This window comes from Podarcis raffonei, chromosome 14, assembly GCF_027172205.1.
Source record: "Podarcis raffonei isolate rPodRaf1 chromosome 14, rPodRaf1.pri, whole genome shotgun sequence".
In the NCBI taxonomy this organism is placed as follows: Eukaryota; Metazoa; Chordata; class Lepidosauria; order Squamata; family Lacertidae; genus Podarcis; species Podarcis raffonei.
In genome coordinates this window covers 50,315,690-50,430,000 of record NC_070615.1, presented here as the reverse complement: position 1 = coordinate 50,430,000, position 114,311 = coordinate 50,315,690, and the positions used below count along the sequence as shown (strand labels likewise).

The 114,311-nt window shown below is 43.9% G+C and overlaps 2 protein-coding genes across 4 annotated transcripts in view; both read left to right on the top strand.

Moving 5' to 3' along the window:
• Nucleotides 1–23,093, top strand: part of CARD11 (caspase recruitment domain family member 11) — a 97,893-nt gene extending 74,800 nt beyond the window's left edge. For both annotated transcript variants that reach the window (XM_053364831.1, XM_053364830.1), the window contains exons 16-24: nucleotides 1,873–1,999; nucleotides 5,137–5,377; nucleotides 8,506–8,602; nucleotides 9,384–9,479; nucleotides 10,626–10,758; nucleotides 12,154–12,333; nucleotides 14,456–14,580; nucleotides 20,423–20,538; nucleotides 21,182–23,093. In XM_053364831.1, the coding sequence (XP_053220806.1) occupies nucleotides 1,873–1,999; nucleotides 5,137–5,377; nucleotides 8,506–8,602; nucleotides 9,384–9,479; nucleotides 10,626–10,758; nucleotides 12,154–12,333; nucleotides 14,456–14,580; nucleotides 20,423–20,538; nucleotides 21,182–21,386 (1,320 nt within the window). In that variant the 3' untranslated portion in view covers nucleotides 21,387–23,093. The remainder of the gene's footprint in view (nucleotides 1–1,872; nucleotides 2,000–5,136; nucleotides 5,378–8,505; nucleotides 8,603–9,383; nucleotides 9,480–10,625; nucleotides 10,759–12,153; nucleotides 12,334–14,455; nucleotides 14,581–20,422; nucleotides 20,539–21,181) is intronic.
• A 49,854-nt stretch (nucleotides 23,094–72,947) lies between these two features.
• Nucleotides 72,948–107,064, top strand: GNA12 (G protein subunit alpha 12). 2 transcript variants are annotated; one of them, XM_053364228.1, is made up of 4 exons: nucleotides 72,952–73,327; nucleotides 86,824–87,039; nucleotides 99,864–99,914; nucleotides 104,095–107,064. In XM_053364228.1, the coding sequence occupies exons 1-4, from the start codon at nucleotides 73,001–73,003 to the stop codon at nucleotides 104,662–104,664; spliced, it is 1,164 nt and encodes a 387-aa protein (XP_053220203.1). In that variant the 5' UTR covers nucleotides 72,952–73,000; the 3' UTR covers nucleotides 104,665–107,064. The 2 variants fall into 2 exon arrangements, with proteins under 2 accessions (XP_053220204.1, XP_053220203.1); XM_053364229.1 differs by lacking the exon at nucleotides 86,824–87,039 and having other exon boundaries at nucleotides 72,948–73,327.
• The last annotated feature ends 7,247 nt before the right edge of the window (nucleotides 107,065–114,311 follow it).

The window sequence follows — 114,311 nt, the reverse complement described above, 5'->3', positions numbered from 1 at the left end:
CCAGAGCAGCGCATGGAAACACCGTTTAACTTCCCGCCGGCGTGGTACCTACTTATCTACTTGCACTTTGACGTGCTTTCGAACTGCTAGGTGGGCAGGAGCAGGGACCGAGCAACGGGAGCTCACCCCATCGCGAGGATTCGAACCGCAACCTTCTGATCAGCAAGCCCTAGGCTCTGTGGTTTAGACCACAGCTCCACCCACATCCCTAATTACTAATTATGCTCTACTAATTGCTTGAAATCATTAGATGTCCATAGTGCACTAGGTTACTGCAATGTGCTCTGTGCCCTCTCTGTGGGCTTTTACCCGCTGAGAGTGCAGATTCCTGCAGCGTGAATTGCTGAACAGGACTGAGACCCCATCAGCACATCACGCCTGTCCTTAGAATCATAGAATCATAGAGTTGGAATAGACCCCAAGGGCCATCGAGTCCAACCCCCTGCCAAGCAGGAAACACCATCAGAGCACTCCTGACATATGGTTGTCAAGCCTCTGCTTAAAGACCTCCAAAGAAGGAGACTCCACCACACTCCTTGGCAGCAAATTCCACTGTTGAACAGCTCTTACTGTCAGGAAGTTCTTCCTAATGTTTAGGTGGAATCTTCTTTCTTGTAGTTTGGATCCATTGCTCCAAACTTAAACACCTGCACGGTTGCCGACTTGCCAAAGCCCCTAACAACTTGGGGCCAGTATACCTGCAAGATTGGCTTCCCCCCCATATATACCCACTCAACCACTTCGATCAGCAGAATTGGCATTGGGTTTTTTAAAAAAGTTTTATTTTCAAAAATTTCACATACACATTCCAATACAGTGGTACTCGGTTTAAGAACAGTCCTGTTTACACACGATTCGGTTTACGAACTCTGCAGAACCGGAAGTAGTGTTCCAGTTTGCGAACTTTACCTCGGTCTACAAACGGAAACCTAATGGTGGAAGGGCACTGGTGGCGGGAGGCCTCATTAGGGAAAGCAAGCCTCAGTTTAAGAACAGATTTGGTTTAAGAACGGACTTCAGGAACAGATTAAGTTCGTAAACTTAGGTACCACTGTACGTAGATTTTTCTTTTGTTTTGTCATCTTCCCATCTCATTTTCCACAGTGCTTTTTATTTTATTTTTCCTTGCTGCACCCTATCTTCTCTCTCTTGTACCATGACAATAGTACTATAATCTCTACTTCCTTCTGTTGCTCATCGTTCAAATCCTGCTTGCAAATTCATCATACTGTAATATTTCTTTAGATAGTCCAAAAAGAGCTTCAATTCTCCCACAAATCAATCACCATTAGGTTCTCTTATTTTAGCTGTTAGCTTTGCTGATTCCGCATAGTCCATCACTTGCCCGTTCTAGAACTGGCATTGTTATGGGTGCTACATAATATTCAATCCGTGCTTGGAAGAAGACTGTGGAGGCAGAGGATAGCCATCAATAGCCATCTTCGCCATGAATTTGTCCAATCTTTTAAAGCCATCCAAGTTGGTTGCCAGCACTGTATCCTGTGGGAAGGAGTTCCATAGTTTAACTATGTGCTGTACTTTATTTTAACTCTCCGGAATCCTTGCCAGAAGCAAAAATGGGAGCATAGGACTTGTCTCATTTCCTTGAAGGTAGGCGTCCCTCACAGCCCTCCAGCTGCATTTATAGAACAGTCACGGATGTCCAAACAGAGTTATCCATCCATCTAGCAATTGCTGCTATTTTATAATCATGGGGTTGCAGGCAGCAGAGGAGGGAGAGAGAGAGAAATGATTATCATGGCAACTGCTGAATAAGACAGGCTGCGTGTTCCAAATTGATGTTGGCTACATAATTTAATAGGTGAAATAATTGCCTCCGAGGAGCGAATAATGCTGTTCGCGTTTTTCCAGGTGGAAGGGTGCATCAAAGGGGAAAACACAAGCGCTCCCTTAGATACCTGCACAAAGGAAGAAGTTCATTGGACGATTCAGAGATGTAGTGGGCCAGTTGTGCTGCACTGCAAATCAAACCACGAAGGTAAGAGATGTCATGTTGCTCAATGCAAACTTTCAGACAAGTGAGTATATTTATAGACAGCATACGGGGCCAGTACAATAGGCAGTCAAGGAAAAATCCCCAGCAACTGGGATGGTCTACAGTTCTTTCATCCACCCCTGCCAGTTCCCTCAATTGACAGTAAATGCTGGCAAAGCGGGTGTGTTAATGGAGACAAATATATTTTATGTCTTTGCCCTGAGAGCAAGGATTTGTGGCTGAGGGTTTTGAGAAACCAAATTAGGAGTCTCTTTGTTCCCACGGTGCCAGTGAAAATCTAAATTTGGTTTTTGGAGGGCTCGAGGTTTTTGAAGGGTTTGCTTTGTCGGCTGCCTTTGGCCAAGCTGGTGATCGCTAAAACAACAGAAAGGGCGACAGACCAGGCTTTGCGAGGCTGGCGTCCTCTCCAGCTGTTCCGGGGCTCATTTCATCCCCCTCGATCCTTCCTTCTCTTTGCTCCCAATTGAGTCGAGCTTTGTTTTGCATTTTGTTTGAGATATAAATACATAGAATAGAGCAGTGCTATGACTTCCCTCAATCTGGGCATTATACTTCTGTTGACGCAGCCTAGAATAGCATGAGCTGTTTTTGCTGCTGCAGCACGCGGTATACTCATTGGTTAGAGCGTGGTGCAGATAACGCATGCGCAGAAGTGTTCTGCGTGCTTCGCGCATGTGCAGGAGCACTCTATTGCATCACACGCATGCGCAGAAGCGGCACTCTGCTTTACACACGATTACATTAAGAGAACAGCATCAAGAGAAGAAAATGGCATCAAGAGAAAGATGGCTGCGTGACTTGGCTCTTCTATGGAGTCAGCCAGGGCCACGCCCATCTCTCTGGTCACATCGGGGGGCTCCAGACCAGGAACAGGAAGTTATACTGGCTGGAGTAACATCCCCCTGCCTGTGTCCACTCTAGGGAAACAAGGAATGTTGTATTTGGCTGCTCCAATGGATTACATCCCACATCCATGGGTCTTGAGCTCCTTGATGTTCATATGCAAAAGCACCTGAGTCTGGATTCTGGGCTGTGACCCCACTGAGTCAACAATCATTTGGGCCGGGACTTCAATGGGTGGCTTATACGCACAGACACCACAATTTGTGTGATCACAACCATCCTCTTTTCTTCTTTTCCCCTTTTGACCCACTGCCATTTAAACAAGATATTTTGAAGAGTTACAGAAATACCACACAGCTGTCACCCAAAGAATCGGAACATCGCAGCAGTGGGCATATTGCAGAAAACGCTTTAAAATAGCTCGAAAATCAATTTTTTAAACTCTGCGGAAGATGTACTTGGCCTCTGCCAGTGCAGGGGGTCAGGGGATTCAGAAAGTGGAATTTCTCCCCGGGAAAGTATCCTCCCTCTTTCTCTCCCCTCCCCTCCCAAACTCTCCCACTCCTCTCCTTTCATGTTTTCAAACATAAAAATGAATGTTAGACTTGGCAGGAGCAAAAAGCAAGAATCAGATTGTGCGAGGTGCCAATTAGAGTTAATTATGAAATGATTGAGCTGCACTTTATACCAAGCACGTGCGCACAAAGGAGAAATCACAGCACACTTTCAAAGATGTAAACCTTCCATTTTGTTTTATTTTTTACTTCCACTGACAGCACTCACATGAATAGCTGCCAGAAAACGGGGTCACGGTACCTGTTCTTTATGAGAGGTTCTCTTTATATAAATGCTGTATGCCAGCTGGAAAGATTTCTCCATGCCTTCTAGCTGCTAGGTTCAAAGTGGGCCGCCTAATGAACGAGCCCGGAGCTCATTTGCGGAGTGACTGTTTCGCATGCGGCAGGTCTCGGGTTCAGTTCCCTCATCTCCGGGCGTCAGGTGACGGGGGGTTAAGATATTTGTTTGCCTGAGACACTAGAGAGCTGCTCCACTGTCAGGGGCGAGCAGGATGCTTGCAAGTGTGCGCTGGGGGAAGCGGGGCTGGAGTCTGGCTTGGAAGAAGGGGCCAGGGAGTGGTCAGGAACTGTGCCAGCCAGGAGACAAGCAGAGGAAGCTTTAGAGCTGGAGGGGGGCACAGGATGGGTCAAAAAAGAAGAGGAGGAAGAGGCTGGTCAGGCAAATGAAGGCCCTGGGGCTTCCCCACCCTCTCAACCAGAGTAGCTCAGTTGGTTAGAACATGGCGCTGATAATGCCAAGGTTGCAGGTTTGATCTCTATGGGAATGTTGTGGATACTAGGAGAGGATATATTGATTAAATATTACCCTTCCTCACTCATGCTTGTGAGTCAGTAGCAGAGTACATTCCCCAATATATAGCAGGAAGCTAGTTGGTAGGTTCGTTTGAATCTCTTTACTTAAGCAATCCAGTCTGGCTTTGTCCAGATTGGGTTATTCCTGGTAATTTCCCCTTCTTTAAAAATAATAAGAAGTTTACTCACATTCAGTTCACAGTTGGTTCCCTGAAGGCAGGCTTAAGCTTGTAGTTACAGGACAGAGTTTGAGTTCATCCCATATGGAAATGAGCCCATGTGCTGCTGGCTGAGATTCTTGGGGGAACCATTTTCTAATTTGCGCGCACACACACACACACACACACACACACACACATATATATATATATATATATATATATACACACGTGTGTGTGTGTGGTTTTTCGAATTACAGTTTTACAATCACATATCCAACATACAACATAAAAACAAGATTCCAAGGAATCTCCTGGACTTCCCTCCTCCCCTTTGTGGGTCCTATTGTCAGTCATTTCCTCCTGCATCTTTTTTAATAATCCAAATCTTTTACATCTCCATTAAATCCAAAATTCACCATTAAACTACAAGTGTTATTCTTCCGGTCATTTTTGCCATTTCGGCATAATCCATCAACTTAATCTGCCATTCTTCTCTGGTCGGGACTTTATCATCTTTCCATCTCTGGGCCAATAAAATCCCAGCAGCCTTGGTCACAAACATAAATAGTCTTTACTGCTCCATTTTCTGATTCGCTTCAGGCGGCAAAATGTCTTGGGCCAGCCTTGCTTGCAAGCGAGACAGTCAGCATCAGGTGTAGTCGAGCCATTTGACTAGGCTGAACCCAACTGGCAACTCCCCGCTGGGCCCGCATGGTCAGCTGAGCCCAGATCCTTCCTGCTGCAGGTTACCGGAAGCTGGTGTCCGAAATTGAGGAAGGCCTGGTCACTTCCGGAGACTCCTTCTACATCCGCCTCAACCTGAGCATCACCAGCCAGCTGGACTGCTGCTCCCTGTCTGTGAAATGTGACGAGATCCTGCACGTCCTGGACACCATGTATTATGGCAAGTGCGAGTGGCTTTGTGCCAGAGTTGACCCCTTCACAGACAAGGATTTAGAATCGGGGACCATCCCCAATTACAGCAGGTGAGCACAAATCCCGATTTTCGCACTCGGGGCCAGCTCTGGGTTTGAGGTAGGGATGTGGGCAAAGTGTCCTCTGGTGGGGGGCTGGTTGATCTGGGGCAGAGAAGAGGAGGGGCAGATAGATGACCCCAGGATCTTGTGGGCTGGAAAGGCGTCTGCCTGGACTGGGAGAGCCTGAGGAAAGGGATGCTGGAGAGGGTTCCCTCTCATAAGAAAATAAGAATAGGCTGCTGGATCAGGCCAATGGCTCATCCAGCATCCTCTTCTCACCGTGGCCAACTAGATAGATGCCTGTGGGGAAACCCACAAGTGTCAGGCTTCAGGGAATTGGCTTCCTCCCCCGTGGCAGTAGATAAGCAGAACGAAGGAAAAGGGGTCATCTTACCAGTTAGAAACTTTAATAATCACGGCAAGAGAACAAAGATCTCATAATAATGGCGGTGCTCCCAATTAAGGATTCCACCCCCTTTGGTCCCTATCAATCTATGTCACTTCTGCGTCTTGTAATCTGAGTTTGTACTCCCTGTGCTTTCTGTTCTACCACTTTCTGAGCCCTTCTCGGCTTTGGGGAGGGCGGTGGAGGAAGGCTGTCTAGAGACTGTGAATCTGTTAACCCTCTCCCTTCCAGTGTCTCTTCTCCTAGCTGTTCCCCATCCAGTATTCCCCAGCTTCTGCCTTCTGAACTATGTCCCTCTGCAAACCGCTGTTCCAAATCTATACTGTCCTCCTGCTCCTGGGAAGATTCAGGAGCAGGGGGAGGGGGAGGCTCCCACCATTCCTCCTCAGTGCAGCCCTCCTCAGCACGGCCCTGACACAAGCAGGATTCAAACACAATAACACTCCCCCTTCCTGTGGCTTCCAGCAACTGGCCGTGAAAGCAGAGCAGAGCTGTCATTCCCAGCAGCCATTAAATCTCCATTAAATCTGCCCAATCCTCTTTGAAAGCCATCCAGGCCGGTGATCATCGCTGCCTCCTGGTGGAAGTGAGTTCCATAGTTCAACTATGCACTGTGTGTTCCCTTCCCTCCACCCCTGTTTCATCCCTCCCTGGTGCACAAGCCATGGGCTCCCCTCCCATTCCTGGAGCTCTAGGGGCCCAGTTCCTGCTCAATCACTTTGTCCATTGCCCCACCAACTCTGCCTTGAGTTTTCAAAAACCACATCCAGTCCCACCTCTCCAGGGGAGGTTGTTGCCCTGCTTTGTCTGTCCACAATGACAACCCCTCCACCACCTGGATTGCAGAGATGCCAACACAGGCGGAGCAGATCCTGCCTTCCTGGAGAACTCTCAGGTGGCTTTGCCAGTCTAAGGACCAGAACTGCTTGCCATGCCAAGTTGTGCCAACCCCATTCACTTACAGTGGGGTTGCAAGGGGCGTGTCATTGCTGGATCAATATATTTGCTTGTGTAGCATCTGCTGGCCTTTGAACTGCATTCTGGCTGTGTGAGCCAGTGTGGTGTAGTGGTTAGGAGCAGTGGACTTGTAATCTGGTGAACTGGGTTCACTTCCCCGCTCCTCCACATACAGCTGCTGGATGACCTTGGGCTAGTCACACTCCTCTGAAGTCTCTCAGCCCCACTCACCTCACAGTGTTTGCTGTGGCGGAGGAAGGGAAAGAAGATTGTTAGCCACTTTGAGACTCCTTAGGGTAGTGATAAAGCAGGATATCAAATCCAAACTACTACTCTTCCTCCTCTTCTTCTTTCTCAACAAGCATTTCCACAGAAGCTACAACTTCAAGTTCTGCATTGAGTGGTTGCTGGGACAGCCCCCATCTGATGTTGATGGCCCCATCCTGTCTTACCTGTTGGTGCTCGCTGCATGCCAAAGGGGGCTGGGAATGGGGCTGCCATTTTGATTTCCCACATTGCTCTGGAGCACCCAACATGGTGTCACTCTGGAGCGCTGGGAGAACTGAAGTGAAGGGCTTGGGGCAGGTTCCAAAGCTGGTGGGTCATAGGAAGCCAGTTGCTGATAAGAGGGCTGTCCGCACTAGAGCAAGTGGAAGCAACACAGTGAAAAAGGCTTGGCTGCCCCGATGGTGCAGTGGGTTGAGGGAGCTGTTCTATGCAGTAGCTGCTTCGAAGATTCCTGCAAAATTGCTTCCAGAGACAGCTATGCATTGTCATGGTGATGCCCTGATTTAAGGGTGATTTTTATTATTGATTCCTTTGCCTCTGTGCGTGCACGCATTTAAAAAAAACAACACCTCTGCTTTCATTGCCTGCTTTTTATCCTCAATTCTGGCTTTTATTTACTGTGTTTTATAGACATGGTGTTTTCGGTATTTGTATTTGCAATTGCGGTTTGCTTAATATATCTTCGAGCTCGTTTGAGTTTTGCAAAAGCCTTTGGCTGCGAGCAATAAAAATCTTCTGAGAGGCCGGAGTCGTAGATCGCATTGTTTTCTTGCACAAGGTCCATTGTGCAACCCGTGATCACTCAAGTCTCTGCCGCCAGTCAGAGTGGCCAATGGAATGGGACTTGGAATGAGACAACTCTGTGTGTTTGCATTTGAAAATGCCCTAAACAAGGAGCTAGGGATGGGATAAACATTTGGCTTGGTTCACATTTTAATGCGAAACCTACCTAATTCCTGCTTCCCAAAGCAATACACAAACAGATACTTAGTTACCCTTTAAAATTTATGCACCTCTAAATTTTACAATGCAGTTATCCTGCCAGTTAATGAGTACAGTCTGTATATTATGTGAAAGTGAACACAAAAATATATCTATTAGTAAGGATAGTCCATCCTGTTTCATTTTTGCCTTGTTTTGTCCATTCCTTCCTCCTTTTCATGGATTTTTTGAAATAACGCATGAAAAGTTTGCATTTAACCTGCATGCATTGTTTTATGCATGCATAGTTTTCAATGCACTTTTTTGCAAAATTCGCATTCTGTACACATTTTAACAGTAAAAGAACGTCTTTTCATGTGCACTTTCCGCTCGGCAAAATGGCATTGTGAAATCTGCGAAAGCACGTAATTCCATCAGGAGTTGCTTTCCAACCTGCCAACGAGTTCCAGACTGTCAATTTGGGTAAGCCCACTGCAAAAAGCAGACCGGCCGAATCCCTCCTCAATCCCTATATGTTAGTGACAATGATCTCAATGGTTTGCAGAGCGCAGCAGCTCCTCCTAGTGAAACTTCAGCGCCTGATGAATAGAGGTAACAAGGATGAGATGGACAGTTCGTACGGTACACTCCGAACCCCTCGAGTGAGTAGCCAATTCCACATCTGCTTCAGCCTTAGAGTCTGAGCTGCTCTCTGTCACAGCCTCTTCTGGTTCACTAAACCCTGTTCCCTCTCCTGCTGCCGACACATCCTCCTCACAATCTACTCCTTCTCCCTCTGACCACTCATCGTCACCCAACCACCAGTCCCCTGGCTCAGAGCCTTCTTCGTCTGGGGTTCCCTGGGGGTTCCCCAGCTGTTGCCTTCCACCACTCCTGAACATCCAGCCAGTCAGCAGTTGCCATCCTGGAAATTCTTCAGATCAAGGGGATCTCATCATGATAACAGAAGTTTTGAACCCTGGGAGGGAGGGAGGAGAAGACCACTCTAGAACAGGGCCTCCAATCTGCTGCGTTCGATTCAGAACGGTACTATCAGTGCTTTTCCCCCCCTAAATACTCTCATTTTCCTACTCATATTGAAATACTGCCCCTCAATGAGGCCAAACTTAGATTCACAAAATGTTTAGGGGTATGTGTACCCCCATGTCCCCCCATAAAAAAGCACTGGGTACTATGGTCAATGGTATTGAAAACTGAGGAGAGATCTGTTGCTGGACTGCACCTCTCACAATTCCTGGTCCAGCAATACCCTGAAGGCCACAAGTTCCCCATACTTGAGCTGCGTTGCAGGGGGTTGGCCTAGGTGAGCCTCAGGGTCCCTTCCAACTCTACATTTCTACGATTCTAGGGCCTAGAACTGCCAACAAAGGTGCATTGAACAGGCTTGATGATTCATTCTCCAATGTTTTTCTTTTCTACCAGAATACACTGCAGCCGGAAGAGGTTATGCCACCAAGTGACCCCAAAGCCAGCCCTCGCCTCTCTCGGGCCAGTTTCCTTTTGGGTCAGATCTTACAGGTAGAAAAATAACTCTCCAAAAATCCCTTTTGTGTCAAATATGTTTTTAGCTGGCAAATGAAATAATAATAATAATAATAATAATAATAATAATAATAATAATAATAATAATATATTTATACCCCGCCTATCTGGCTGGGTTTCCCCAGCCACTCTGGGCAGATCCCAATCGAATATTAAAAACAAGATACAGCATTAACCATTAAAAACTTCCCTAAACAGGGCTGCCTTCAGATGTCTTTTAAAAGTAGGATAGTTGCTTATTTCCTTGACATCTGGTGGGAGGGTGTTCCACAGGGCGGGCACTACTACCAAAAAGACCCTCTGCCTGGTTCCCTGTAATCTCACTTCTGCCAAAAGGCCCTCGGAGCTGGACCTCAATGTCCGGGCAGAACGATGGGGGTGGAGACGCTCCTTCAGGTATACAGGACCAAGGCCATCTAGGGCTTTAAAGGTCAGCACCAACACTCTGAATTGTGCTCAGAAACGTACTGGGAGCCGATGCAGATCTCTCAGGACCAGTTTTATATGGTCCCAGAGGCCACTCCCAGTCACCAGTCTAGCTGCCGCATTCTGAATTAATTGCAGTTTCCGCATCACCTTCAAAGGTAGCCCCACGTAGAGCGCATTGCAGTAGTCCAAGCGGGAGATAACCAGAGCATGCACCACTCTGGCGAGACAGTCCATGGGCAAGAAGGGTCTCATCCTGCGTACCAGATGGAGCTGATAAACAGCTGCCCTGGTCACAGAATTGACCTGTGCCTCCATGGACAGCTGTGAGTCCAAAATGACTCCCAGGCTGCGCACCTGGTCCTTCAGGGGCACAGTTACCCCATTCAGGACCAAAGCCTGTCTTTTTCACCGCAGTTCCCTTGGCTTATGGCTCATTTTCTGAAAGTCCAATTTCCCCATTGTTGCCTACCAGAGAGATTCATGAGGCCAAGTTATGGGTGGGAGGTGCCTCTTTTTAAATGGGAACACAGGGTACTGCGCTCCCAAACCAATGACTCTGTCACAGGGATGCAAGTGCTTCCACTCTGTGCTTCCATCCTGGTTGTTCGACAAGCAACAAGTGGCCTGCCTTGCTGTCAGGAACAGAAATGCCAACAAAGCTTGCCTTGACAAGGGTCTCTCCTGTGCTCTCAGTTTGTCAGCAGGTCCGAGAACAAATACAAGCGCATGAACAGCAACGAGCGAGTCCGCATCGTCACTTCGAAAGACACGCGGGTCAGGACAGAGGGGCACCCGGTGACAAAGGCCCTGCTGGACAGATTTGAAGGTACCAAGTTATGCAGCAGAGGGGCTGGCATTCAAAGATGCACCTGGGAACTTGGCAGGAAGAGAATTCTAAGAAGAGCAAAGTAGGTTTGGAGTGGTCAGGACAATGGCAACCAGGAAATCCTTATTGCGTCCCTGCTGGCTAGTGAACACAGTGTTGCACCCGCCCCAGTTTCCAGGGGTTCCTGTGCTTACCCAGGGTTTGTTTTATGTGGAATGATGGGTAGTGGAGACTGTGGAGCCTTTAGGATATTTGGTTTTATTTGCACATGAATAAGAGGGAAGCGGGTGGCGCTGTGGGTTAAACCACAGAGCCTAGGACTTGCCGATCAGAAGGTCGGCGGTTCAAATCCCTGTGATGGGTGAGCTCCCGTTGCTTGGTCCCTGCTCCTGCCAACCTAGCAGTTTGGAAGCATGTCAAAGTGCAAGTAGATAAATAGGTACCGCTCCGGCAGGAAGATAAAAGGTGTGCTGCTCTGGTTCCCCAGAAGTGGCTTAGTCATGCTGGCCACATGACCCGGAAGCTGTATGCTGGCTCCCTCAGCCAATAAAGCGAGATGAGCGCCACAACCCCAGAGTCGGTCAAGACTGGACCTAATGGTCAGGGGTCCCTTTACCTTTACCTTTTACAACCTGAATATAGGATAGAGCAGGGTTTCCTAAACTTGGGTCTCCAGCTGTTTTTGGAGTACAACTCCCGTCATCCCTAGCTAGTAGGACCAGCGGTCAAGGATGCTGGGAACTGTAATCCTAAACCAGCTGGACACCCAAGTTTGGGAAACCCTGGGATAGAGGGGCTCACAGCATCAACTCTCCAGCAAATCTTGCTTCCCTATTAGGATTCCAGCAAAGCCCAAACTTTGGGTCCAACACAGAGCAGATATGTCTCTTTCTCTCCAGCTTCCAGCATACCAAGGCAGTGAACTCTAAAAGCATAGAAAACTACAGGGGCATTGGAGAAGTTTTATTATTGAACCCACATTCAAGATTTTCAGTAGCAAGGTGATAAGTGCTCTGTGGTGCACTTATCTGTGGTGTTGAAATTTAGGGTTTCATTAAATGCTTAGAAACTGTGCAGAATATAGGTAATAACCAACACACTTTAATGTAACAAACTGTAATTTGAGCAAGATTTTAATTTTTTGCACCATATTTAACAAGCAGGGACTGTGCAAATCCATTATTTGACCTCTTCTGACACCCTGTTGCACACCCTGCACATTACACACTTGTTTTCTAGCCAGACTGGTAGGTTCTGTTGCACCCGTCACCACAAAGCCTTTTGTCTGATGGATGCATTTCTCTGTGTTCTGACACCACCCTTCCCACTCTAGGACTTTTCATAGTGGCCCCCTGAGTGCGTTTCTGGAGTTTAAATGCTCCCTTCTCTCCCCAGAGTTTGACTCGGTGAGCGAGATCAACAAGAGCTTCAGCCTGATCCCGTACAGTTCGGTGAGACCCATCCATTGTGACCGTCGGCGCCCTGTCCTCTTCACGCCCACAATGCTCTCCAAGACCTTCATCCAGAAGCTTCTCAACTCAGGAGGGGCCCTGGAGTTCAATCTATGCAAGCCAGGTAATCTCACCAGGGAGAGCATCTGCTGGGTGTGCTAAGTGCCTACCTGTCAGGTGACAGAGGAAACAACCCCCACGGCAGGTTGCCAGGAATGGATAAGACAAGGAAAGTCCTTACCACCTGTTTTTTAGTCAATATTTACAGAGAGGGGCTTGGAATGCAGACTCTTGGAATAATGACCTTGTCCCGAGCGACTCTCCACTCCCTTTTTCTCCCACTTCCTCATTCGTCATCTCTTCTATGGATGGCCCTTTGCTTCTGAGCCTTCTGCTCTACTACTTTCAAGGCTCTCCAGATTCTGGGAGAGGGGAGGTCTGGAAGGCTTTCTAAAGACACGGTGTCCATCAGCTGTTGCCCTCCTGGTGGTTCCTCTTCCTCCTCCTCTTCTCCCATTATTTCCCAGCTTTCCCCCTCATCTGCCTCTGAGCTGTGACCTTCCTCAAACCCCTGTTGTAATTCTGAACTGTCTTCTTCTCTGGAAAGGTCAGGCTGGGGAAGTGGTCTCCACCATTCCTCCTCTGCCCAGTCCCTTGCACTACCTAACCCAGGCATAGGCAAACTCCGCCCTCCAGATGTTTTGGGACTACAACTCCCATCATCCCTGATCACTGGTCCTGTTAGCTAGGGATGATGGGAGCTGTAGTCCCAAAACATCTGGAGGGCCAAGTCTGCCTATGCCTGACCTAACCTGTCAATACAGATCCACAACTTCCTTGCTTCAAACCAAACAAATCCAACATATTCTTTAGGCCACACTGAACACAGTAGGGATTTCTTTCCAAGTAAATGTGCATAGGATCATGCCCTAATCATGATTAAGGGATGCACACTGGCACCAGTGGCCTTGAATAAAGATTAGACAAATTCACGGCTGGCGGCCATTATAGCTAAAGAGGGTGCACCACATTGAGAAGCAAGACACCTCTGGATCTGTTTTCACCCAACTGGTGCCCTCCAGAGTTTTGGACCTCAACTCCCATCAGCTCCATGGCTGTGCTGCCTGGGGCTGATGGGAGTTGTAGTCCGATACATAGATGTTACACAGAAGCTGGGAACAAATAGTAGAAGTCAGCCATTGTCTGAAAGCAGTCTTTGTATAATTCCCAGAAGAATTTATTTGGCTGCTGCTGAGTTCTGGATTAGATTCACCTCCTTGGTCTGCTCCAACAAGCAACGCAATCCTTGGGTTGTTAGACCCATTTCATGCATATCCATTTGTTATATCTGTTGCAGATATTGCGCACATTGTCAAAATACGGCCTTTCAAAGGTGTCTGACACTGCAAGGTGGGCTGGCAATCACACAAGCCCCAGCTATTCTCCTGTCCTGGCAGTCCCTGTGCATTTTCTTGAAACAGATCATGCTCAGGTTCAGCAGATTTAACTAGCTTGTGGATAAACACACAGCCAGCTATGTCCTCTGCCAGCTAAAGCCCCGGAGTTGTAAATCTGAGGATAATAACAAGAGCAAATCATTATCCTGCACCTTTTATATGCTGTGTCCTATTCATCTCAGTACTTTAGGGTTTCTGAAGCATCGACTGTGGCTCAGTTTGGATTAAAGTCAAGTTTCAGACGTAGGAATGAGGCAAGTTGTATGTCCAAAGCCTCCATCTCATCATAAGGGCTTGTGTGGTGCACCAGATGAAATGGTGGTCTTAGATGTGGGGATCTTTGATCTACATCCCCCCGACTCAGCTGTGAAGTCAACTGGATGACTTTTAAAAGCCACTCAACCTAACCTACCTGAAAGGGTTGTTAAGAAGCTGGATTGACTATGAATGGCCTCCTCTTGACTATCGCACAGGGGAAACAAACCACAATTCCTCTCTTTGTTATCATTCTCTTTTCTTTCCTACTAAAACAAGTTCTGAAAAAGTGTGGCAAGGATCTGCCCCTTCTGAGTGTTCCTTCCAGTTTATCAAGGAGTAGGGGAAGTGTTTCGAGGTCTTATAAAAGCAAAACGCTCTTTATTTGCCAAGGTGGCATCTGAAAGTGACCTGGTTTTGGTGATGTCTGTCCGTTAGCCGCCGTTGTTTGATGATGGCGAGGATCCTCCAAACCATGATTGGAGATCTTCCATGCTTACTACAAAGTTTGTCTTTGTCTGCCTTCTTTTCCAGATATCATAACAAAAGAAGAATTCTGTAGGAGGCAAAAGACAGAAACAATCATCTATTCCCGCGAGAAGAATCCTCACACCCATGAATGCATTTTTACTGCAAATATTGAAGCGGTCGCTGCCAAGGTAATTGGGGTAGTTCTGGGTCACCCTTCCCCAATGTACTTTGGCCTGACCCTGGAGCGAGGAACCCTTTTTTTTAATGCCAAGGTCCACGTCCCTTGGGGGGGAGGGCATCCTATGAAATTGAATGTTGCAAGATTCAACTGAGATTTAAAAAAGTATTTTTGCATGCAGCACAGAGTTAAACTTTGGAACTCCCTTCCACAGGAGGCAGTGATGGCCACCAACTAGGGTGGCATTAATAATAATAATAATAATAATAATAATAATAATAATAATTTTTATTTATATCCCACCCTCCCCAGCCGAGCTCAGAGCGGCTAACAACAATAAAAGTAACACAATTTACATAAAATCGCAATCAATTAATTGAAATGCATTCTAAAATCAACTCATTCTAAAATCAATTCAAAATCAAATTAATGGCAACCATTGGGCTAGCATTCTGTGAGGATTACCGAAGGAGGGGGTCAGACTGTGCCTTGGCCAAAGGCCTGGTGGAACAGCTCTGTCTTGCAGGCCCTGCAGAAAGATGTCAAGTCCTGCAGGGCCCTAGTCTCTTGTGACAGAGCGTTCCACCAGATCGGGGCCACAGCCGAAAAAGCCCTGGCTCTGGTTGAGGCCAGCCTAACCTCCCTGTGGCCCAGGATATCCAAGATGTTTTTGTTTGAAGACCATAAGGTCCTCTGTGGGACCAGGAGAGGCGGTCCCATAGGTACTGTATAGGTCCTAGACTGTATAGGGCTTTAAAGGTTAAAACCAGCACCTTGAACCTGATCCTGTACTCCACAGTACAAATTCATGGAGGAGAGGGCTGTCAGTGGCTACTAACCCTGTTGGCTCTGCTCTGCTTCCATAGTCAGAGGCAGTGATGTTTCTGAATACCAGTTGCTGGAAACCATGGGATGGGAGAGTGTTGCTCTTGTGTTCGAGTCCTGCTTGTGTGTTTCCCATAATGGGCAAATGGGCGTCTGGTTGGCCACTGTGAGAACAAGATGCTGGGCTGATCCAGCAGGCTCTTCTTTTGTTCTCCCCAGCTGTTTTTTAACTACAACTCCCATTAGCATCAGCATAGGAGTTACCATCCAAAACAGCTGGAGGGACCCTACACCGGAGAAGGCAGGCCTATGTTGTTGGGCAATGCAGAGCATATGCCTTTTCTGTAATGCTGAAGGTCTTGTGGTGGGCTCTCCCAAACCGTGAGCCATTCCCAGCGCAGTGCTATTGGGTTCTGTTTCTTTTGGGAAAGGAAGGACAGGAGCACTTAAGGTATCTTTGTAAGGGGTGTGTGTGTGTGTGTGTGTGTGTGTGTGTGTGTGTGTGTAGCATTAAGGGTGGGATACAAGCAATCCAGCAAAGCAGGAGAAAGTTGAGTAGCTTCTCTCTCCAAGCAGCCTCACCCTCCTCCCCAATTTCACCCGTCTCTGGTTACAAATGTGCAGGTCTTTATCACATACACAGCCCAACAAGACAATGACAAAAATCCACCAACAGCATGCAAATCAATATGGCTGACCTAATCCAAAACACCCACCCACCCCACTCACACACGAAAACAAAGACCACCACAGCCAACCACAACCATCCTTCCATGTGATGCCCAAAATCTTCCTGACACAGTGCACGTGGAAGTCATTAAGGCATCACTCCTGATAGCTGTAAGTTGCCCATGACTCCCTACCATAAAGCAGTGCACTCAACACGCAAGCCTGGTAGACCTTCATCTTGGTATCACATACACAGCCCAACAAGACAATGACAATAATCCACCAACAGCATACAAATCAATATGGCTAACCTGATCCAAAACACCCACCCACCCCACTCACATACGAAAACAAAGATCACCACAGCCAATCACAAACAAACAACCACACCCTAGGCCAACCCCAACCTCTCTCACCACCAAAGGAACACAAGTGAACAACAGAGAACCCACACAAGCAACGCTGACACCAAACCCCACATATAGTAAGTAAAATAGAAACATCACCACCCGACCCCACCCCCACTCATCTTTCCCCCCGCTTCACCTCTTTCCCCCTATTCTTCCTAATGTCTCAACAAATGAAACCGATTTGGTTTTTTAAAAAAATGTGTTACATGGAAAAAAATACGAGAGAGAGACATTGCACATGCCTTTGTAAATCAAGAAAATCTTTAATAAAAATACATTAGAAAAAGAAAAAGACATGTGCAGGTGCCCCAGTTCTCTCTGTGTTTTCTGAATCTGCCAACTGCCTTTTGCGCACACACACACACACACACACACACACACACACACACACACACAATTTTCCACCCTCCCACCAACTAGAGGTTTTCATCTTTCCCAAACACTCTAATAGAAGGGTCACCAACCTGTTTAGGCCTGTGAGCACATGGGGCATGGCATGGGCGCTAACCACTCTGATCCCGTCTCACTCCCCCAGATCACCCCTGCCCAAGAAGAAAAAGTGCGTGCGCACACTCATAGTTCATTTTTCCAAGGGATCTGTGCATAAGTCAGGTCCAATAGAATTCATCTGAGCACTGGAAAGAATGCAGAGCTGAAAGAGGACGTGGGAAAGAGAGTCACAACTTCCTCCTTTACATTGTACGCCAGGGGTAGGCAACCGAAGGCCCGCGGGCCGGATCTGGCCCAATCGCCTTCTCAATCCGGCCTGCAGACAGTCTGGGAATCAGTATGTTTTTACATGAGTAGAATGTGTCCTTTTATTTAAAATGCATCTCTGGGTTATTTGTAGGACATAGGAATTGGTTCATTTCCCCCCCAAAATATAATCCGGCCCCCCACATGGTCTCAGCCCACGGCAGAAAAAGGTTGCTGACCCCTGCTATATGCTTTTCAAGGAGGGGAGAGACTAACCACATCATAACCAAGGAGGGGGGCTCAGAGACTTCAGGGGCACCAGCGAAAGACCTCAAGGGCACCATGGTGCCCACGGGCACCACATTGGCGAGCCCCCACTGTAATAGGTGTCCCGGGAGAGGGAGAGGGAGAGAGAACAGAGGCTTCAGCACTGCTTAGACTTCAAGGGAGCCGCTTATAATAGTTGGTAATGCTGTCTCACCCCTTCCTGGCCTGTCCTCGGGGCCACGATCCAGAGAACTTGAGGAATCAGGCATTTCCCTTGTGTGTAGGTCTCTGGAGACTTGTCCTCATGCTGCCGGAGGAACATTTTGTACCTGCCTCCTCTGAGTTTTCATTTGGACACCCCAACACCTCTGCCCCAGGAGGCAACCATGGTTGACTGGGAGAGAGTCACAAGTAGGGGGAGGAGCCCAGTTAGGGGGTCATGTTTCCTCCAAGCCTTACTCCATCCTCCCTCTGAGGAAGCCGGGTGGAATGGCTACTGAGAATTTTAGGCATGTATTTTTCCAGGGCAACACTGGGCATTCTTAGTGGGATTGCTCCCCAACTGGGGTGAGAGTGGAAGAAGGCTTACCAGCTGTCCCTTTCCTATAAAAGTCAGCTGTCATCGTTTCCTCCCTCAGTTTCAGCTGCTGAACAGGTTGTAACTATTCTCCAGAGACAAAGAAGAGCATCAGGTTTAAAAAAAAAAGCCCAAAAAAAACCACATAAAAGAAGAATAATTACTGAAAATATGCATGACAGCAGACATTGCCACATGACTAAATAAACCACATGCAGTGCTAATCACAAATCAGGATAAACTCTTAGACCATGAAACAATTTATCAGGCCCTGTGCTCTTTCGCTCCCTTCCCAACCGCCTCAAACTCCCGCAGAATTTTGGGCACTGTCTCTTTTCAGAATCTCATCGACCAGATAACCCTATTCTTGTTTAAAACTGTTTTTCATATTTTATTTTTTAATTGCCGTAACCCACCTTAAAGTGAAGGGCAGGTAAGAAATAATAATAATAATAATAATAATAATAATAATAATAATAATAATAGGGGCCTGCAACAGAATGTTGCAGCATAGCACTCCTGTGCAACGTTCCAGCCATTTAGCCACACCACCTTCCAGAATACTCCATTCCACTCCCACCCCAGTAGGGGAGCATGCTCACTAAGCATGCCCAGTTCCTGTTGGATCCTCCCCCTTGGGGGAAGAATGTTGTTGTAGTTCTGCCAATCTTGAGTTTCCTCCAAACCTGCTGCTACTCTCTTCTTTTGCCTTGGTGGTGCCCTTTTGTCCACATAAATACATGCTCATAGTTCACTATTTGCAGATACATATACTAGACTAGAAGCTTCACTCCACCGCATTAACCTCCTAGTGCTTCCCCTTCTCAAATATTCCATTATATGAAGGTACTTGACACAAAACTCTGCCATTGTTCCCTGTCAGTTCCCTCCAACCCTGCTTTACCCAAACTTTTGCAGCTGTTTTAAACCACCACTTTCCGCCACCACTTTAAACCACTGGTGTTGTACAACCTGCCTTCTCTTTTGCTCTTCTGCCTCACCCTGATGTTGCTCTAGAAATCTTCCAGTGGGGTTTGCGCTCTGACTTCTTGCACATCTAGGACTGTGATGCAGCAATACAAATCCTTCAATGGAGGCTGTGTGATGACAGCCTTACGTTTTTATGTATATAGGAAGATACATAGAATGGTGTGGGATCCTTCTCTTATTCTCTTTTCTGTCACTCTCTTCCTAGTTTGATAATGAAATGTACTTTTCTTCACAATTAATCTTTTCTCTTTCCATTCATCGTCTTTTTTCCATTATCAGCTCTCCCTTCTCTCTTTCACTCTCCCTCCACTTTTTTTTTCAGTCCGTTGTTGCGTGCTCCGCCTTGACACAGCCAAGCACCCTTCAGTTCTCAAATTCACTTTTAGGTTTCATTCGCTGGGTTTTCATGCACCGATATGGAAAGGATGGGAACCTGTTAATGAGAGAGAGAGCTACACACACACACACACACACACACACACACACACACAAAAGGAGGGTCTGAGCTGCAGAAAGAGACAATGATGTGTAGAACAAAGATTATAATGTCAAACCCAAACAGATGGCATGAAATGCTGGATGCTTGTTACGCAGCAGGGAACAAACAGCCAGACGAGAGTGGTGGGGGGTTTTTCTCTTTCTTTTGAGAAGTAATTACAGAACATGTTGCAACTGAGCAAACAAAGTTCAATTATGTCGGTAAGTTTGGTACATGCTACCTTCATTTTGACATAATCCCCGCCTTCAGATCAGTTAATTCTCTTTTGGAAAGGGGGCCTTTGCAGCAAGTTATCCCGTGGTGAGAGAAAGGATGGGTTTTGTCGATGGAATGCCAAAATCTTTAGTGGTGCAGCATCACCCAAGTAACATGGTGCTTTATGGAGGGTTGGGGTCAGGGGTTGGGGTGAGCCACAGAACTGGCACCAGCCATAGACTGAGAACTTCAAAAGAGCCTGCCAGATCAGTCCAGTGGTCCATCTCGGAGTGGCTGAACAGTCGGCTATTGTGAGAAACCAACACACAGGATTTGAGCACAAGAGCAACTCTCCACTCCTGTGGTTTCCAGCAGCTGTGCTTTGGGGGGTTCCCCACTCCTGGGTCCCCACAACGGCCTTGTGGTAAAGATGAGTTTGGCAAGATGTGGCTGCGTGAGGGTGGTGGGGGTACCAGGCCTAAGGAGACGCAGAGGAAGATGGGCAGAGTCATTTAAGAGAACAGAGCTGGAAGAGCGAATCTTGTAGGTAGAAATAGCCGAGCTAAAGGACAAGAGGGGCAAGTTCTTGGCCAACTTCAAAGGGAAGGTTGACGCACAAAGCCATTTGATCAGAAGGACAATTGCCCTGATCTGCTTGAGATTGTGTGCTTACAAGCCCCAAGATGTGCATACCAAAGTCCTTTTCCTGACTTCCTGTTTACAGAACAAACATTGCCTGCTTGAAGCTGGGATCGGCTGCACAAAGGATTTAATCAAAGCCAGGATATATCCTATTGTTCTCTTTATTAAAGTCTCGGAAAAAAATATCAAGAAGTTCAGGTATGGTGCAATTCAATACCACATTCACAACGCACATGGCTCCACTTTCACGCCACCTGTTTAAAGCAATATCCTACCACTTGAAACTGTCGTGGGTTCCCCCAGAGGCTTCTGGGAGCACTTTGATAAAGGTGCCGAGAGCTGTTTGGATAACCCACAAGTTCCCTCCCAGAGCTACAAGTCTCAGAGTGGTTTAACAGTTAATCCTTCTTCACAGAGAACTCTGGGAAGTGTGCCCAAAACTGATTGTAAAAAAAATGCACGATACAAACCGCATTGCATTCGGGGAAGTTGGATTGCAAAATTGTGTCGTGCAAAATTCACATGAAAGTACTGGCGAATTTTCATGAGGATTTCTTTTTTTAATTGAAGCTGTGGGGAATGGAACTTAAACTTGGAAAAATGAGAAGCTAAAAGGAACCAAAACTGACATATTTTCCCACCCTTAAGTGTCATACAGGTGCATTCATGAAAGAATCAGGCCTATACGCTTCCTAGTATTTTGCTTTTTTGTGGGGGAGGGGGTTGGCTCAGGAGTGCGAAAAGAAGTTGGGGGATTTGTTCGAATGGAAGGAAAAAGAGGCTGTGTGCACATACATACGTATTAAATGCATATCTCCTTTGCTTTCCTTGCATGAAACAGGAAGCTGCTCCCAAACCCATTGGTTGAGGACGAATTATTACGGACATGCCGCCAGAATGAAAAAGAACTGGAGGGTTTGCCGTGCCTTTACTCCTCTTTGGAGGCCGATGCCTGGAGCAGCATTGAGGACCTCCTGCGGATCATCAAGGAGAAGGTTTGGGAAGAACAGCAGAAGACCATCTGGATCGACGAGGATCAGTTGTGAAGCCCAACAGGGGGTGCGGACAATGAGGAACTAGCTGGTCATTTCAAAGAGCTGCGCTGGAGGCTCTGAGATACCTCTGATGTAGGGCCCTGGTTCCATCCATAGCAGTGGCAGGGACTCTCGACAACTGGCAGAAGGTGGAGCGTGAGAGAGGAATCAAAGGCTCTGAGCGCACAGCAACGGGCATCCCAGATGCCTCTTTAGGATTTCGACCAGGATTGTGTCACTCAGAGGAGTTGACACTTGCCTCTTCCAGAACAGCCGTGAGTGAAGGGTGGAGATCTCAAAGAGAAGCTCAAAGCTTCTTCCTGCAGTTCTCAACATGGGAGACACACTAAGAGGGCTTCTGCAGTTGCTGGGAAGAACTGGCCACACCCTGCACCACCTCCCTGCACTGACATAGTCTCTTTGGAGAGGCCCCACACGCCGACCATGAATGAATGTATTCCACAGAAGAGGTTTTGGGCTGCTCAGCGCTTATATTTCACTACAAAATGCATAACCAGTTTCATGCCAGGTTGCCACAACTTCCACCAAAGAACTCAAAATTCTTAGATCCCTAACGTCCTACTCCTTCCCTCCTGCCCCCCATGGCATCACAACATCACAACCAGAGTTTGCCCAGGTTTGGGAAAGGCTGTTTTGTGCTACTGCATGGAATACAATGGTACCTCAGGTTACAGATGCTTCAGGTTACAGACTCCGCTAACCCAGAAATAGTACCTCTGGTTAAGAACTTTGCTTCAGGATGAGAACAGAAATCGCGCGGCGGCAGCGGGAGGCCCCCTTAGCTAAAGTGGTACCTCAGGTTAAAAACAGTTTCAGGTTAAGAACGGACCTCCAGAACGAATTAAGTTCTTAACCAGAGGTACCACTGTACTCTGCATTTTTCAGTTTTCAGATAGAAGAGTCATCAATCTTGGAAAAGCAGAAATATTTCACATACTTCATCTCTGCAAACATTCACATTTTCCCCCCAACCCTGTTCTGCATCATGGCTCCCCACAGCAGGGGCTCTTGCAGCTTTGGCAGAGTTCTCCCGCCCACCCCCAGCTCCGACGATGACTGCCGTCTCCTCTATAGATTAATAATATGTGTGATGCCACCCAGTGAGCATTACACCCCCGTGGTCCCACCCAGTGAGGGATCACGAAGTGCAAGATGGCTACATCTCGGCATAGCCAATCAGCTGCGACTGTGTGATGACATCGCCAAGGTCCACAGAGAGCAGGGCAACGCAAATGAATAGATGGGTGTATCCCCAAGGAACGTCGCAAGCTTGCTGCAAAGGGAAAGGCCTTTCTCAGCACTGCCAAAAACGTTGACGAGAAACGGCGAGTGGTTTAGCCGGAGCTCTCCTGTTTAAACCAGCTGAAGTCCATAGTGCAGATATGTCAGGCACAGGCAGACTCGGCCCTCCAGGTGTTTGGGGACTACAACTCCCATCATCCCTGACCACTGGTCCTGTTAGCTAGGGATGATGGGAGTTGTAGTCCCAAAACATCTGCCGGGCCGAGTTTGTCTATGCCTGAGATATGCCTTTTGCCTTAGGTCACATTCACACCTGACATAGCAAGTGCTATGATTCCGCTTTAAACGGTCATGGCGTGCCCCAAGGAATTCTGGGAGCTGTAATTCATGAAGGATGCTGAGAGTTGATGGGAGATCGCCTATTCCCCTGAAAGAACTACATTTCTCAGAGCAGTGTAACAGGAAAGTCTGGGAATTGTGGTTCCGGGAGGAGAAGAGGGGTCTCCTACTAACTCTCAGCACCCGTAGGAAATGAGAGCTCCCAGGATTCTTTGGTGGGAGTCATGAATTTTTTAAAGTGACATCACAGTGCTTTGGCCTTAGAAACCTTGGCTGTCTGTAGTATAAACAGAACGGTCCGCCAGGCCCTCCAGCCATGTGCTTCTATGTGCCTGTGCACCTCAATGGGCTAAAATAAATTAAGGTTGCACAGCTGCGCCTGGCAGATTGTGCCCTCCGCGTTCAGTCACCGTGCACTCTTCCCGTCCAGTCCTTTGAAGAATACAGATTGCCACGGGCTTTGGAGCTGGCAGCTAGAACAATTCCCCCACTTTAAAAAATCTTAAATTAAGCAGTGAGTTTTTCCACATGCCCATAGCAAGCTGCCTTGTCACTTGACATATTTTCTTCTATATAAACATTTATGAGCACATAAAAATAACAGGCTCTTTCGTTCTTTCTGTCTCTGCCTCTCTCTTTTAATAAATTGCACCATTGGAAATGCTGCGGTTTTTAGTCCTTTTGCTGATTGCAACAGGCTGTGAGCTGAGAGGGAAGGATGCAAGGAACTCCAAAATAACTCAAATGTGGTTTTGGTAAAGTTGGTACCTGCACTGAAGAGGAAGGAAACCTCGAAGGTTATTTATAAATGTATAACTCGTTAGAGCGTAGTGCTGGTTAGAGCGTGATAACGCCAAGGTTGCTTGTTGTGTTTGCTTCAGGTTAAATATTTTCAGGTTGCGTCCCGCGGCGATCTGAAAGTACCAGAAAGGGTTACTTCTGGGTTTCGCCGCTCACGCCGCTCACGCATGCACAGACACTCAAAATGATGTCACACGAAAGCACAGAAACGGCACAGACAAGGGGTTGCGTTCTGCTCATGTTGCAAATGGGGTTGGATCCCGTTCACAACCAGAGGTACCACTGTAGATAGATAGATAGATGATAGATAGATGATAGATAGATAGATGATAGATAGATAGATAGATAGATAGATAGATAGATAGATAGATGGATGATAGATAGATAGATGATAGATAGATGATAGATAGATAGATGATAGATAGATAGATAGATAGATAGACAGATAGATAGATAGATAGATAGATAGATGATAGATAGATAGATGATGATAGATAGATAGATAGATAGATAGATAGATGATAGATAGATAGATAGATAGATAGATAGATAGATAGATAGATAGATAGATGATAGATAGATGATAGATAGATATGGTCACAAGGTCATCAGTTCGAATCTACACAATGGGTTGAGCTCCCGTTGCTCTGTCCCAGCTCAGTGTTAATAGATAAATAGGTACTGCTGTGGCGGGAAGGTAAACGGCATTTCCGTGCGCTCTGGTTTCCGTCATGGTGTCCCGTTGTGCCAGAAGCAGTTTAGTCATGCTGGCCCCATGACCCGGAAAGCTGTCTGTGGACAAACGCCGGCTCCCTTGGCCTGAAAGCGAGATGAGTGCTGCAATCCCATAATCACCTTTGACTGGACTTTACTGTCCAGGGGTCCTTTACCTTTACACACACACACACACACACACACCAAAAAATAAAAATGAAAGGTAAATGATGCTTTGTGCTGGCAAAGGGGGATTCAGCATCTGCAGTGATAAAAACAAACAAATTGGACAGCTGATCTTTACCAATCTGCTTTGTTTTTTTTTTTTATAAATTTTTTTATTGCTTTTTTCCAGAATCTAAAACCATCATCAATAACACAACAAAAGCGGTTTTACAGAAAGAAAAAGAAATTAAACAAGAAAAAATTCATTTTTCGAAGTCTTTTTTTTTTTTTTTCATCATCCACTGGACTTCCCCATCTCCTCCATCCCTGCATTCTTTATAATAAATATAAACAGCAAATTAATACCTTGTTTCCTGTGTTTTTGTATTTTCATCTAATTATTCACTCTGAAATTAAAACTTTTCTCAATCATTAACTTTGTTTCTATCAACTCCGAATTTCAATACTGAAGCATATTTACCTCAAACCTTAGCAAATTTTTAACATTCATATATCTTATAATGTTTTTGTAAATAGTCCTTAAATTTTTCCCAATCCTCTTCCGCAGCCTCTTCTCCCAGGTCTCGGATTCTGCCAGTCATTTCGGCTAGTTGCATATAGTCCATCAGTTGTGTGTGCCATTCTTCCAGTGTGGGTAGCTCCTGTGCCTTCCAGTATTTAGCTATGAGAATTCTTGCTGCAGTCGTTGCATATAGAAAGAAGGTTCTGTCTTTCTTAGGTATCCTCTGGCCCACAATGCCCAAGAGGAAGGCCTCTGGTTTCTTCTGAAAGGTATACTTAAATACCTTTTTCAACTCGTTATAAATCATTTCCCAGAAGGCCTTCACCCTCGGGCATGTCCACCAGAGGTGGTAAAAAGTTCCTTCAGCCTCCTTACATTTCCAACATTTATTATCAGACAAATGGTATATCTTTGCAAGTTTGACTGGGGTCATGTACCACCTGTACATCATTTTCATAATATTTTCCTTTAAGGCACTACATGCCGTAAATTTCATACCGGTGGTCCATAACCTTTCCCAGTCCTCAAACATAATGTTGTATCCAATATCTTGTGCCCATTTTATCATGGCTGATTTGACTGTCTCATCTTGAGTATTCCATTTAAGCAGCAAGTTGTACATTCTTGAAAGCACTTTCGTCTTAGGTTCAAGTAATTCTAGTTCTAATTTTGATTTTTCCACCTGGAAACCAATTTTTTTATCTTTTTTAAAGATCTCTAAAATTTGGGCATAGTGAAACCAGTCTCGCACCTTCCCTTTCAATTTTTCAAAGCTCTGCAACCTCCAAGTGTCACCCACTCTTTCTATTATTTCCCAGTATTTTGCCCAGCCACCCCCCATATTAAGTATTTTTGTGGCTTTAGCCTCCATCGGTGATAACCACCTCGGAGTCTTGTTTTCAAATAAGTCCTTGTATTTAGTCCAGACAGAAAACAGAGATTTCCTTACAATATGGTTTTTAAACAACTTATGAGACTTTACCTTGTCGTACCACAAATATGCATGCCACCCAAAAGCATTGTTGAACCCTTCCAGATCTAGGACATCAGTGTTTTCTAGCAAAAACCAATCTTTCAGCCAGCAGAGGGATGCAGCTTCATAATACAACCTTAAGTCCGGCAGGGCAAAACCCCCTCTTTCCTTTGCATCTGTTAATATTTTAAATTTTATTCGGGGCTTTTTGCCCTGCCAGACAAACTTCATAATGTCCCTCTGCCACTTTCCAAAACATTCCACTCTGTCCACGATCTGTAGGGTCTGGAACAGAAACAGCATTTTTGGCAATACATTCATCTTTACTGCTACAATTCTTCCCAACAAGGAAAGTTTCAATCTTGACCAGATTTCTAGATCCTTTTTAATTTCAGACCAACATTTTTCATAATTATCTTTAAACAAATTCAAATTTTTCCCAGTCAAGTTGACCCCCAGGTATTTCACTTTATTAACAACGTTTAGTTCTGTTTCCTTCTGAAACCCATCTATTTCTAAAGGTGTCAAGTTTTTTGCCAAAACCTTAGTTTTTTGTTTGTTTAACTTGAATCCCGCCACCCGACCAAACTCAGAAATTAATTCCAATACTCTTTTTGTGCTGGACACCGGCTCCTGTAATGTCAAAACCAAGTCATCTGCAAAGGCCTTCAGTTTATATTGTTTTCCTCCGACCTGTATTCCTTCCACCTGCTGATCCTTCCTGATCAAATTTAGCAAAACCTCAAGGACAGAAATAAATAGCAAGGGTGATAGGGGGCACCCCTGTCGTGTTCCTTTTTCAATTTTAAACTCTTCTGTCACCACATTGTTTACTATCAATTTAGCCTTTTGTTCTGAATATATTGCATCTATGCCATTTTGGAACGCCCTTCCCACTCCCATCCCTTCCAAATTCTTCTTCATAAATTTCCAAGATATATTGTCAAAGGCCTTCTCCGCGTCTATAAATATCAAAACTGCTTTTGTATTCAAATTTGTCTGTAGAAGTTCCAGAACGTCAACAATGTTCCTAGTATTATCTGACAAATGCCTGCCAGGGAGAAAGCCTGCTTGGTCTTTATGAATAACTCCATTTAAGACTTTTTTCAATCTATTTGCCAAAATGTCAGCAAAGATCTTGTAATCCACGTTTAGGAGTGAGATGGGACGGTAGTTCTTAAGTTGAGTCTTTTCAGATTCCAATTTTGGTATCAAAGTGATGAATGCCTCTTTCCACGATTCTGGTGCCCCCTTCCCTTCCATAATTTGATTACATACCTCCATCAATGGCTGAGTCAGGTATTCCTTCAATATCTTATAGTATTTGGAGGTAAGTCCATCTGGGCCCGGGGATTTGCCTAGTTGCATGTTCTGAATGGCATTTTCGATTTCCTGTTGGGTTATTTTATAATTCAGGTCAGTTTGTTTGTCTTGTGTTAGTTTTTGTAGGCCATAGCTTTTTAAAAATTTATTTATTTCAGTCTCCACTTGGGGTCCTTGGGAAAACAATTTTTTAAAATATCTCTGGAAACACTTTCTAATTTCCTCTGGTTTCTGAATACATTCTCCTTCAACCTCTAGATTGGTAACAAAGTTCAGTTTTTGTCTCTTTTTCAGCTGCCATGATAGCAGCTTCCCACATTTATTTGCCGATTCAAATGATCTTTGTTTCATCTGTTTGATTTTCCATTCAACTTCTTGATTTATCAGTTTTGCATATTGTGCTTGATGGAATTTTATTTCTCTCAAAACTTCTTTTGATTTTGGATTTAGTCTCAACTTTTTCTCTCCGTCTTTTATCCTTTCCAAGATCTTGTCCTTTTTACCGTTCCAGAGTTTTTTCTTAATAGAATTCTGCTGTATCAGAAACCCTCTCATAACAGCTTTGCTTGCGTCCCAGATTGTTTTTTTTTCCACCGAAGTGTTCAAATTTAGTTCAAAGTAGTCTTTCATCGTCTTTTGGGCCTTCTTCACTATCTCCTGGTCTCTAAACAATGCATCATTCATTCTCCATCTGAAGGATCCAGCTGGTGTAAGTCTCAAGTCCATTTTCAAGGGGTTATGGTCGGATTTACCAATCTGCTTTGGCCAGCTAATCAAATGATTTTGTATTATATAAAGCCAGGATTGTGCAGTTCAGCACATAAGGGATTTGTCGCTTGTAAGAATTCCCCACAAACTTTATATCATGGTATTTGATTTTCCTTTGGTGCCAGCATGCTGGCTGGAGGCTAGCCCCTCAATCTTTCTCTTCCTTTCTCTCTCTCCTTCTGTATTTGGTACAGCAGAGAGCATAATTTGGGGGGGAGGAAAGTGAGAATGTTTCTTCTCCCTCCTACCAAGTTAAAATGGAGATTAGCCCCAGCGATTGTAAATGCATCAACAGCCGACTTAGATATTTCTCTGTGCAGATCCTGCTGATCTGTATTCATGGCCTTGGGTTGCCATCGTGGGCCACATGATCAATCTACCTTACACACATCGAGTAGACTAATCATGGAGCTGCAGGAATGCAGAATGTTTGTATCATGCGGCCCAGCAGACCAGGCCAAGCTGCTGCTGGAAAATTAGGATTCTTAAGCAGCGCAATTTATTATTCCGTTCCGTGGAAGCTCAAGAGAGAGCAGATGAAGCTAACTGTGGGAGTGGAAGCATTGACTTCAGCTGCTGGGGTCTAAAGATCATCTGGGACAAGGTAGCCCAGTATATAGTCCAGTATACCTGAAGGAGCTTCTCCACCCCCATCGTTCTACCTGGACGCTGAGGTCCAGCACCGAGGGCCTTCTGGCGGTTCCCTCCCTGCGAGAAGCCAGGTTACAGGGAAGCAGGCAGAGGGCCTTCTCGGTAGTGGTGCCCTCCCTGTGGAACGCCCTCCCACCAGATGTCAAAGAGAACAACTACCAGACTTTCAGAAGACATCTGAAGGCAGCCCTGTTTAGGGAAGCTTTTAATGTTTGATGTATTACAGTATTTTAATGTTTTTTTGGAAGCCGCCCAGAGTGGCTGGGGAAGCCCAGCCAGATGGGCGGGGTATAAATAATAAATTATTATTATTATTATTATTATTATTATTATTATTATTATTATAGCCCACGAAGCAGGAGTAATTTTGCTTGGCTGCACCAAATTTTAAGTGAGATGAAGTTGCCAAAATATTCTCAAAATTCCCCTTGGAGTGACAACTTCGTGGTGCAGCGCATAGTTAAACCACAGGAGACAGTGATGACCACCAACCTGAATAATAATACACCCGGGGTGGGAGTTTATTATGCTTGCTGGTTTCCCATTTGGATGGCCTCTGTGAAAACAAGATGCTGGACTTAATGGGCCACCGGTCTGATCCAGCTAGCTCTTCTCATGTTCTTAATAGAAGCAATAAAACTTCATCAGCTAGCTCATGTGTGTTCTGGGAAAGCAAAGAACTCCTGCCAATTTGCCTCTTGAAAGGATCTGTCATTCCTAAGCCAATTCCAAGGTCAGCATCAAGGCCAGCCCAATATATTTTGCAGCCTGAGGCAAAGGACAAAATGGTTCCTAAGGCAGAAACCAACCACAGTGGCAGCTGAATTTTACCTGGATTTTGATGATGGGCATTGTCCTGCAGTACACCTGAGGACAGCAAGGTAGGTCACACAGCATGCATAGCTCTGTCCTACACCTCTGCCCAATGTTAGGGCTGGTACTGATTGGCATGGATGGGCAACTCCCATGAGCCTGAACCCCAGTAGGGGATCCACTGCCAAGAGACCCCTGGATTAGCTCCACTTCACCACTGCAACTCTGCTTGTTCACCTGCCTCTCACTCTGGTCCAGAAAAAAGTCGTGGTCAGAAGAAGGATCAGTAGGTGCCACTGCCTGCTTGATCATTGCCTGTTAAGAAAACAAGTGGTGGCAACCAAAAGAAGAAGCAGCACCTGGCAGCAATGATGTGGGGATATGGGAGACAGTGGAGCAGGGTTTGTCCAAGGACCCTCTAAAATCTGGAGCCACCACCATTCAGTCCCCTCCTGACCCCTACCTGAATATCTCATCATGCCACAGCACTGTAGATATATCCATGCAACCTCCCAGTCCACCTTAACCATGTATTCCTTTGTTAGCAGCCTTCTTCAAGGGTTACAATACAAAATTAAGTAGCCTTAGAGGTGGATCCAGGCTCCCTTAAGGGTGAGGATATGGTACATGCCTTAAAAGAGTGTCCCCAATACTCAGATCTCAGGACTCGTTATCTGGATCCCCAGCAATAGCACTTGGTAATGGCTCCTCTTCAAGTAAAACTCTGTTTCTTTTTATGACTGCAGATTATGATGCAATGTACAGAACCACCACATTTGTTAAAACAGGAGAAGCAAAAGCTATCGATTGCACCTGAAGATCACACAGGTTGCAATAAATTTATCGCCCCGTTTTAGTGAGGGAATGTGTACAAACAGGTTTTTTTACGATAACGGACTCTGTATGCACTTGTTTTAATGCTTAATTTTCTTTAGTGATGCATGCATTAGTATGAGTGTGTGCATTAGGCCTGATTGGCCAGAGAGCAATAAACTAGTCATTCAATCATAAAAAATCAAGGAAAAATACGGCGGAGGGGTGATGTGGATGAGCATGCTTGCTCTGCCCCATTCATGGAGGTCAGCTATTGGCAATGGGGAGCCTTCTGCACTCATGGGCTCTGTGCATATTAGAACTCATCACAAGTACAGAAGACTTACTGATCCTCACGATTGTCTTGCATGCGTTGGAATGCAATGGGGACAAAGGATTGAGCTAGCATGCTCATCCCTGCTCTGCTCCCAACATGTTTAATGTAACTTTCATAATGCCTGAAGAGGACTGGTCCTGTCTGCTAGGTGAATCTTCTAGAGCAGGGGTGGCCAGCGATCTAATCAGAGTTAAAAACTGGCAGTGATCTACCCCATTTTGAGGGGTTCAGGCTGAAGTTGCTGAGCTTTTTTTAGGGGAGCCAAAGAAAGAAGTTGTTGAGCTTCTTTGGGGGGAGCCAGTGATCTACTACAGACATCCAGTGATCTACCTGTTCTAGCATAATTCCCATAATTGCCAGGTCCATTCAGTTCATTTGGGGGTACAACTCTGGAAAAAAAATAGTTCATCTTCACATTTGTTCCACCCCTGCCTCTCTCCATGGGATTCTGGAGACCTGGGACTCAGCTGCATTGGCTAAGAAAAAGCACTTCATATGCGTTGTTATAACACTGTGGCACCAGGTGGCACTTTGGAGTTTGGTTTTTGCCAACCCCATTTCTCACACAAAGTTTACAACGTGTTTAACTGAAACGCTTCTTTGTTGTGTCTAGATCCAGCCAAGGACTCTTGGGTTTCACTTAAAAAAGAAAAAAAAGTTAGCCAATTGAATATCTATAAAGAAAGTAAGAAAGTAAAGTGTGGGGTGATTTTAAGGCTTATTAGGCAGAGACTGAGGTGCTGCTGTTGCTAAGGACTCTTAAGTTGCTAAGCAATCGGCAAGAAGGAATGTGAGGCATTTCCTGTATCAACCCTGCTGAAGAGATTTCCTGTCTGCCAACAGGAGCAGCTTGCAGTGAGAAGTACAGGTACAAAGCAAATGATGCTTTATGTCTTCAGCAACTGTGTGCCTGGCACAAATGAAAAAGAGCAAGCCTTTTCTAGTAGGGAAATACATTTTCTGACATTCTGTCTGTCGGGCATCTTTTTACTTGTGTGTGGCCCATTTTACACAGCACAACAGCTTGTAACATTCTGAATGCTGAATTATTATTATTTTGCCAAGGATGAACTTTTTATGAACTAAAAAGTTCACCTGGATGAATTTTAACTACCGTATTTTTCGCCCTATAAGACACACTTTTTCCCCTCCAAAAATGAAGGGGAAATGTGTGTGCGTCCTATGGGGCGAAAACAGGCTTTCGCTGAAGCCTGGAGAGTGAGAGGCGTCGGTGCGCACCGACCCCTCTCGCTCTCCAGGCTTCAGGAAGCTATCCGCAAGCCTCGCCGCCCGGTGAGAGGTCCCGCCGGGCGCGCAAGGCTTGTGGGCAGCAGCCTGCAGCCCAAAGCACGGGCGAGCTGCGGAGCCCACCCTGTGCTTCAGGCAGATGTCGGCAAGCCTCGTGCGCCCTGCAGGAGGTCCCGCCGGGTGCGCAAGGCTTGGGGCGGCAGCCTGCAGCCCGAAGCATGGGGCGAGCTGTGGAGCCCACCCCATGCTTTGGGCAGATGTCGGCAAGCCTCGTGCGCCCTGCAGGAGGTCCCGCCCGGCTCGCAAGGCTTGGGGCGGCAGCCTGTTCTGGGGGCTGGGGTCGGGGGAAGCTCAGGCTTCCCCCGTGCCAGCCCCGCGCCTGGGGGGGGAAATAAAATTTTTTTTCCTTTATTTTCCCCCCAAAAAAACTAGGTGCGTCCTATGGGGCAAAAAATACGGTAAACTGGTTTGTTCTGTAAAAGGACAGCTTTGGACAGGAAGTAGTTCCCCTTTGGAAAAGTTGAATTTGTTAAAGATAACTATGAGAAATGTTGGGCAGAAGTGAAAAAAGATTTAGAAATATGGTCAAGTTTGAGACTTTCCTTGTTAGGCCGAATTGCTGTTATTAAGATGAATGTCTTGCCGAGAATGTTATTTTTGTTTCAAACATTGCAGATTGTGGACAAAATGGATTGTTTCAAGAGGTGGCAAAAAGATATATCTAGATTTGTCTGGCAGGGCAAAAAGCCCAGAATAAAATTTAAGATACTAACTGACGCAAAAGAAAGAGGGGGGTTTGCCCTGCCGGACTTAAAATTGTATTATGAATCAGCGGCTTTTTGCTGGCTGAAAAACTGGCTGCTTCTTGAAAATACAGATATTTTGGACTTGGAAGGTTTAATAATAGATTTGGCTGGCATGCATATATATGGTATGACAAGGTCAAGATCCACCAAGGTTTCAAAAACCATATTGTTAGAAAAGCCCTATATAATGTATGGATTAGATATAAAGACTTGTTGGAAAACAAAACACCCAGGTGGTTGTCACCGATGGAAGCTAAGGAAGTGAAAAAATTAAACATGGAATCTAAATGGCCGAAATATTGGGAAATTATAGAGTATGAGGAGGGAAAAGTTAAATTGCAAAGTTATGAGAAATTGAAGTCCAAAGTAAGAGATTGGCTCCATTATTACCAGATAAATGAAGTTTTTAAACAGGACAGGAAAATTGGCTTTCAGGTGGAAAGGTCGAAATTAGAAACAGAGTTTTTGGAACCCAGTACTAAGAATCTGTCAAGAATGTATAACTTGCTGTTGAAATGGAATACACAGGATGAGATGGTTAAATCAGCTATGATTAAATGGGCACAGGACATTGGACATGACATTATGTTTGCAGACTGGGAACAGTTATGGACTACCGGTATAAAGTTTACGGCATGTAATGCCTTAAGAGAGAATATTATGAAAATGATTTATAGGTGGTACATGACCCCAGTCAAGCTTGCAAAAATTTACCATTTGCCCAATAACAAATGCTGGAAATGTAATGAAACTGAAGGTACTTTTTATCACCTTTGGTGGACATGCCCAAAGATTAAGGCTTTCTGGGAAAGGATCTATAATGAAATGAAAAAGGTGCTTAAATGCACTTTTGCGAAGAAACCAGAGGCCTTTCTCTTGGGCATGGTAGGCCAATTGGTGTCAAAGAAAGATAGGATGTTTTTTATGTATGCGACAACAGCAGCAAGAGTACTTTTAGCAAAGTACTGGAAGACACAAGAACTACCCACACTGGAAGAATGGCAGACGAAGGTGATTGACTACATGGGACTGGCTGAGATGACCGGCAGAATCCGAGACCAAGGGAAAGAGACGGTGGAAGAAGACTGGAAGAAATTTAAAGTTTACCTTAAGAACTGTTGTAAAATTAATGAGTGCTAAAATGTTCTGAGTAATGCGAAATAAAATTGCAGCGATAAACAATTGGATATGGGAAAAAGGATTTAAAGGAACTGCCATAAGTAAATAAAATTAGGAGTTGCTGGAAAAATTTAAAACAAGGATGCAGAAAAAGGAGGTATGGGGAAGTCGTTGAAAGAAGGTTTAAGGAAAAGAAGGTTAAGAAATTATACATGTTTATATGTTTGTTTGTTTTTGTATTGTTTTGTATTGTTATTTAATATGTGTTGGAAAATTAATAAAAATTTATTTAAAAAAAAAAAAAGGAAAAGTTGAATTTGAACTGGTTCCTTTGAAAAAAATATGAAATCCCTCAGCACAATCCACAAAGAAACTCAACTAATTGGCAGGATCCATTTGACACTGCTGTAGTGACTCGCTATGGAGATAAGTTATGGTTCAGGCCAACCCAAAGGCAGCTTTTTATAGTCTTGATTGTGGGATGAAAGTTTAGTCAATCAGTTGTTAAACTCCAAACACTTAAAAACTAATCAAGATGCTAAATCCTTTAATTGGATGGCAATCCTGAGAGAAAATGTTCAGCAGCTTTTGTATCAACAGAGTTTTTTAAAGGTTGTTTCAAATCTTGACTTTTTGGTATTCATATAGCTCAGAACTGAATGAAATTGATGTGGGTTTTGCACTGTTTCCCCCCCCCCCCATGCTCCACATGTTAAACACAGGAGATTTGCAGATTTAGAAGCCAGCTACTTCAAAACCCAAGTCCCGTGCAACTTCTATTAAGTGATTATTGACTCTGAAGTAGGTGTCACATCGATCTCACTGCTCTTTGAAACCAAAGAATGAGTTATGCCTTAAGGCTGTGCCATTAAAAAAAAAACTGCTCCTGATGCAGCTTTTACAACAGGGTTACGAAGCCTGGTGCCTTTTAGATGTACTACAATTCCCATCATCCCTGGCTGTTGATCATGCTGGGCTGGGACTGATGGGGGTTTCCAGCCCTGCTTTGCAAAGCAAGGGTTATAGTTTCTGTTTCTTTATTGCCCACCTTAACAGCACCAACGAAGTATGAGGGTACGATCAGATAATAAATGTGGCTTTCCTCCTATAAGCTCCTAACAATAATCTTTTCCATCTTCTCATAAGGGCCAACTTCACTAATAAACTGGACTATGTATGTTGCTCCAGATTTTTCATTCTTCTTAAATTGCCTTCCCCTGTAGAGTATCCCAGGAAGGTAGCTCCATCAATCAAGGTTGATAGATCCATGGCAGATCACATGCTTTGCTTGGAGAAGATCCCATGATCAGTCCCCAATAGCTCCAGCTAAAGGATCAGGGGGCTGGTGATGCTGAGGAAAATGAGGACCTGCTTAAGAGTAATAGAATCACAGAATTGTAGATTCTGTTGCCACGGAGACCATATAACACCTCTCTTGAAAGACCTACATTGGCTCCCAGTACGTTACTGACCTTGTGCTGACCTTTGAAGCCCTAAACGGCCTCGGCCCAGTATACCTGAAGGAGCATCTCCACCCCCATCATTCTGCCCGGACACCGAGGTACAGCACCGAGGGCCTTCTAGCAGTTCCCTCACTGAAAGAAGTGAGGTTACAGGGAACCAGACAGAGGGCCTTCTTGGTAGTGGTGCCCGCCCTGTGGAACGCAGATGTCAAGAAAACAAACAACTATCTGACTTTTAGAAGACATCTGAAGGCAGCCCTGTTTAGGGAAGTTTTTAATGTTTAATGATGTATCTTGTTTTTAATATTTGAATGGGAGCCACCCAGAGTGGCTGGGGAAACCCAGCCAGGTGGGTGGGGTATAAATAATAAGTTGTTGTTGTTGTTGTTAGAATGAGGGTTATCTTATCCAACCCCTTGCAATGCAGGAATCTCAGCTAAACCATCCATAACAGAAGGCCATTCCACCTCCACTTAAAAACCTCTAAGGAAGGAGATTCCACAACCTCCTGAGGGAGACCGCTCCACTGTTGAACAGCTCTTACTGTCTGGCTATCATATCTCCTCTCAGTCTCCTCCAGGCTAAACATATCCAGCTCCCTCAACCGCTCCTTATAAGGCTTGGATTCCAGAACTTGGTAAACTGCTGACTTTCAAAGCGGACAATATGTCAGACTTCAGGGAATCCGATCCCTCCCACGGTAGGCGGTCAAGTATTAGATAAACAAGGAGAGTTCTTACCAAGTTTTTTATTCAATATTCACAGAGAGAGGCTTCGAAAATGTGCCTCTTGTAGTAATGGCTTTGCTCCGAGTGAAACCCCACATCCTCTGTTTTTCCCATTATTCATCATTCCTATGGTGGCTGATCTTTGCCTTCTGCCCGTCGGCTTCTGGGAGAGAGTGGGGTCAGGCACGCTTTCTAAAGACACTGAGTCTGTCAGCTGCCTCTCCCCCTGGTTCTTCTTCTTCCTCCTGCTCCTCTCCCAATATTTCCCAGCTTCTCTCCTCCTCTGCCTCTGAGCTATGCCCTCCCACAAACCACTCTTGTCAATCTATCTCTGTCTTCCTCTTCTCTGGAAAGTTCAGGAGGAGGGGAAGGTGATCTCCACCATTCCTCCTCCAATGTCCAGTCCCTGACACAATACTGGACTAGGTGAACCCAAGGTCTGGTTCAGTGTAAGGCAGCTTCAGATGTTCTGTGGTTACTTTCTGCATTAACGCCACACCTCTTGATTCAGAAGAATTCTACTAGATCAGGCCAATGGCCCCTCTAGCCCACCATCCTGTTCTCACAGAGGCCAACCAGATGCTGCAATGGGAAACTAGTAAGCAGGATCCAAGCATAAGAGCCCTCTCCCCTCCTGTGGCTTCCAGTGTGATGGCCTGGGACTGGGGCTCGGACTCAGAACCAGAGGAGTCTCAGTCCACACCAGATCCTTTGCCTCAGGTGGTGGCTGAACCAAGTCTGGGGCCTGATTCTGAAGCGTCCCAATCTGCACAGGTTCCCCTGCAACAAGCACCAGCTGGGCCGAGTCAGGGGCCTGAGCCTGCCCTGGCTCCAGATGCGGGGATGACCTCGTTGCCTCCAGCTGGGCCATCACTTACAGCTGCTCCACTACCAGTTGGGTCAGGAGAGGCTGAGACGGCCCCTGGGTCTAGTAACCCACCAACGTCTCCCGAGCTGCAGAGACTGAGGTCTGAGAGAAGGAGAGACCTGAGTACTCGCAGGAGGAGTGCTCACCTTCGGGCGAGACAGGGAGGTGAGTAACTGGGGGATCAGGACCAGCCATTACCCCGACAAAGATAAAAGGCTGTTGGACCCCGCCCCAGGTTGCAGGAGCAATGTTGCTCTTTGCCAGAACCTGCTTGTGATCTTGTGCCTGACCTTGCCTGGTTTCCTGCCTCGTGTCCTGCTTGGCTCTGTCGGACTCACTCCTCACAGACCCCTTGGATTCGGGACTGGACCTGGATCGCATTACCCGGGTTACCCCCGGGCCCAGCACATCCAGCAACTGGTATTCAGAAGCATTGCTGTCTCTTATTGTGGAGGCAGAGCAGAACCATCACGGCTAGCAGACCTTGATAGCCTTATCATCAATGAATTTGTCAAGTCTTCTTTTAAAGCCACCCAAGTTGGTGGCTATTACTGCCTCCTGTGGGCATGAGTTCCATAGTTTAACCCTTCATCCATTCTGGCTCAGTAGGCAAGACATGTCATGGGGAAAGCGAGATAACAGGGTTTATTTTCCATCCGAAAATGGTAATGCTATGCATATTATGATCATAACATGCACATTATTGACTCACAACATTAGGGGGGAAATACAACCCAGGACCCATCTAGTAGTATAATTATTGTTCCAGAACTCTACAAGCTTATTCCAGTCAGTGATAAAAGATTCCATTTCTACATTATGCTTTCTCGCACCGACTTCCAGTGTCTCCAACTTGGCATCGATTTCTTGGCCAACAAAAGCGACAGGGGTTTACCATAGGCAGGACCCTGGAAAGAGGAGATATCCCTGGCAAGTAAGGACAGACAGAATTCAAGCAGTGGCTTTCGGCCCCCTAGTGCCACATCTGCAGTCCGGGAACAATAATACCAGCCTAATTTACAAGCTTGTTTTAAAGATTGCTGCGCCAATGTTTGTGCAGGGCACTGAATGCTCGAAAGCATTTTATAAGTGCCGTACATTATTACTCCAGAGCTTAAAAGTGCTTTTAATGTCACTTCTTAAAACAGCTTCAGAGAATAAACACAGCAACCCTGAGGCATCCTAGTTTGGCTTCAGGTTTGAGCTTTTTAAGACCCTGACTCTGAATTCAGTTTGTAACAACTAGGAATACAGGCACAGCCGAGTCTTCTTTTCTAAGTTCACCTTGCCTGTCATGGTTATCTCTCTTTTCCTGCTGCAGAAACCCTCTGATGTTCAGATCACACACAGCCTTTTCAGGGTGGCTTACATCCACCATTAGTTGACACAGAAAAGTTTAAAAAACGAAAGTGAGAGATGATTCAGCCTCGTATAACCAGTATGCTTAACTCTAATTAATGCATGGAGGGGTTAAGACCATAGAGTAAGCTAACCTGCTAGTCTTAGCTAGGTCACACCCACTCACCTTGGGAGGAAGGAAGGGTGTTATGTACTGAGTTGAATAGGATCCAAACTGCAGCAGTCTGATTGGTCCTAGAACAATAGGATCCAAAAGGCAGCAGTCTGATTGGTCCTAGAACAATAGGATTCAGAATGCAGCAGTCTGATTGGTCCTAGAACAATGCAGCAGTATGATTGGTTGGCAGGAACTACACAATCATGCTCCAGATAGAAGTGAATCCACAACCTGATTGGCTTACAGTAGAATTCCAGAATTAGCCAATCATGTGCAGCCCATTGTGTAAATAATGTATATAAAGCAGATACTTTGAGGGGACATTGATTCATTCCTCCTCACCACTATGTGCTGAATAAAGAGCATGAAATCACTTTGCGACTCTGAGTATATTTCAAAGGGTTACCAAAGCCTTTTGCTCTCTTTCCACCATGTGAACTGACCAGTAAGGATGTCTGAGCTGGATTCTCCAAACTTAGACAGTGTTGCTTTAGCAAACCATATTTGCATTTCTATACAACATTTGAAACTAAATTGTACTGCCTGTCTTTTCTTGCTGCGGTATGTGAAAGCACATGAATCTGACCTTTGAAGAGTTTGTAAGTAAACCACGTTTAACTTACCAAACGTGTGGTCTTTTTCTATTCTAAGGGGGAATGGGAACTTTGAAGAAACTTAAAGGAGGATATTTTAAAGGTTTAACGGCCTACATTTCCACATTTTACTTTGATGCATATTTTGTGGTTTTAAATCTCAGTTGGGGCTCTCGCACCAAAGAGTACTTGCCCCAAACCTGGATCTTGGCATCCAGGAAATTCTCCTTTTGTTCTTTAACCAAAATTACAAGTACTAAATACCAACAGAAAGTTCCCTATAAAACCATATGGTGAGTGATAGAAAAGCCATTTGAGTGCAACTCTCTGTCCCAGAGTGACTGCTCCATGAAGTCATCTGGCAACTTCGAACAAACAGCTGTCTTGATATTATTCTAAACAGTGGAAGGTGTGCACAGGTAGGAGAGAGAGAGAAGTCACTCTCCATCAGAGCAGGCTCATCCTCAGCCAAGTCAGAGCCAAACCTGAGCAGCCAGAGGGACATTAGGAATTATTATTATGGTTTTAATAGCAATACATCCAGTGCTTTTTTCTGGGGGTACGCATGCCCCTAAACATTTTGTGAATCTAAGTTTGGCCTCATTGAGGGGCAGTATTTCAATATGAGTAGGAAAATGAGAGTACCCCTAAACATTTTTTTTAGGAAAAAAGCACTGAACAAATCTCATCATCAGGTTTTTCAGGTCAGGAGCATCTCAGATGGCCCAGCCCAGTTCTTTTTCCTTCATCTGCACTCCTTCCCACCACTAAGCCCTGGAGACGGAGGTTAATTGGGAGAGGCGAAGCAGGAGGGGAGGAAGGCAGCCTCCCCCCACCTCAAGATTCTATGCAGTAATTTGAAGCTGGCTCCTGCCAGGCTGAAGGTTGCAAGCTGCATGTGGTTTTCTTAACAAAACAAAAAAAATTAGGCGCTCATGCCCAACTGGGGATTCAAGGCCTTTCCCTGACACCAGAGGGAGCCAGGCATATCTGGAGACTTCAGCTCTCAGTACGTTTCCGAGCACAATTTGAATTGTCGGTGCTGACCTTTAAAGCCCTATACGGCCTCGGTCCAGTATACCTGAAGGAGCATCTCCACCCCCATCGTTTAGCCTGGACACTGAGGTCCAGCTCTGAGGGCCTTCTGGTGGTTCCCTTGCTGTGAGAAGCCAAGTTACAGGGAACCAGGCAGAGGGCCTTCACGGTGGTGGTGCCCGCCTGTGGAACACCCTCCCACCACATGTCAAGGAAATAAACAACTATCTGACTTTTAGAAGACATCTGAAGGCAGCCCTGTTTAGGGAAGCTTTTAATGCTTAATAGACTATTTAATTTTAATATTCTGTTGGAAGCCGCCCAGAGTGGCTGGGGAAACCCAGCCAGATGGGTGGGGTATAAATAATTATAATTATAATTATTTATTTATTTATTTAGGTCAACCCTGGAGTTCTGCCAACACCATTCATCATGGTGGAAAAGATGGAGATCAGTGCACCTACTGCCCAGGTGCAAACTGCAAATGGGTCGTTCCAAGGCTCTCCCTCCTTAAGATTATTTATCGTCAATCAGAGGACTCTTATTTGTGGCCGCCCTAGGCTGTTGACTCAATATCCTAAGCTTCATCCTGGCTGAAAACTAATGTGTTGCTAGCCTGGATCAAAGGGGAAGCATGAGACCAAAATGAGTGGAAAGGAAACAGGAAGAGACTCGGCCAAGAGTGCAAGGAAGCAGCCAGGTGAGGCCAGTCTAGGACCGTCGTCCAGGCAATGCCTCTCACCTGACCTGGAAGAATTTATAGCCTAGGTTGATGAGGGAGAACTTTTGGACCCATTTCTGTGGTAGTGGAGTTGGGATGGCTTTTCCACACTGATTTGTCTTCTTCTTTAACATGCTGCACGCTGGCCCCAGAGCTGACTTCATGGTCGTTCCATCTCTGATAACCTTGGGAGACTGAGCCATCGTTTCAAAGTCAGCCTCCCTCCAGCTAATGGCAGCTTTTTGCCAGCCTGTCTTCCTTCCTTCCTTCCTTTTTGGACGCAGAAGCCAGCCGTGCTTCCCTGGCCCCAGGAGCCATTGGGAGGTCCTGCTCATTATCAGATTGCTCGTTATTAATCAAAGCAGCCACAATGAGACAGAGGAAGCTGAAATGCGGCGCGGCTGGTGCTTCGTTTGTTCCCATCGATTTTCCCATCACTGTTTATTACCAGTATTTACTTTGCAAGCCTCCAAAAATAAGCCGCACAGCATGATGGGGCACGTTCCCCGAATTCCTCTGCTAAACGGCCTGAGCGCTGGCTTATTTCCACAGTGATAAGAGCAGCCGGCTGGGATCATGAGCTCTGTGCGTATGAGGCAAAACATCCTGCTGGTTTTGTGTAAAAAAAATATGGGCTACTATTAAGCAACAGTTACTCAGAGCTGATAACACAGAACTTGGCGGCAGCATCAGTAAGCCTCTTGCGTGTCTTGATTCTGCAGAAAAGACGTTGGATGTGGTATCGGTCACATCATGCAGTTTCCAGAAACCTCAAATTTATTTTTTAAAAAACCAAGTTTCTAGTCCTCAGGACCCTGGGGACATGCTTCAGTGTTCTGCATAGCTCGTTGTTCTTGCTCGTGACTATCAAAACCAGAATAATGTAAAATAGTGGATACTACTGCAATATGCAAAATGGATAACATGAACATGTGCTTGATTTACATGATTTATTCAAAATTATGAATCATTTCCCTTAACATTTTGTACAGAATACACACACCCCTGGCTATGTTTCCAAGGTGTTTGGTAACCGATAGGGCTGTTTCTTAATTAAAGACGTCTTAGTAGATCAATAATATGAGTTTCAGTCAATTCATTTGGACTTTCAAATACGTTTCTGTCTTGCCTTCTGTGTTTCTGTAGGAGCATGCTGGAAGTTAATGGTAAATAAAGCTTTATTCCTTTCTTTTTCTTCAGAATTTTTTTATTGGTTTCGGAATATAAAAATACAAAGGTTAGAAAGAATAACAATAGAGAACATTTCAGCAGGAATTACGATCATTGCTTACAATCCCGTTCAATATTATGTATAAATTTCATTAAACAGCTCTGATCTTGTTGCAGGTATTAGCCCAGATTGGTCAACCATGTTTGGCCAGGGCTGGTCATAGGATTGCAATTTTTTTTCTTCATAAAAGTATGCCATGGGATGGCTCCATCTGTAGCGCATGATGCTCTTAGCCTCAGGGCTGTGAATTCGAGCCCCACATCGGGTAAAAGTTTCCTGCATCCCAGGGGCTTAAGCTAGATGACCCTCAATGTCCCTTCCAACTCTACAATTGTATATTGACATTTGTCCCATCCAGATCCCTTTCTCAATGCTCTTAGTTTAAGCATTGGTGATGGCCAAACTTGGCCCTCCAGCTGTTTGGGGACCACAATTCCCATCATCCCTGACCACTGGTCCTGTTAGCTAGGGGTGATGGGAGTTGTAGTCCAAAAACATCTGGAGGGCCAAGTTTGGCCATCACTGCTAGCACCATATTCCATGGCATCATTGTTGGAAAAGATTAGTTAAAGGAGATTGCTAGATATTAGCAATCAAAAGAAGAGGAGCCACAAGATTATTGTGTAATACATTTTTTTGTCCATCAAAGATAAGCAGCAATGCCAACAAAGGATCAAAAAGTGAAGATTAGGAAGTAATTTTATGAATCTCTTGAAAAACTGCCATCCCGCAAAAGCAGCAATATCTGGACATAACCACCACATGTGGAAAAAGGTATCTCATTCCCCACAATTGCTCCAACACAATGGTGAAAGTGTATGATTAATTCTATGATGTTGTGAGAGAGACACCAATGGTATTTTAAGTTTATAGCATTATCTCTTATTCTAGCAGAAACAGATTTCAAATGGGTATTTTACTCCATCTAGCATTCGACAAATCATCATTTATCCATATCCAGTTGAAGATCCTGTTCCCAAATAATTTTATTACTTATGGATACATTTGTGCTTAGTCTTTTCACACAATCTGGCTGCTCCTAAGGGTCTTTTCTAACGTGAGGTTTGTTGGTTGGCAAGGAAAAATAGGTTTTAAAAAAGGAGAATTCCCAGGTTCCAAGGTCCAAGTACTTTTTGGAGAGAGAAAACAGATATTTAAAATCACAAAACATGCAGCAAAGTAAAGCATGGACATTTAGGTCATTAAACCTTTAAAATACGTCCTACTGATTTCCTTCCGGTTCCTGTCTTACCTTAGCATAGAGAAACATCACATGTTTGGGAAGCTCAAAATGGTTTGCTTACAAACTCTCCAAAGGTCAGGTTCATGTGCTTTTCCATACAGCAGTCAGAAAACACAGGCAGTAAAACTCGGCTTAGTTACAGTGGTGAAAGTTCCTAAATTATTGGTAGAGGAACACAAGAAAGGGTGGTTAGAGCCATGTAGTCTGAGCTTCAGCAACCAGCTCCGAGATCCCCACGAACTGAGTTTCTCAGGTAAACTGAAGGGTGAACAAAGACCTTAAATATCTTCCACCCCAGGCAGGGAGGAGTGACCTAGCTAAGCCTAGCAGGACAGTTTACTCTGCGGCATTAATCCCTTCATGCATTAATTAGACTTAAGCATGTTGGTTATCCCACAAGGTTATTCTCCTTATGTAGCTTTTCCCGTATGTCTTGTGAATTTGATCCCATTAGGATTCTGTGCTTTAGCATGCCATCCCCTTTGGGGTTAACTCAGGTCAGAGCTAGAGGTCTGGCATCCCTACCATCATCCCCGACCACGGGCCATACTGCCTACAGCTTATGAGAGTTCAAGTCTAACAGCATAGGGAGCCTCCATCCCTGCTGGAGATCATGGGTAGGCAAACTAAGGCCCAGGGGTCGGATCCGGCCCAATCGCCTTCTAAATCCGGCCCGCGGACAGTCCAGGAATCAGCATGTTTTTGTTAGGATTATGATGTTCGTTCCACCTAAACAGATGTGTGGAGCTGTTGTATGTCACATGTCTGTTTACATTCCAGCACAGCTTGCTGGGAACTTCCATTTGTGTATTGCTTTTGCTTTGTGCTTCCTCCTTTTGCTTAGACACGAAAGAGAGCAGACATGTTTTCTTTGTCTATGGACTACGCTGAATAAAATGCTTGTAAATGTGCTTTACATATGCCTCTGCCCGCCACTTCCGTTGTGAAGAGTTATTCACTCTGCTGATTAGAGCGTGCTCAAGTTTCTGAAGGCTTCTGAAGCTATGAGTCGCTGATTGATGCTGTTCCAAGGGAGACCGAAGTTCGCCCAGCTGCTGGCCGGTAAGCCGGAGTCAGCTGGGGGCCTGCAAATAACCCCCGTCTCCCAGGATCCATCCCAACAGTTTTCACATGAGTAGAATGTGTGCTTTTATTTAAAATGCATCTCTGGGTTATTTGTGGGGCTTAGGAATTCGTTCATTATTATTTTTCCAAATTACAGTCCAGTCCCTCACAAGGTCTGAGGGACAGTGGACCGGGCCCCTGCTGAAAAGGTTTGATGACCCCTGCTGTAGATAAACAGCAAGGAAGAGTCAACCTCTGGGAGCCTCCAGAGGCAGAGGGACCTAGAGAAAAACCCTGGAACATTGTCCACATGACCTGTGAAACCACCATCTCAAGAGGTGATGACGGCGAACAGGATTGCCGAGTTCAGAGGATGATTGAGAACACACAGAAGAGGCAGGAATATCAATAGCTATTAAGCAAGGTGGTCTGGGAATGCGCGTCCATAATGAGTATTTGGCGGCTCGCTGGCGGTCAATAATAGGGAGCAGACTATTAAGTGACTCCATCTGGAACTAACTACCATCAGGAACATTAACAGGGGCTGTGCAAACCACTGGCCTGAGCAAATAAGGCTCGCTTTTCCTTCTGAACCAGCTGAAGTCAAATCCAACCAGATTCCTTGGGGTTTGTTTGTTTTTCTCCCCCTCCAACTCCCATAACTTTTGTCCTTGGGCTATACCCAATAATAGTTTTCTTGCTGGTTTTCAGGAGTAGCAGGAGGGATAATTGAGCAAATGTACCATAGGGCAGCAGGCCAGAAGGGGTTAACTGAAAGCTAAGTTGATCCCATCAGCAGAGCCAATTCTGGGGTCACCGTGGGCTGGAAGGAAGGCTGGGAAAGACCGGTCTGAGGCCTTCATGTTGTAAATGTGTTTTACAAGTGCAAGCTTTGTGACTGATGGGAGGAAAGAATAGAAGGGGGGGTGTACACACACACACACACACACACACACATGCACCAGCAGTGATGGATGGGACCAGAACCAGGTTTGAAAAGCTGGAGCAGACACAATTCAACGGTATCGATCAGAGACTGGAAGCATTAAATATCTTTGTTAATCTGGCACTGGTTTCATTCATACTTTATTGTTATTATTACTAGGGCCCATAATTTATTGCAGTTGGCTTGGAACGCTGACAACTGGTTCACTCGCTCTCTTCCTCAAGATTTTTTGTCCTGTGCTCTTTTCTCTTTCTGCATTTATAGCAACGGGAAAGGAAAATAAAAAGACTTGTTGAGGTTTGGGTCTTGGGAGTGTGTGTGGTTTCCTTTGGAAGGATCCTAGCTCCCCCTACTGCCGAAAGCAGCCCATGCCTTGGCATCCCAGACGATGCCGAGTCACAGAAATGTAGGAAACACATTTGGAGGGCTCAGGTAAAAAAGCCAGAAGGGTTGGAGAGGGTTGGTGGATCCTTCTCTGCGGCTTAGTCTGGAGGTGCCATCCTTTGTTCGCACAGTTTTAGCCAGGCAGAGGTGTAGGAAGGTCAGGTGGTACCCGGTGCAGAAAATTTCTTGTCCCCCCCCCCCACACACACATTGATTTTTATTTTATTTTTTGCCTGCAAAAATAGTTTTACGTTATTTCATATTTTCTTACAAAGGAATGTGGATTATGGGCCTCTGATAACAAGGAGGCGACTGTGGACAGATACTTGAATCTACAGGATGGATTGTGTTTTGGCTCCACTGAATTGAAATTTCAGCCTTCTCGACATATGAAAACGACCAAGTAAACTGTTTTTTTCGTGGAGGAGGGTCAAGATATTAACTGATATGCATGACATTTCAGATATAGCTATATAATCCCTAGTGTAGTAAGATAAGACCTTTGCAGCAGGCATTTAAAAAAAAAAATATGAACCGCCCTAGTAGGGCAGTAATTGTTCCTTTTTGATACCCCCCCATGATGGAACCCAGGGCAACCCGCCCCACCCTGTCCCCCCTTCCTACACCTCTGTAGGCAGGGAGCACTTACTGTTGGCTGTTTGCAGTTTAGTAGCGCAGAGAGCTTGCTGGGGAGACCATGCATTAAAAAAATTAAGGACTCAAAAATAACTTAAACTAGGTTTTAATAAGAAAAACAAAAACTCCTTTTACACTAAGTACATTAACAACCAAACCAGACCCAACCACCAACCCATCCCCCAGGGTAATGGGAGAGCTAGGTGCTGCTCCTTATATACTACACCCAAATGCTGACACACCTTAATCAAATACAACTCAGCAGCACCTGCTATGCTTCACAGCTGTAAAGCTGGGTCTCGTTATCTTACTCTGGCCCTTGCTCTGGCCCCTTAAAGACATACACATCAGGTGGAACAATGATGAACCTTTACATTTAAATAAACCATTCAACATTTCCCCTGCGGTTCATCATTGTGGAACAAAAACATAAAGCATATTTTGTACATGTCTTTCATGTGTAACCTTTGGAAGTGCTTTAGTAAAAATGTCCGCAATTTGATTGTCACCTGGAACATATTCAAATACAATCATTTCGTCAGCAATTAGTTTCTTTACAAACTGTAAACGTAACCGTAAGACTCTAGTGCGCTGCGTATTGGTCTCTGAACACAGGATAGCAAGTCCGCTCTGGGAATCAAGGTAAACTTTTACTGGTAGTGTTACTTGCATCTGTAGGTCTGCAAATACTTGCAGATACCATTCTACATCACGAGTGGCCTGAACGCATGCACATAATTCACTCTCTGTTGTGGAGAGACAAATAATGGTTTGTGTCTGGGACTTCCATTCAAATGGACAACCGTTATAACAAAACACCATACCAGACACACCCCTGCAATTATTTTGTTCCACTGCATGAGATGCATCGCAGAAAATTTCAAAACCTTTGTCAATACATGTTGTAAACTGCAACCTATAATGTTTGGTGTGTTTAAGGTACATTACCACTCTCTTAAGAGCAGAGAAACATTGTGTAGTAGGCTTTTCCACATTGTGATGCATCTTTTAACATAAGCTTAACTGTTTCGTATTTTACACTTGGTGAATAACACAGATCATAATCTACGCCTGGAATTTGTTGAAAACCCCTAGCAACTAATCTTGCCTTGTACCTTACAACTTCATTTTTGTCATTCATTTTAATTCTATAAACCCATTTTGGGTCAATAAGTCTCATATCTGGGGTTTGTGGTACAAGAGACCAAGTGTTATGCTCTTTTAAAGAAGCTATCTCAGAGTTCATAGCTTTATACCAATTTGCAGCTTGTTGCTTAGGTAATTTCTGAACATCATTGTAGCTTTTTGGCTCAAAAACTGCCTTATTGGCATACACAGTATTAAAATGTTCATCTGCAAAACGTTGTGGCTTCTGTCTCTTTCTATCTGAACGTCTCAGTCCGGAAGGAGAGTCAGACTCCTCAGACTTAATAGGACTAAGTGAACTACTAGTTTCAGGTTGTAAACCATCGTCAGATTGAAGAGATGCCTGTAGGCTAAGCTCACGGTCAGAAAACTCAAGAGAATCTAACCTCCCCTCGGGTGCCTTTGACTTTAAATCATCAAACAAATCAGATTCAACAGACTTTTTGTCTTTTTCCATTAATTCAGAAGCACCATTTCCTGCTGCTGCTGCTTCTTCCTCTTCTTCCTCAGTATTATCTATACCATCAGTATCTTGGAAGACAGCAACTCCATTCCAATTTACAGTTTGTATCATGCTTCTGGTAATATGAAATTTGCCAGTTGCTGGTATGTAAATTCTGTACGCCCCCTGCTGGTAGCCCATTAATTTTCCCTGGACACTACGTTCACCCAATTTCTGCTTAGCGGGATAATGCATAATTACATCTGAACCCCAAATGCGTAGGTATTTCAGATTAGGGCGTTTTTTAAACAGCTTCTCATAGGGGGTGACATCTAAACCAGAATGATAACTGCGATTTCTAACATAACAAAACGCATTAAGCGCTTCAGCCCAAAAGTCTTTGGGCAGATTAGCATCGTGCAGATACGTTTTAACCCCTGCCTGTAGGTCACGCTGCACAACTTCAACAAGCCCATTTTGCCAGGGACTTCGGGGGCAAGATAACTCATGAGTAGTCCCCTGCGCTTCCAGGAATTTCTCAAAATCCTCAGAAACAAATTCCCCGCCCCGGTCAGAAAATAGGTTCTTAATTGGTTTGTTAAAGTGCGTTTTTACCCAGTTGCAAAAAACTTTGTACTTCTCAAATGCTTGGGACTTCTCAGCTATTGCATAAGTCCAACAATATCTACTATACTGGTCTATCAGAGTAAGCCAGTACTTAGAACCTCCTAATGATGGTGGGAGTGGCCCAACTAAATCACAATGTACACGCTCAAATGGCTCAGTTACTTTCCTATCTGAGCATCTACCCTTGCGTGCAACCTTAATCTTATTCTTGCAACAGGATAGACATTGCATAAAGAATTTACATGGTTTTAAGTTGAGGCCATTAACAATATTCTTTGTCTTAATTACATCAGCAAAATTCAGGTGTCCCAGAATTCTGTGCGCCTCATGGACACACCCGGAATGTGGCCTTACATTCCTCAACCCCTGGCTTGACTGTGCTGCTCTGCAGTTAATAGGCAATTGTGAGTAGGTGCAAAAATACAGTCTATATAAACCATCAGATTCCCGGGCATATAATAGACGTTTGTTCCCATCAAAAAACTCACACATTGACTTTAAGAAACGCACAGTTATGCCTTGACGAGCAAAGCACCTTACTGACAATAAATTGTCCACTGACGGGCAGTAAATGCAGTTCGCTATTGTAATGTTTAAAGAGTCAAGTTTAACAGTACCCCTGCCAAGCGACTGCAAGACTTGTGAATTGGCTAAATGTACATTACCAACTTCCTCTTCGAAAGAAATAAACAAGCTTCGATCGTTGCAAATATGCTGAGATGCTCCTGAGTCCACAACAAAAGACTTCCACTTGGCACGTTTAAGTCTTTTACGATCTGTTGTCCTAGCATGGAAAACTCGCGGCTCGTTTCTGTCTCTACTATACGATGTCGGCTGCTGGGCTGACGACCGTGACTGACGAACAGAAACAGGCTTGGGAGTACTTTGCTTTCTTTTGGATCTGCAGTCCTTTGCAAAATGTCCTTGCTTATTGCAGAACCAACAACGCTTGGCAGCTTTAAATGCAGTCGTATCACCACAAGTTTGCATATGGCGTTCCTCATTACTTCTGGAAATAGGAGTGCTTATGGCACAAGCCTCCCTTCTGTCCAACTCGCCCATTAATCTTGCTGTTACCCCTTCCACAGTTAATTGTGCTGGTGGAACAGCAGATATCTGGCTAGCTATACCATCAAAGTCCTCATTAAGGGAACATAGAATGATAAAAACATACTGAATATCAGGTATCTCCATGTCCCTTCGAATTAATTCGCCGCGTATTGCCTCCAGACGTCTCAAGTGTGCTGCCAAATCACCACCAGGCTGCAACTTCGTCTCGTACAACTGCTTGAAAAACGTCAATGCAGATGCTGACTCTTTTCTAACATGCACTGCTGCAAGACTGTCCCACATTTCTTTGGCAGTTTTCTTATTTCTTATATAGACTACTTGCTGGTCACTGACTGCCAAATTAATTATCGCCCTGGCTTTTGCATCTCCTTTCGACCAAGCATTAGTCACAGGGTCAGGAGGGTCATCAGTTACATAGGTCCATACTTCTCTAGAGGTCAAAAGCGCCTCCACCCGAAAAGACCCTAAACTATAGTTCTCATCTGTTAGCTGTGGGAAGACCAGAGCCTTCTCAGCTTCAGGAACCCGGTCAACCATTCTGGAACTCTTCCAGACCCACAGAACTACGCTAACAGGAGAAGGAGTTTTCAAACCTTTCTCAGAGTCCAAAAATATGCAGTCATCCACTCAGCAGCTGGGCCCATAACCAAAGATGTTGGCTGTTTGCAGTTTAGTAGCGCAGAGAGCTTGCTGGGGAGACCATGCATTAAAAAAATTAAGGACTCAAAAATAACTTAAACTAGGTTTTAATAAGAAAAACAAAAACTCCTTTTACACTAAGTACATTAACAACCAAACCAGACCCAACCACCAACCCATCCCCCAGGGTAATGGGAGAGCTAGGTGCTGCTCCTTATATACTACACCCAAATGCTGACACACCTTAATCAAATACAACTCAGCAGCACCTGCTATGCTTCACAGCTGTAAAGCTGGGTCTCGTTATCTTACTCTGGCCCTTGCTCTGGCCCCTTAAAGACATACACATCAGGTGGAACAATGATGAACCTTTACATTTAAATAAACCATTCAACACTTACAAGAGGGATCTGCAGTGTTCCAGCTAAAAACCTCTATGCATGTTTACTGCCTCGTGCTGAGCACATTTCTGGATGGTTTCATTCATGCTTATGCATCATTTGATTCTGTCTGCTTGATGACTGGTAGCTGTGAGCCATCTGACACATTGTGGAGAATGAGGAGAATCTGTTTGCTGCAGCTTGGAAAAGGTCATAATTTAGGAATTTTGTCTAGATGCCATCTTGGGGCCCGGGGGTCCTAAACCTGTGCTTTTATTTTTGTAAGAATGGCTTCTGCAGAAAACGAAGTCCTTCTGCTAAGTTAATGGCTCTAGCCAGGTCTGTTAAGTATCAGCTTTGTTATGTTAAGCTTGGAGCAAAGTGTTCCATAGGAACTATTAGCTGAAGATTCTGCTCCTGGCTGGAGGTGACGCCATTAATGAGTGGTCCTAAAAAAGAATCTGAGCAGCACATTGCTAAAAGCATTAAGACCATCCAGACCTTGTTTAAAGACATTAATAGCAGGAGAAGTTTAGGGAGGCGGCTGGACCCTTGGATGGAAAAGGAGGGTAAGGAGATTGCAGAGAAGCTGAATGAATTATTTGCATCGTTCTTCACAGCAGAAGCCGTAGGGCAGATCCATGGCTGTCTAGAATTTCTTGGAGGAAAGATAGGATGTGAATGTCATGGATAAATAATAAACAACACATCAGGAAGTGGGTTTTGCTAAACAATGCTCTAGGTAAGTGTGGTTTGGATTTCAGCCTTACTTTTTTCTATGTGCAGGGAGCAGTCAGAATCGTGGCTCATCTGTAGTCTGAAGTGGTAGAGTCCAGATTTCTCTGCACCACACACACATCTCATTTTGCCATTGCACTCTGCATAATGTGTAGATCACCCCGGAATGCATGAACCAGCTCAATTGAAAAGCCTTTCTAGGGAGGCAATATGGAAATTCTACCTGCGCTATTAGCTCCATGACGGCCTATCTGGCTGCACAAGTCACCATGGATGCGGCAGTGATAAATGTGTAAATCAGTCCTAGGGAAACCTGTGAAAGCTAGTCTGAAGAGAAAATGGCAAAATGCAAAAAACAAAGCAAAAAAAAACCCAAACATAAAATAAAAAGAAATGTTTGCAGCACAATACCACCTCCATTTCTCTGAAAATCTCCATGCCTGTGCAGACCAGAATGCAAACAATCCCACCCCCTCAATATTGTCTGATACTTAAAAACCCAATTCCTATTGTCTCCCATCTGCTGTTAAGCCCTATTTAAAGGGCCTTGAGTTCAGCAGCATCCTTGCTCCCTGCTTAAAGCAGAAGACGTGGATCTTGCTGTTATTAGTGTGTACTGTGGCTCAAATGATGCAATGCTCCCCATCTCTAAATGCCAAGGCACAGGGTCTCGTGCGTCAGGTTGAGCCCTGTTGCCTTCTGGTGGGAAGGAATGAACTGCAATACGTTTGACGATGGGGGTGGTGAGAGAACCCAGCCGCTGGGGGTCCCCACTTTAGTGACAAGTTGCTCTGACTGCAGCGCAGACTCCAAGGATGAGACTTTATAGAGCATAGGGTAGTTTGGGATTGCCCCTTGCAGCCGGCTGCTGAAATGCTGGTGGCACAGCCCCCTTGAAGCATGTGGGCCAACCTGCCTGGCTTGCAGTGGGAAACAGATCTCTAGTGACGAAGAAGAATTACTTCTGGGAGACTCGGTTTGAGGCACATACCCTCAGAACCTTACAGCCATCCCAGTTTCTGATTTGATCCCAGAATGTCCCACTTCTCCTCAGGACGTCCTTATTTTCATTGGATAAATTTTGGAGTTATCTGACCCCTGAGCCATCTGAAGGCAGCCCTGTATAGGGAAGTTTTTTAATTTTTAATGTTTTGTTATGTTTTTAATATATGGAGGAAACTGCCGAGAGTGGCTGGGGCAACCCAGTCCGATGGGTGGGGTATAACTAGTAAAATTGTTGTTATTGTTATTAGATGTTGTTGTTTGGCCATGTCCGACTCTTTGTGACCCCTTGGACCAGAACACGTCAGGCACTCCTGTCTTCCACTGCCTCCTGCAGTTTGGTCAAACTCATGCTGGTAGCTTCGAGAACACTGTTCAACCATCTCGTCCTCTGTCGTCCGCTTTTCCTTGTGCCCTCCATCTTTCCCAACATCAGGGTCTTTTCCAGGGAGTCTTCTCTTCTCATGAGGTGGCCAAAGTATTGGAGCCTCAGCTTCAGGATCTGTCCTTCCAGTGAGCACCCAGGGCTGATTTCCTTCAGAATGGAGAGGTTTCATCTTCTTGCAGTCCATGAGACTCTCAAGAGTCTCCTCCAGCACCATAATTCAAAAGCATCAATTCTTCGGCGATCAGCCCTATTTTCATTGGAAAAAATGTTGAAATGAGAGCAAATGCTAGTCCGGTGAAAACTTGAATTGCTGTTTGCTCTGATTGAGCACTAAAGAGCAGGGAAAAGCAGCGAGACAAGTGTCAATGAACCCCCTCTCTCCGTAGGAACGGAGACTGGGAGGTTGTGGCCGGCTGATAGCAAAGCTCTCTCACGTCCTCGTTGTCAGATACTTGAGGATATGGCCTGCAACATCCCTTCACACTTCTTGAGCTCCCCCCTTAATCATTCCATCTGCTTTCCCTCTAGCTGGTAAATATCTATTTCACGTCCAATCTTGAAAGCTCAGTGATAAAATATGAGGCTGCATTCAATGATCTAATCATAATATGTCAGTATTTTTGGTGCATAAAATTGAGTTGATTGGACGCCAGGATGATGGAGTGTGATAGTACTGGAATCCTTTGAGTGCCTCTCCCCTCCCCCTCCCCCCTCCCACCCTTTCTTTTTCTTTTGCGCCGCCATGTATTTCTCCAGATCCCGTTTTTTTCTCATCAATGTTGCCAGCATTAAGGTTACAAAGAAGCAGCTGGAGCCCGGGGGGGGTGGCAAAACGAGCCACCATCATAGTTCCTGAAGAGCAACATGCCCCCCTACACTATTATTCTAAAGCAGGTGGGCGTCTTCCCTGTTTCCATGGGAGAGACTGAACTGGGCCCTTCAAGGTCACCATTTAGACTGAAGGACCAAGCTGCCGGAACAGGTTAAAGAAAGCCTGAGCTGCAGAGCTTGTCCCTCAGTCTAAGAGCAACTCTGCCTTTGCTGTGAGGACACTGGTGGCGTTTGCATTTCTGCGACCGTGGCAGTGGCTGCTCTGAACCAGACTGAGTGGCCGTCTCCTCTTGAGAAGATGGGCTGGGGTGGGCTCCAGCGTTTGTAGAGGGGGTGCCAGGATTGGGATCCAGGCTGGCACAAGAGTGGGTGCAGAACATCTGGGTGACATGAGACGGGGCAGGGCAGAGCACCCGTGGGACATGCAGCTGGGATCTTTCGGGGATCGGACTCCTCATCTGTAACTCCCTCCTGAGTTATTGTCAGGAGTGCCTGCAGGAGCCAGGCCCTGTGACCAATAGGACTTTGCAGGACTGGGGCCTTCCTAAGTTTGTTCTGAAGAGGCAAAGCGTGGCCTCACAGGTGAGGCCCATTGGTAACTCACAGCACCTGGTGGCAAGAGCTGGGAAGGGATATAAGGTCAGCATTTCCCTTCGGCTCTTTGCCACAGCAACATGTTCCCTGCCTTGCTGCGTTTGACTCCTTGCTTCTTGATCCTCGGACCCTTGATTTCATGACTCCTTGCTTCTTGATCCTCGGACCCTTGATTTCATGACTCCTTGCTTCTTGATCCTCAGACCCCTGACTTTGTGACTCCTGGCTTCTTGATCCTCGGACCCCTGACTTTGTGACTCCTGGCTTCTTGATCCTCAGACCCCTGACTTTGTGACTCCTTGCTTTTTGATCCTCAGACCCCTGACTTCGTGACTCCTTGCTTCTTGATCCTCGGACCCTTGACTTCGTGACTCCTGGCTTCTTGATCCTCAGACCCCTGACTTCGTGACCCCTGGCTTCTTGATCCTCGGACCCCTGACTTCGTGACTCCTGGCTTCTTGATCCTCGGACTCTTGGCTTCCTGACTCCTGGCTTGTGGACTTCCGTTCCTGCTCCCACCCCGCCATCTTGCCCCCGGTCCCGACGTCCCCTGCTGGGATTTAGATCACCTGTGAACTGGACCGTGGCAGTTATCCGCTCTGTCTCAAAGCTGAATCCTGAAGCTGCCTGTCCCAACTCACTGGGTAACTCTTCCAACTGCTCCCACCCCTCACCCTGGTCTGCCCAGCCCCTCCATTATGACTTTTTGGGACATACAATGCTCACTGGAGCAACCTGCTGGAATGACTGCTGCAACGACAAAGGTGCGCTTCCTCCTGCTCACCTGCCGAGGCCGTAAATTTGCAAGAAAAGGGGAAAGGCCACCAGAAGCTGGCCTCAAGATGACCTTCGCTTGGAGCTCACTCCGTTTCCCTTCGCCCAACCGCTCTGGCCACGCACCATCTTTCTCGGTCTCTCCTCCTCCCCCCTCCCCAAGTTATAAATTAAAAGTCAATCTCATTAAAATCACCAGTAATCATTCCCTACGCCAGAGCGCCTAACAACCTGGTTGCAGGGGGATCCCAGCTGCCTTCCGTCGCCGTAATTCAATCAGACTCAGCGGCTCTTGTTCCCAAACTGCTTGAGCTGCACTTTCTGTCCAAATTTATGGTGCCGGTAGCATCCAAAGGCTGAGTTACAGCTTTGGGAAGGGGGAGGCGCTGGGTGGAGGGGCTGCATTATTCTGCATCTAATCCCTGCCTTTTGACAGGCGTGGAGGGGGGAAGGGGGAACCCTCTTGTAACACAGGTGCAGTGTGCATTGTCCCCCCACTTTTATGCCAGCAGATAGAAAGCCTTAGGGAATCAGGAAGCTGTCAGCACAATGTTACAAGTAAACAACGAGATCGCCGAGGCATGGGGAAATAAATAAAAGCTCTAAATAATGGGAAATCCAATGGGCCGGTGCAGAAATGGGACGAGCACCTCTAGCCAGCAGTCTGCATTTGCTGCCTCGCTGCCTTGCGCACCTCCAAGGCATTTCCCCCCGAGCTTTTTCTGCCACTGTGTGGTGTCACCGTTTTCTTTGCGCTCAGGGAGGTGAGGCCAGCCCAAGACGTTTTGGCTCCTGAGGCAAGCCACAAAATGGCGCCCCCACCTTCACCAGGGAAGAAGGTGAAGGAAGATATACCTCCGGATCTAGGGGAGGATAAAGAGCTACATCAGGAACAAGGGTGGGAGGAGACAAGCAGCACCTCCTGTTGGCCAAGAGGCTGCTGTAGAGGCAGCATTTTGGGGGTGAGCTGCGTAGGAGCAGCGGTGGAGCGTATGCCTGCACTGCTCAGGCCTGGCATGCTCCCAAGGGGGGCGGGGGGCGGAGGGTGCCCTCTCACGCGCCACAGTCCAGACTTTTAGAAGACATCTGAAGGCAGCCCTGCTTAGAGAAGTGAAATATACTTGGAGTCGAGAGTGGATTTCATGCTCTTTATTCAGCTCACAGTGGTGAGGAGGAATGGAAGTTCCCCCAGAATGTCTGCTTTATATACATTATTTACACAATGGGCCCCACGTGATTGGCTAATTCCAGTATTCACCTGTAGGCCAATCAGGATGCGGATTTACTTCCACCCGGAGCTGGATTGGGTGGCTCCTGTGGACAAATCAGACTGCTGCATTCTGAATCCTATTGTTCTAGGACCAATCAGACTGCTGCCTTTTGGATCCTATTCAACTCAGTACATAACAAGACGCTTTTAATGTTTGATGCATTACTGTATTTTAATATTTTGTTGGAAGCCGCCCAGACTGGCTGGGGAAGCCCAGCCAGATGGGCGGGGGTATAAATAAATTATTATTATTATTATTATTATTATTATTATTATTATTAGGAGAGGGGCGGGGAAGCTGCTGCTCACTCTCCTCCTGCTCTCCGCAGGGCGCAAGGTGTGCCGCCCACTTGCCTGCCATTTTGTCGCCCCCCTCAGTCATGACACCTGGGGCGGACCCCCTTCCTACGCCTCTGCTGAGGAGCTGGCAGATCTGGCCTCAAAGGAGCACATGGATTGGCAGCAGCAGCAGCAGCAGCAGCAGTGGGTAATTCGTTCCTTGACTGTTTCCAAGCCTTAGGTTTTCAAATCTTTTCTTTCCGTAAGCATGTGGACTAGAAACATGCTTATCTTTTTAACAAGTGAAAAGCGGGGTCCTCAAGCTTCCCACACCCACCCTGTTAACTTTGGCCCTTCCTGCTTCAAGGGCAAGGAAAGTGCCCAGATCCAGATTCTAGCGATAGGCTCATGGGGACAGAGCCTTTATATGTATTGAAGTGTAGGTGGATTCCCACGAGACGAGACAAGACACAGTGATGACAGCAAGAACCTTTATTGAACAAACAGGGGCAAAGCAACTGCTTATATAAATTTCTGAAGGCCTGGGCCACTCCCACTCCCAACGGGATTGGCTGTCTAAACTTCCAAGCTGCGAATCATAAGTCAGAGTTTAACGGCCAATGGCAGAGGCCCAATTCCTGAAATGTTCTGTGATTGGATATCATGTATTGAATCAGAACACAGGAGCTCAGAATCCTTAGTCCAGACTCAAGCTCAGGCAAACACAGACCACAGAATACATAAAGTGTACAGTGGTGCCCCGCAAGACGAATGCCTCGCAAAACGAAAAACGCGCAAGACGAAAGGGTTTTTCGGTTTTTGCGTCGCTTCGCTAGGCGATTTTCCCTATGGGCTTGCTTTGCAAGACGAAATGTCTTGCGAGTTCTTGCGAGTTTGTTTCCTTTTTCTTAAAGCCGCTAAGCCGTTAATAGCCGCTAAGCCACTTAGCCGCTAAGCCGCTAATAGCCGTGCTTCGCAAGACGAAAAAACCACAAGACGAAGAGACTCGCAGAACGGATTTCGTCTTGCGTGGCACCACTGTATTAACCAGCGCTCTCAAAAGACATGTGAATGAATAAACAAAGGGTTCTCCTGATGGTGTGCGGAATCCTTATCTCTGTGTCAAGTGGTGGGGGCCACTACTGAGAAGGCCCTTTGCCTGATTCCCTGTAGCTGGTTGTCCCATACTAGTCAACAGTACGGCAGCCTTTGTAGAACTGCATACTCCGCTAGCTGAAGGGGCTGATGAGAGTTGTAGTCAAAAGCATCTGGATGGTACCAGGTTGTCCAAGGCTGCAGCACACAGTCCAGGCCTTAGCTGTTAAAATACAGCACAGCTAATGTTGTATTTATGAAGATACAAACAAGATACAAAGCACTTCGAAGGGACGCAGGTTGCGCTGTGGGTTAAACCACAGAGCCTAGGACTTGCTGATCAGAAGGTCAGCGGTTTGAATCCCCACGACGGGGTAAGCTCCCGTTGCTCAGTCCCTGCTCCTGCCAACCTAGCAGTTCGAAAGCACATCAAAGTGCAAGTAGATAAATAGGTACCACTCTGGCGGGAAGGTAAACGGCGTTTCCGTGTGCTGCTCTGGTTCGCCAGAAGCGGCTTAGTCATGCTGGCCACATGACCCGGAAGCTGTGAGCCGGCTCCCTCGGCCAATGAAGCGAGATGAGTGCCGCAACCCCAGAGTCAGCCACGACTGGACCTAATGGTCAGGGGTCCCTTTACCTTTACAAAGCACTTCAGGCCGCAATCCTATATGCACTTACCTGGGAGTAAGGTCCACTGCACTCAATTGGGCTTACGTCTGAGTAGACAGGCCTAGTGCTGCGCTGCTTGACACTGCTGCAGACTGCTATACTTCGTAACTAGACTGGCCGTTAAAAATAAGAATAACAATTGTTATTGAAAATGAAACTACCACCCCACTGTTTGCCAAACCCTGAGCGCCTCCCCCCTGCTGTGGCATTTTGCGAAAATACTTTTCATCTGATTAGACAGAAACAGAGACTGACAGAGAGATCCCCAGGCCAGCAGGAAATTAACAGGGTTTCATAAAACTCGTGCATGGCTCGCTGTTGCGGCTCTGCATTTGAAGGGGAAACAGATGTTCGCTTGAGCTGGTAGCTTCAGTTCCTGGCAAAAACTCTGCTGGTTCCTCTGGCTTCCTTTTAACTCTCATGCTTTCAAACGTGACGGTAAGGCCAGCTTCTATATTCATAGAATCATAGAGTTGCAAGGTACCGCAAAAGATCACCAAGTTCAACCCCCTGCAATTCCACTATTCCAGCTCTCGCTGTCGGAAAGTTCTTCCTGAAGTTTCTTCGGAATCGCCTTCCTTGTCACTTGAAGCCATTGGCCCTCTCTTCCAGAGCAGGGGCTTCTCTCTTCTCTATAGACACTGTTTTTGGGGGACAGGGGGCGGGCGGGTGTGGAGGACTCCCTGGTCCTGCATGGGGCAACTGTGCCCCTGAAGAACCAGGTGCGCAGCCTGGGAGTGATTTTGGACTTGCAGCTTTCCATGGAGGCACAGATCAATTCTGTGTCCAGGGCAGCTGTTTACCAGCTCTATCTGGTGCGCAGGCTGAGACCCTACCTGCCCACAGACTGTCTCGCCAGAGTGGTGCATGCTCTAGTTATCTCCTGCTTGGACTACTGCCATGCACTCTGTATGGGGCTACCTTTGAAGATGACCCAGAAACTACAACTAATCCAGAATGCGGCAGCTAGACTGGTAACTGGGAGCAGCTGCCAAGACCACATAACACTGGTCTTGAAAGACCTACATTGGTTCCCAGTACGTTTCCGAGCACAATTCAAAGTGTTGGTGCTGACCTTGAAAGCCCTAAATGGCCTCGGTCCGGTATATCTGAAGGAGCGTCTCAACCCCCATCATTCTACCCGGACGCTGAGGTCCAGCGCCGAGGGCCTTCTGGCGGTTCCCTCACTGCGAGAAGTGAGGTTACAGGGAACCAGGCAGAGGGCCTTCTCGGTAGTGGTGCCCTCCCTGTGGAACACCCTCCAATCAGATGTCAAAGAGAACAACGACTACCAGACTTTTAGAAGACATCTGAGGGCAGCCCTGTTTAGGGAAGCTTTTAATGTTTGATGTATTACAGTATTTTAATATTCTGTTGGAAGCCGCCCTCAGGGATGACATCCGGGGCAGCCCGCCCACCTTCCTACACCTCTGCACCCACATATTACACCATGGGTAGGCAAACTAAGGCCCGGGGGCCGGTTTCGGCCCAATCGCCTTCCCAATCCGGGCCGCGGACGGTCCAGGAATCAACGTGTTTTTACATTAGAAGGCGTACTTTTATTTAAAATGCATCTCTGGGTTATTTGTGGGGCATAGGAATTCGTTCAGTTCCACCAAAAAAATATAGTCCGGCCCCCCACAAGGTCTGAGGGACAGTCAACTGGCCCCCTACTGAAAAAGTTTGCTGACCCCTGTATTATACAGACAAGTGTCACAGAAAAACCAGGACATCCTGTTTCTCCCTGCGAGAGCATGTCAGCCGTTTTGCACGTTGTGGTCTTGCGCAATTATGCGCTATCGCAACCTGAAAAAAATCACCTTTGGGGACCCACAATCTTGCACGGTGCCCCAAAAACACACATTTCTGAGCACCGCAACAGCATGGCCCCAAGAAAAGAGCATCTTTTGGGTTCCATACAGGATTACGGCTGGCTGGGAAGACGCACATCCTGGTTTTGGTACTCAACATGTTGGAGGGAATGTGCTTTGAGCAGCATGGGTAACCCAGAGCCCGGTGAAATCATTTTAGGGCTGGATTTGGGCACCGCACTTGCCCACCCATGCTTTAAAACCATGCTTTGCCTACCTGGACAACCTCCAACTGCAACTCCAATTAGTCCAATTAGTCCAAGCCAACTTAGTGGGAGTTGTAGCCCCAAACTTGTGGAGGGGACCAGGCTAGGGAAGGCTCCTTGAAAACGTTCATAGAGTAAGAGCATAAAAAGAGCCTGCTGGATCAGGACCACAGCACATCTAGACCAGCATCCTGTTCTCACAGTGGCCCACAGCGCCGGATTTACGTATAAGCTAAACAAGCTATAGCTTAGGGCCCCACTCTCTTGGGGGCCCAAAAAAAATTAAAGGAAAAAACTGGATGTACATTTCCAAAATATAAGATAAAAAACAAAATAAAACCTACATACGGCAACAGTGTTTTGTGTTGAATCGGCTTCTATGATGTAGGTCATGGGCCCCGCCTGCTGACCTGCTCCCTAAAATATCACTGGTTTGCTCCTTTCTATATATTAGGCTGCCTACATTCTGCATGAACTGGTTGTGTTTCAGTTCAACAATTACTTTGATAAAATATATATTTTGTTATGTGCAAATGGCTTTGGATACCTATTAGGCCCAGAAATTACCATACAGCATATATTTAACACAAAAAAACAGCGACAATTTGTTGTTGACAAAGGACAGCTGGACATATAAAGGGTTATAATAATAATAATAATAATAATTTATTATTTATACCCCGCCCATCTGGCTGAGTTTCCCCAGCCACTCTGGGCGGCTCCCAATCAGTGTTAAAAACAGTACAGCGTTACATATTAAAAACTTCCCTGAACAGGGCTGCCTTAAGATGTCTTCTGAATGTCAGGTAATTATTTATCTCTTTGACATCTGATGGGAGGGCGTTCCACAGGGCGGGCGCCACTACCGAGAAGGCCCTCTGTCTGGTTCCCTGTAACCTCACTTCTCGCAATGAGGGAACCGCCAGAAGGCCCTCGGCGCTGGATCTCAGTGTCCGGGCTGAATGATGGGGGTGGAGACGCTCCTTCAGGTATACAGGACCGAGGCCGTTTAGGGCTTTAAAGGTCAACACCAACACTTTGAATCGTGCTCGGAAACGTACTGGGAGCCAATGCAGATCTCTCAGAACCGGTGTTATGTGGTCCCGGCGGCCACTCCCAGTCACCAGTCTAGCTGCCGCATTCTGGATTAATTGCAGTTTCCGGGTCACCTTCAAAGGTAGCCCCACGTAGAGCGCGTTGCAGTAGTCCAAGCGTGAGATAACTAGAGCATGCACCACTCTGGCGAGACAGTTTGCGGGCAGGTAGGGTCTTAGCCTGCGTACCAGGTGGAGCTGGTAGACAGCTGCCCTGGACACAGAATTAACCTGCGCCTCCATGGACAGCTGTGAGTCCAAAATGACTCCCAGGCTGCGCACCTGGTCCTTCAGGGGCACAGTTACCCCATTCAAGACCAGGGAATCCCCCACACCAACCCGCTCCCTGTCCCCCAAAAACAGTACTTCTGTCTTGTCAGGATTCAACCTCAATCTGTTAGCCGCCATCCATCCTCCAACCGCCTCCAGGCACTCACACAGGACCTTCACTGCCTTCACTGGTTCTGATTTAAAGGAGAGGTAGAGCTGGGTGTCATCTGCATACTGATGAACACCCAGTCCAAACCCCCTGATGATCTCTCCCAGCGGCTTCATATAGATATTAAAAAGCATGGGGGAGAGGACAGAACCCTGAGGCACCCCACAAGTGAGAGCCCAGGGGTCTGAACACTCATCCCCCACCACCACTTTCTGGACACGGCCCAGGAGGAAGGAGCGGAACCACTGTATGACAGTGCCCCCAGCTCCCAGCCCCTCTAGACGGTCCAGAAGGATGTTATGGTCGATGGTGTCAAAGGCCGCTGAGAGATCCAGCAGAACTAGGAAACAGCTCTCACCTTTGTCCCTAGCCCGCCGGAGATCATCAACCAGCGCGACCAAGGCAGTTTCAGTCCCATGGTGAGGCCTGAATCCTGATTGGAAGGGATCCAAATGGTCCGTTTCCTCCAGGCGTGCTTGGAGTTGTTCAGCAACCACCCGCTCAATCACCTTGCCCAAGAATGGCAGATTTGAGACTGGGCGATAGTTGGCCAAATTGGCCGGGTCTAAAGATGTTTTTTTAAGAAGCGGTTTAATGACCGCCTCTTTCAGCGGGTCTGGGAAGGCTCCCTCACAGAGGGAAGCATTCACCACCCCGCAGAGCCCATCGCCCAGCCCTTCCCGGCTTGCTTTTATCAGCCAGGATGGGCAAGGATCAAGGAGACAGGTGGTCGGTTTCACTTGTCAAAGCAGCCTGTCCACATCCTCGGAGGTAACAGATTGGAATTGATCCCATGTAACAGGACCAGACAGAACTCTAGCACTCTCCCGCCCTGGCCCTGCTCCCACGGTGGAGTCTACCTCCTTCTGAATCTGAGCGATTTTATCTGCAAAAAACTTGGCAAAAGCATTGCAGGAGATCTTGGGGTCCCTACCAGGCCCCGGTGGTACAGGTGGTTCCGATAGATTGCGAACCACCTGAAAAAGTCTCCTGCTGCTGTTTTCTGCAGATGCAATGGAGGCGGCGAAGAAGGCCCTCTTCGCCGTCGCCATTGCCACTTGGTAGGCTCGACGTTGAGCTCTAACCCGTGTCCGGTCTGATTCAGAATGAGTTTTCCGCCACCGGCGCTCTAGCCGTCTCAACGATTGTTTCATCACCCTCAGCTCCGGGGAAAACCACGGGGCTGTCCGGGCTCCATGCAATCGGAGAGGGCGCTTCGGAGCCAGACAGTCAATAGCCCTGGTTAACTCTGCATTCCAGCGTGCCACCAGGGAATCAGCTGAAAGGCCATCAACTTGGGATAAAGCATCCCCTACCACTCTCTGGAAGCCAATTGGATCCATTAAGTGGCGGGGGCGGACCATCCGAATCGGGTTCCATTACCTTCAGCAGCTGAGGGCCGCATCAAACCTAAATCAGGCCCTGGTGGCCCACCAGATGCCTGTGGGAAACCCGCCAGCGGGATGAGAGCAACTCTCTTGTCCTGTGGCTTCAAGAACTTCAATTTCTGCCGTGGAGGCAGAGCAAAGCCACCATGGCCAGAAGCCATTGAAGCTGGACGAAGTACCATATTTTTCGCTCCATAAGACGCACTTTTTTCTTCCTAAAAAGTGAGGGGAAATGTCTGTGCGTCTTATGGAGCGAATGCATGGTCCCTGGAGCCGAATTGCCCAGGGGCTAAAAGCAGATAATGTTTTGTTTTGTTTTTAAGAGGGAAGTGGGTGTGGAAACAAAGCCGCTAATCGGCAAGCGATTGGGGAGGGAGATAAGGGATGCTAGCAAGAAAGGAGGCTGCCTGGGGGGGGTAAAGACAGCAAACTTGCAAAGGGGGAAACAGGAAGACTAAATCAATGAGGAAAGAAAATAGAAGAAAAGGAGGAGCAAAAAACTGCTCCAGCTAAGGGAAAGACACTAAGGCAAACAAGAGGGAAGGGAGTGTTGAAAGGAAGCAGCTGATCGGTGGGATCGGGAGAGAGATAAGGGAGGCTAGAGATAAAGGAGGCTGCCTGGGAGGGGGGAGGTAAAAGCCCATGGATCCTCAGGATTTTTACATTGGGTCACACCAAATTCACCATCAGATCACATAGCATGTCCATGGCTACAGCCTGCACCAAATAAATCACGCATCCACTGTTTCCTGGGGCTGCAATGGTGCAAAAATGTGGTTACAAAGCACAGATCCACATGGATCCTCAGGATTTTTGCATTGGGTCACCCCAAATTCACCATCAGATCACATAGCATGTCCATGGCTACAGCCTGCACCCAAAAAATCATACATCCACTGTTTCGTTCAGAATATTTTTTCTTGTTTTCCTCCTCTAAAAACTAGGTGCGTCTTATGGGGCGAAAAATACGGTACTCCCTTTCCTCTGCCTTGCATCTTCCGACATTCAGCTTCTCTGGATGTTACGAGAAGGGAGGGGGGAAACTTTTCTTTCTCCATGCCCTGCATAATTTGACAAACTTCCCTAAGGTCGCCTCTCGCTAGCCTTTTTTCTAAACTATGAAGTCCATCTGTTTCCCATCCTTGTGGACCCCGCCATGTTCAAAGGTGCAGAGCCACTGAAGTGCACCGCATCTGGCCATCGCTCACACCTGCTCCCATCCCCACACCTGTCGAGGTTCTCCAGATCCTTCATTTGCATGGTGGGCCTCAACCTTGGCTATGCAAATTGCCGAGCCCGGCTCCTTACTCATTTCCTCTGTGTAACCCAGCAAGGGCCTTGTTGCAGAACGTCGGTGGGAGAGCCATACATCAGGTTCAAAAACATATTCAGCATCTTTCAAGAATTAATAATTTGAAGAGTAGTTGGAGGCGTCGTGTTCCGAAAGTAAACTAACTTGTTTGGCAGCCCTGGCTCGGAATGCTAATGAAGGCGAACAGTTGTTCCTCTAAGAATTATGGAATGGGTGAAGATTAATTGACAAAGGAGCCATGACACACATATTTTAGTATTTATATTTCATCCCCCTCGGGGGGCAGGAAGAAGACTATGTGAGGAAAATGAAAATTAAATGTGGCACACCTGACCTAAATTAATAATGGAAAGAGACTGACGTTGACCCCGGAAGCCTAGCAGGCGTTTACATAATATGCAGTGCATATGAACCAATGTTAGCAGGGTGCATGATGGGAAATTACGCTGGAGCAGAGGGGTTGCAATGTTTCAACTCTGGTGTAATGTTATGCACGGCGCAGGGCAGCCACTCACTTCGTCAGTGGGGCTAAATGAGCGCTTCAAAGTACTTATTGCAACCAGAATATAAGCATGGATATCTTGTCATGTGCTTTTAATTACATTAAGCAGGACCCAGCCAGAGCTAAGCATTTTTAAGTCCTATTGATGCCACTGGGAAAGTCAAACATATGCTTAACTGTCTCTGCCAGAGAAATTAATAGGATGTTCTGAGCATACACCGATCCTGGCCTGACTGCACTGGCTGCCAATTACATATTGCTTAAGGTTCCTGATTTAAGCAAGACATCCAGGAATCATAGAAGCCGTTAAAAGCTTCTGACTGGATCCAGGAACATCCCATCTTTGGGTCCGGCACTTTGGCATGAGTCAGCTGCCTTGCACCAGAGCGCTGAACCCAAAAACGAGCACAATCCAGATAAAACCATTTCATGGGTATTCCTTTGGGATGAAGGGAAGGGAAAGGTCAGCAAGGCTTCTCAGGTCCCCTTTCCCTGCATCAAAGAGCTGCTTGCACCCCTGTCCTCTCAGCCACTCAGAGCAAAAACACGCCTCACTTCCTGTTAAGTTGTGGGTGAACATATCAGACGACACAGCGATTCTTCAAACAGCTCTTGTTTATTCACAGGCCAGAACAGAACTGAGCTGAAGGGTTCAGCCAACCTGCTTATATAGAGCTCAACTACAAAGCAACAGTAACAACTTTCTGTAACTATCCAATCACTGAACGTCACTTTCAATTCCTTATTTGCATATGTGGACCTGAGTGAAAACTATCTACAGCATCCCCCTGCTGGCCCAGGGTGAGAACTTCAGTACATAACACTTCCTGTCTCATCAACAACAGCAACAAGAAAAAACTGAGGTTAGATTTCATTCCATGGGGCCAAGAGAATGAGGAGGAGAATTGCTACAGCAAAACGAGGCTTCCCCTTTGTTTTGTATTCTGTGGTCTGTGTTTGCCTGAGCTTGAGTCTGGACTAAGGATTCTGAGCCCCTCTATTCTGATTCGATACATGATATCCAATCACAGAACATTTCAGGATTTGGGCCTCTGCCATTGGCCCTTAAACTCTGACTTACAATTCGCAGCTTGGAAGTTTAGACAGCCAATCCCGTTGGGAGTGGGAGTGGCCCAGGCCTTCAGAAATTTATATAAGCAGTTGCTTTGCCCCTGTTTGTTCAATAAAGGTTCTTACTGTTATCACTGTGTCTTGCCTTGTGGGAACCCATCTACACTTCACCCCTAGCCAGTCAGCCACCTTCCTGTGACAGAGGAAACCCCCTGGACTGCTGGAGAACAGCTCCTGCATTTTCATATGCCCCCACCTGTTCCACTCACCACGTTGCCAGTGCCCAGTGCATTTGCAAAAGTGCACAGGGTTTTCTTTTCTTCCATCTCTCGTTCCCCTTTGGAGATGTTCCCCTTTGCTCTAGCCATGTAGAAGGAAAGGGGGTGATCTTTAAAGTACAGTCCACGCGAGCACCCTGATTTGGATCAGCCAGATGTTGGAAGGTATGCAATTAGTTTCTAGGCCCGATTCAAAGTCCTGGTTTGGACCTATCAAGTACCGTATTTTTCGCTCTATAAGACGCACCAGACCACAAGACGACCTAGTTTTTGGAGGAGGAAAGTAAGAAAAAAAATATTCTGAATCTCAGAAGCCAGAACAGCAAGAGAGATCACTGCGCAGTGAAAACAGCAATCCCTCTTGCTGTTCTGGCTTCTGGGATAGCTGCGCAGCCTGCATTCGCTCCATAAGACGCACACACACTTCCCCTTACTTTTTAGGAGGGGAAAAGTGAGTCTTATAGAGCAAAAAATACAGTATTTCATGGCTCAAGACTGCAATACCTCAAGGACTGCCTGTCTCCATATGAACTGAAGCAGACCCAGCAATCCTCATGCAAGACCCTTCTTTGTGTGCCTCCTCAAGAGGTCTGGAGGGTGGCAACATGAAAACGGGCCTTTTCTGTGGTGGCTCCCCATCTGTGGAATGCTCTCCCCAAGTGAAGTTTGTCTGGCATCTTCATTATAAATCTTTAGGTACCAGATGAAAACATTCCTTTTCAACTAGACCTTGGACTGATTAGCAGTCTATGTCCTTTTAGATGTGTTTGTGGAAGAGGTGGGGTTTGTTGGGTTGGTTTGTTCTTGTTTTTATTATGTATTTTGTGTTTTTATTTTGCATTTTTGTGATGATGATCATTTGAGAAGCATTTAATTTGGGCTCAATTTCATTTATTAATAGATTTGGAAACCAGGTCTCTCATGCCTAATGGCCACTATACGTATAGCATGATCCTATGTATGTTTACTTGGAAGTAAGGACAGGTGCAGGGATTTTGAAATGGCAGGTGCTCCCACCTTGGCTCACCCAGGGCTGCCAAGGTCATGTGCCCAGTCAGCAACCCAACTGCTGGATCAGAAGAGAAGGGTGTAAGATAAGGTTACCAGATTTTTTTCAGTGAATCCAGTGACACTTTTCAACTTAAGTAGGAAGGATAGGATTTTGTAAATCTGGGGGCTGTCCCCGGGAAATGGGGACATCTGGTAACATTAGTGTAAGAGCATATGAACAACTCTGCTAGATCTGGCCAAAGGCCTGTTTAATCCATTATTCTGAAGCTACCCAGATGCTTCAGACACAGACAGCCTCCGACAATGGACATTGTGGTCAGCAGCCACTGATGAGGTTTGTTTTCATCTATAATAAACAGGTGTAATAGAACGACCAAAAGCATTGGCAACAAGAAATCAGGGGGTGCAGAATGGGAATGAGTACTTTAAAAATTGGAGAGCAGTGTCACCTAGTGGCTTTGGGCTGTCACTACCCACCCGAAGAAGTCATGTTGCAGAAACAATTGGTGGTTATTGATCAGGGGTCAGCAAACTTTTTCAGCAGGGAGCCGGTCCACTGTTCCTCAGACCTTGTGGGGGGGGTGGACTATATTTGGGGGGGAATGAACGAATTTCTATGCCCCACAAATAACCCAGAGATGCATTTTAAATAAAAGCACACATTCTACTCGTGTAACACCAGGCAGGCCCCACAAATAACCCAGAGGTGCATTTTAAATGAAAGCACACATTCTACTCGTGTAAAAGCACGCTGATTCCCAGACCGTCCGCTGGCCGGATTTTGAAGGCGATTGGGCCGGATCCGGCCCTTGGGCCTTAGTTTGCCTACCTATGTTATTGATGAAGCCTACAGAAACATTACCGTTTCGTATACAGGACTGGTCATGCCATGCCCTTTTGTGTGTGAAGAGACATGAATGCAGGATGTTTGAATTTTTAAAAAACATGAGTTGTCCCTAGCAAAGAAGGGAGGCAGCATTTGAGCTGCCCTTTAGGTAGCAAATATATATTGGGCTCACATTCTTCATACAGGATTTATATATATATATATTTGGCATGTTGTTACAACAGGCATCTTACCAAGCAGAAAGGGTGGATCCAAATGGTCCGCATCTTCCAGACGTGCCTGGAGTTGTTCAGCGACCACCCGCTCAATTACTTTGCCCAAGAATGGAAGATTTGAGACTGGGTGATAATTGGCCATAATGGTCAGGTCCAAAGATGTTCTTTAAGAAGCGGTTTAATAATCACTTCTTTAAGGGAGTCTGGGAAGGCTCCCTCACAGAGGGAAGCATTCACCACCCCACAAAGCCCTTTGCCCAAGCCCTACCTGGATCGCTTTTATGAGCCAGGATGGGCAAGGATCAAGAAGACAGGTAGTCGGTTTCACTCATACAAGCAGCCTGTCCACATCCTCAGAGGTTACAGGTTGGAATTGACCCCATACAACCTGGCTAGGCAGAGCTCTGACACTTGCCCAGTCCAGCCCTGCCCCCACAGTGGAGTCTACCTTCTTCCAAAGCTGAGCGATTTTATCTGCAAAGAACTTTGTAAAGTCATTACAGGAGATTTTGGAGTCCTCACCAGACTACGAACCACCTGAAAGAGTCTCCTGGTACTGATTGAAAGAGATTTGCCTAGAGATCTTGTGCTGCTGGGCATTGCCATCACATATGGTGATATCTTCCTCATCTCTTACATCCTCTCCATCTGGCATTTAAACAATACAATTTGGCAGGTGTATAATCTATATTTGAAATTTAATGCCACCTCTCTATTTTTGGAGGAGATAATTTTCTTTGGGGGCTTAGACTATAACAAAATCCATCTATTTTCAGAGATTTCAGCATCTCGTTACTTTTGCATTAAAATTCATTCAGCTCGAAGATGGTTGGAGACACGAGGGCTGTAGACACCTTCAGCTATCAAAAAGAGGGGTGAAGGAATGGAATAATTATAAGAGAAAAATAGAAGGATTCACAGTATTGTAAAACACAGTCCCCAGTTTTTCTAGGTATTCCTTTAACCCCCTACAGCTCCAACAATCCTCTCTTCTCTCTCTCTCTCTCTCTCTCTCTCTCTCTCTCTCTCTCTCTCTTCCCTTGGCTAAACCAAAGTGTAGCATCACACAATGTGTAATCTGCCTATGGAATCCATTGCCACAAGATGCAGAGTGGCCATCTCTGTGTCTCGTGGCAATGGATTCCACAGATGAATCACACGCCATGTGAATAATAGCTTTTGTTTGTCTGCCCAAATCTACTGTTAGTAAGTTTCACTGGGTGAGCTTCAGTTCTGGAATCACGAGAGGATGAAATATGTCCCTCTGCTTCTTGTGTTTATTTCTACCTATTTTGTGCCCCACTTGGTTGCTTCTCCCCCCCCCCCAAAAAAAAACCCTTAAAGGTCTCAAATGTTTCAGCCTTTATTTTCAGGGAAGATCCTTGAATCCTGAAATATACTCAGAGTCGCAAACTGATTTCATGCTGTTTATTCAGCTCATAGTGGTGAGGAGGAATGAATGAATGTCCCCTCAAAGTATCTGCTTTATATACATTATTTACACAATGGGCTGCACATAATTGGCTAATTCCGGAATTCTACTGTAAGCCAATCAGGTTGTGGATTCACTTCTATCTGGAGCATGATTGGGTAGTTCCTGCCAACCAATCATACTGCTGCATTGTTCTAGGACCAATCAGACTGCTGCATTCTGAATCCTATTGTTCTAGGACCAATCAGACTGCTGCCTTTTGGATCCTATTCAACTCAGTATATAACAAATCCTCTGGTCATTTGGGCTGCTCTTTTTTGAACAGAGTGATGGCAGAACTTCAGTATATTTGCTCATTATACAGGTTTACCAGGTTCTCTGTGCAGAGATCTTTCATTACACTAGCACTAGTGCAAAAGAACTTTCCCATATATAAAAGGCTGCTTTGGAGTGCTCTTTGCTCCTGGATATAAGGGTGTATTTTGTTTCCAGAAGTCTTCATCTTTTTTTTCCTACAGAAATTGTGGCACCTGACAGATTAGATGGTAGATTTCTAGAGATACTGGAGGAAGCAGCATGCATTGTACATGACCACAAAGGGAGACTGCCTTGAAAGAGTTTATTGTGTGTTAAAGAGACAGAGAGCTTTCTGCATGCCATTTGTGGAGCACATTTCTCTTCCTGCATGGAGATTCCCTGTTCGGGGCGGGGGGCGGGACTTACATAGAAAGCAACACACTGTGTTTGACAAAATACTACCTGCTCTTCAAGCAGGCATCAAAATATCACGCTCCATTATTCTGGATTAGCTAATCAGGGCTGAATATGTTCCTTAGCCCCATATTCATAACCACTAACATGGATTAGAACATATTTATTGTTTGTTGAATTTCTATGCCAAACCCAGATGAAGACAAAAGGGTGTGATTAACTTGGCTGGGAAACAGGGAAGTGAATATATCTCTTTTGTTACACTTGATGGGTGTTTGGTGGAGGGCAAGAGGAGGAATGTGGCAGGGTCCAGGATGCTCAGATTCCTGCCACCAGACCTCCCCTTTCATGATGTAACCATGATGTATTAGGGATGTAGTTTGAGGGGGTGTAACATGGGGATTAGCAGCTAATGAAATTTTGGGTTCTCTTTTGTACAGGGCTTCCATCTTGTTCCACCTTGTGGCAGGTGGGAGTCCTGTCATGACAGTCTTCAATAAAGACCAAGCCTAGTGGCTGCTGTTTTGCTCTGGTATTCCTGGCTGGTGTCCTTCTTTCTTGTCCAAGGGAGCCCTCCGATTTATCCGTTAACAAAGTGGAGATTTGAACCCAGGCCTTCCAGCTCATAGCCCAGCACTCTAACCATTGCACCACACTGGCGCTCTTGGACTACAGCTCACAGGAACCCTAGTTGTAGCCCGAAACATCTGGAAGGGCAGCAGGTGTTGAAGGTGGCCCTGTAGATTTGGAGGCTTCCTATATCATTGTTGTGTTCATTTATAACCTGTCTTTTTCCCTGAAAGGGACTCAAGGCATCTTACAGCTAAAATAGAAACAGATATAATAAAACATTTGGGGGTGGGGGGCGTAGCAGTCATCACCACCTGTCAGGGATGCTTTAGTAGACATTCCAGGGGGTTGGACTAGATGGCCCTTGGTATGCCTCTACAATTCTAGGATTAAAAAGCAAGGAAACATTGGTAGAATGTGTGTGTGTGATTTATTATTCTTATTTATTAAATTTGTATGTCGCCCTTTATCCATAGATCTCAAGGTAGTTCACATCATAAAAACACAATATAAAAAACACGTGCTTATATAGGCATGAGATTTATTAAAACATACAGATCATTACAACATCATGCCCTATATTCCAGAAGACGCCGGACAGACATCTCTAGAGGCTGCTCTTGCTCTGCATTTCCCGTCTCTTACCAGGGGGTTACTATCCCCGCCCCCTCGAGCGCATCTCTCTACGAGCACCGCCCTCTTCCTCTTTTCCCATTCATGATTTTCCCGACTGACGTCACTCCAACGCCCCATCCAATGAGCGAAGCCGTCAGCCTCCCTGCCATTCTCAGCATGGGAAAACTCCTCCCACTACCTCTCCCGTGAAGGGGAGGAGCTCCTCCTCCTGTCTCCTTTTTTTTTTTAACCCCTCCTGGACTAATCCCCTTCCCCCTCCCTTCCCTCCGCACGGTTCTTATTGGTCGGCGGGGGCGTCTAACCCCGCCTCTTCCCCCCCACATAAATCTCTCGGGGTTTTTTTTACAAAGTCCCCGCCCCGCAGTCCAGAGCGAGCTCACTCGACAGGGGTAAAAAAAGAAAAACCACCGACCGGCTTGGAGCGACATAGGTCTCTCCCAATGAGAGACTAGTTTGCGAGAGATGCTTCTCTCCCATTGAGCTGAGAGAGGGCGTCCGCCCGCCCCCCCCCCGCTGCCTCGCCCCGCCCCTCCGCCTGGTGGGCGTGCGGAAGAAAGTGGGCGGGGCGGGCGAGAGTCTGCGGCGGCGGCGAGTCGGACGGTGGGAGCGAAGGCAGAGCGAGTCGCCCCGCTGTTTGCCCCCCCCGCCCCCTCCCTCCTGAGGGAAGACCAACGGCCGGAAAGTGACGGTTGAGGGTGCAGGGGCGCGCGAGGGGCTCCTTTTCCCGCCCTTTTCTGACGGGGGGGGGGAAGGGAAGAGAAGCCTTTTTCTGAGGGGGAATCGCTGAGGCGGCGGCGGCCGGTTCCTCCCTCCGCCAACCGCGGCGGGCCGCGCCCTCAGCTCCGCCGCCGGGTGAGGAGGGGCGATGGGCGGGCCGGTGGTCTCCTAGCTCCGTCGTGGCCCGCCGCCCGCCCCCTCCGAGGCCCGAGAGCGGCCCCCGCGGCTCCCCTGCCTGACGCCTCCTCTGCCCGCCGCCCTCCGTCGTCGTCCTCCTCCTCTCTCCGCGGCCTGCCATGTCCGGGGTGGTGCGGACCCTGAGCCGCTGCCTCCTGTCGGCCGACGCGGCGTCGGGCCGGGGCGAGAGGCCGCCGCCGGGCGAAGGGGGAAAGGAAGGCGGGCGGGACGCGGAGCGCGAGGCCCGGCGCCGCAGCCGCGAGATCGACGCGATGCTGGCCCGCGAGCGGCGCTCGGTGCGGCGCCTGGTCAAGATCCTGCTGCTGGGCGCCGGCGAGAGCGGCAAGTCCACCTTCCTCAAGCAGATGCGCATCATCCACGGCCGCGAGTTCGACCAGAAGGCGCTGCTGGAGTTCAGGGCCACCATCTACGAGAACGCCCTCAAGGTGAGCGGGGGAAGGTGGGGAAAGATTTAAAAAGGGGGGTAAGCTTCAATAAATGGCATATGCTTAGGAGGGAGTGGCTTCGCTTTTCCTCATCCCTCCTTGCCCCGTTTTTCCTTTCTTGACGTGTCTTAAGCCTTGAGGGCAGGGGGGTCCCTCTGGACACCGCTGGGCTGGTTTGCTTGCTGGCTTGCCTGCCCCCTCTGTATCCCAGCTTCCCTCTCAAGGGGGTGTGCAGGGTCCCCTCACAAGAACCCCCGGAAGTAGGTTTAGGTTGACAGGAAGACGATGACAGGGCCGAGATCACCCGGCGTGCTTCCTTGCAGAGTCAGGATTTGAACCCTGGCCTCCCACGTCCTGGTTGTTACACTGCCGGACGTTGGGAGAGTCGGGTCAAATTCTTCATGCAACACAGAGTCAGCCTACAGAACTCACCCCCACTGCAGCCAGAGATGGCCACCAATTTGCCTGGCTTTAAAAGTGGTTTAGACAAATCAGTGGAGGAGGAAAGGGCTGTCAGTGGCTCCTGGCCATGATGGCTATGCTTTGGCTGCACAGTCCTTGAGGGAGCAGAGCTTATGAATACCAGTTTCTGGAAAACACAGGAGGGGAGTGGGCTCTTGTGTTCAGGTTCTGCTTGCATGTTTGCCATTGGGGCATCTGGTTGGCCACTGGGAGAAGAGGATGCTGGACTAGCTGGGCCCTTGGCCTGATGATGATGATGATAATTCAATTTTCAGCAAGGCTTTTCTAATGCCAGCATGGCCAATAGGTATGGATGATAAGAGTTGGAGTCCAGCAACATCTGGAGGTCCAAAGGTTTGCATTGACTTAGGAATGCTGTTTTGAGTGGTGTACAGAATGCCCTGAATAAGTAGGTTGAAATAAAATGGGAGTGTAAGGCATACTGAAGCAGATGACTGGGGAAAACAGTGCTAGCACATCTCATACAATTGTATAAACCCTACTACAGCCCTGTGAGATGGAGCCAGACGATGGGTGGGATGAGTGTGGTGAGGCTGTTATGCGTTCTGTTTAGTGTGCATTGATTCTGAGGGAAAGTGTGTTTTGTATTCCCTCAGTTACAGTGTGTAACACTGTAAGGTAGGAGATGAGAAGCAGGCAACTGGTGGTGGAATTGTGTGTTGTTTTGAATGGTTTGATTAATAACTAGAAAGCTGTGCTGTAAGTATATTTAATAAAATAAACTGGAGGAATATATGGAAGGCAGCCTGTCAAGTCATAATAATAAAATGATTATTACTGTATGCTACTTTCCCCCACACGTCAATGTATGTGTTTCATATACATCCAGTTCAACTTTACAATGATCCTGTAAGGTAGGAGAGCTAGGCGACGGGTGGAGTTGTGTAAGGGGGAGGTGATACCAATGTGGGTACAAAGAGATGGGCTGTCGGTGTTATGCTAGGTGGCATTATATTGCTTTTCCTAAGTAATGTTTTCTATAATTTATTTGAATTATTCTTGGAACAGTATTCTTGGTACCACTGTACTTGGAATCATAGAATTGTAGAGTTAGAAGGGACCCAAAGAGTAATCTAGTCCATCCCCTGCAATGCTTCATACAACTTTGTATCCATTGGGTTGGTTGACACAAAAGGATAAGCCAAACCATGTCTTACCAGGACTGCATAAACATATGGACTCCCAGAGAGAAGATCACAGCTGCTTTACTCCTGTACCTCAGAGCTAAGCATGTCATCCAAACCGGGACTTATGGTTAAGCTCTCTCATTGCTAGCCATGGTTTATTGTTGAGTGCAGATCATGGTTAATGAGAAAGAGAGCATAACCATAAGTCCCGGTTTGGATAACATGGTAAACCAAACCATTACTTAGTTCAGAGTAGGAACAAAAAAGGACTGGGGAAGGAGCAAAGAAACTGCAAGGTCTATGGAAGGCCATGTACTTGTGTGGTCCCAGTGAGCCACAGTTTAGCTTACTGTGTTGTGCAAACCATTCTTGAAATAGTCCTGTAAGACCAATATTTGGAAGCCAACTTCTCTCAGTGTTCCAGTTCTCATTTCTTCCCTCTTTCTCCTATGCATCCTGAATAGCCCTGTCCCACACTTCCTGGATTATGGCTCTGTTTCAATGTTTTTGATTGTCTGTTGTTCAAATGGAATTGTGTGGGAGGTGCAGATTACATGATTTCCCTTTGTGGTATGTCCAGGTGTGAGAAGTAATGATGTTCTCCATTACCTCTTGGTGTAACCTTCCTGCCTAAATTCCCGAGACTGACATGGAGGAGAGAAGGGCCCAGTTCCAGGTTTCTGGAAATGGAGGATGGGATGATAGAAACTTATGCCATCACCAAGTATATAGACCCCCTGGAAAGGAGTTTACGCACCCTTCATCACACAGTTCCAGTGTAGCTTACCACCATATAAGCAAAACATATTCAAATTCAATAAAACAATTTAAAACAAACTGAAGACTGTACCTCAGACAATATAGATGGTCTCACAAAATTCATACTACTTAAATGTTGAAAGCCAGGATAAGGAAATGTATCTCCCGCAAATGGCTATATAATGACAATCCTTGGCATACCTCTATGGGGAAGGAGTTGCATATTTTAAGAGTTGTGACAGTCAGTGTCCTCTTCCAGCATCCGTGTTTCCAAGAGTGACAGAATGTGGAATATTGGCTGCTTTCTTATTCTTTGCTTTGTCATTGACATGGATCAAAATCCACAGGTCACCATTAATGTATGTGTTGAAATGAAATAGATGAAAATTGCCCATCTCCCTTTAGAGTTGAATGAAAATGCACGTGTGTGGCTAAAGTGAGCTAAGGAGTTATTAATCTGGGCAGAGTTACACCTGTGCCAGTCCAGTTTTTAACCATGGGAAAGTAAGCTTATTTCTCTCTCCTCTTATGTGAGAACTCCCTCTCTCTTCTATTTTTTGAGCTTAGCTCTGCTTAGAATTGTATATGTACCAGACTTCTTGCTGATTGTGCAATGCTCTAAATTACAGTTTGCAAACCTGGTTAGAAGGGTCACTGAAGCTGACCTTGGTAATTGCAATGTATTAAAATGACATCTAGAATAACAGGTGTTGAACCTATGGTATGTGGACTCAGTATGTCCACACTGGCCACCTCAGAACAAATTCAACTCAACTCAACTCAAACCTAGCCATTTGCACATATTGCTGTCTTAGAATATATACTAATAAGTAAAGAGGGGAGGTGTAGAGTTGGAGGAAGAAGGAACTCAGCAAGATATGCACACCCTGCCAACTGCACAGACTTGTTTTTAGATATAGCTCCCCAGCCTTCAGGGTTAAAAAACTTTCCTTTAAAAATACCAGGAATCCACATTTTCTGTTGTACAGACAATATAAACCTGAATATTACAAGCAGGTTCTAGGCTATTGGTTTTGACAACTATACTGTAATGCTTCTGAAGAGATGCATTAATTGTTAGGTTCATTTAAAAAAAGCTCTGCTGCTGTACACAACCAATTCTTTATAGCATGAGCTTTCATTGCCAAGAACCTCCTTTATCAGATGTTCTTCTCTACAAACTAATACAATAATAAACATGTTAGTTTTTATGGTGTTACAGAAGTTGGTTTTCTTCTTCTTTGCCACAGTATTACTAGTATGTTTGTGGTAATGCTCACAGTGTTCTTGAATGTTACACAGCCCTTGAAAAACAAGCCCCTACTTGGAAATAAGGATATAAATTTGCTCTGAAAAATGTGTTCATAATCATATTGTGGGCAAATTGTATCTGAAACCAAGCAATCACAATAAGCTGCAAGATGGGTGGGTGGGTGGTTGGCTGCTGTGCTAAAGGAGCTTATAAATGGGAAGAAGACCTTATGCAGGACTGGCATAAACTAGAAATAATACTCAGCTTTTTAAAACCCAGCAACATAGTTTAGCTGTAAGAAATAAGAGCATGAGGACTGAACAGTTGAAGAGGAAACAGGGAAAAGGTAAAATGAAAGAAGGTGCATCCATGCTCAGATACAGCAGTGGACTGAAGGGTAGCTTTAAATGAGTGGATTTAGAAACCCTTCAGTAGGACAAGGAGGGAGAAGTTGTCATCCTGGAGTTAATGAAGGCGGTACCCTTTGGTACAGGCACATCGTGATCTTCTCACATCACCTTGTATTATTGTCTGCTTGTGACTTAGGCACAGAAATGTGAAGAGCTGTGGATGTGGCACTGAATTTCTGCTGGTAACATGCAAGTGGATAGGAGTATAGTATCATTCCACAAGACAATTTGTGTTATAGAAGTCATGTGCAAGAGCATTATCAGGTTGTGAGCTATTGTATTGGTATTATAAAAGCAAAAATTGTGTATTCTGACTTGGTGTGATGTAGTGTTTGCCTTTTAAGACTGTCCTTATGACAATGAACATTGGAGTTCTGTAGTTTCATTTGATTTTTATTATCAGAATTGTTATTTTTTATAAGACCACTGGCTCAAGTGGCAAGTGGGATACATTTTTCAGTTGCTCTTAGAACATACAAGTATGTGCTGACTAATGGGATTTGGATGTGTTCACTGTCCTAAGCGAACATGTAACTGAGCATTTATTGTTATTTTTTAATGGCTCTTTTTAAAAGAAAAGAAAAAACCTATGTGGTTCTGTTGCTGACACTCTGCATTTTTACTGAATTCACTGAACTATTAATCAATATTGTCCCTAACATTAAACCCTAGAAGAGAACCTGTGAAGTATTTCACTTTAGCAAGCAGTACAAGAGCATTTAGGCCTTCTAGGGAAATTTCATTTTCATTTACCTCATTAAGATTAATTACACAATCATTTATTGTGATATTTTAATGACTATTTGTGTAAAGAAGATAGGTGTTTGTATTATGCTCTTCAGGGTTTGAAAATAGTTGCTGTTTCTGCTATAAAAATGCAGCCTTTTTGAATTGAATGGCCATCTGTCATTGTCAAAGAAAATATTGCTGTTCTAGTACTTTCACAGATTTTATGTGTGCTTCCATTTGACAGCCAAGAAGAGGGTTTGTAATCTTGAGGTTAGGAAAAGTGATGAAATATGTATCCATATAGAGAAAACATAACTTAAAAGTGAGTGGATGGATTGATTTAAATCACTAAGAAGAAAAACCCCAGTTTAAATCCAGTTGCCCACTTATAAATTCACACTTCCCTAACAAGCATATGTTTTGCCTGGTTACTGTAACAATTAGACTGTATTAGTTTTTAGCCAAATAGAGCCATTATGTAACCCTTCAGCAAAATTCTTATGTACTATAGAATTATGTTTGCTTACAGATAAGGTGTATGCACAAGTAAGAATGCTTACTTGAAAGCTAAGTTTTGAATCCTGTGCATCCTTATTTGGCAACCAGTCCCACCAAACAAATTGGAACTCCCTTCCAGGGAAATATGCATAAAATAGGGCTGTAACATGTCTTAGGTGTTAAATACAGATTATAGAAATGCATTCATACACCAAGGGTAATACTTGTTGTAGAAGGGAGTGGTGATGGAAATGGAACAAAACAGTGTTATTCCGCTTTATAGTAAATTAATGTCCACACTACATATAGTTTAAGAATTGAACACAACACAGAGCTCAGGTAACTGGGCACAAAACAGAAATGCAAGATAATTTGCATGAACTCAATAGATGATCCTGGTGAGATATAAGATATCGCCACCTGAATTCTAGTGCTTAAAATGACTTGCTAATTGATGCACAGTATCAAACCATAATATATGAACTCTTGTACTGTACTTGTACCCTTGTAATGACTAGTAGCACCTTAGAGACCAACTAAGTTTGTTCTTGGTAATTTTTTATTTTTTATTTTTTTAATATATTTCGACTGTTTCATGCCAACACGGCTACCTACCTAAATCTTGTAATGACTGATGAAGATGTTTTCTTCCTCATTCTTTCTCTTCAAAGAAAACCACTATTTCATGAAGGGATCATAAATTCAGTTTCATGACATTATAAATTTGAATTTAAGTTCATATTAAACCAGGTTTCTTTTTAGAAGAGAAACATATTAAGCTAAGCTTAAAAATTAAATCAAATTCAATTTTTTATGTTACCATTTTAGAACATCATTTTTTATCATGAGTAACCAATTATTGAAACCTTCCCTATTTCTTAGGTGTTAGATACAGATTATAGAAATGCATTCATACGCCAAGGTAATACTTGCAATTGGTAAACAATGGCAATACTTGCATATCATTTAGATTATTTTTGTTTTTGAAACTCTTCTGGTATCATCCTGTCTTTTTAAAATCTTTCTATTACAGAGAAGACACACAGTTAACAAAATGCTGAATGTAAGCCCCTAATCCAAAATTTACTTTTCCATTTAGTGCAGGCAATGGTTTAGAGTCGTAGATTTTCCTAGCATTTTATGGGGCAGGCTTCCCAAACATCAGTTTTGCTTTGGCTTAAGTAAATAGTCATTGGTTAATGATGGTTTTGCTTGTTAACCAAGGCTAAGCTTCAGGGCAGTGTTTTATGAGAAGCGCTAGTGTTGGGAATACACAGACTCTTATTAGTTCAGTATATCCACCTGGAATAGAAAAGTATATAAAACACCTAAATTAGCACATCTGACAATCACATGACTCATGCAGTACTATTGTATAAATGGTTAGTTGGAAGTAAATCCCTCTATGTTCAATGGACCTTACTCTCCAGTGCAGTTTTAAAGTTGACTTTAATTTAACTTGCTAGATCAAAGTCATCAGCAAATGCAGCCTTTGGACTAACAAAAGTCAGCTGCTGTTGCTTTGGTGGTCAGCTGGCAGTGTGTAACCTTAGGAGCTGAAATCTGGTTTATTTCCATATGGGTTTATCATCATGTGTGTAGTGTTCTTGGTAAGGACTGCACTGTTCCTCTGAAATGCCTGAACTTGTAGAGCCATAAATTTCAGCAAGAATTGCCACAGTCTGAAGAATTCCTCAACTACTCCTGCATACCCAAGAGCAAAGACAATCCTCTATTTTCCTTAGTAGCCCCTTCCTTTCCACCACCACCCTATCCTGCATAATAGTTAGCTTTGAATAATTTCAGTAATTTCCAAAGTGGTTTGTCATGAAACATGAGGAACTTCCCTTTTGAAGAGGAAACAGTCAAACCTCACTGTGTGAACATGAGTCATTATTATTATTATTATTATTATTATTACTATTCTATTAAAACACAAAATGCATTATGACATATGCTAATGAATACAATCACCATTTAGTAGTAAATAATTCTTTCTTCATAGTAAAATAGCGATTTGTATAAAACATAGTTCTTAGCATTCATAGTACTGTAAGAGTTAACTATTGTTACAAAACACTCCTTGAAGATACACAATGGGTCTTGATGTCTTCCAGATGAACTCTTGCTTTTAAAGAATTGGCTCTTTCCTTGGTAGAGCAATGGTTGTGAGGTGATGCTTAATAATGCTTTCCTCTGATGTTCTGGGATAGAGGCTAGGCTGGAAAACCTGTAAGATCCTGACTTGTTGCTTGCATCCTTTCTTTAAAAAAGATGCTACCTTGGCAGGTACATTCTTCTAGTAATCTGGTAATGAGGTTGATGTTTTTGTTTGCAGGTTACAGCTCTCTTAGTTAACTAGAATTGATATTTTAATTGCAAATTTATTAAAGAAAGGGGGGGACAAAAGAAGAAAAAACAGCTCACATTCACAATACAACAAACATCAATACATCCATCTTAATCTATACTTGCAGATTGATATATGTCCAAATAGGTATCCCAATGTTAATGTTTGTAGAAAAGTTTCCCACCCCTGCTGCCAGGTGTTTGTAAGAGTAAGAAGTGTAACTCTAACCTGGGAAAGTTTAATATGCTTTGGAAGCTAAATATTCAGTGTTTTTTCTCTCTTAAAGTAAGGCATTTCTAAGGTCTTTTCTAGTCCTGCAATTTCAGTCTGAACACTTTAACAACTATTGCACAAATTCTGTGTTGGATCTATTCAGTTGTAATACAATGTAATATTGATTATAATCCTTATCATGGATGTTTGGGGCACTCCCAATAAGTAGCTCTAATCAGTTTGCATCTCCCAGAGTCCAACCATCATTTTTTTGTTTGCATTAAGACAACTCTCAAAATCCCTTCTCCCTTTCATTGGATTTACTTGGAGACAGAGAGTCGTATTATAGTTTACAGACATAACTGCAGTTACAAATACAAAGATTGGGTTGTTAAGTTCCTGTAGGCTAAGTAAAGGGCATTGTATTTTGTTCATGTGTTTAGTCTTTTAACTCTGTATACAAATCTTGATGTTTACACTGCTCACCTGGGGAATAGCAGCATTTGAATGAATGATGAAATATATGGAAATATTTAAGATTCTTTGCTTTGATTTTGTGTTTGCAAGACTCATAAAGGCCAGATTATGTATGTTTGAAGTGTGTTGGATAGGTTTCCTCAGGCAGCAAAATGGAACCATTTTAGTTACTTTTCTCCCATGCCAATAAGGTTAAGAATTTCTACTGGCCTCCTAAAAATCATAGTAGAACATGCATCCTGGATGCTGCGATATGACAATCTTTTCATTAATGGTATTAATGCATCCAGGCTGCTGCCCAGCACTAAATATAGGGTTTGTAATATATAAACACTATATTCTCCCGTGTTCCAAATCTCTAGGCTCTTCTTCCCATAATCTTGTCAAATGTGATGCAAATGTTTAGGAGAAACTGTTAGCATATTTTAAAAGGTCTGTATTTTTAAAATATTCATGTTATTTACTTAATATTTAGTGCTGAAGTTGGTGGTGACTTTGGAGCTCAGGAGTAGCACATGAAATAATCTGCCATGAGAGTATTATGCCGATAAAATGCATGTTTTTAGAGAAGCAGTTGGGTGGGTTTTTTCTATAATACTTGCAGTTGGCATCTGTCTTGAGAGATAATGGAAGAGTGTGCCATCAGGGGTAAAGTCAAACCATTGAAATGTTACAGCACCTGCTGCAGCTGTAGAGACCAATATAGATGGGACATGCTTTATTGCGGCTGGGGCAGATGAAGGTACAGTAGAACCTCTACTTACAACCGCCTCAGGTTACAAACGCTTCAGGTTACTCCGCTAACCTGGAAGAGTTACTTCAAGTTGAGAACGTTGCCCCAGGATGAGAACAAAAATCATGTGCTGGTGGCGTAGCAGCACCAAGAGGCCCCATTAGCGAAAGCACGCCTCTAGTTAAGAACAGTTTCAGGTTAAGAATGGACCTCCAGAACGAATTAAGTTCGTATCCAGTTTCATTGGTACAGATGCACCATGGGATTCCTTCACTCCTCCCAATGGTCATTTCTCCACTGGTCATTGCTGTGGATACACAACCTGACTGACTTGTCTCCAGGCACTGTGGTTGTCTGCAATGGACTCCCACATGGCGGGATTAATGTTGCCAGCCTTCATGTCAAGTTTGCAGACATCTTCTTAATACAAAGTTTGCAGATGTTTTCTTAATACCTAGTTACTAGTTCTTTTTTCTGCCTATTCCAAAGGTCAGGTTGAGTTATGGAATCTTACCCTATTTTTAATCCCCATAATGGCTCTGAAGCATGAGAGTCAGAGAAAGTGGTTTGCTTTTAAATGAGCAGAAATTCTAACTAAAATTGGTCACTGTGCACGTATAACAGTTTACTGTATTTTTTATTATTTACTAAAAAAATTTGCTGCTGTTAAATCAAGGATCACATCCAAGGATATTTACGATATAAAAACACAAAAATGTATACGCAACATAGTAACAAACACACACACCCTAGTTTAAAATACTGCTGATTGTTTAATTAGCCAAAGGCATGAGACAGAAGGAATGTTTGCCTGGAGCCTAAAGATATGTAACAAAGGCACCAGGCAAGCATTCCAAAAATGGGGAGCCACGACAGAAAAGGCCCATTCTCATGTTGTCACTCTTCAGACCTTTTGTGGAGGTTCAGGGCAGCCAAAGTTGTTGAGCTTCTTTGAGGGGAGCCAGTGATCTACCATTCACCTTAAACTGGATTTGCTTGTCATTCACTTTTTGGTACATGACCATAAACACTACAGAGTATGCATCAACAGAAGAACAACTTATTATATATATTTCTATATCCTGCCTTTCTGTCTGATAGCAGACCGACCCCAAGACAACTTACAGTAAGGGAAAAATAAATAAATAATATTTTTTTTAAAAGACACTGATGTTATGGGCAGCAGAATGAGAAACGTTAGCCACTATCCAGTCCTTATGTTTATGTGAATGTGATTGTTAATCTACTGTATATTTGGAAAGTGGTTTGTATGTCTGTCTGTTCTATACATTTGGACACCTCAGGAGATACCTTTGCCAAACACAGCATTAGGGTTTTTTAGGTGGGGGCAGCAGTCTTCAGTGATGTTTGGATGCCATTTTGAATCAAGTTGGCAGACCAAAACATAACACTAGATTGTCTTTCCCCAGTTTTTGGCATAACAGGCCCAAAGTCACAGATTCCACTTTTTTAAATTTTAATACAAAAGCTTTATTTTTGTTTCTATAAATACCTGGACAGCGCTGGGCACTCCCCACTAGTACTATATCAAACTTTTAAATCTGCCAGTACAGATTTGTGTGGGCAAGTTGTGAACAAGTTGCCAGAATACTAGCAGTGGTTGCTCAGGAAAGCTTTGATTTAGGGACTAGGATTAGTTTTGTGTGAAATGTAAGGCAACAGGTAGGTGTTGGATGCACGTCATCCTCTTGTTCTGTGTACACATTCATGAAATTTAGGAATTGCTGATTGATGGACACTGGATTTAAATCCCCAAAGTAATATTGTAACTCTTAGAAGCACTATTTATAGCATTGTACTTAAATAAGTCAAAATACCATTATTCCCTATTGGTCGTAAAATGACTATCTGGGAGAGTTATACTTCTCTTTGCCACTTATTGGAAATAATTTTGAAGAGGGGTGAAATAAAAAAGAGCAGCCACTCCATGCGAACAAGCACCACAGAAGAAGATAATGAGTATGGTTCTGATAGGAAACTATTATGATCTCATTCCCCAGTGTAGGAAATCTTTCAGGCAAGGGCTGCAGCTGTGCAATGGTAACCATTTGAAAGCTGCTGGAGTGAAACAAGACTGCATCTAGATGAGTTTAAAGAACTTTAGAACACTGGAGCCTTAGCAGGTGAAAGGTCAGAGCTAGCTTCTATGGGCAGGGATGACGCATACATATTTGCAACCCAATTTAAGAGGCGAGTGGAAGATAATAGGCTGTAGCAAGCACAATATGGCTACAATATTAATAGCTTTCTTGCAATTGTTCTATTGTTTTCCATACCATTCTACAAACTGGATACAAATGTATGTAATGCAAAATATCTTCAGATACTCATTTGTACTGTTCATTAACGTTGTAGCAAAGAATGCTCTGGAAGAGTAAGATGGGAGTTTCATAGCTTGATTAGCCTTTTAACATTTGTTTTAAATCTCTTTCATTCTGGTAATGCATCTTACCCATAATAGAAACTTCTATGCGGTGGGCATTGGGATAAGGTTTAACTCCTTAAAATGACCTCGCAATTTAAAATTGCTTTTTGACTGTATCATTTCACCTTTGATTTATTCTTAAATGGAAAACCCCAGCTAAAGCAGTAAACATTGTTGTTGGCAAACCAAATACTTGAGAATGGGAGCAGGTTTTTAAAACTCTTAGTTGCAGTTCAGTGAAAAAGAATGTTAACTGCATTCCTTGAGTTCATAGCTTCCTTTTTACAGGCTTTTAATAATTGTACTATGCCTTGTGTTGAATGCATGCTCTTTGAACAGTTTATCTGAAGGATTAAATTGTATGGAGATGAAGTAATAGTCATTCAGGGTGGCTCAGTGTTTACATTAGAGAAACTGCATTAGAAAGAGTCCAACCTGATAATGGATAGTTGAAAAATTTTAATTAGCTGCCCTTTTGCTGGAATACTGGAGAAGCTGCAACTCTCCTACATTGCTAAATCTAGCAGCCTTGAACCTGCTTCTTCATGATATTTTACTGGTAAATCTTGCACTGAAGCTTGTTTCTTATCCTTGATCTTCAGCATTAAAGTTCTTGGGTGTACTCCTTAACTGTAGGAATGAATCCTGAGGTTGATGCTTGGCGGGTGGGATAAAAGAGCTCCTGAATAAGTATCATCATGTAAAATTTTAAAAAGTAAATATGGGTAGGGCAATGCTTACTGTTATAATCCTTGTGTGGTTACAGCAGACAAGCCTACATTTTTGAAAATGACATTAGTCATAATGAACAGAAGTTGCAACTAAGGATTCTATAGTTGGGCTTCCTTTGTCTCCCTGCTTTCCAAAAGCAAAGAAATTGGGAGAAAATTAATACCTGTGAAGCTTGGATAAAAAGAAAATATTTAGTTAAAGCTTTCTAATCAGCCCCCTTATTCAATCTTCTTTAGAAGATTGAAGTCTGGTATGGATGTTTGAAATCTGAGGTTAAATGTGCTTAATGCAAGTCTTCTATAGATAGAAGGCAACAAAACAAATTTTGATGTTAACTGATCATATCAACTCAGATCTGTGATAAGTACAGTGCTCTTTGACTAAGGGTCCATAATGAAAGTATTTTTAAGGAATTGCACAGTATGAAAGAATTGCATTGTTTCTAGGGGATACTAAATGAGGATGCTTTGCCTCTGTATACAAAATCGTTCATTGCATGTTCTAGCAAGTTGACAGTATTTCTCATGGTTTTTATTTTCATGGCTTGATCTATTACAAGGAGAAATAGATTGGTTTTGGGACTTGTGAACTCTTACTGCTTGGAATGCTATTACTGTATGTGATCCAAATACATTTTATTGGGGGTTGCGTTTACGGTAACTAGTAAGGAAGAAAAACTTATTGAAGTGACTGGTCAGAAATCACATAACTGCACACTGCTAGAAGATTCCATAATTCAGACCTTTCCTGAAGCTTGCCAGAACACCACATAGGCCTCTTCCCTCTATCCTCAGCAAAAGCTAAGGTCTTGGTTAGAGTCCTGACTCGAGTTCATATAACCAATGTAAGGGGCCGTTTATTTTTCACAAAATTGTGGCACCTAATGTGAGTATGCACAGAGTTTTTCCTTTTTAGGGATGCCAATAGTTGAAAAATGGCTAGTAGGACAGGCTAGGGTGTGTAGATAAACTGGAAAAGAGGGTAGAAGCTGAAGGTGAAGCAGATAGAGATGCTTTTAAATGTTCCTGACTCCTCCTGCAAGATGAGCAGGTAAGGAGCCCTCACTTCTGCCATTACTATTAGCTAATGCCATGATACAGCACAAAGACAGACTGCCACTTACATAAAGGTGTTTTAACTTCATCTCATATTTTATCACAGCCAGATATATATATTAAAAAATTGATTGGTTTTAAGTGTCATTTCAATTCTTCATTTTATATAGTTCTTTCCTTCAATGTAATAGTATTTTCTTTGGTCACTAAGTGTATTTATCTGTTCCTCTAGGGCTGCAGGGTTCTAGTCGATGCACGGGACAAACTAGGGATCCCTTGGCAGTATACAGAGAATGAGAAGCATGGAATGTTTCTAATGGCCTTTGAAAATAAAGCTGGGGTGCCCATTGAGCCTTCTACGTTCCAGTTGTATGTACCTGCCCTGACTTGCCTGTGGAAGGATGCTGGGATCAAGGAGGCATTTAGCCGTCGAAGTGAATATCAGCTGGTGAGTATGCCAAACAGAACTTTGTTACCAGTTCATGGTGAAAGTGGGCTAGAGTATTATTGCCACCATCCATTTTCAACTCTCAGCTCCACCCAACATGACAATTGATATGGATTCATTTGTATCATATAGCATGAGCATAATTTGGCCATAAAGCAGTGGTAGTAGCCTAGTGAGTATCTTTAGTTTTAGAGGGCTTTCTAGAATTTTATGTAGCAAATATTCAGTAGAATGGTAGGTCTGACTCAGAGCAAGTTTTAAGTTTATCCAAAGCAGTGGTTTTCAAACTTTTTTCTCTGCACCACACTTTCAGAATAAAAATTTGCTCACACCATACCATTTTTTAAAATAAGAAATACATTGGAAAACAAAAGGAAACAACACCTAACAGTGGTTGATTTAGAACATAGAACACAACTACTTCATAATATGATCATGGGACATCCAGAAACTATAAAACTATGTAGCCACATAAGAACAGGAATCATTCTCAAAATATAATGTTGTCTGTCACTGAATCTTCCCACCACACATGCCATCCTCTCCTGCCACAGGAGTTCTAGTTACTCTGCCAAAGATGACACAGACCTGACAATGTAGCTGATATACACAATGAAGCTTTTGTCACCCTTTTAAGAACCACTGGTCTAAAGGTAAGAACTGAAGCACAGGTTATTTAACCAAAGGCATAGTTCACACATCCCAGTAAGCTCTAGTTAATAGTTTACTGTGGTCACAGCTTTATGGTCTGTTTCACTGTTCTCCCCTAGCAGGAGGATGAGACAAATGCAATCTCTGGCTTTGTGTTGTGTCTCATCCATGGATTCTGGTTTGTTTGGCTCACAACAAACTACAGTTTGTAGCCAAGGTTTGCTCTTGGCTTACTGGTTGGGGCTTTTTGGAGTGAAGCAAAGTGCAATCCCTTGTTCTAATATAATGCTAAATTGGGGGTTGTGAACTTGTGTGTGCTAATGATAGGGAAACAAACAGCTCAGGAGACACTCATGGCAGCCATGAATTATGGTTTACTGTGACTTGTGAATTGAGGCAAAGTGCAAAGTTTCATTAACAGCATCAAGTTTATGGTGACAGTCCATTGCTCTCTCAGAACCTCCTCCTAATCCAAATTGGGAAGTATCCTGGCAATAATATGAATTAGTATGACTTTATTGAATTGAATTAATGGTTTTGATGAATTTGTAGTTTTCCTTATATGCTATTGTGTTTGATATAGTGATTGCAATATTTGTTGTTTTTTAATGCTAATGTGATTATTGTGAGCCACTTTGAGCTGAACGTTTTTGTTGTTGGAAAACCAGGATGCAAACAAATCAGATTGCCTAATGGAAAGAGTCTAGGACCACAGGAGCGCTGTCCAAGCACTTGAGGCACTCTACTTTTATAGACAGTGCATCAGGTTTCTGGCTGTGAATCCTTGCCTGGGACCTTGAGCCTTTAGCACTGTGTGGGTGGATTGTACAATAGCGGTATTTTCTCTGCTTCCCTCTTTCTCCCTTAAAGCACACTAAGTAGCTTCCTCCCATCTGTGTCTCATGGTAAGTCCCACTGTCTGTATTATGGAAGCAAGTCTTTGGTGACAAAAGCTTCATTGTGTATATCAGCTACATTGTCAGGTCTGTGTCATCTTTGGCAGAGTAACTACAGAATAAGAATTCTTTGATAATTGGTATGTGGCTCCCCCCCCCCTTTGGATATGAAAGGAATATATTGCTTTCTCTGGAGATCCTGTAATTTCTGCTTTCTTTGGCATTTTTTGTATCAACCCAAATGGTAGAGGCTTAGGAGTAGAGGGTTTGTAAGAAGTTGGGACCAAATTTCATGTTTGTTAGTACTGCTAATAGTTACCAGTATTTCCATTCTAAGCAATCAAAAGCTTTGAGGATGTCTAGGGATGTAATTGTCAGTGGGAGTTTAGTTGCCTTGCTGTGTTCAATCAGATTCAGTAGTTCCTGATGGGATCTGTTATATTGCGACCAGGGATGAAGCCAGTCTGGTCTGGGGCTAATAATTTGTGTAGGAAAAATTTTAGGTGGTTAGTCAAGATTGATGTGAATATCTTGTAGTCTTGGTTTATTAATGAGATTGGGTGGTATGATTCTACTTTGAGGCTGTCTTTGAGTGGTTTTGGGATAGAGACTATCTTGGAGGAGGTCCAGGTTTTAGGAATGGGGCCCCTTTTTATGATGTCATTGAATAGGCGGGTGATGTAGGGCATTAGGGGTTCTTTGAATTTCTTGTAGAATTCTGCTGTAAAGCCGTCTGGGCCTGGGGCTTTGTGTGGTTTCAGGTTTTTGTTTTTGTTTTTTAAAGATATTTATTGAAATTTTCAATTTTAATACATTAAAAAAGAATCAAAAAAGAAAAAACAAAAAGGTTTAAAAACACATAACGTTCACAATCCTTATTTTTCTATAACATATTTCCCTGACTTCCCCACACCTCCCCTTCTTATATTCCAATTCAAAATGTTAGTTCAACAAGTTCTTATCCCTAATTTTAACCTTTTTCTATTTAGTTCATTTTAAAAAACCAATTTTGCCTTATCCAAACTTAAACATCAATACTTATGCATCAATACTCATTCTTAAAACATTTTTCTAACGTCGACCCAAATTCCCTTCCACGAATTCCCCAATTTTCATACAAATAACAAAGTAAAGTAAAAACAAAACAGATTATAATTATGCACCCTTTGGATTCCCAAACTCCAACCCCCCCCCCTTTCCCGGTTTCAATCCCCAACAAATGTCCATCAGTCTTAGTCTACTATCAGCCTGGAGATCTCACGTCCGAGGCTCTTAATTCTCTCTCAATTCCTCTCTGCCGGTTTTTTTGATAGTCCTTAATATTAAACACCAGCTCTCGGAGAAGCTCGTGGTTTCAGGTTTTTGAGGACCGTATCTATTTCTTCCAGGGTGATAGGACTGTCCATTAATTCCTGTTCCTCATCTTGTAGGTGTTTTCTGGTATAGTAGATCATTTCCCTATTATGCAGATAAATGAGAGCATTAGTGCATGAACACAACTCTGCTTCCCTAAAAAGTGGTATTGTTCAGGCTGGCAAGAAAGCAGTTTATAAACCACCTCAGTAATATTTTCTGGGACAAGTGTGATGTTTATTCAAGGGGGGGGTCATAGTTAGTTGTTGAAGTGTAGCAGTGGGGGGAGAGATGAAGGGGTTGGGGGAGAGAGACCCAAGCCTTAAAAAATGCTTCGACATCAGCATCAACTGTTCAGCTCCCCAGGCAGTCAAAATCTACAAATTTTTCACTCTGTTGAGTCCCAAACTTCTAACTCCAGTAACCAAACCAGGGAAACCTTCTTATCTAAACTCTGAAGAGCCACTGTTCGTTGAAGGTGACAGAAGATGGACCACTGATGTGAATCGGTGCATGTGAAACTTCAGTCTTTTTCAGTTAAAGGGAAAAAAGGCTTTATGTGAAAATGTCTGTAGTCACAAGTTTCACAACTAAAAAATCTACAGCTATGAATCCATTTTTTCACCTAGACTGTGTATTATAAAAGGAAGATAATTTCTTTTTTCTAGTTGCCAGTTATGTTTAAAGAAAAGAGGCTGTGTGAAGTAGCTGACTTGACTATTTGTTTTAATGTGTCTCTCTCTCTCCTCCTCCCATAAAAAAAAGTTTCCGGAAACAATCTTCAAGGTGTTCTTTTTGAGAATATAGAAAGTGTTGCTTTGAGTAGTAATTTACTGACACCTTTCAAATGTTTTCTCTGTTTCAAACATTGACTTCTGCAGTTCAGACTATGGCAGACTTGTGCTTCATTTGGCTTGACTCCTGAACAAACTTCAGGCATGTGTCCTGAGAGGGTAACTTGCCCTACCACATCACTAAAAGAAGCTGCTTAACTGAGCTCTATTTATTCATTTAAGTCAGGCAAAAAAGCTTAGAAAATGTCTACCAGGAAGAAATGGTTTTTAATAGATTGCCATTGCTTTACGTAACATGTTTTGTGCTGGAATGCTAATGATTTGCATCCCTCTTCAGTAACGCTAACAGTAGCATCCCAGTCCAAGGAATGCTGCAGCTTGGGTGCTGATGTTTTGCCAGTCTTCAGTGCCATTTTTTAAAGGGACATCTTGCATTGCATTGTCTGGACAGCTGTACTATTTTGATGGGCGAGTATTTTCATGCTGCAAGTCTCTATGCTGCAAAACAGTGTAGCCTTCAAGCCTGTCTAGCTCCCACTATTCCAGCTGAGGTGGCCTCTCACTTCCACAGCGGAGGACTGTCTTGCCCATAGAGGAAAGGGGAAGGCAGAGCAGCCTGAAGAGCTGCCAATCATATATATATATTTGGGGGGGGTCCCCTTTGTGTGGCTTATTCTAGTTTTTTCATAGTGCAGTTTTCCCTGATGCTTATTATTTTAAAAACGATTTGTATGTGAAACATTCTGGGAGGTTCACCTGAAAACAATATGTTAGTTAATGAATAAACAATAAACAAACAAACATTGCAACTGTCTTCACATCATGACCCTCAATATATTTTTCTTGGTAGGTCATCCTCAGTTCATACCCCATTAGTTTGCATGCGGTTAAGGTTTTCCTCCCATGTGCATCACTTCACACATTCTTATATTGCATAGTCTTTGCCATTTTAATGCTCTTTCATCCAGTCTGAAGGATACTTTTGGAGCTCCTTGCCATTGCTTTGTGTTTTCACTGCTCTGAACAATCTGATGTCATCAGCTAACTTGCTGATCACACTGATCACTTGCAAGTTCAGGTCATTTACGAATAAATTTAAAAGCATCAGGCCCAATATCATTCATTGGAAGATCCCATTTCCTACAACTTTCTGTTGTGAGAATTGTCCCAATCTCTTTTTCCTGTTCTTTAACCATATCCTGTTTTAATAAATAACAAGATGAAATATATATATATATATATATATATATATATATATATATATATATATATATATAAAAATAAAGATGGTCCAAAAAGAACTCCCTTAAAAGAATCAAGTCTTTTTGTCTTAAGACAGTCTTTAAAAGAATCTTAAAAAAAAAAGTCCAGTAGCACCTTAAAGACCAACTAAGTATAAGCTTTCTAGGTATGAGTTTTCATGTGTTTACACACTTCTTCAGAATACTGTTTCTTCATGTACTGTTTCATTAACTTGATTGCGGTGTTTTTAGTTGTCACCTAGAGACATTTGCCTAGAGTGACAAATGGAATAATAGGATATATTTCTTATCCTATGACTAGTTCTGATATATTGTGATTATTGAATCACTATAGTCCAGTGCAGTACCATATTTCTGATGTTCATTGTATCTCTTGTTGAACAATCTCTTCTGAGACATTCCAGTTACCTGTATATCTGTGAGACAGGCAAATGAGCTTTGAACTTAGTAGATATATATGTGTGTGTTTTCTGTGTAGCTAAGATGTGGTCTGTTCAGCTCCTGCCACTGGTGATGGAAAAGGATTAGTTTACTGGTTTTAGCACTTCTACTGAAACAGCAACCTCTCAGCAACCTTTTAAATCTCTGATATAGATCCATTGGAGAACCTGCAAGAAGAGTCTTTTGTTGGATGCTTTACTTTCAGTTCAACTGAGAGAAATGGGTTCATGGGTTTATCAGCCAAAATGTTCCCTTCTTTATTTTGAAAATATCTCAACTGAATAAAAATATTAAAATGCTGAGAAATAACTAATTCCAGAGGATTATCTCTTTTCCCACAAGAACCGCAATTATCAAGCTTATTTTTACCTTTGATTTCTAGGCACACCTTATGCATCAAGGTTGGCTACACTATGTGTTAACATTGTGACAGCTTATCTTACTTATGGCTTGGCTGCTCAAAATACTACTTCAGAGCTATAAGTAGTAGAAGTCTAAAATGAATTTTACAGCATTATTATTATTATTATTATTATTTATTCAAATTATATACCATGCTTTACATCAATGATAAAAACAAAAATATAGCAAAAAGCATACTGACAGACAATACCAATAGCATGCAATTTTTTGAGCACTCCAGAACTCTTAATCAGATTTGATGAAGACATTAGATGAACACAAAAATGGAGGGACTTGGCTGGTGGTAATGCCATGAAACTGCATATAGTCTGCCAGATCTAAGAATGTACTATGAGGCAGGCTGTCTCACGTGGTTGAAGGAGTGGTGCACACTCAAAAATCCAGAATTGCTGGACCTGGAAGGGTACAACAACAGATTCGGCTGACATGCATACCTGGGCTATGGAAAGGTTAAAGTTCATTAAAAAAAATTTGAATCGTGTCATCAGGAATTCCCTTTACGTCGTTTAGGGAAAATATAAGAACCTTCTCAAGCCTAAGGTGCCATGGTGGATCTCACCAACTGAAGCTCTTGCTGTTAAAAGGAAAAACACAAATGGAAATTGGCCTGTCTATAAACCATTATTAATAGAGGAAGAGAACCAATTAAAAAATTTTTGAAAATTGAAGAAATAAAAGATCAAGTCACAGTCTGGTTCCAATATTATCAATTATTTGAAACCTTCAAATGTGATTTAAAAAAGAGGATTTTTGACGGAGATTTCCAGATTTAAATCAGAGCTAATAAATTCTAAAACTAAAACCCTCTCCAAAACATACTGACTCCTCCTTGACTGGGAAGTCAAGGAGGAGGAGGTTAAGTCCTCAGTGATCACAAGGGCCTAAGACTTTGGTTACAACATAAATATGAGCCAATGGGAACACGTATGGAAAGTAAATTGGATCTTTACGGCATGCTGTACATTAAGAGAGAACCTTCAAAAGATGTTATACCGCTGGTATTTAACCCCTTCTAAACTCTCCAATATGTACAAAAGTGTCCCTAATATATGTTGGAGATGCGGAGAATCCAGTGGAGCCATGCTCCATATGTGGTGGGTTTGTAAAAAGATCAAAACTTTCTGGAATGGCATACATACTCAGCTTCAAATAATGTTAAATGCATCCTTCCCAAAAAAAAAAAACCAGAATCATTTTTATTGGGTATTACATCACCAGATCTATATAGGAAGATAAGGAAAGTCTTTCCGTATGCCACCACTTCTGCGAGAGTACTTACAGCAAAACATTGGAAGAGTGACCAAATCCCCATCAGATCAGAATGGTTACTAAAATTTGTAGAATATGCTGAACTAGATAGTCTCTTGGAATAGATTGAAGATAAGCAAAAACAGGAGTTCATTGATAACTGGAAACCTCTAAAGAGTTACTTAAAAAATAAATTCGGTAGCAGCTTTTGAATAAGCTCTGTAAATAAAGGTTAAATGGGTTAAAATAGATATAGATATAGATGCATATCAATATTTTATTATGATTTTGCCGATAAATTTAGGCAATAGGTTTATTAGAGTGAAAAGATGTTGAGAAGGACGGGTAGTCAAATTTATGAAGATATAAACCGTATTTTTCGCCCTATAGGACGCACTTTTCCCCCTCCAAAAATGAAGGGGAAATGTGTGTGCGTCCTAGGGGGTGAATGCAGGCTTTCGCTGAAGCCTGGAGAGCGAGAGGGGTCGGTGCGCACCGACCCCTCTTGCTCTCCAGGCTTCAGGAAGCTATCCGCAAGCCTGGAGAGCACGCGGGAGTTCCCGCCGGTCTCCCAAGGCTTGCAGAGAGCTGCCTGCATCCAGAAGCCCGGGGCGTGCTGACTAGCACGCCCCGGGCTTCGGGCAGATATCCACAAGCCTGGGGAGACCGGCGCGACTTCCTGCCAGGCTCCCTAGGCTTGCCGATAGCAGGCTGTTCTGGGGGCTGGGGTCAGGGGAAGCTCAGGCTTCTCCCGCCCCAGCCCCACGCCTGGGGGGGGGGGGAAATAAAATTTTTTTCCTTTTTTGATGAGTTTGATCTACAGACTATAAAATATCTTTGATGTATGGATGTAACTATGGTTAATAAAGCATAAAAGAAGAAGAAAGAAACTGCATATAGTCTTAAGGTAGAATATGGAAGTAGGTGGGCATTCACATGGAACTCTACTAGGTATCATGCAGGCATCGGGTTGCACAAGAGCCTTCAGGGGAAAGAAGTATAGCAATAGCTAACAGAGGCAAAATCTGAAGCTATTTACAGTTAAGGTATTCCAAGGTTTGGTTGTTACCTTAGTGGTACAAATTCTTCAGTATACAGTACTCCTGACTTTTAGGGAAAGCTCTAGGTGAAAGCTTTTAGCCTTCTGAGAACAGGGCTATTGTTCTCAGTCCTAGAGACTATAACTGCAGTCCTAGACTAATCCATATGTGATTGTGTAGTTCAGTATCTAAGTCACAGAGTAATAGCTGTATTATGTGGCTTAGTTGCATGCTAGGGCTTTATTTTGAAGGCAGTCCTTTTATCTCAGTTAATGATGTTAGGGGCCCCAGAGCAAGTTGTTTACTATTCTATTAACTTCAACTTGTCCTAGCCTGTTTCCATTACGTCCCATTGGCTCTTTCAGTACCTGTACATGGATGTAGTCATCAAAATTTAGCAACATATCATTGAAGTGAATTAAGCAAGTTCATACACCTAAACCATTATGTATGACCACTTGTGAATTTATCTTACATTTTTGGTAGAGTATTTGAAGAGAACAATGCACTACTTCACTGAACTGCATTGATGCTACTAGGATTGGCATTCTAGCAAAATGATGTTTGCCTTACTCTCCTTTTTTAAAGATGTCATTGCTACATTAATAAAATTCTAGCTCCTTTTACAAATGTGCTATCAGTTATAAACTGTTATAAAGTTTCCTGGCCTTCTGTTCATCTGTATACAGTAATCCCGACTATTTTTCAGAGGCATTGAGACAGTTTAAAGTTTGTATTTCCATTATTGTGCAGAGGTTTCTAGATTAGTACTTCCACTAAAATATCACTTAACACATATGAAGCATACTGTGTTAACTACTTGGTTTTTAATGCGAGTGTTAATACTGTGAATCTTATGAGACAACAGTGTGAAACTGATGTTATATCTTCTTTACACTTACAAATTCGTAAGAATCGGCTCAATTATCTGATGCAACCCAAACTTAAAACATTCCAGATCAATGTCTCCTTTGGGGGGAAATGAACTGAACGTAGGATTTATACTCTTGCCCAACTTGCGGAACTGGATGGGGAATATTTGCTTTTATCGGAGTTACAAATATTGCCAGTGGACTGTAATTCACAGGCTGTATCTGTAACAGGGGTTGGGAATCTATGCCCCACGCCTGATGTTGCTGGGCTACAACTCCCATCATTACTGGCCATGCTGGCTAGGGCTACTGGAAATTGGAGTCCAACAGTTCTAGAGAATCACAGGTTCCATGCCCCTGGTTTTACAGTTATAAAACTTTAATATCAATCTATGCCTGTCACTACAGTGGTACCTCGGGTTAAGAATTTAATTCATTCCAGAGGTCTGTTCTTAACCTGAAATGGTTCTTAACCTGAGGCGTGCTTTGGCTAATGGGGCCCCCTGCTGCTGCTGCATCGCTGGCGCGTGATTTCCGTTCTCATCCTGGGGCAAAGTTCTTAACCTGGAGCAACCACTTCTTGGTTAGCGGAGTTTGTAACCTGAAGCGTTTGTAACACAAGGTACCACTGTACTTAGTGTTTCAAAACACCCTAAATCTTGAAATACTTGCTCACCTTAGGACATATTATTATATCCACACTCTGTTTATATAATAAATGATTGCTTGGCAACATTAAACTTATTAGAGATAACTTGAAATTGAAGCACCTCGTATACAAACAGTGAAGTTCACACATACATTGTTTCACTTGACTAGAAATTAATTCAGCAATAGTTATTGATTTGAAGATATTGGACACTCATCTCTCACTTGTCCTAGGTGCTAGTGCTGTGGTATTGATTTTGTGTCACTGTCATTTATATTACAGGCATATCATTGTATCAGGAGTGAGGAATCTCCAGCCTTGGGCCACATTTGGCCCATCAGGCCTCCCCATTTGTAAGGGAGGAGGTTTTCCAAAATCCACATCCACTTGTTGGCATGTGTGGCGTCAGGTGTGCAGCAGACAGAGTTGTAGCTGGTTGTACAGCAGATCACTGCAGAAAGCAGGATTAAACTCCCCAGGTGATATGTGGGGAGTGGAGTTCTGATCTGGCCCATTGGGTCAAAAGGGTTCTCCATCTCTGCTTTAGGTAGAGGTCTGCCTGCATATTAAATTTGATTTAGCAGCATCGGTGTTGAGAGTCCCACATACAGTGGTACCTTGTGTTACATACTGCCCCCCCTTACGAATGCTTCCGGTTACGCACGCCACTAACCCGGAAGTAGATGCCCCTTGTTGCGAACTTTGCCCCAGGGTTCAAGCAGAAGACGTGCTCCGGCAGCACAGCAGCAGCGGGAGGTGCTATTAGCAAAAGTGCGCCTCATGTTACGAGCAGTTTCCGGTTACGAACAGACCTCCGGAACAGATTTAGTATGTAACACAAGGTACCACTGTACTCATAAGCCAGTGGCTCTGAAAGGATGGCACTTGAAGATAGCAAGTATGGCAGAAATATTCAAGAAACATTTAAACATTTCAGTGTAGTATAATGTAGTATAGCTTACTATCAAAAGAATATTTTAATTTGCAGAATATGGAAAAATATCAAGCAATGATAGGTGTTGTTTCTTTTTGTTTTCCAGTGTTTTTCTTATCAATAAAAAAAATGGGGTGTGTTGCAAGCAAATTTTTATTCTGAAAGTGTGGTGCAGAGAAAAAGACAGTTGAGGACCACTGTCATAAACTATATTTCTGTACTTTGGGAACTGTGAGGCAGCCAGTGAAAATGAAGCTCTTGTTCCTGCAAGATTAGAAAGAAAATATCCCACTGTCACAGCTAACACAGCGGTTTGACTTCACCCCTGGAGGCGCTTCAGACAGAAGGATGCTTTAAAAATTGTTGGTTTTAGCTTATATTTTTGTACTAATGGATATTATTTTTATATTGTATATATATTGTAGACTATTTAGAAATTTCTTTAAAAGATGGAGTGGTTAGAAATGCTTTTTTAAATAAAATACATGTATCTGGAACTTTTACAGATGCTCTTTTTTGTAACTCCTGGTCTGGATTTAACCTTAAACTGTGAACTAAATTTAGGAGCTGGGCTTCATAGAACCATAATCAGGAAGGCTAAATTAATCCTTTGTCCTGGGAAAAGCAAAAGGTTAATGTGCTAGCAAATGTAGACCAAATGATCTAATTTCTTATCTTGTATTAGAATAAATTAACTAGAGGGAAGCTTTTAGATTACTTGTAGAAAAATATCAGAACTGTTAACACTTTTTTAAAAAAAGAAAAAGGTTGCTGAAGACCTAGCTAAAGCTTCAAGTGTGAAATTTCTTCAGTTTGTGCCTGTGCTTCATCTGACAACAACAAATTAAGTTGGCTTTGTCCCTGGGAGACCTCATATAGAGTTCATATCTCATGAGTGCTAAATCCATGAAGAAACGAAGTCCTACTGATGCCAATTTCTTTATACACAACTAAAAATTGTGTATACATTACATCAGAGCTTTCCAAACTTTTCATGTTGGTGACACATTGCACAGTAATTCAGTTTTACTATCAAATTAAGGAGCATTTGTGCAACACACATACACACTGCAGCCGACTCACAAACGTGTCGTGACACACAGTTTGGTAAGCCCTGCATCGTATCATGTCTTAACATCAAACGTCTTAACACCAAACAAGTTGTTGTCTAGGTGCTTTTGCGTGCAGACTCTTTCCAAAGTGGATGCTCCAAATGTCAATGCACTAAGCAAGGCCCTCTGTTTCTTGTTAACTTGTTAAGTGTCACAAATGAAAATAACACAGGAGTCCCCACAGTCCCCTCTTTTAAGACCAAAGCAGGAAGAAGCTCTACAATATAAGCCAGAAATATCCAAAGAACAAGATATGAAGCTCAAAGTAATGTTGAAATGTGGGACCTGGCCTATTTCAGGCCCTGCTGCTCATAGTTTTGGATTTTCCAATTCCCAGTTGTGCAGTGACTCATGGCTGCTGCTCAACAATGGGAACAGCACCTCCTATGTGGTCCCAGTTGGCAAGATTGAGTCAGAGGATATACAGCATAGGATATATAGCAGTGCAAAAAGTAATCACCCAACCTTTTGTGTTTAACTCTTTGGGTAGGAGGAACAGGAATATTAATGAGAATATAATATTGTGTACCACAAAGCAAACACTATTGATAATTGAGCAGCTTAATTCTTTAAAATAGAATAATAAAAATTAAGTTTTGGGGACTTAAAAAAAAAAGACTGCTGAACTAGGGCTTCCTTTCTCTCTAGCCAGCATTCATTGCTGCTATTAGCTTAGAGTCAGAAACATTTTGTATCTCAAGGGTGAAAGGAAACTTGCTAGATTGTCCAAGTCCCAGTTGCTCTGAAGCAGCAGGTTTTGACATGCCATCCCTGTTCTTACTCTTCCTGTATAGTTGCTTCAGAGTAATCTGGAAGGTATTTCCTGGAGGACCTGCTTCTGGACATGAAGGAAGTAGATCAGGATTTTCAGATGCATGTGATGGCCTTAACTGGAAACCGTGTAAAGGCTGTATACCCTTTTCAGATTGGAAATGACTGGACTGAGCTATATTTTGTTGGAAGGCTACGCTACTTGGCATTATGTGTTTCCACATGCTAGTCTTTTCAAACTTGTTTTCAGAGATTATCAATGATAATACTATATATTGCTTCTGTACAGTGAAGGTTTTCCCCCCTTTTTAAACATGGTTTTGCCTTTGTAAACCCCAGTTCCAGAAATCAGCTGCAAATGTCCTCTTCTCTCAACAGGGTGAATCAGTGAAATATTTTCTGGATAATTTGGACCGGATTGGCCAATTGGTGAGATTTACTTTTTCTTTACCCCATTCTGTCCTCCAGTACTTAACACATTGTGCCTTTTTATGTTCTTTGTCTGATATGCTCAAACCATATGGCCTTGAAGAAAACCAAAAACTGTACAAATGCACAGTGTAGAAAATGCAGAACTAAATGGAGAATCACCGAGCAGAACTAAACTCTGCTTACTGTCTTCCTCAACCACCCTTTAACTCAGTGGTTCCCAAATTCCCCCCACCCCAGGAGGATTTGAAAATTGCAGGTGTTTGTGAACTACTTAATTATTTTTCTGCCTGTGGTAGCAAATTAATTCCATAGAATTCAAATAGTAATGTTGTTGTTGTTGTTTAGTCGTTTAGTCGTGTCCGACTCTTCGTGACCCCATGGACCAGAAAACGCCAGGCACCTCTGTCCTCCACTGCCTCCCGCAGTTTGGTCAAACTCATGCTGGTAACCTCGAAAACACTATCCAACCATCTCGTCCTCTGTCGCCCCCTTCTCCTTGTGCCCTCCATCTTTCCCAACATCAGGGTCTTTTCCAGGGAGTCTTCTCTTCTCATGAGGTGGCCAAAGTACTGGAGCCTCAGCTACACAATCTGTCCTTCCAGTGAGCACTCAAGGCTGATTTCCTTCAGAATGGAGAGGTTTGATCTTCTTGCAGTCCATGGGACTCTCAAGAGTCTCCTCCAGCACCATAATTCAAAAGCATCAATTCTTCGGCGATCAGTCTTCTTTATGGTCCAGCTCTCACTTCCATACATCACTACTGGGAAAACCATAGCTTTAACTATACGAACCTTTGTTGGCAAGGTGATGTCTCTACTTCTCAAGATGCTGTCTAGGCCTGTCATTGCCCTTCTCCCAAGAAGCAGGCGTCTTTTAATTTCGTGACTGCTGTCACCATCTGCAGTGATCATGGAGCCCAAGAAAGTAAAATCTCTCACTGCCTCCATTTCTTCCCCTTCTATTTGCCAGGAGGTGATGGGACCAGTGGCCATGATCTTCGTTTTTTTTGATGTTGAGCTTCAGACCATATTTTGCGCTCTCCTCTTTCACCCTCATTAAAAGGTTCTTTAATTCCTCCTCACTTTCTGCCATCAAGGTTGTGTCATCTGCATATCTGAGGTGGTTGATATTTCTTCCGGCAATCTTAATTCCGGCTAGGGATTCATCCAGCCCAGCCTTTCACATGATGAATTCTGCATATAAGTTAAATAAGCAGGGAGACAAAATACAGCCTTGTCGTACTCCTTTTCCAATTTTGAACCAATCAGTTGTTCCATATCCAGTTCTAACTGTAGCTTCTTGTCCCACATAGAGATTTCTCAGGAGACAGATGAGGTGATCAGGCACTCCCATTTCTTTAAGAACTTGCCATAGTTTGCCGTGGTCGACACAGTCAAAGGCTTTTGCATAGTCAATGAAGCAGAAGTAGATGTCTTTCTGGAACTCTCTAGCTTTCTCCATAATCCAGCGCATGTTTGCAATTTGGTCTCTGGTTCCTCTGCCTCTTCTAAATCCAGCTTGCAGTTCTGGGAGTTCTCGGTCCACATACTGCTTGAGCCTTCCTTGTAGAATTTTAAGCATAACCTTGCTAGCGTGTGAAATGAGTGCAATTGTGCGGTAGTTGGAGCACTCTTTGGCACTGCCCTTCTTTGGGATTGGGATGTAGACTGATCTTCTCCAATCTTCTGGCCACTGCTGAGTTTTCCAAACTTGCTGGCATATTGAGTGTAGCACCTTAACAGCATCATCTTTTAAAATTTTAAATAGTTCAGCTGGAATACCATCACTTCCACTGGTCTTGTTATTTGCAGTGCTTTCTAAGGCCCATTTGACTTCACTCTCCAGGATGTCTGGCTCAAGGTCAGCAACTACACTACCTGGGGTATACGAGACATCCATTTATTTCTGGTATAATTCCTCTGTGTATTCTTGCCACCTCTTCTTGATGTCTTCTGCTTCTGTTAGGTCCTTTCCACTTTTGTCCTTTATTATGGAAATCTTTGTACGAAATGTTCCTTTCATATCTCCAATTTTCTTGAACAGATCTCTGGTTCTTCCCATTCTATTGCTTTCCTCTATTTCTTTGCATTGCTCGTTTAAGAAGGTCTTCTTGTCTCTCCTTGCTATTCTTTGGAAATCTGCATTCAATTTCCTGTATCTATCACTATCTCCCTCGCATTTTGCTTGCCTTCTCTCCCCCGCTATTTGTAAGGCCTCATTGGACAGCCACTTTGCTTTCTTGCATTTCCTTTTCATTGGGATGGTTTTCGTTGCTGCCTCCTGTATAATGTTACGAGCCTCCATCCATAGTTCTTCAGGCACTCTGTCCACCAAATCTAAATCCTTAAACCTGTTCCTCACTTCCACTGTGTATTCATAAGGGATTTGACTTAGATTGTATCTTACCGGCCCAGTGGTTTTTCCTACTTTCTTCAGTTTAAGCTTGAATTTTGCTATAAGAAGCTGATGATCTGAGCCACAGTCAGCTTCAGGTCTTGTTTTTGCTAACTGTATAGAGCTTCTCCATCTTTGGCTGCAGAGAATATAATCAATCTGATTTCGATGCTGCCCATCTGGTGGTGTCCATGTGTAGAGTCGTCTCTTGTGTTGTTGGAAAAGCGTGTTTGTGATGACCAGCTTGTTCTCTTGACAGAACTCTATTAGCCTTTGCCCTGCTTCGTTTTGATCTCCAAGGCCAAACTTGCCAGTCTCTTGACTCCCTACTTTAGCATTCCAATCCCCTATAATGAGAAGAACATCCTTCTTTGGTGTCACTTCTATAAGGTGTTGTAAGTCTTCATAGAATTGGTCTATTTCAGTTTCTTCAGCACTAGTAGTTGGTGCATAAACTTGGATTACTGTGATGTTAAAAGGTCTGCCTTTCAAATAGTAATACAGTAAAATAAATTAAAATGCAATTAAAAATAATATGAATATTCAGTGCAATTCATGTGCCATCTCCCATTTCAACCACAAATCTAGATAACTGAATGAAGCTCACCTAACACTGGTAAATTCACTGACCACAGTTTGGGAACAGTCACTGTTTCCAGTTCTATCTACTCTGTGGTGAAAGGCAACTGTTCCTAAGTGAATAAAGTTTACAACCCACCCACCCCGCAAAAAAGAATATTGTACATAAAGTAGTTAGTACAATTCATATCCCATTTGGGAATTATGCAATTGCTTATATTCATATACTGTCACACAAACAACCTTTTTTTCTTAATGCTTTCAATATGAAGTATTAAGACAAAAAGGTTGTTTGTGTGACAGTATGTGAATATAGGCAACTGAATAATTCCCAAATGGGATATGAATCGTATGGAACTGTCAGCAAGTCAGACTTACATTAAAGTACACACAGCACTCTTAATGCACATAGGCACGAGGTGGATCCTTTGTCTGGCAAAATGTGATTCTAACAATTTCTTAGATAATAATGACCTCCGCAGTATCATTTCTTTTTCAGGGAAGAGGGATGGTTCCCTCTACCCACTGTTCATATCAGAGGTGCCAACTTGAATAAAATATTTGGGGCAGGTAAGCCCCGCTCTCCCTGATCAGTCACATGGTGCAGTGCAGGGGGGCCAACATGACCTTGGCCCCTAAGAATTGGCTCTATGTTTGAGACAGAGAGAGGTGGAACAAAGATAGGTCTGCATTGTTGCTCAATTCGTTGCAAAATTGTTAAACATACCACATCATTTTACTTTGGATGTAGTGGCAGTGAGACTTGGCCAGGGCCAGCAACAGTGAAACTTGCATGTTGCAGGCTGTCAGAAACCCCAGTTTTTATTGCATGTGTTGTAAGGATGGTACACAGAATTTCAAAGGATATGTTCATGATATTGAGGAGGCTTGTAAACTATTCAGATTGTTACTTCAAATTGAATCGATTTACAGCCAGTTCATGCAACCAAGCAGACATAATGAAAATAGCTTAAGTGAAGGTGAGCTGTTCGTGTAGCAGAGTGGCCTTGTGATTCACTTACAGAACTTGACTCAACTCACATTTTCAGCTGAGCAGGTTGTTTAAGATTGATCATTAGTTTCTTCTCTCCTTCCTTTACCCCTCTGGTCACTACCCTGACTCAGTGTATCTGTACCCTCTTTCAATGGAAGCAGCTGTTGATCCATTTTGATATTTTCCCTGCCTCCATGTCTCTTTCTGCAGAACTATTTTCCCAGTAAGCAAGACATCTTGCTGGCTAGAAAAGCTACCAAGGGGATTGTGGAGCATGACTTTATCATCAAGAAGATTCCTTTCAAAATGGTTGATGTGGGTGGACAGCGGTCTCAACGCCAAAAATGGTTTCAGTGTTTTGATGGGATAACATCTATACTATTCATGGTCTCCTCAAGTGAATATGATCAGGTCCTTATGGAAGATAGACGCACAAATAGACTAGTTGAATCTATGAACATCTTTGAAACCATTGTCAACAACAAGCTCTTTTTTAATGTCTCCATCATTCTCTTCCTTAACAAAATGGACCTACTTGTGGAGAAAGTGAAGAATGTCAGCATTAAGAAGTACTTCTCAGACTTCAGGGGTGATCCTCACCGGCTGGAAGATGTTCAGCGTTACCTGGTACAGTGTTTTGACAGAAAGCGGCGGAATCGCAGTAAACCCCTCTTCCATCATTTCACCACAGCCATAGACACTGAAAACATCCGCTTTGTGTTCCATGCTGTGAAGGATACAATCCTTCAGGAAAACCTTAAGGATATTATGTTGCAGTGAAGAAAAACTGAAGAAAAACTGTCTGTTCAAACCTAGCCTAGCTGAAGGCCCAACCTTTATAGCCTATACGATGGATTTTTTAAAAAAAGATCCATACTTGGCTCAAGGAAGCTGCAAAATAGCCAGTCCCAATGGAGGAGCAACAAGCAGAAGGATTGTGAGAGCTCAAGCTAGCTACTGTATCACTTAACTAAAAAAAAAACAAAAAACTACTGAAAGTAGTAAATTGCAAGTGCAGTGCCTTCTTTTGAACTCCAAATAACATTATTGCCTTCTGCCTTTTGAAAAGATAATTCTAAGTTTGAAAAATGACGTAAAGACATTTTGTGTTTTTTAATCCACTGTCATTGTGCAAGAGAGTTTGTTGGTTGTAAAGCCTGTCTGCCTCACTTGTTTTGGGTGCTGAATTAACAAATCGAGTAAGTTCATTGATACTTCTATTTGGAGAATACATTGCAATATGTCAATATCTAGGTTTGGTGTACGCAAAATTGTTTGCCAGTAACCAGACTGTGCTTGCCAAAATGATTATCCAGCTCTTCTTTGAGACTCTCTACAGTTTCCCTCTTGTCGAAGTTTACAACTGTAAATTGAACTTGGCTGGCCACATTAGTGAATTTCATTTTAGCAATTGGCCTGAAAGGGGGCAGAAATCCAAGACCTGGGTTGGTGCAGCACAGGGCTGTACTTTGCACTACATGTTACAGTGTTTATTGCATCATGGAAAATAAGACTTTTATTTTATTTTTATTTTACTTTTCATATAGCATGAGGCTGGAGCTCACACAGATGCTCTGCTGAGACATTAACTCTGTTCTCAAACCTATAGTTGGAACTATATGAAAACTTTCTCTTGACAGAATATTATGTATGAGACATATTATGGGCGTTCTCATAAAAGGGAAGCTAATGCTATTCCTTAGCCAAATGTTTGGTAAGCAGAGGCTGCTCATAGCACTAAAGCCAAATGCTCTTGAGGTTTCCACTTTACAGCTGCACTGAGTTTGGAAAGAAGAGCTCTGCTTTGAACTAATCCTTAATTGTTGCTGTATGAATTTACTAGGTTATATAATATACACTTAAAATATTGTAAACTGTCAAGTTTAAAGTTGCCCCTTTAAGGCTACTACAGAGTACATGTGAATTTGCAGGAGGCTGTGAATAATGTTGATGTGAACTTCCTTTTTAATTCTAAAGTGTTGAATTTAACTATGGGTGCCTATTTTGTGCGTACTGATGTTTCACACTCTTTCTGATATGAGGTATGTATTAACTACACTAAACCCTACATTTTCAGTGCTTTAGACTTTATTCAGGGATCTTCTTAAACATAAGAAATGTTTACTATAATTTTGGTACCATACTTGTCATATCAAATTATAAAGGGCTTATTCTTTCGTGTATCAGAATGCTGTAGCTTATGCCCCTCTGGAACAGTCATGTCTTACACAGTAGGCAAAACTCCAGGTATAAATGCCACCAATAACAGCAAACTAAAACAAATCTCTCATGACTTCTGCTTGGACAAATTCCAGGATTTTTTTTCCCTGTGGGGATTACTCACATTTATATAAGCATGTTTTTGTGTGGTGTACCCTACTTTGAACCAGAAATTTTCCACTCTTATAGTGATGTTTGTGCAAAATCAAGCTAAGTTTTGGAAATTAAGAAAGCGTTTGTCTCCTACTTTTTATCTAAAACTAAAATTTCAATAAGACAACAACCACATAGTGACTGCAGACATTTCAACCTTTTGAGATGAAATTACATTTGGAGACTGTCTAGTGACACTTGTCTTACTTTCTAGGACCAATTATTTTACCATTTTCATATCTGCTTCTAGAAAAGAAAACAGTATTGCAATTTTGCCATGAGTACGCTAAAGTGTTGAATAATTTTGCAGGCTATGAATGGCTATTCAAGGGTTAAGGGGAAAGCATCTCAGCTACGATTGCCGATTTCTATTCATTGGGTTTCTTCATTGATGTCTCTTTTGAAAATTGAAATTCCACATGCCTAAAAAGATGTTTGATTTGTGTTTCTCAAATAGCTATCTTGACATGAGAAGTTTCAAGAGCAGTTTGTGATGTGGAATATGCACCTGCTTTTAAAGGAGAAAATTCCCATTAGACATGTTCACAACCCATGGCATTCATAAGTAGCTCTTATGTATTCTGGTCACAGTATTTTAATTTGCTTCCTCAGCAGTAATATACAATCTAGAAGGAGCCTTGACTATTCAATTAAAAAATTGAACTTTATGTATTTTCTACCCAAAAGTGCCTCGGTTTTGCCTATTAACTTTTCTTTGCCCTTAAGTGGCAGGGAGTAGCACAAACCCATTTATAACAATCTGAACTATGCCACCACTTGCATTTTAAAATAAAAACTTAGAAATAATATGCTGCAGTTCTCAAATTCTTCTTTTTCTTACAACTCTGCCTAGTCGTGTACTGTATTTCTTTTTCTGTATGGCTACCGTAGTATTTGCATGTAAAATGTATTATATTACTGTGTTCCTTTGGTATCAGATAGTTATCTTTTGGTATGATGGAAGCCCCATGCTGGGGCAAACTTACCGTAAAGATTTGGTAGCCAGATTAAGGCTGCAATCCTAAACTATGTCTACCTAGCAGTAAACCCAATTGAATTCAGTGGGACTTGCTTCCCGGTAAATGGAGATTAGGATTGCAGTCAAAATCAAGTTCAACCTAATCCATTTTTCAGCCAATTTATTTTGCCATTTAAGATGCTGTTAGCTCTAGTTCTCCAGTTTCTCATCCCTTCAGCTGCACGCCTTGGTCATGATCACACACTGATATAATTCTTGTGATTAACATTGTAGTAGAAGCTTAGCATCTAACAGGCAGGATGTTTTAACAATTTCAGGATTACAGTGCAGTCCGGTTTAAATAACTAGTTGGAATCCTAAAAGTATCTTTTAACAGTATAGCTTCACACAGATAAGGGAAACCTCTTTTCTAATCATAGCACTGCTCATATACTGTGTTTCAGTTTGCTTTGAATTCAAAATCTTTTTTTGCAATCCAGTACAGTAGTATTGGGTGCTCTGCAACCATTGAATTACCCGCTCTTTCTTCCTCTTGCCAAAGCCACAAGACATTTGCCTTTAATTGTAACCCTTGAGAACATTTTGTCCTAAGTACAATTAGCAGGGAGGGGAAAGATTTGTTGTTGGAATACTTGATGTAATAATACTTTTAAGCTGGGAAATGGGTTACACATCAGACAGTCTATTACAGGCCTTGAACTTATGCTTTGGCATATTACATACCAAACAGGCTTCAGCTTCTCATTTGTCAGAGGAAGTTTTGCTGTAAATAATGTATATTGTGCATTTGGTGTTTTTAGCCATGGACAAAGAGGATCACCCCCTCATGTCTTTAACAGGGTGTGTGTGCATATATATGTATTTACATGCATGTGCGCGCACACAGGTGGAAGTAGACTTTCCGCTGAAAATCTGCTTGTTTTTATATAAACTCTCCAGAAGCAAGGACTTGCTGGGGGAAAATCATTTTTCATGAAATGGAAGCTGCAAGTTGGCATGAGTTCACAGTTCCTATGTTATACTATGCACACACTGCATATTCAAGTGGACTGTGCACATGAGCAGAATTTACCATGTTAGCATAACAGAATATTGTTTAAACTGACTCTTGAGTTTATCAACTTAAAATAAAGTTTATCAACTTAAAATAAAGAGTAGCATTCTGCCATTCACAAAAAATTATAAGGGATGAACAGAGATTACCATACCTGGCAAGTTTGAGGCCCATTAAAAAAGGCTTTCTGTGGCCTCTGGGATAGTGACTAAAATATCGCCACTGCTGTGGATATGGTAGATGTTTCTACTTCTGCCACCAATTCATTTCACTGATTTAAAGAACCGTTATCAATGGGCCAGCAAGTTACCTAGGATTTAGCAAACCTCCCATAGTTTTATACCGACCCTCGAGGGTTGGGGTTTTTTTGATGAGCTCTTTTTTGATGGTTTTTTTTTGGGGGGGAGGGAGAGATTTGGCGAAGGATCTAGTTTCTAGACTTTCAAACAGTGCTGCTTAAGCATTAATGGTGTGTGTATTGAAACAAAATGCATTGAAACAAAATCCACCAATGAAGAGCCTGTATGCTTTCCCCCAGAGTAAGGATTTGGCAGCATATTAAAACAACTTATTGGCACTACTGTAGCTATTGGCACACACATAAATCTTTTTTTCCCCTAGCCTGCCTGTTTGTTTATAACTGGGACATGCAAATTCAGGTTTCTTGCAGTGTGCTCTTGAGAGGCTTTGGCTATGCAGAAGGTCTGATAAATGTTCTAAAAGGCAAGCAAGTATCCTCTTCAAAACCAACAAAATCAAGCCTTTAGCATTTGGGGCCCTCATACCTTAAAAGATTGATCCTTATTTTACTCCATTGTGTTCTTTCAGATCAACCAAGACTATTTTCATGATTTATGTGCCAAATTCAAACTGCAAAGACATACAGAATGGTATTTTCAGTGGTTGTTCCACAATGGTAAAATTCCATTCCCTTGTCAAAATACAACCTGAATACTTTCTTGGAAGCATTCAAAAATATAGGTAGCTGTGTTCGTACACTAGGTTAAAAAACAACAACACAGAAGCAACAGTATGAGAAAACCCTTATTAGGACCAACCTAAACATTACAAAATCTACTTTCTAGAAGCACTGTAAGAGCTGAAACAGATGCATAGTTTGTACTACTGGGGATGTGGGCAGGGTAATCAAATGTTTGAATGATTTCCACATAAAAGTCTACCTGCACACAAAAACCTAACATGCTGGAGAGGAGAGGAAAGCTGGTCCTGGCTTGCTTGATTAGTACCTCCAGGATCTCTCATGTGGGCCCAAACATCTGTTCTACCAACCCGGATGATTTAGCCCAGCAACAACTACATCACATGGGAGTTCTTCCCCAGACTACCTCAAGAGTTCTCCAAAGATTTTCCTTAGCACACCTGGCCCATAGCATGTTATTGGGTTCTTATTGGTAGAGATTATACATAAGAGCAATACAGAGTGGCCATGCTGCAACTGATCTGCTTGGGGACAATTTCATCTGGTTCCTTTCCCTGGTTGGTGGCTGAAGAAAGCAGCATAAATCCAAGTTTGTGTTTGTTTTCTCTTCACTATCTTGGGGGCTTTAGGCCAAAAGTTGGGAGCAGAATAACTGAAAAAATTAAATAGGGAACTGACAAAAATGCTGCCTAGTGTTGACATACCTGAGAAGTGATTTCAGAAATGTCTTCCTTTTCAATTGGTGCTTCATCTATATTCCACATATTTGCACGAGTAGGCTCGTTTTATACCAATATTGCAGACATAGTAGTGGTTTGCCTACAGCTACTAGTGAAGCACAACTGACATGATGAATGCTTGGTTTCTTGCTCACAATTGGCCACTGCACCATACCAGCTCTAGGGCAGTATTCCATGCTCAGTGGTGCATATAGAATACTGCCCTAGAGGTCGTATAGTGTAGTGAATCATCAGAAAATTGAGTATTGTGGACAGAAAAGGCCTGTGCTTGCCTTAATCTTTAACTTGAGCAAAAAAAAAGCTTAATTATTGTTGAAAGGTGACAAATTTTAAAATAAGTTGTGATGAAAGTGCCATAATTCATACTGGTAATATTTTTTAATTGTGTGCTTAAAAACAACCCTGGTCTTTTGTAAGCACTAAAAGAGTATAATTCTTTGTGACCTATTTTGCTGTGATAGCATCAGCTTATGAAAGCTGTGTATTAGATTTTTAAAATGTGGTGTAAAAATGTGTATTATAGCTTTGAATTAGCTTACTGTTTTGTATATATGAATTTTGTAAATCTATTAAAATGTGACTTGTTACTGTACTTTCCAGTGAAGTGTCTGTAAAATAATTTAAGTTCTGTTAGAGAACAGCGGTGGTCATGTACGCTATAATATGGGGTCAGCAACCAGCAGTCCCTGAGCCGCATCTTACTTCCACAGAAACTGGCAGGCAACACTGCGTCTAAGACACCTCCTTTTGCCAGAAGCAGATGTGTGAGGCAGCCAGAAAATGAAGTGGGTTCAGGGGGAAAGAGGAAGGATGAGGCCATTTAGGCATTGGTTAAAGGAGGTTTGGCTTAGCTGGTTATTTTTGAGGAAGTAGAAGAGCTGGCCTGTTGCTACGGCTGTGTTACTGTTGGCTCCTTCATAAATCTAGTTGCTGCTTTAAAGAATTCCAGAAGAGCAACAGTTCATTACAGCAGTAACTTTCTGTATATGGCATCTCAAAGTTTAATATGTTGTGGTATGAGATTTTGTAGCAATAGTCTACTTCATCAGATGCAATAAATAGGCAGTGAGTTCTTGGAATTATATACAGACAACTCTCAACGCTGGGGTTACTAGCGCATAAGGCCAAACTTACATATAGCCAAACATACTAGGATCAATGGTGGGTGGGATTGGTTGGCATCCATCTGTCTTGGGAGACAATGGAAGTGTGCGCCTTCAGGAGGAAGTCAAAAAAATTGGAGCGTTACAGTGCCTGCTGTGGCTGTAGAGAAAGATACAGGAGAGATGTATCTGGGGCAGATGAAGGCATCCAATTGTGCTAATGCGGGTGTACCATGGTGTTTCTTCTTACTGCACTCTTCCCAGTGGTCATTCCCAGAGGGTGGGATTACCAAAGTTTTCTTTCCTAGATGTCCACCCCCTTTTCACCACCTTTAATAAAATTTAATGTTTGTTGCTAAGTGCATAAAGCTGAATACACACAAGTTAAATGAGTGCAAGTTGTGAGTTACCTGTACACTTATTCATCTTTCGGAGGCAAAATGTTGTTTTCAAAGCGCATATTTTAAAAATGAAATGCAGAGATACTGTTGTATGTCACTGGTATTTAACAGGGGTTCCAGGAGCTCATTGAAGATATGCTACAGCCATGACACTTTCTCTTAAAAATAGAGAAGGCAAAAGACTTTGACACGTGCAGTAAATTGGGACTCCCTTTTGGGCTTGGTTTAGGGAGGCACATTTAGAAATCTAAAATGGTTGTGGGTACCACAAAATATCCTTTGCACGTATGAAGAAGTTGTTGGTGCTCATGGCCTCCGCAAAAGACAAAGCACCACCCAAATACACAGAAACAGACAAAACACTCCCTAAAACAACAGCAACAATGAAGTTTAAGCACTTTAAAAAAATAGTGAGTGGACAGGGAACCTCAGCAGATGCAAGGAGGGTAGCCAGAAGCCCTTCCTCTTTAGAGGCATTTCATGCTGCGCCATGGATTTAAGGCTGCAGTTGCACTTAGTTGATGGCACCTGTTAAGTCATTTCTCTTCCGCTGCACAGCATCCAATAATAGCAACACAACTTACATCTGCCTCCCTTTCCTAGATGTCAGTCATGATGTCAGTAATGTATGGTTCTTCATACATTAGAAGAAGAAGAAGAAGAAGAAGAGTTTGGATTTGATATCCCGCCTTTCACTCCCTTTAAGGAGTCTCAAAGCAGCTAACATTCTCCTTTCCCTTCCTCCCCCACAACAAACACTCTGTGAGGTGAGTGGGGCTGAGAGACTTCAAATAAGTGTGACTGGCCCAAGGTCACCCAGCAGCTGCATGTGGAGGAGCGGGGAAGCGAACCCGGTCCCCCAGATTACGAGACTACCGCTCTTAACCACTACACCACACTGGCTCTCCTTGCTCTGTTCATGACACTTTTGTGGATGAAAAGGTACGGAAATTGTAGAATCTTAAAGTTGGAAGGGACCGAAGAAAACTCAGCTAAAGCAGCTAAAAACATCTTCCAAATGAGTAGCTAGAATTTTCACAACATTACCTGTTGCACATCTTGGGGGGGAAATCACTTGATGGTGACATGAACACAGTAGTGCAGATTCCACCTTATTCTACCGCCTGAGGTTTTCCCTACCGTGAACAAGCTGTGCCATCCGATTACAGGGTGAGTAGGTTCCTCATGTACAGTTGAATGTATTCACTGGGGTCCTAAAGGACTGGGAGACTTGAGAAACTTTCTACCTTGCCATCTCACTTTCTTTTTCAGTGTTAGCTCTGTGAGTAACCAGAACAAAGTTTGGCCACGGCTAGGACTGATCTTGCCACATAGAGGATGTAGCACAACCTACTTAACCAAAGTGATGGGAGAGAAAGGGTGAGGAAGCCAGTCAATCCAGACCAGCAACATTGGAACAGGATTTCCAGGGTGCTTTAGGCCTCTACTCAGCAACGAGCATTAAAACAAGGGTGACTCTCCAAATGTTACTGGGTTACAACTCTTCTTATCCCTGGCTATTGGGCATGCTGAGGAGAGTCTATTCTTTTGGGGGGATATTCTGCCTTTCTGATTCCAAAATATCAAGAAATAGGAAAATCAGATGTCAAAGAAATAAACAACCATCTGACGTTTAGAAGACATCTGAAGGCAGCCCTGTTTAGGGAAGTTTTTTAATGACTGATGTTTTAATGTATATTTAATCTTTTGTTGGAAGCTGCCCAGAGTGGCTGGGGAAACCCAACCAGATGGGCAGGGGATAAATAAATTATTATTATTATTATTATTATTATTATTATTATTATTATTATTAAGATTAAGCCCGGGGAAATGAATAAATCTAACATGATGCCTAAGAACAGACAGTGTGGGGATCAGCTGGATCTTTAAGGACAGGGACTTACAGATCCAATGTGCCACAAAAGAGAAGCCCTGTTGTGCATTGTTGCACCATGAGTTGCAGATGTTGATAGAGCTGTGACCAGAGCCTCTCCTGCAGATCTTAAGGTGTGCAGGGTGGCAGGTAATGGGAGAGGGGAACCTTCAGATACTTGAGACCTAGGCCAGGTAGAACTAGGAGAGCCAAAACTAGGAGACCCTGTATTAAGAGCAGGCCACTAAACTGTACCGCTGCAGCCATTACGCCTCTTCTCAACTTTCACTTGGCCCTTGTGTGCCAGCTGGTGGCACTTGGGTCAGATGTGGCTTCTAGTTGTTGTTCCATTTTAGACAATGACCTGAAAAGCAGGAGCAGAGCGGTTTCTGCATCCCACTTGCTGAATGCTTCCTGTCAGCCTTCACACTCTCCATGTAGCTGTTTGAGAGCCTACAAATGGTTGCACAGAGTGGATTATTGTGGAGCACCTCATTTCCCAATGCTTGAAATTGTCAAAAGCTATCTGCAGCAGGGATGCCAGCAGAATGAGCTTTGCCTGGCAAGGACTGGATTGCTGCCACTGATGTATAACTCTTCGTTGTGTGGTTCTTGGATTCAAGGCTGCTGAGGGGCAAGTGGACCTTTTTCACTTTGAAGTCATTTACAAAGTGCCCCCCCCGCCCCCGTGAGTGGGCTGTGACTCGGCAGCATCGCCATAATTCAGCAGGCAGGCTCCCAATTCAGGATGGAGGGCCTCTTCCCTATTATGCTGAATAACAATAGACCCCTGTGTGTGCACAGCTTGTATTTCTAAGTGGCCCAACCAGTGAAACAACTGGAACTCTTTCCTGCTCCCAGCATGCAATGTGGCCTAGCATTTGGTATTCGCCTCATGCTTCCTTGCAGATGGACTCAGCTGTTTGACTCAGGAACCTGAACTCTAAATAAATAAAAGAAAACT

Coding starts and splice junctions, on each gene's coding strand:
- GNA12 (XM_053364228.1), top strand. CDS start 73,001: ATGTCCGGGGTGGTGCGGACCCTGAGCCGCTGCCTCCTGTCGGCCGAC. Junction 87,040..99,863: donor GTCGAAGTGAATATCAGCTG/GTGAGTATGCCA, acceptor TTCTCTCAACAG/GGTGAATCAGTGAAATATTT. Junction 99,915..104,094: donor TGGACCGGATTGGCCAATTG/GTGAGATTTACT, acceptor CTCTTTCTGCAG/AACTATTTTCCCAGTAAGCA.